Below are 143,566 nucleotides of genomic sequence, written 5' to 3'. Positions count from 1 at the left end.
AAATTTTGTGAATGAGTGGGTGATGGGGGAAGTCGACTTTTGCTGACCGCTCAAGCTTGGAATGTTTTTGATCACTGTTTTTCTACGGATTTTAAGGATTTGATAACAAATAAAGGAGTTTTAACTTGGAACTTTGACTAACGTTTTAAACAGCGGGCGCGTCAACATTATTCCCCTATTCAGCTGCTCGGCGACTCAAAGGCTTGAAAGTCGCCAACAGGGGTCTGGAGGCCGCCCACGACGGCGATGACGCCCAACCAGAGGCCTGGAAAGTGGCCGGAGGTGTGGAGGTTAAGGCCGGTCGTGGTAGGTGTAGACGAGGAAGTGGCAAGCCAAGCGCAGAACCAGACGAGGCAGGACCAGGCGATGCTGAAGGCGAAGACACAGAGGCAGGACCAGACGAGGATGAAGACTCTGAGGCAGGACCAGACGAGGATGAAGACTCTGAAGCTGGACCAGACGAGGATGAAGACTCTGAAGCTGGACCAGACGAGGATGAAGGCACTGAAGCTGGACCAGAGGAGGATGAAGACTCTGAAGCTGGACCAGATGAGGCTGAAGGCACTGAAGCTGGACCAGACGAGGCTGAAGGCACTGAGGCTGGACCAGATGAGGATGAAGGCTCTGAAGCTGGACCAGACGAGGCTGAAGGCACTGAGGCTGGACCAGACGAGGCTGAAGGCACTGAAGCTGGACCAGACGAGGCTGAAGGCACTGAGGCTGGACCAGATGAGGATGAAGGCTCTGAAGCTGGACCAGACGAGGCTGAAGGCACTGAGGCTGGACCAGACGAGGCTGAAGGCACTGAGGCTGGACCAGACGAGGATGAAGGCACTGAAGCTGGACCAGACGAGGCTGAAGGCACTGAGGCTGGACCAGATGAGGATGAAGGCTCTGAAGCTGGACCAGACGAGGCTGAAGGCACTGAGGCTGGACCAGATGAGGATGAAGGCTCTGAAGCTGGACCAGACGAGGATGAAGGCACTGAGGCTGGACCAGACGAGGCAGGACCCTTGGACCCTCCAGCAGAGCCTCTGCTGGAGGGTCCTCTGGCAGACATGAAGGGAATGGGTGCTGTGCTGAGCACTGGCTCTGCCCAGACAGCGCTGACACGGTGTAGTTCTCTGGGGGCTGCTTAACCTTCAGGGATCCAGAATCAGCTGGGGACTGAAACCTAGCCTCTGGGGAGGCCCTGGAGTGCATAACTGTGCCCAAAGCAGCTAAAACGCGAGAAACACCCTGGGTGGAAATTAGATGTTCTCCCTGCATGGAGTAAATGAGTGTGACTGGTCACAGAACGAGTGACGGAGCTAGCGGTGACACTGGAGCCTGAGCTACGGGTAGCGGGGACACTGGAGCCTGAGCTACGGGTAGTGGGGACACTGGAGCCTGAACTACAGGTGACACTGGAGGCACTGGAGTCCAAACATCCTCTGACCTGGCGGAGATAGGAATTTCCTTTGAGGATCGCCTCAATAGCATTTATCCCCACAATCCTTACTCTTGTATTAGAGGTGTGGGTTATCAAGATCACAATTTATCTGTGTGTACTAATGCAAAGTGGTTACAAAAATAAAACACATTCTTACGTAAATATGACATAACAGAAAAAATTAAGGGAATATCTCATTTGAATGTCTTTCTTCCATTGTTAGACCAGTTTCTCAAAAAAAAAGTATGGTTGGTAATCTGCATGGGTTCATGGTTCTAGAGAAATATATGCAGCAGTTCCCAGTGGTTTCCTTTAAATGGATTTGTCTGACAAAATAGGACCAAATATATGCTCTTGAAGAAACTGATGTAAACGTAACTATCATATGCATCACTGTAGAAAATACTACCAAAGCAGAGATTACGTTTTCACACCCTGCACTTGCTATAAGAACTTATATCATTTCGTAACACATCTGACAAGCTTGTAACCTTGTCAAATCAGCCTCTGTGATCTAATATGTACTGTATGATGCACTGTTTGAATGTGCTAATACTCCTGGTACATGGCCCCAGTTGTCATTAGTGTTTGATAATATTTAAAACAAAAACTCTCTTCAAATAGTACAGTTCATTTTAGTGCATCAAAACATTAATTGACATGCATCCATCTGTTAGTGTGCAATGACTCACATATGCCTATCTTCTAATGTAAACAGTAGGCAACGCTACTTTGGGACAGTACCTCCATGTTAACATGATACAAATAACGTGTTACTGTAATCTGATTGCTTTTTTCAAGTAGCAAGTAATGTAAGGGACTACTATTGCAAAAAAAAGTAATTAGATTACTGTTATTTTCTCATAAGAACACTGCGTTAATGTGTTACTAAACCGCCGTGATCTTGTTTGTGAGAGTGTCTCATTAAAATGACGTAAGCGTGTGCGACATCCGTGGCAGCAAGAGACGTGTGTAGATCAACAATGGATTATATGGAGTGTGGTAGAGAGTACAACCATGCATCGTTTAAAGCGTGGGCGTACTTACATTACTTTGAGTTTGATTCCGTAAAAAATAACAAAAACATTAGCATCCTCTGTGCACTCTGCATGGGGAGAAAACTTCTTTCTGCAGCAAAAAATTAACCTTTAAACCAGACCAAGCACCTAGCACACTGCCACGGGAATGTGAAGTTCACAGAGAAACCCCCGGATCCCCCAATGATATGACCGCTGCGGCACCGGGCAAACCTCCACCCGCCCCACTCCTGCTAAACAGGTGAAAATAGATTATTATTGTGTTATTACATATTCAGGTTGTGTATCAGGGTTTTTTTTTTAAATTAACTAAGTAACTAAGGATCTAATTACTTTTGAAAATAAGTAATCAGTAAAGTAATGGGATTACTTTTTTGGAGAAGTAATAAGTAATTAGTAACTAATTACTTTTTTCAAGTAACTTGAACAACACAACTCATGGTCCTGTTAATCTCTGCTGGATTCTTGCTTCATACCATCTTTAAATCAGGAACATAAACAAGGCAATAAGCCAGAGAAATGCTGTGGAAAGGCGGCGGCTTATCCTGTCAAAGTACTGTACAAGATTAGAGAAGTTGATATCATTAAAAGGACAAAAGAAAAAAAAATGGACAAAAGTTTCTTGTGTGTTTCAAAATTGTCCTCTCAGTTCCCGCTGTAGAGGTGAAGTGTTCAAAAAGGCATTCGGGGTCTTTAAAAAGTCTCCCTCTTTATCAAGCTATTGCCTTCGCCTCAGGCAGGAATGTCTCCCAAAACTTTATGAGCTGGAATACAATCAGAGTGAGAAGAAGACCAAAAGACTATTAAAACTTTTTTTTACAGTAAGATGTTAATCGTTACCGATGTTTAATAGCCATGTTTGCTATCCTCACTCATTTGGATTTGATCCTTGATCGCAGTGATTACCCGCTGTTGAGACTGCAGCATCGCTTCCAGGTATTTAATTATCTGGCACTTGAGGTCCTTGGCTTTCTCTTTCTGAAAAGACAAGAGCTGTCACATTTAAGGCTCAAGCCAGCTGTAGGAATTTCTGGCAGAAGTTCTGAGGTCAGAACTTTAATATTAACAAGAGCTGAAAACCAGCAACTTTATTGTGAAGAAGAACCCACTGTAGCTTTTGGCTTTCATCAGGGGAACAGTGCCCCAATGTTATTTATTATTACCTGCTCTGTCCTCACATTGATGTGAATCAAAGCAAAGGAATGAAGTGCATGTTTGAAACCAACCATCCTGAGCTCACAATGAAGCTGCTTATGCTACTGGAAAAACCATAAGTGTTCACGTCAAATATATATTCGAACATTGACAAAAAGAGCAACATTAATTCTACTTTGATGCAAACTTGTAGTGAGACATTAAAAGAAACATTTCCCAACATACCTCAAACCTGAGAACCTCCTTGTGTACAGTCATGCCAATTCTGTCAAAATCTCTCTCGTACTGAGTAACCCTCGCCTCCAACTGACGACACACAAAGGGAGAAAAAGAACCTACTTTTTTTAAGCATGGATTGAAGTGCGGTGGCTTTGTTGAACACTCCACACTCCACATTAAAAAAATGGCTTTCTATTAGCATTAAGTATTTTTGTTGGACTAATGTAATTTAAGTTATTTAAATTAAGTTGGACTCAACCGCAGTAAATAAAAACATTGCTCAGAGATGCAGCATAGGTTCAATGAAAGGCTGAGACAAAACACAGAGCTTGAGGAACTTAATGACAACTTGATGTGCAAGAACACTGAAATGCAGGTACAAAAGCGAGAACAAAAGAAAACACATAAAGACCTGCAGTGTACGCTTCAAGAAATGCAGAGGAAATAGCAGGAGTTAGAAGACATGTACAGGCAAGTACAACAGAGCAATAGACATGAATACAAGCACGAGGCAAAGCTAGAACGAAAATCTAAAGATCTGAAGAACTTTCTATTGCTCTCTCCTCCCCCTCCCTCTTCATCATTTTTCATTTTTCACCCTCACCCCCCAACCAGCCCCAACAGTTGACTGTCCCTTCCTGAGCCTGGTTCTGTCTGAGGTTTCTTCCTATTTAAAGGGAGTTTCACACCATATTAAACTCTACAGCTTCACATCATATCAGACTGTTTAAATCTGCCAATACCTGCAATAAATATTCTGAACTTTCTGTGTTCTGCGCTGTGTCCAGGTTCAGCCCTCTTGCATGACAGATTCTTTAGTGCTTTTGCAAGTATCAGGTTAGATACAAATGTGTGGTGTGATAGAGAAACGGCGGGTCCAGAGGGTGTTGTTCAAAGCCATCTTTATTGCACACGCGGCTGCAGCTCTCACATTCATCACACCACAACTCTTCCCAACCCCTGCTTCCCTGTGTTTTTAAACACAGCGGACATGATTGCGGATGTCGTGCACCGCCCATCATGCTCACCACAAAATGGAATTTTTAGAATGTAAGACATCAGTCAATCTCAATTTCCAAAACCTAGAAATTTGAGGTCACTATTCAAGCAACCAAATTTCCAAACATTTGCTTGAGAAGGGATATTTGGATTGTATTGGGGGGTTTTTTCTCAAAAAAAACCCCCAGTAGCTATTTAATAATCTTCCAATGCATGACCTGAGTATAAATTAGAATAAGTAATGATATGATACACCACCCTGAACACACCCAGCTCTTCTGATCTCGGAAGCTAAGCAGGATTGCACCTGGTTAGTTTTTCAATGGGAAACAGCTTGGAAATACCAGGTGCTGTAAGCTTGGAGTAGCTGTAGCTCAGAAAGTAGAGCAGATCAGCTACTAATCAGAAAGTTAGCAATGTATCCTGGATACACTCACTGAGGAGTCTTTTTTTTTTTTTAATCGACTGTTGTTTTACAGTTGTGGAAGTTTTAGTAAAGGTTAGAGGGGCTCCTCCAATGTGAGTTATATCCTGTGCACTTTAGGAAAACAGTCAATAATTTTGGAGTGCTCACACATCTCCGGTTGACTGGTTTCTTAAACATGACAATGAATTGACTTTACTCAAATACCCTGTAGTGTCACTTACACTATGAGACAAGATAGATTATATAACTTTTTTTTCTCATTTCTGAGATGAAGAGTTTTAAAATCAAATTGTAAACAATGCAACAAAATCTCGACATCAGCAGTTTGCTACAAAGTCGATATTCCCTGCTGTTTAGGCTCACTCTCAGGGAATTGTTATATTCTTTTCTGTTTTATGGTCTCTCTTGATGACAGAATTACAAGTAGAGCTAGAGCTGTGTGACACCAAGAGAGAACAAATCCTACAATGTCAGCACAACTGAAGTTTAATGTCTCGCCCTTCTAACCTTTACTAAAACTTCCACAACTGTGAAACAACAGTCGATTAAAAAAAAAAAAAAGACTCCTCAGTGGCAACTGATGCTCTGCTGTATTGAACTAGCACCATCAGCACCACTGACAGTGTTCTCCCCTGTAGCTCAGGCCACTGGGAAATGTCCTGGAAGAGAGCTAAAGGATTACCCAAATTATCAGCTCTCACCAGGTACAGCAGCCACAGGTGAGCTGCATTATGCTAACAGCTACTGACCTAGTTGTGAGCATTTTCAATGACGAGGAAGACCAGAAGAGTGGCTGTGCCTGCAGAGACTCTTAACAGAAAGCTTGGCTCAGTTGCTGCTACAGCTGGCTGCTCACATATAGTCTGCCACAAGCTCTGTTTAATTATTATAACCTCAAACAAGCTTTCTTTACATGCACACTTCATTCAATGTGATTTTAATACAGTGTTGTGTTTACAGGCACTGAAGCATTTAATCAGAACAATACAACACGAAGTGATGAACAGATCATGGATTTGTCTTCCTCTGTAACGGCCACCTCGTCCGCATTCGTTCGATCAGTTCTCTGAAGATTATCTGCTAAGCACACTTGTTGTGTTGCATTTCATTCTGTAACATTTTATAAAGTTTGAATGTTTGCATTAATAAAAACAAACAAACTCATTGCAGAGAACTCTGTTCTGCTCTGAAACAATGATTTTTGGGCACAAAGAAACTTAAGCTTTTATTTTAAAGAAGGAATGCGTGAAGAGGTTCAGTGAGTTGCTTGTTATAATTTTTCTGCTTTTAAAAAGTTTGAAACCAACCAAGTTTATTCTGATTGTTCTGTTAAAATAAAGATTTTGCTCCTTAAATCTTTAAACTGATTATTGTTGGAATGCTAGGATCCATGAAAAAGTAGTCTTTGATCTGCATCTATTTGAGTACTAATGCACAAATTAAGAAACTTTTTTAAAAAACTCGCTATTTTTAGATCTCATAGATTCGCCTACATCATGCAGCAAGGTTCACTAAAGCCATATTAAATACCCACGGGATGTGGTTCTTTGAAGAAAGGAGCTGACTGACTATTTGCCAGTCATATTTTTTCCCTTCTTTTGCAAATTTTATGAAAAGAATTACATATGCCCTAGATTTTTTTTAAACTGACATTTTTTTTCCAAACTCTACTGATTTATTTTAGGAGCTGTATTTCAAATATGACACATCTGCCACATGTGATACCAGCTCAGCTGACAGCACAAAATTATAAATCTAGGGGAAGAAAATGATAGCAGGTAATTTCTATCTGCAGTTGACACAAGGATGTCCCTTTTACACGTTGTTGACACAGTGGTGTGTATTTTTGAGATACAGAATGACAGACATGAGGTAAGTTGTTTTTTTGGGGGGTTTTTTCAGAACAGAAGTAGGGTGAACTTAATCAGCATCACTGCTCTAATGTCTTATCTGGCATTTGCTGACCCGTAGGATGGAGAAGACGGATGCCTCCTCTTCTCCATCTTTCTTCATGTTCTCCCAAACACACACGCAAATGCTCACACATGTAAACGCTATGACTGAAGACAGATTATTTTTTTCCTTTTTCTGAACAATCTTTGGGGTGTGTTAGTGCCTTTTGCTGAGAGAGAGGAAAGCTCGGTGTGGAATACATAAATATTTAATGATCAACAACATGAAGTGACATGTAACGTATAGGTAGACCTGACTGCAAATGCTGAAGTGAAATCCACGAGTTCAAAGAAACCTGTACGAGCAATCCGATATAGAAATTATAGACCTCCACAGATATTTAAATTCCAATCATTGTACAAGTAACCGATATCAGCATAGCTTGCTAGATCTCTTTAATATTCAGTACACCAGCTGGAAACACATCTGCAGTCATCTATATGTGCTACATGCTCTGCGGGGGGAAATTGGAGCAAAAATCACCTCTCACATATCAGTTAGAAATGAAAGAATTGGATTTTTCTTTCAACCAAAATTCAATGGGCTTGTTTTGGTTCATATCAAAAGGCAAACTCACCAAAGACAAGATGGAAAGATGTATCTTATTTAATGTATTCCAGTCTATGTTTTGGTCTGAAATCTCAAGCAAAAAAAATATTTCGGAAGTTAATATTAGGCATCGGCTGTATGAGATTTTCAGATCAAGTGCTTACTTTCCAACATCTTTTTAACCCAAGATTTCAAATTCTATTGTCATATTGCCAAGTACACTGTCTGTGCCTCAGCAAGGAAACAAAACAAAGTGGAATTTGTGTATTAAAAAGAAAATAACTCTAACTTCATATGCTTTAGATTAGCTTAGATTAGCTTAGATTAGCTTTGGCTACAGACAAAAAGAAAATATCCACAGCAACTGTTACACTGACTTAAAATAAATACACAAAATAAATGTGTAAAACAAAGACAGGCTATCGCTTAAAAATGGAACCAGTTAGCTCTGGTTTTTCAACAACTTGCCAGGTGTACACATTAAAGTTAAAATGTGTAAAATACAGTAAACTCAGTTCCATCTTCTTACATCTCAGAATTCAGCCAAGAGATCAAAACTGTCTCTCACCTCAAAACCTCTGCCCACTGTTCATCTGAGGTGAGTGTACCTGGTTAGCAGTGGCTCTGGACTGAATCTGGCCTAGAGTTTTTCGCTATCTGGGTAGACTGTCCGTCTCCTTTTTACCTCAGCTGTCAATCAATATTTACTATTGAGGAGGCTGTAGAACTTTATAAAAGGAGTCCAATATGAGTCGAGGAGTCAGTGATGTTCACTTCAGTTTGATGACAGAGGTGAGTTGTTGACCTGAACTTTTGCTGCTGTTAGCATCTGTTCATTGTTGCTACCTCTCGTTAGTGACACTTGCTTTGAAGGGAACATATTTGAACATATTTGAAGTTGGACATTTTCAAATTAACATTTAAATGATGTGAGAAGGTAACCAAACTGTTTATCAGAGGGAAATTGTGATTTTTAGGACACTTAAACCTAACAGTAGCTAACTGGCATAATGTTAGCTTGCAGCCAGTTGCTGTTGTTGTTTAGCCAGCTCATTATCAGCTGTCCAGAGACTGGAGGGTTGCATGTCTAATCTAATAATAACTGCAACAATATTGGGAGTAAATAAGTGTGTTTATGCATGTTTATTTATGACTTTAGTTCAAGAGATGAGGCTTGAGGTAAAAAGGGAGGGGAACTATTATGATGATAAAATAAACATATGATCCTTCATATCTTGATTCTGAAGATGCAGACATGAATTAAAATTTGCCTCCACGGCACCACAAACACCTAGGAGTTCTCTTCTCCTCAGCCTTTGACATATTTCGTATGTGGCCGATGTCTAGCCAGATACATAAAACACAACCAGGTGGAATGATGATGTCCATCTCAGCCACTGTATTCAAAATGGCGGGGAACATGGTGGCTTCCACTCTGAAAACCTACCATACTGCGAAACCTTCAAATATTGTTTACAATGCATCTCACAATTAAATAAATGAAATGAAATACCCACATAGCTGCATACAGGTGACACTGACAAAAAAGAAATGTGTGGCTAAAGGCCTGAAATTCAATCTTCCATCTGAATGACTTGAAGAACATTACAAACCGTGGGATTACCTGTCACTGTGTTTACACAGCCTTGAGGTACATGCAGAGTTTGCATACAGAGTCTGGGATCATGCTCACTCTGTGCATTTATGCTGTTAAGTGAGCACTCATGCATGTCTGTGTATCTTTCTGTCCACCTGCCTGACTACAGGTGAGGGCACCTAGAAAAAGTGAGAAAATTAAGTCAGCAAGAAAAGCTTGACACAAGAAGTGCCATCCGCCTCTTAACCCTCCTGCCATCCTTTAAAAAACTCACACCCATCACCCTAGGGACCATTCTCAGCCACGCCATAAAAAGACCATATATCCATATTTTATTCCACTTTAAATTAGCCAACCTTGTAAAACTACTTCTCCCTGAAATATTCATGTAAAGTTTTAATTATATTTTCGTTGTTTTAACCCTTCAAATCCCAGTGTTATTACATGAGCGCCCTGTGTTATAAGCCCCAAAAACCAAAAAACGAAACTAAATATTTCCACAAAAAACCAGTTGAAGTAATATGTGATTGTCATTATAAGTAGGCCTTTAGATGGACCAAAGATTGGCACCAACATACATTTTGACCTGCCATTATTTTTTTTGCATTTTTTTTGCAATTTAAAAATTAAAACTTCAAGGCCCTGAGTCTTCATTGACATCCAAGAAAAGAAGAAAAAATAAAATCATATGATGATAATTTGGGGTTGAAAAATAGCGTTTATAATGGAAGTCAATGGGCAGAAAATGGTCCCCAGGGTGATGAGTGTGGGGATTTCTGCTGCTCAGCCATTTTAGGCTGATTTAAGGAATTCACACTGGAATATTAACATTGACAGGTAAAAACTATCCTGTGGCAAGTTTGGTTATATTCCACTGAACACAGTGGAAATGGCAGCCATTTAGTATTTAGTATTAGTATTTATTTATTTATTGTCATTGTCAAGAACAATGAAATTGCGTTTGGGGCTTCCATACAACCCAAAAAAAAGAAGAAAATAATAAATACCCCTTAAAACCCAAGTGTACATATTTAACCCAGTGTGACTCCAATGCAATAAGACAATCCTTAGCAATAATGTTCGTAGAAATTCAGACAAAGACCTGAGAAACATGACAAAATACAACAATGCAACCCATTCAATATTATTGTACTGTGAGATATGATATCAGATATGATAGTTATCTATTTAAGAAAGAGGGGGGGGGGGGGCAGGAGGGGGAAGAGAATAAAGATATGATGCACCAATGCAGACCAGTTCATTGCTATTAAGAAGTTGGATATGGTTATTGTCCGTGAGAGGGGGGCAGAGAGTTCAGGAGCCTCACAGCCTGTGGATACAGGCTGTTGGCCAGTCTGGATGTTCTGGCCTGTATAGACCTGTACCTTCTCCCTGAGGGCAGCAGATGGAAAAGGTGGCGCGCAGGGTGATGTTGGTCCCGCAGGATACTGTGCACCCTCCTCAGACAGCGAGTGGGGAAGATATTACTGATCTCTGGCAGACTTGTTCCAATAATTCTGCCAGCTTCTTTCACCACCCGCTGGAGTGCTTGCTGATCGGCCTTGGTGCAGCTGGGGAACCACACTAGAAATCCATACGTCAGAACGTTGCTGATGGCACAGTTGTAGAAGTTCAACATCAGAGATCTGGGAATGTGTGCGCTCCGCAGTCTCCTCAGGTAGTAGAGGCGCTGTTGGGCCTTCCGTACAACTGAGGTGATATGGTTGCCCCAGGACAGGTCCTCGGTCACAGTTACCCCCAAGAATTTAAAACTGCTCACCCTCTCCACCGCCTCACTGCCAATGAAGAGAGCCAGATGGTTGTTATGACCCCTCTTCCGGAAATCTACAATGATCTCCTTGGGAAAATTTAACACATAGCAGTGGCACAAAAAGGTCCCAAGAAGGCAGGAAGGTTAAAAGCAGAGAAACATCAATAATTCAGCAGTTACAATAGCTCATTCCAAGTTACAAACTTGTGCGTCGGGTTATATCTGTGCTTTAGAACAGCCTGCCTCTGTAGCTTTCCCCGACACTTTCGGCTTGCCGTCACAACATCCAGCACTGAGATCTAACGAACGAGTTATTTGTTCTGATTAACTGTGCAGATCTTTTCCGGCATCATAACCGTATTTGTACCTTATTTCTTGAAAAATACTACCTCCCATTGTTTGTAACTGATGACGGTTAGTGGGAGCTGGTGGCAGCATAGTACAATTCATAAAGTAGTTACTTTATGAATAGTAATGAATAATTTTGACTTTTTTGTCAGAATTCTGGAAAAGAAGATAAAAAAATACGTGCCCACTTTTTTTTCCAGTGGCCCTAATCCTCTTCTGTAGCTATCAAATGAATGGAGTCAAGTTGACAATTACATGCAGCCTGTTTGTGATAATACAGCAATGACACTTTGCAAAATATGCCAGAAAACTGTAACAACAAATGTGTTTCACCACTTGAGACATAAACACAGCATCAGATACAACCAGAATATGAAGGAGGAGATACTGGCACTCTGACGTGTGACCCAAATATAGAAAACATTACTCAAACAAGCAAGTTTAACTTCTTTCTTCTAACTTTTTATTAAGTGACAATAGTGCGGAACAACCTGAAGATTCGTTAGGTTAATTGACTCTAGTTGTATTTAAACTGTAGTGTTGAGCTGTTTTTATTTTATACTTAAAATTTCCAGCGAACCTAGGCTACTTTTGTAGTTTCATTTGACTTATGCTGTGTCACTGGATACAATGATGTGCCACTACTATTACACTATAGTAATGCTGCTGTTGGCACCTTATTTCAATAGATTCGCACTTGAAATTAGGTAGTGTGTCATCGGTGACAGTAGCTCATTAGAAAATAAGGATGGAAAATGCTCTTTATTTACTTGCATTTATAAATGCTGCTGCCTGCAAGCATCAATAAAATGTTGTTTATATTGTTTTTCTATATTATTATAAATATAATTATACAAAATGTTTCTTACATTATTTTGTTTTCAGGCTATATGTTGCTCATCCCTAGTTGCCAAACATAAAAAAAAACAAAAAAAAAAAAAAACCTTTTCTCAATCACAGGAGGTTACACTGCTATTTACTTTATTGTCCACCAGCACATTTTCACTTGCACAATCTTCTCTTAAATCATTTGCTGTGAAGTGCCAGCTGTGCGACATACTAAACTGGTATAAAAATTACACATTATTAGTTGTTTTTTTTAACAAATGTGATATTTTTAAGCTCTAAATGTTCAAAGCTGCATAAAATCATCCAGTATGTAACATAATTAATCTTTATTTCACTTTTATAGCAATAATAAAGGCTTTTTAAAAAACCTCTTTCTTACTATAGTATATCATTAACTGGAAAATGTAGCATCTGTGTCTAAAGCATAAGCCCAAGGAGACTGATGACTGCCATACCTCCTAATATTACGATAAGATAAGATAAGATAAGATAAGATAAGATAAGATAAGATAACCTTTATTAGTCCCACGCGTGGGAAATTTGTTTTGTCACAGCAGGAAGTGGACAGTGCAAAAGTTATGACGCAAAAATAACACCCACATGAAAAGAAAGTATTATTTATTTGCAATGGATAGGTGGCAGTTAACTTAACTTGGAAACACTGGGAGGAGGGAAAAACAATCTACTATCATAATAATAATGATAAATATTATAAATGATAATTTTGGTTGGTAAGATAAGATAGCTGTTGCCTAACTGTAGACCTGAGAATAGTAATAGTCTTTTTTATTATGCTCTTGACCAGAATGAAAATGTCCATCACATATTTCTTTATAAAAATTCTTAATGCTCTTGAATATTTCCAGTTAAATGCATGGTGGCATAGTCTCAAAGGCCTACTTTTACATTTGTGGGTGGAATAAATATATGTAACTCTAGTATAAAAGGCAAATAAAGCCTGTGCCAGATTTCATTGGTAAGCTGATGATAACCTTGAGATGACACACAATTTTCTCAAAGACTCCGAGTGCATGAAAAAGGTTTATCACAATAACTCATATGATTTCTCTTTGATACGTAAAAATGTTTTTGTCTAAAATTACTAAGCTCACAGGCAGTGAGACACTAAATGTTAATACATATTAGTCTTGCAGCAACAGCAAATCACATCTTATTCTTTCAGTTATGGTGATTGGTACAGCGTCTTACACCTAAGTCAGTTGGATTTGCCTATAATATCAGTAAATAAAACTTCTATTATTAAGGAACTGTCACTATTTTTTCCTCAAGGATTTTTTCAATAATAAGAAGCTGATGGAGAATGAAGTCAAAAAGCCAGTTCATCTAAATATTAAGCTGTGAACACCACTGAGAATATGTTGTGTATTTAATCATCTTCACTCACACAGCATGACTAGAGCCAGCCTAAGAAAACAATACTTTTGATTTGTGTGTGTTTTTCTAAATAAACTTATTACAAAGCATTATCTTGCCTGAGGCGAAAAAGAAAAAGTCTAAAAAAAATATCTGCCCCTGAAAGACGAGTACCTTGCCTGGCAGCTCAACTGCCCCAAGGCTACCCAAAGCTGTCTGTCTCCCAGGAATCATATATCAGACTTCACAAGTTAAGGTAAATACAGCGAGAAACACACCTATATGGTTCACAAAGGATTTTAATAATACATTATAGATAAATGGTGTTTGTTTTCTACCTACTCTTACTAGAGTTCTTCTAAAATAAAAGCAGCAACAGAGAAAAGCGTGTGTTTAAGAAAAGTGTTTAAGAAGCTAGGCAAGAGTCCTAAAGAGATTTGCTGAGTGACTGAGACAGGATACATAGAAAAACTGTCTCATCTTTTCCTTACTTGTATGTTTTATTCATTGACTTGCCTTTCAGTCCGTTTGCTTGGTTCCAAGTGATGAATCCCAAACGAATTCCAATTTTCACGTTTTATTTTTAGCTTTTCAAGATGTTTTTGTTGAAGAGTTTCCCGCTTTTTTGCCACAAACTTCGGTCGAATATGTTTGAAAACTTGAGAAGAGATTTTTAACAATATAGTGAAAGCAAAGAAATCCTGTGAAAAACTTTGTAAACCAGCAATAGTTTTCTGTGTGACTTCATCAGTCTATCACATCGTTGTGGAGGACGTTTGGCCCTCTCTTCTTTACAACGTTGCTTCAGTTCATTTTCTTTTTCAACCATTCGGTTGTAGATTTGCTGTCAGACAGATGGCCTCACCTTTGACTCTAGAATACTTTGGCACACAGAGGAGTGGATGGTCGACTCAGGTTTTGTGGGAGAAAAACGAGCCCAAATCATCACTCCTCCACCACCATGCTGGTATGCAGTATTTGCGCTGATGTGCTTGCTGTGTTTGGTTTTCTTCAGATGTAGTGCTGTGTATTATGGCAGAACATCTGCACTACTACACTAATACTCCTGGGAAGTATGTGCTATTGTTTTAAAACACTCCTGTATACTCCAGACCAGCAAACTACCACAAGTTCTGTTTTTATAGAGCTTCACCCTTGCTGGTCATCAGTTAATACAGTGCGTTTGATTAGCAGCACCTGTTACTTCCCCTCTTATTATATACCATTGTGTTTTTAGAAATGACTGAAAATGCACAAGACAAGATTTTTAAGAACTCGTAAGCTGTTTTGTAAGTCTGTGTTTTTAATCTATGTGATTTGTTGGTCAACTCAATTAATCAGGAAATAGATATTCATGAACCAGCAGCAAATGTAATGCCCCTTTCACGGCGAACAAGGTAACCACATCTCCTCCATATTATTCATGCAGAGGAATTGTATCAGATCAGTTTCTGTCAGGCCCTTTTCTTATAAAAATGATATTAATGAAATCTGTAATTGCCTCAGTTAGTTAATTTTATTCGCATAGATGTACAAACAGTTGGCTGGCTCTCTGAAGTGGGGGTGATGTGTGAATCTGGGGCATGCAGTGACTGATGTTCAGTGCTGACGGGCATTGGCACTGCCACTGTGCCAAACCCATGAGGTGCCCAGCAGAGAAGAGGAGCTGCAGCTGGCCTGGATAAGATTTGCCATCAAGTACGATGGCAACCTGGAATCCGTTGTACCTGAAGCACATACATCTGGGGACACCTGAAGGATGCTGAAGCGGCTGTTTTCTTCTCTGCTGTGACGTATTTTGAGAAAAATGATATTGGTACTACTAACGGGGGTCTGGGTTGGGATGTGATAAAGATAGACTAACTACAAGTTAAGTAAAAACAAATCCTCTGAAAGACTGTAAATAATGTTTTTAGGTGTAACTGGCGTATTGTATATCCATCTTAACAGGCCAGTGAGAAATCCAAATGAAAGATTTGTTTTACACCAGGGATCTCAAACTCAGTTTACATTGTGGGCCACATACAGCCGACAATAATCGCAAATGGGCCCCGACCAGTGAAACATCCCACACATTTAACACATTTAAACATGAGATATCTTAATAAAATAAAAAGATGCGCAGTTTTGAACATGATAAATAAATGCTGCTGCAGTGAATGAAAGAAAACTGTCAGGATGTCTCTTTGGGCCTAAAATTGTAAGAAATAAATGTGTAAAATTAAAGAAACTTATTGCCCAGACTGTCATCTAATTATACAAAGAAAGTTTTTATTTCACAGAAAATGTTCTATTTTTGTTTTTAATTTATTTATTTATCTTTACTGTGAACCCAATGTATTCAATAGCAGAGATTGAAAAACAGAAACCTTTCTACCATTTAACTGTTAAACTGTTACTTAATTACTTTGGTTTAGTGTGAATGTCCATGGTGGAAGTCTTTATCAGCAGGAAAATGCAGTTAAATAAAAAAAAATCAATGCTCTTTTTCACATTTTCCAAAGCCAAATCCAGTGGGCTGGATTGGACGCTTTGCTAGATCAATTTTGGCCCCTGAGCCTTATGTTTGACACCCCTGCTTTAGACTAATTGTCAGGTTAAGATTATCTGGTTTATTGCATGATAGTTTTCTCTTTTAAAGTTAACCTGCTTAGTAGATTTGCATCTTGATCTGAGCCAAACTGATTCAGCATCTGACAACAGCTCTCGTGGTGTGTGGGGATCACAGCTTTATGCCGAGAATGGAAAAAAGCCAATGAGAGATGAGTTCATGTTGAGGTGACTTGGGCTTTTTTCCACAGTTTTTGGTTGGATTTCAGTCAAGTTGTACTGTGCCGAGGATTAGAGAATGCGTACTGTATTAAAACCCCAGCAGGGCTTTCTTAGTTATGTCAAATGTATTTCGTGTTGCCTATTCATTTAGTTGGAACAGATGTAAGTCTGAAAGACAATTTTGCAAGTATTAGTTGTGAGTGAGTGATTTCCTTTTTTAATACCAGCTGGAATTTTTTAATGTCCTGTCATCTTCTTCTACATTCAAGCTTGTGTGCCACTTTCAGGATGGATACTCTTGCCCTACTTCCACAGCTCTATTGTACTGCCCACATCCTCTGTGTTAAGGCAATATGTTGCCCAACGGGATTAATCTGTTGCAAGTCTCTTCATTTCTCTCCAGTTCAGTTCTGTCACTCATGACTCGTTACACACCAATACAAACACGCCATAGTTAGACAGCTTCACATGCCTGGCTGCTTAAAAGTGCATACGAAATGACAAACTCTATCCCCGGGCAACTATGTCACAATTGCACAGTTTTTACTGCAACTACACACCAACCAAATCCTTTAGACTGTTCTGTATGTCAGAAATGTCAGCTTCATTCATCAATCCAGCCAGCAGTGACGTTGCTCACCACAGTATAATTGGGACAACTACAGGCCTGACCTTAAATCCCCAGCCTGGACCACTGCACATTTGGGAGGTGGAAACTTGTAGGTGTCAAAGTGTGAATTCCTCACTTAAATCCAAACTTCAGTGTAGTGACCAAGAAAACATCATTGCCGGAATAACCCAGGACCGTGCGGACCGAATTGACTTTTACTGTATTGCTTGTTGATTTAGAAAGGCATTGACAAAGTCACAGTAGGTCTGCTGTAGGGTCAGTTTACCTGAAATCTTATTGCTCATATAAAGTCAATTGGTTAGTATTTTGACTTGATTGAATTACTTTTTAAAATGTAAATTCTTTTCTTCATCATCATCATATTATTATAATGCTGTTATTTATACTGGTACTGATGCACAGTGTGTGTTATTGTTACTGATTAATTGTGTTGTAATTGTGAGGGACAGCCTGTCAAACTGTTGCCTTAGTTACTACTATGAATGGATTTCCACTCTATCAACTTCCATGTTCTTCCTCAGTTTTAATCTTATATTATTCATTAGTGTTAAAAAAAAATTACTATTGTGTTTTGTGAAATCAAAATTGATAGGAATGGATTTCTCTTCATTTGCTCGCCTGGGTCCATTTTCTAATGGAGAGAGCTTTGTTAGATGTTTGCTTAGCAAAGGGATGGACGCTCACAGGAAAAGATAGCTTTGTTTATCCCGTCATTTCCATTTAGGCATGCATGCCTCTCATCCATCTGAGAGGCTTTGTGAAAAACGAGCAAAAGATGATGCCTGCAGGCTGGTCGATGGGGTTCTGGCTGCTGAGAGCACCTATATATTCATTATCATATAAAGCAGAAGAAGCACTGGATCTACACCCAGGCTCTAGGTTTTTATTGCTTATGAGGCTTCATTAAATATGCATGAATCATAACAGTGATTTACACATCATTTCCTGTCCATGAATCTTTAATGCCTCTTACTATGTCATCTGGCAAGTGATACACCTCCTCTGCTAATCAGTATGAAAAACCTGTTACTTTTTTCAGCACTCTGTAGTCTCGCTCTCTTCCTCGTAACGTCTCGCTCAAAGACGTATCCTCAAAGATGCCATTTTGAGAAGGTGCGATATATTTTTTCGCAAATGTCAAATTAAGGTAACCTCAAATAATGAATAGAAGCTACCCAGTAAAAGCACTCTGGGGTAGGAGGAACAACAAAACGCGAGTATTTTACAGATGCATCTTCCTAAAAAGCTAAAACATGTTAAGGGTAGTCAAGATGAGTTCAGAATTTTTGAATTTTAACTCTCCCTGAACTTGTCCTGGTTTGCAGCTTAACTCAGCAGACTCCTGAGCAATATTTCCTCTGAATTCATACTCATCAGTGAGTATTGCTAATCTTCTTATTCCACTGCCAGTCGGATTACCTGCCTGCTGATATGTTGAATAAACCCCTGTCTGTTTTCTCTCTCCTTCTTCCCCTGAGCTCTCTCATCTTATGTGTGTGTGCGTGTGTGGCCGGGGACAAGAAGCAGTCAGTAATCATTTAGTTGCAGCTGGTAGCACTGCAAAATTGCACCATATCCAGGGATTCCATCTTAGACCAGCCAATGAATACTATCTAAAGACATCCACAGACATGTTTTACTCTTTCTCGTGTCTGCTGAAGAAGCTTTTGTTTGATTAACTGTTGAGGGGAACATTTCTGCGAAAACTGATAACGCATAACAATTATGCACATTTAGTGCACCACTGCGGGATAATCTTCCGCATCTTTCAGTTTTTGTTTGTTCTTTAAATTGGGCTTGCGTGCATAATGTTAGGGTAATTCTTGTGGCTCTAACCTTGTAGTGTTAATTATAAAATGCTTTCTTGTGTACTATAAATTGCTTCTCGCAGCTGCTCTGTCTTTGTGTCTGCTTAGTGGGGAGTAGTTGCCAGTAGCTGATTGGAGGACGGCAGTCTTGGACAGTGCTGTATACTGTGACATTCTTACAAGGACAGCCCTTCAGCAGTAGTCTCAGTCTAATGTATGTCTTCCTCACTGCCCTCCTCTTGTTTTTAGGCTGGTCTCCCACATACTCACAAAAAGCCTTTAAATGCACCCACAAAAACATGCTGGCCTTACTCTTTCATCTCACTCTGCATCCACTGGCAGCCCTTAAAAACACAGGAATTTGGCATTCAACCCAGTGACTGCAAAGCGAAATCTTTTTTGTTTTGTTTTGTTTTTTGTTAATTTACCCTGTTCTGCTCTAGTTGCTGCTATGGCTAAATTGCTGCTCATTAGAAGAGACGTGTCCCAGGTCCATCCTGTTCCCCTTATGGAAAACAACTCCACTATTAAGAGGAAAAGCATTAGGAGTGGCCATTAGCGACTGCACAGAGGAGAGACATAAAAAACAAAACAGCAGCGCACACTCTGGCAGAAAGACAGAGAGTTTTAGTGTTACATTATTCTCTCTAGCGTCTGGATAATGAAATTTACATTTGTTTTCCACTGAGAGTCTCCAGCTGTGTCACAAAAAAGTTCTGGCACTGGTACTCAAAAACAAGGACTTTACCATATGCACGAGAGATAACGCCGAAAAGGAAAAAAGTTTTGACATTGCTTTTTTGAAGCAATTAGAGCAACACTTGAAGACGAAAAAAAGTTCATTAAATTTGAGATGCTTTGCACAGTGGTTGAGCTGAGTGCTTTTTAATTAGTATAGACTGACATATTGAACCATTGTTACTGTTTGTCAAGGTGTCGATCTTTAATCAGCCGTTGCCTAATAAAAAAAAAACAAAGAGTCTCATTAGACATTAACATCAATCCATTTTCTTTTTGTGCTGGAGCCTATCCCAACTATCACAGGGCAGGGTACACCAATCTGTTGCAGGGCTAATACACACAGACAGACAACCCTTCACACTCACAGCCAATTTGGATGTCTTTAGGGTGCAGAAGGGAGACTGAGTATCTGGGGAGATCCCACATGGACATGGAAAACATGAATTCCACACAGAATCAAATCAAAATGTATTTCTATAGCTCATAATAATATAACAAAGTTGACCAAAGTGCTTCACAGTCGGTCAGAGCAGTAGCATCTCTACCACCTCAGACGCTTGAGAGACTTCCAACTGCCCTCCAAGGTGCTCAGGAACTTTTACTCGTGCACCATAGAGAGCATCCTGGCGGGAAACATCTTAACCTGGTTCGGGAACAGCACCATGCAGGACAGACGAGCTCTACAGAGGGTTGTGCGGTCAGCTGAGCGCACCATCCGCTCCGAGCTCCCTGACCTGCACTCAATCTACAGCAGGCGGTGCTGGACCAAGGCCAGGAAGATCGTGAAGGACCTCAGCCATCCCAACAACAGACTGTTCTCTCTGTTGAGGTCAGGAAAGCGATTCCGCTCCCTGAAGACCAACACAGAGAGACTGAGGAGGAGCTTCTTCCCGCAGGCGATACGGTCTCTCAATCACACCACCACACAGTACTGACCCACACATATGGTTCTTACACACACACTGGACTTTCTGGACATTGTTTTTGCACAACACTGGTCACTATATTCTTCATTTCCAGTTAATACTTGTACAGCTGCTGTTATTGTGTATATATTTATTTATATTTAGATTTCTTCATACATTCTTATATAGTTCTATATTGTGTATTGTGTATTTTGTTGTACAGTTATTTTATTTTCAACTTTAATTTATATATTTTATCTTATTCTTCCCAGTTAAATTTACCCTTAATTCTAATTTGTGTTGTACAGTTATTTCATTTTTAACCTTAATTTATATTTTATTCCTTCCTAGTTAAATTTACCCTTTTTAATTTTGCATATTTATTTCCTATCTTATTCATAGCCTTTCCTTTTTTTGTTTTCTTTAGGTCACGAGCAGTTGTCCAAGCATTTCACTACATATCGTACTGTGTATGACTGTGTACGTGACAAATAAAATTTGAATTTGAATTTGAATTTGAATTTAGCATAAGACAGAATAAAAAAGAAATAGATAAAAGAGGGCAGGAAAAAATATGACAATTGTTTGAAACAAAAAAAAACTAGCCACAAAATAACATACTAGTTTGAATCAAAAGCCAGACTAAAATAATACGTTTTAAGACGCAATTTAAAAGACTGGATGGACTCGGAGGAACGAATATAAGGAGGGAGGTTATTCCAGAGTCTGGGAGCTACGACAGCAAAGGCCCGATCACCTCTGGACTTCAGACGAGACCTCGGTTGCGTCAGGAGCATTTGATTGGAAGATCTAAGTGCCTTATTAGGGATATACAAATGAAGGAGTTCGCATAGATAGCTGGGAGCCAAATTGTTTAAAATTTTAAAGGTAAGCAAGAAAAAATTGAAATTGATACGATATTCAACAGGGAGCCAATGTAGGTTGGCTAAAACTGGCGTGATGTGGGCATTATTTCTAGTACCAGTTAACTGGGTTTTGAACTAACTGGAGCTGGTAAATGGAGGAAGATGGGAGGCCGAGAAGAGGGAATTACAGCAGTCTAATTTGGAAGTGATAAGAGCGTGAATGAGCAAGGTCCTTCATAAGGAGGTATGTCTTTGCTTTAGATATCTGACACAGCTGGTAGAAACTGTTTTTTACCACAGAGGAGATCTGTTTTAATGAGCTGTCCAGGAAAACACCAAGGTTTCTAACAGTGAGCGAGAGATGGCTATCAGTTAGTTGTTCCAGCAGGGTGTGACTATCAAAAACTATAACTTCTGTCTTATCCTCGTTCAGTGTGAGAGAGTTACACAGAAAGGCTGCTGGATTTGAACGCTCGACCTTTATGCTGTGAGGTGATAACGCTAACCACCATACTGCCCCCTAACATCTGCATCATAAGAAATGATTGCAACATGCTGCTAATATTAGAGATAAAATGGGTGTTTTTAGATCATTTTCACATCACTATGTTAGTTCAGGGTGTTATTATTCTGAAATTTGTTGATTAACACTAAACACAGTCTGCAGTTGTTCATAAAGCTAAGTTCTGGCCAACTTTACAGTTTGATCAGAACATAGCAAAAGTTGAAAAGTCAGTGAATCAATAAAGCGATGCAATCGGCCGACATTCATGGTTTTCAGAGGTTTTCCCGAGGGAGCCGTGAATGTGTGCACCAATCCGTCCTAAGATATTTCACAGAACTGGTAAAAATGTTAGCATCACTGGGGTCAAGGGATTTTGAAGTCTTCTGGATACAATGTGGGCAGACCACAAATATCTAGATTTTCTCAGAGCTGTTAAACTGGACTGGCTGAAAACATCAGTGGTTATTTTTCCTGTTTTGTTTTTTGTCAGCAGTAGTGAGGGGAAATCCATGTGCTTCTTGTTTCATGTGAACTTTAACAACTCCTTCCTCGCCCACTGAGCAGCGAAAAGGTCACTGCTGCTTCTCCCATCGACACCAGTTAAACATCCGACTCAGTCTGGGTCACCGCGGAACATCGCTGCTGTGAAATGTTTTCCAGTGGCTGCCTCGTTCTTAATAACTTCCCAAGTTTGGCTTAATAAGCACTGTGTTGAGATGAAGGATAGACTTGTATCTGATGACGTACACAGTGCAAGAACACTGGGGGAAAATGTTTTCTTTTGTTCAGCTTTAAAGGTTATCATCAGTCTAGGTCGGCGTCTGCGTACTGAAAAAAACCCACTCCCTCACATTTGTCCATCTTAATGTTCTTCTGCTCATAGTGACAGCGTTTGAAAATTGCAAACATTCTTTACAGACAGTTACAAATGTATTAAATTATTCATCTGAAAGAGACAGCCTGAGCTCGCAGCCTACGTTAATGCGTTTTTCCACTGAATTGTCTTTTTATATATTTAAATATATAAAAATGTTAAGCACAGTTAATGTTTTTATCATACCATTCACACAAACAGCCTAAAAAATTGTGTCGACAGACTTGCTATTTATTCATGTTTCTGACAGGCCAGATGGTGGTGACCTCTTGAAGTGCACACAACACCACATTTAAATGTGTTTCAGCACTAATATGCAGCAAACTGTATAGAAAGTGGATTAGCGTCGACACCGCTGAGCTTGACGTCATGTTTTATTCAACGCTCTTGAAAAGAGAAGACCTTGGAATAAAAACATGTTGGCTGGAGAGACAGGGAAGGGAGGGGAGGAATCAACAGAAATGTTTCTCTTTTAAGGATTCAGCAGAAAATACTCAGGTTTCTCTCTTGATGTCCAATATCACCCTCTTAGCACAAACAGTGTAGGTTAAATTCAAAAATTTATTCCTTTTGTGTACAAAAGTCCACTGCTTCAGGCAGCTTTCAGCAGAGATATTATAAATCTAAGACCACTGAGCTGCGTTCACACAAGTGAAGGTGGGCAGCTCCCACGTAAACTACACAATTAAAAACCTCCCATCTAATCAGAAAGTCGCTGGCCACAAAGTCTGGCAGGTGATGAAAAGCTCTGGGGTACAATTTGCTTTCTGAATGGCAGTAAATGTCAAAAGCTGTAATCAGATTGTTTGATTTCACAGTTTTGATAAACAAATGATGAAATTCAGTCTTTCAGAAGGGTATGTGGCTTCATTACCTATTTTGAACCAGCCCCTATTTCTTTTTCTGCTTTACATTGTCATTCGAGACAGCGCTGAGGTTTAAAGTCTGTTTAAAGTTGAAGTTTAAACTACTACTTTCTACACTACTAAGCTCCTAGCTCACTCGGTCTTCCTTGTCTGTGTGGGTCAGGCCTGGGTTCTGGTGGGGATGTGATTAAACTTTTTCTTTGTCTTTTCCACTCTGTTGCACTTTATCTTACTAACCTTCTCCCTACTGCCACCCTCGTGTCTCTTCCCTTCTCCTCCCTTCCCATCACCACCTCAGGATCACTGCAGTGGAACCTGCTCTCATCTCAGCAGTAAGGATGATTGATTAGCCATCAGCAACCAGGCTCATCTACTCTTACCATTACTGCATTGCTGCACTCTTGCTGCTCATTTTTAGGGGCTAGCATTGGGGAGAGCAGGTCGCTAGAGCCCAAAACACAGGTGTGACAGACTCACATTTGATCCCAATGATATACAAATCCTCTAATTTTGGTGGTGAATTCAGTCATGTCTCATCTACTGTGACAGAGTTCAGTCATCTTGAGCATCCAGACGATTCCTGTTATGTGTGATAAAATGACACATTCTTTAAGATTGTACTGGAGTTAAAAGGACAGAGCCAGGGCCTAGCTTAAGAGCCTTTTAGAAATGCACTCCTTTCCATTAAGCTGACAGCATCTGAAAGGGTCAAGTTTGTGTCTCTATGTGTCACGGTCCGGGGCAGCGGCCGTGTGGAGAGTGGAAGGAGGACTCAAAGCGCAGCACTCATTCAGGTGCGAGGGTGATTTATTGATAATAACAAACATAAAGAGGAGATGGCAAAACAGAACTACGGATGAACTAAACTGGGTGAAACTACACAAAGGAGTGGCAAACCTGAACACGAAGGGAGAACAGCAGGGAGAGCACGCAGAGGATTTCACAGGGTAGATGCAGAGTACGCAGGGTAACACAGAGGATGAACACAGGTAGGAACACAGACGACGCGACGAGGAGCAGAGGAAATCACACGCTATAAATACACAAAGAGACACTGGGAAATCACACACAGATGGGGGAAACAGCTGGACCTGATTAACCTGACGAGACAGGGGAACACTAACACCAGGGACCAACAGAGGGAGCACAAACCCAGAACCCAGTGTCTAAAATCCCAAACACAAACCATCCCAAAACAGCCATGAATAATAATGAAAGTAATAACAATAAGTACATAAACATAAAGTCACTGAGTCATGGTCGCAGGACCATGACAGTACCCCCCCCCCTCAAGGGCTGGCCCCCGACAGCCACAGAAACACACCACCAGATCCGGGCGGGCGGCAGGGGGCCCAGGACGGAGGGACCGGACCACGACCACGGACGGAGGCCCCAGAGTCCCAAAACAAAGATGAACACAAAACCCACAGGGGAGCAGAGTCCAAAGCACAGTTCAGGAGGCCGTCCACGAAGAAGGCAGCGGCGGCGCGTAAAGAGTTCAGGAGGCCGGCCGTGCGGAAGGCAACGGCGGCGCGTAAAGAGTTCGTTCAGGAGGCCGGCCGTGCGGAAGGCAACGGCGGCGCGTAAAGAGTTCAGGAGGCCGGCCGTGCGGAAGGCAGCGGCGGCCACACAGGCGATGGCGGTCCGGGGGCCGGCTGTGCGGAAGGCAACGGCGGCCAGTCAGGCGACGGCGCTCGGCCAGTAGCCTAGCCAGCGGTCCAGAAAACGGCCGTTTAGCTCCAGACCCAAACGAGGCTGGGCCAGGCGAGGCTGAGGGCACGGAAGCCGGGACCGCAGCAGGCGGAGATGATGATGCAGACACGAAGGCTGGACCAGACGAGGATGCAGACACGAAGGCTGGACCAGACGAGGATGCAGACACGAAGGCTGGACCAGGCGAGGATGCAGACACGGAGGCTGGACCAGACGATGCTGATGATGCTGATGATGGACCAGACGAAGATGAAGCCGGACCAGACGAAGATGAAGCTGAAGCCGGACCAGGCGAAGATGAAGCCGGGCCAGGCGAAGATGAAGCCGGGCCAGGCGAAGATGAAGCCGGGCCAGGCGAAGATGAAACCGGACCAGACGAAGCTGAAGCCGGGCCAGGCGAAGATGAAGCCGGGCCAGGCGAAGATGAAACCGGCCCAGACGAAGATGAAGCTGAAGCCGGACCAGACGAAGATGAAGCCGGACCAGACGAAGATGAAGCTGAAGCCGGACCAGGCGAAGATGAAGCCGGGCCAGGCGAAGATGAAGCCGGGCCAGGCGAAGATGAAACCGGGCCAGGCGATGATGAAGATGAAACCGGGCCAGGCGAAGATGAAACCGGGCCAGGCGAAGATGAAACCGGGCCAGGCGAGGATGAAGCCGGGCCAGGCGAGGATGAAGCCGGGCCAGGCGAGGATGAAACTGTAGCTGAAGCTGGGCTAGGCGAAGCAGACGCTGAAGCTGAAGCTGGGCCAGGTGAGGATGAAGCTGGACCAGAACCAGGCGAGGCTGAAGCTTCAGGCTGAGGCGTGGCAGTAGCAGGTGGTAGCGCTGCAGGTGATGATACTGCAGGAGGCGGCGCTGCAGCCACAGGTGGAGAAGCAGCCACAGGTGGAGAAGCAGCCACAGGTGGCCGGACGGGATCCTCGGGCCCCCCAGCAGGCGAAACAGGAGGCTGGACGGGCTCCTCGGGCCCCCCAGCAGGCGAAGCAGGAGGCTGGACGGGCTCCTCGGGCCCCCCAGCGAAAACAGCCGCAGAACCAGTGGGCACCGGGGCCCCCGGCACACATGAAACAAAGCCAGTAGGCACGTGGGCCTCTGGCACACATGAAACAAAACCAGCAGGCACGTGGGCCTCTGGCACACATGAAACAAAACCAGCAGGCACGTGGGCCTCTGGCACACATGAAACAAAACCAGCAGGCACGTGGGCCTCTGGCACACATGAAACAAAACCAGTAGGCACGTGGGCCTCTGGCACATGTGAAACAAAACCAGTAGGCACGTGGGCCTCTGGCACACATACGGAGGGCTGCAGCTGCGCAGAGCACTGACCCTGCTCAGGCAGTGACAGCCCGGTGCAGTTCACAGCTGGCATCTTGGCCACCAGGGGTCCAGAGTAAGCTGAGGGCAGCAACCCCGCCTCTGGGGAAGCCCCGGAGTGAGTAACAGTCACTAATGTTGCCAGCTGTTGAGGAACAGGTCCGTAATGTAACAGTTTGTCTCCCTGCTCAGAAACGGCGGTGGAAAAACAGTGTGAAAATTGTGGCTTAAGGGAGGCTAATGGTTGAGCTACAGACTGGGAAGCTTGTGGCTGGACACAGAACTGAGCCGGAGAATGGTGATAGAGTCCTGGCTCAGAAGGAGCGGCAGAGAAACAGTCTCTCGGTTTCACAGAGGGTCTGTACACGCCCACTTGCGAAGGGTCCGTTACCACGAAGGTGGGTAAGCGATCCGAACAGTCTCCCATCCCGCTCTGGATAGCCCCAGAAAACAGAGTCTCGGAATCTGGGGAAGCCAGAACATGTCGCTCGCTCACCGCCTCGGACTGCTCGGAAGTAAAAGCAGACGGGGGGTGAAGACCGAGGTCCAGAAGGAGGAACTCCCGCTCCCACGAACAAAGCGAGCCCAGGAGCCATGGGAGACCGGTCACCAGACGCTGTAGCCGCCTCTCTACAGCGCGCTGGGACGTGCCACCCGGGCTTTCCAGCCACAGGTCGATCAGCTCCTGTGTGGCATCGATGAGATTTTCCCGTAGTTCCCTGGATGGATTAAGCGCTGCTGGGTCCATGTTGTGGTCGCGTCGTACTGTCACGGTCCGGGGCAGCGGCCGTGTGGAGAGTGGAAGGAGGACTCAAAGCGCACCACTCATTCAGGTGCGAGGGTGATTTATTGATAATAACAAACATAAAGAGGAGATGGCAAAACAGAACTACGGATGAACTAAACTGGGTGAAACTACACAAAGGAGTGGCAAACCTGAACACGAAGGGAGAACAGCAGGGAGAGCACGCAGAGGATTTCACAGGGTAGATGCAGAGTACGCAGGGTAACACAGAGGATGAACACAGGTAGGAACACAGACGACGCGACGAGGAGCAGAGGAAATCACACGCTATAAATACACAAAGAGACACTGGGAAATCACACACAGATGGGGGAAACAGCTGGACCTGATTAACCTGACGAGACAGGGGAACACTAACACCAGGGACCAACAGAGGGAGCACAAACCCAGAACCCAGTGTCTAAAATCCCAAACACAAACCATCCCAAAACAGCCATGAATAATAATGAAAGTAATAACAATAAGTACATAAACATAAAGTCACTGAGTCATGGTCGCAGGACCATGACACTATGCACACTCTCTTTACTTTACCATAAAAGCTGTGATGAAAAGTTTGCATATTACATGTAATGTAAAGTCTGAATGCATGCACTCTGAATGCAATGTACACTTAGAGATTGCCTTTGGTGCATCTTTGTTAGTTGCTCGTTTAATATTATTAAAAGGCATGAATGTTTTCGTGGAATCCCCTTCAGCAATATGAGTAGTGACCGGCTCTCAGTCTCACTCCAACCAAACTACTGTCACAGCAAATAACAGCTGCAAGTTAAACAGACTTTTCATTTTAAAAGCTTTTCGGTGCAAACAGTGCAAAGATTCTTCTGAACACTTCTGCAAAGAAAACAGAAGAAACACAGATTCTGGAGGCACATGTAAACTTCTCCAGTATAACCAAAGATTGAAGACCAGCTGGGACACAATGACCACTGACAGTAAACCAACAGAAGAGAATAGACATGGAATATGACTTCAGACAGTGGTTACAATATGATGATATATGTAATTGACTATGTGCTACAATATATCTGTGAAGGTTCTCAGTCATCCAGGTCATCGTAGTCTATGGAAATTGGAAGGAAAAGCATCTGGACTTCTAAGACATTTCACTTCTCATCTGAGAAGCTTCTTCAGTTCTAAGAGTAATTGGTGGACAGTTCCAGATTTTAACCCTCTCAGGCTCAAATTAAACTTTTTGTTGCTAATGCACAACCAAGTCCTGCAGTGGTACTTCTGAGTAAAAAAAACTCGTAAAATATGTATGTGGGGTAATCAGGTTGTTAGTTTGTTGCAAATCGGCAACGCCTGCCTCGAGAGTGTTAAGCCGTATGGGAGTGTCCCCAAGAGGGTCATGGACCCCCTATTGGTCCTCTACCTAATCACATGAGCCAAGGTCTCTACATTAAGTACTGCCACTTCATAAACGCATGGCACAACATAGAAGAGCCACCTCGATAGGACAAGACTTAGTGGTTCATCTACATCTAAAGGACAAAGGTCACTCTTCCGAGGATGCCAGTTTTCACATTTTGGACAGAGAAGACAGATGGGTGAAAGAAGCCATCTATGTTCACTGTGAACGACCATCTTTGAACAGAGGCGGTGGATTATGACACCAACTGTCTGCCATCTATAATCCAGTTTTGAGATCCCTTCTGAGACACCTTAACGCCCTCTCACATCCTGGGCCATTTGACCACAGTAAATCACATGATAGGGTGGGGTTCACCCAAAACGATGGCTGATTGTGACCCACACCTGTTTTCACACGTTGGCTCATGTGATTAGGTAGCGAATCAATAGGGGGTCCATGACCCTCTTGGGGACACTGCCATTGGGCTTAAATCTGGGACTCTCCACCAATTACTTTTAGAACTGAGAAGCTTCTCAGATGAGAGGTGAAACGTCTTCAAGAAACCTAAAGAAGTCCAGGTGCTTTTCTTTCCAAGCTCCTTAGACTGTGCGCTACAATGCTCAACATTTAAGGAAGAATATAATGCTGGTATGGAACACAACTCGTTAAAAAAGGCTATTTTCTAGCTGGCTGTAGTTGATAACTGAATTACTGGTGTGCCTGTGGAGGATCAAGGCATTATGCTGTGACAGTGTAACATAATAGCAGATAGTAGGAGGAAGCCTGACATTAATCTTGGAGGCTCTATTCTAAAGCTTTGCTGTTGGTTCACCGATTAAAGTAAATTATTATAATAGAAGAGGCAAAGAAAGATGGTACAGAATGAGACTGTCAACGTTCTAAATCCCAGGATGATGTTTAGAAAAAACAATGTTTTACTTTATGTTCACTGCCAATTTTGCCAATGCCAATTTTTAAAATGAATGTTTTCACCAGCATAGGAACATGACCATCTATGTGGTAAATAAATGTATACACTGAAAAATAAACTATTCTGGTGTTCTCTGGTAAATGCTAATCAATCAGTATAGTCCTGGGCTGTGAGCACAGGTCTCGGTAAAGCGCACGGGGGCCTGATGTAACCCTTGTGAAGTCCATTTCCGACGTTTTTTATTAGAAACATACACAACTAGCCAAACTGGAGGTCACTTTTGGTTACCGTGGCACTGTACGTTGTATTCCTCCTTGCACAAAGCAGCAAGTTCTGGTTCTATTGTTGGATTTATATCTTTTTGCGGCCCTGTCCACCTTTCCTCATGTAACAATCTGTCTTCTGGTACCTCTACCACACTGTGACTGTGCTGGTAGATACAGCAAACATTCTTTGCAATGTCATGTATGACTGTGCTGTCCTGGAAAAGCTGGACAACCTGTAAAACCTGAATGTGTTGCAGGTAAGATATCATGCCATCATTTGTAACAAGGATACCAACAAGGCAAAAATTCAGTCAGCAGAAATAAAAAATAAAGCAAAGGTTATAGGGTGATCTTTTGTTGAGGATAAACATGAGGTATATCTGTTACCAGCTATAACTGAATTGAAACAATTTTGCTGTGTGCAACAGGCTGAACGTCTTGTTAAATCTCTTTTAATAGCTCCTTAGAGCACTTTAATTTGTATGCCAAATTTTGAAATTGCACATTGTTTTCATTGAATTCGGTTTCAAGTGTTGTCATTATTAATGCTGAAAGAAGGGCAGCTGTGTTATGTTGTGGTTTATTTGTTAATAGAATTAAATGATGGAGATGAGAAGCTAAATGCCTCTTTGTAGTTTTACGATGTGAAAATGCACATGAAGTGATAAAGTGGTCCTACAGTAGCGGTAGATGTTTTAAAATTTTAAAATGTTTTTGAAGATAAATATTGTGTGACTCAAAATGTAGCAATTTGTGTTATAGTAATATTATGATGTTATTTTTAAAAGTTAAAGCTAATATTTTAATAATTGTAACTTTTCCAAGGTTTGCATCCAATAAATACACATGACCTGATGAGAAATCATATCTTAGTAATTAATTTGTACGTGACATGATCTATAATTAACAGTATATTGCTAAAATAATTTCTGGACATTTGTGAAAATGTAAATCCATTAGATTTATATGTGGGAATACCTTTTTAACAGTAAAGATCTATCAAATATACAAACTTTTCATGCAAAAATCCTGTATTACAGTTCATATAATTAAAAATTAAGATAGATTTACTAGTTTTACAATGGTACTTTTTTATTTATAGTATCATGTTATTATATTAAATGTGAGCTAAATGTTCAAAATATTTAACATAATATTACCTAATAAAATTCAAATAATGACAGCACTTTTCTGTAATTTTAAGCCTGATTATTTGTATTACAGGTGTGCTTGACTGTACTATTAGGGAAATTTTGAGTTTAATTGTTTTTACACGTGTAAATACCTGTCATTTAACCTAAAATATCCACAGAAATACCAGCTATCTCAGGTAAATTAAAGATACAAAACAATTTCAATTACAGACTTTTTACAGTCTTTTTACAAGGGTTCACTTACACTGGTAAGTTTTTAATATTTTACAATATTTTTCTGCTTCTCCAGCTACAGGAATATTTTATATTTTTTATGATTTTCTCAGTTTACGGTATACAAATTAGATAAAATGTGTGTATAAATCAGATTAAATTGCACTCCCAATTAATGTGATGGGGGGGGTTTATAAGCATGTAAGAGAAAGTAACTGTGGTGTGATACATTTTGTCAAAAGCCATGAGCTGCCTGTAAAAAGGCTTCCAGGCTGCTTATTCCTCTCCTGCTCCATGCAGGCAAGTTATTGATTTTTTTGCTATTTTGATTTTCAGCACATTGGTTAAACCAGACAGGGGTGAAAAGTAGAAAGAGAAAGTTTCAAGTTCACTTTCCACCAGGCAGTGAGATTTCCAATTATAAATATTCTTTATGTACTAAATTACACCCAAGTCATCTTAGAGTAATTTACATTCTCGACACTGTAATATAGGAAGAAACCAAACACATCTCTTTGAGCAAGCACTTGACAATAGTTGTGACCATATAGACATTTGATTTGATTGGTTGTGTTACAAATCATGCCGAATATTGAGGCCAAACAGTAATTTAAAACGTGTGTCACGTAAGAAAACTACAGTGTCATCAGCATCTAGAAATGTACCTGCATATGCTGGAGTATTAAAATATCATTAACTGGTACAGGAGCTTATATACACAGTCCAGAACATCTTCCACTTTCTAACTGTCCACACTGTGATTCATGCAGTTAGCCTTAAGGTCTTTTCATCTGCATTTGGCCTGGCAAAGACTACTGTGCACAAGAGAGCACAGAACACAGAAGTTACACGAACAGCCTGAGGTGAAATGAAGAATTACTTTTACTTTTACTACACTGAGCAAACAGACTTACTTAGTGTTCTTTCACCTTCCTTCGCCTTTTTGTTTATTTCACATTGTTCTGTTTTCTTACTCCCTCAATCTTGGAGTGAAACACACAGGCTAGAACACCACAGTTGTGCCAAAGAAGTGGTCAGTTGATAGTGAGCTGCCATGCATTCCTGCTTTTAGAAACTAATCAGGCTAAATTAAAATTGGGATAATTAGTACATAATTCTTCCCTCGTCTTATATGGAGTGCTTCTAATTTGAGTCCATATAGGCACCACTGAATATTTGGTTTGCTATAATTTATGTTGGAGGAGGCTTCAAGTAAAGAAAGTCCAACAGTATATTACTGTGTAGCTAAGATCCAATAATGAGTGTCTGGCTGTATTTTTGGCATCACCCCCTCATCCTTTTAAGTAGTCAGCCCTCATCTTCCATGATTCTCTGCATGCTTTTCTTTTACTGTCTCCCCTCAATCTGACTTTCACTTTCTATTATGTTCAGTCTCATTCCAATTTTACTTTAAATCAATATTCTTTATTATTATGAAGCCTGCATGATCAGCACTGGAATGCAAAACATGTTACTGAGATAAAGAACATTACTTCACTCTTTTTCTTTCTTTAGGCATCACTCTTTATCATCATTATATCTTTCAGGGAAATGAATTATTCAGCTGCACCCCTGGTAATAGGATCTTATAGTCATTACCAACAACTATAGGGATGGAGTTATTCTTTTGTCTTAGGTGTATGCAGAAAGATGACCGATGATAAAATCAGTTCAGACCATCCAGCTAAATCACCTCATTAGGAGGACAGATAAACTCAAATGAGTGAAACTGCATAAATTTAAAACATGTTCTCAAGGTTCTAAAAGAGTTTATCACAGCTGTATAATTTGCCTCCAAAAGCAATCAAGTATGCACTGATGCAAGAATGTACCCCCCCCCCCCCCCCCCCAAAAAAAAATAAAAAAAAAATACTTGTTATAGTGGTGATTAAAGAATGATTTGCATGACTTCAAGACATCTAAAAGCTTATCATGTTATTAGTGATTCGTAGGCTTCACGTTAAGCTACTGAAATATTTGGCTTTAATGCCCTTTATCATCCTCACACTTCTCTTCCTTGCTGTAACTAATAAGCCGTGGACTTTCATCTGCCCTGCGTCTCGAATATCGTCTTACTGTTTCACTGAAACACTACACAAGGTTTCCTTCTTTTTGTTTGCACATCTCTCGGTAGAGAGCGGTTTTCTTTAACAGTGTTTTGTGTCCAACCGTCCATCACCTTGTCATTTATTAGACGTTAATAAAACATCAAGAGGGAGACCGCAGCCAGAATGGTAATGGGTTATCTTGACAGCAATATTCAGCATATGTGGTTTGTGTTGATGAGGCATCAAGTGTGGCCAGGGGAGCGAAAGAACCACTTAACGGTTCTCTCGGGGTCAGGATTACGTGACACTGAGCTACCACTACATTAAGCATTCTTATCACAGTCTCCGAGATATGACACAGACAAATATGGGCTTTAGGTCAGGGTGCGGTACATCATTATCGTCATTGTTTGTAAGGGGGGGGGGGGGGGGGGGGGGGGTCTTTTGTTTCTTTTGGCCTTGGTCATTGTGTGAATTCAGTTTCATCATTCACTTTCTTATTGCTCAGTAATGACTGACTTATTCCCTCTAATATTGAATGGCTTGAGTCTGTAAATGATGATTGTGATGGCTGCAGTTACAGCCACATGTATTGGGTAATATCTATCAAACATCAGCGCTACAATAGACTTATACATAACAATATTCATATTTTCTTTCTTTAAGTATAGGATTTAATTTACAGGGTAATAAAGAATTGGCTTTAGTTTAGAATTAATTTACTTATACAATTACATGAAACTGTATTCTTAAATAAGTGTGTACATTTTAGGCCACGCTGTTATGTGTGTTAATCTTTCTTTGTTTTCTGAGTTACCTCAGCAGCAGCTTCTCCCAGTCCCTCAGTAGATGAGCTAACAGGTGGAAAGGGGGCGGAGCAAGCCTATATGGAGCCCTGTGGGTCATACCACAACTCTGGATCATGGGGGGGAAATGGAATTTTTTATGTTGGTTTCGGTTAGGTTTGCGTGTGTTCTACCCCTTTTTGTGTCTTTGCGGGCTGATCACCCACTATTTAAGTTTTCCCTTTGTCTCATTTAAGTAGGTCAGTTTGTTTGAGTTAGTAGTATTGTTTGTTACCAGCTTTTGAGTAGAGTTCTGTTACTTTGACCTCTTTCATGGGTACAAGATTTAGATTCTTTTGTATAATTTAACCAATTTTATTGTGGGAGGTTACATTTTATTGGACTTAACCTGTACCTTCTTACTTACTTACCCCACGGTCCATCAGAGTGATTCAAATGTTTTAATGGCAAGGGTCATTCTTTGGTTAATTCAGCACCATTCCACTCATAACTCCAAATAGGAAAGAGAATGATCATACTCCTCTCAAATCTATAATATGGACCCATTTTTCCATCCATCCATCCATCTTCATCCGCTTTATCCAAGGAAGGGTCGCGGGGACAGCAGCCTAAGCAAAGAGGCCCAGACCTCCCTCTCCCCAGCCACCTCCTCCAGCTTATCCGGGGGAACACCAAGGCGTTCCCAGGCCAGCCGAGAGATATAATCTCTCCAGCGTGTCCTGGGTCTGCCCCGGGGCCTCCTCCCGGTGGGACATGCCTGGAACACCTCACCCAGGAGGCGCACAGGGGGCATCCTTGTCAGATGCCCGAACCACCTCAGCTGGCTCCTTTCGATGTGGAGCAGCAGCGGATGGCCGAACTTCTCACCCTATCTCTAAGGGAGAGGCCAGCCACCCTTCGGAGGAAGCTCATTTCTGCCGCTTGTATCCGCAATCTCGTTCTTTCGGTCACTACCCACAGTTCGTGGCCATAGGTGAGGGTAGGGATGTAGATCGACCGGTAAATTGAGTGCTTCGCTTTTACACTTAGCTCCCTCTTCACCACGGCGGACCGGTGCAGCGTCTGCATTACTGCAGCTGCAGCCCCAATCCGTCTGTTGATCTCCGGCTCCCTTCTCCCATCACTCGCGAACAAGACCCCGAGATACTTGAACTCCTCCACTTGGGGCAGGAACTCATCCCCGACCCGGAGTGGGCACTCCACCCTTTTCCGGCTGAGAACCATGGCCTCAGATTTGGAGGTGCTGATCCTCATTCCCGCTGCTTCACACTCGGCTGCGAACCGTTCCAGAGCGAGCTGGAGGCCCTCACCCGATGAAGCCAACAGAACCACATCAGCCGCAAAAATCAGAGATGAGATTCTGAGGCCACCAAAGCGAAAGCCCTCCGCCACTTGGCTGCGCCTAGAAATCCTGTCCATAAAAATTATGAACAGAACCGGAGACAAAGGGCAGCCCTGGCGGAGCCCATCACCCACCGGGAACGAGTCCGACGTATTGCCGGCAATGCGAACCAAGCTCTTGCAACGGTTGTATAGGGATCGAATGGCCCGTAGCAATGGGCCAGACACCCCATACTCCCGCAACACCTCCCACAGGACACCCCGAGGGACTTTGTTAACTTTGCCTTGTTGCCCATATTAGATTCTTGATGAATGTGTGTTGTTGTTATTCAGCCTGGTTCAATGTGCCCCTTTTTAACTTTGAGCACCCGCCCCTTTAAACCTCTCTGCACGGCCCTATCCCGGGCAGGGTAAACTGTTCCCTCGATGTTCTTTTCATAAGGGTCTTCTGAATCGCTCTTTGTCTGGTCCCTCACCCAGGACCAATTTGCCATGGGAGACCCTACCAGGGGGCAAAAGCCCCCAGACAACATAGCCCCTGGGATCCCTGGGACACACAACCCCTCCACCACGATAAGGTAGCGATTCAAGGAGGATTCAAAATGGACCCATTTTTTAAAATTATTATTATTATTATTATTATTATTATTATTATTATTATTATTATTATTATTATTATTAGTCCACCACTAACCATGAGAACAATGTTTGGCTGTTGTAAATCCAGCACTTTTATCTGGAGTCTCTCACATGGGTTCATGTATTTTCATATAGATGATTCAGGTTTACTTAAAGCCTCTCTGTAAAGTGTACTGCACACTTAAGCAAGTCTAAAAAAAAATCATCTTAGCCTATTTAATATTTGAGCTTTTGATCATATCGGTTGACCTTCAAGAATGGCTACAGCAGTCTGCAGAGGTATCATGGGAATTCCGATTCTGCTGGCTTTAAAAGTCTGGAAATTGCTTTGACAAAATGAAACACCGTGCAATAGGAAATTATTTACTGTAGGCCCAAATAATCCTATGAGGTGAAGAATGAAGACTTGGAGTTCAACATGCAAATGACTTTTGCAAATGTATGGTTTTTTTTCTTTCTTTTCAGACCACGGAACACATGCATACAGCAACGATGTAAAGCCATTGGTAATATCCTGGAAAAGCACCATCACCTCCTAATTTGCAGTCAGATGTAGTTCAGACACTTTTAACACTCTACAGAGATGTTGCACAAATACATAGGCTTCATTTGCATTCATCTGATGGAAATTACCTTGGTGTATGGGTCATTTTGGACAATTCTGAGGTTGTAAAACATCTATGCACGCACTCTCTCTGTGGGCTTTCATGAAATAACGATGCTCAACGCTGAAGCTCATTATACAAATATATTGTCAGCCAAAAGCTATTTTCATGCCCGTTTCACTCTGGAAAGGGTGAAACTGATTCATATGCAATCATATAGCAATTCCCTGAGGTTGTTAGCACCCTCGCTTTCCACAGGTCTAGGAGGTCAAATTATGTTTTATGACCTTTTTGGTTTATGTCATTATTCACTTTATACCCCTCCAGTCATTTTTTTTATTCTGCTCTATTTATGATAAATAAAACATGTCCATCATGTATCATTTGCTCTATGTGAAGAAATTATGCAGTCAGATCATAAAAGGATGACTCATTTTGCTGTTACAAGGCAGTAATTTAGAATCAATTTCATACAAGGAGAGGTAATAGAAACAGGGCTGCAAATTACACCAACGACAATGCTATTACTATACAACTCATTCGGTCTTTCATTAATATTCATATGGCAGATGTTCAATTGCCTGGATGACAGAAGTAAATCAGGGATATCTTGTGGGGATCTCTCTTCCTAAAGTATGACATCGTAACTCATCCTGACACCCAGCACTGAAAGCATCAGATGAGACAATTTAAAATATGGAAAAAGAGTTGTGAACGCACTCACAGGAGGTACAAGTCAAAGGCTTTGTCTGTTCATGTGGATCAAAAATGCTCCGTGAGCATCGACAACAAAGTGTGCTAAGACGTGACGTAGTAAAACGTTAACTTGAGCACACCATATGGACTGCTGTGGTTTAAGAGAAATCAATGAGAATTTTATGACCCTGTTGCCTCCGCTCGATTGTTCTCATTCCCCGTGCTCCATGTGGTTGCAGAGGGAATTGTGCTGACGGTAAGACAAAAAGGATGGCAGAAGGAACGAGAAAAATGAGAGCATATGGGCACTAGAGGAGAAGCTTCCCCTTGTGATTGATTCTGTGATTTCTGAAAGCACACATGATGGGCATGGATTTTGTTGTGTGCCATTTATAAATTAGGAAGGATAAAGTGGAGAAGAGTCACATCATAAGCGTTTTGGTTTTGTGGCTCAAACATTACCCCTGTTATTTGTTTTTTAGTTTTACCATATTTTTCTATACAGTATTAAACACGGTTAAATGTTTCAAAAGCAAATATTGCTGTAAATAAATCACATTACGGTGCAATATTTCATTGTGTGTATCCTTGACACTTCAGAATCAGAATCAGAATCAGAATCAGAAAGGGTTTTATTGCCAAATGTTGAGCAGGTTTACAACATTAGGAAATTGCTGCGGTGCTTCAGTGCAAACATACTGTCATAAAAATATAAAAATAAGAATAAGAATTAAAAGTGCTAAGTGGATAGATATATACATGATATATACATGAGTGCAGGTGGTGATCAGTGCCAAACATAGAATGATGCAGTGAACACAGCGTAGGGTCATGTGTTAGTGGTGGGAACAGTCGTACGTTTATTGTTCATATGTCCGACAGCAGAGGGGAAGAAACTGTTCTTATGGCGAGAGGTTCTGGTGCGAATGGACCGGAGCCTCCTGCCTGAGGGCAGCAGGTCAAACAGACTGTGTCCAGGGTGAGAAGGGTCAGCTGAGATCCGAGCTGCACGCCGCAGTGTCCTGGAGGTGCACAGGTCCTGCAGAGATGGGAGTCTGCAGCCAATCACCTTCTCAGCAGAGCGCACAACACGCTGCAGTCTCTGTTTGTCCCTGATAGTGGCTCCAGCGTACCACACGGTGATGGAGGAGGTGAGGATGGACTCGATGATTGCAGTGTAGAATTGCATCATCGTCCGTGTTGGCAGGTTGAATTTCTTCAGCTGCCTCAGGAAGTACATCCTCTGCTGGGCTTTCTTAATGACGGAAGTGATGGTGGGCTCCCACTTCAGGTCCTGGGTGATGGTGGTACCCAGGAAGCGGAACGAGTCCACAGAGGTGATGGGGGTGTCAGTCAGGATGATGGGGGGGAGTGGAGCTGTGTGCTTCCTGAAGTCCACAATAATCTCCACTGTCTTCTGGGCATTCAGCACCAGGTTGTTGTGGCTGCACCAGGACACCAGACGTTCAACCTCCCTCCTGTAGGCAGACTCATCCCCGTCCGAGATGAGTCCGATAACGGTGGTGTCATCTGCAAACTTGATTAGCTTGACAGACTGGTGGGTGGAGGTGCAGCAGTTGGTGTACAGGGAGAAGAGCAGAGGAGAAAGAACACAGCCCTGAGGGGAGCCGGTGCTGATGGTCCGGGAGTCCGAGACATTCTTTCCCAGCCTCACATGCTGCTTCCTGTCCGTCAGGAAGTCAGTGATCCACCGGCAGATGGGATCAGGCACATTCATCTGGGAAAGCTTGTCTCGGAGATGGTCTGGAAGGATGGTGTTGAAGGCAGAGCTGAAGTCCACAAACAGGATCCTGGCGTAGGTTCCTGGGGAGTCCAGATGCTGCAGGATGAAGTGTAGGGCCATGTTGATGGCGTCATCTACAGACCTGTTGGCTCTGTATGCAAACTGCAGGGGGTCCAGGAGGGGGGCCGTGAGGGTCTTGAGATGGGAGAGAACTAGGCGCTCAAATGACTTCATGACCACAGATGTCAGAGCCACGGGTCTGTAGTCATTTAGTCCAGTGATCCTAGGTTTCTTGGGGACAGGGATTATGGTAGAGGACTTGAAGCAGGCAGGCACATGACATGCCTGCAGTGAGGAGTTGAAAATGCCAGAAAACACTGGGGCCAGCTCGTTTGCACAGTGTCTGAGGGTGGCAGGAGACACACCGTCTGGGCCGGGAGCTTTTCGAGCATTCAGACTCTTAAACTGCTTCCTCACATCTGCTTCATGAATATGAAGAGTTGTGGTGGGAGGAGGTGGGAGGAGGTGGTGTTCACAATGATATTTTGGTGGAGGTGAGTAATATTATGTAGGCTGTTTTTTTTCCCTTTGTAGTGGAAAGAATGTCACAGTGATAAGAAGGTCACAGCCTTGTTTGTAAGGTTAAGAGTTTTTCTGTGAATTTTGAAACGATCACAAACTACAAAAGATGACTGAAATTTCTGAAATATGTGAACACTTGAACCTGTGTTGAACATCAAAAAACGATTGTAATGTACTGTAGCTGGACCGAAGCATAAACATTTGAGAATTATGTAGATAAAATGGGTGTACGTGTGATGTACTATTCAGTACGCATTACATTATGACCACCTGGCTAATACTGTGTCGGGCCCTGTAATGAAGGTCATCTTCATTGCTTGACCGGATTAACATACATGAGTAATTTTAACATTTGTGTAAAAGTAGACACTTAAATAAAAACGTTGTACTTGTTTTTATTGGTTTTTCCTGTTAGCAGTCTTCCAGCTGCTACTGGTTAATGTCAACCTAGGAACAGAGATTTGGCAAGTTCAGTTAAGCTGATGGACAGTATCACTTTAACATTTACCTGATGATATTTATGATATATTAATAGGTAGGAGATCTTGTCATCAAAATATCCTAAGTGAATATTTTGATGACAGGATTTTGTCTTACCTGTGTTTTCACCCAATGGTGTGCCCCAGCCTTGCTGAATGCCTTTTAACGTTTCATGATTGAAGTTTTATTGTAGATTATAGGTGGTAGAAAAAGTGGGAAAATATTTGATTTAATAATTGTCATTATTTCTACATATTTGATTTGATGTTAATAAAGGCTAGTAAATGTGATGTGTGTGTAGTTTACCATCTTAGTTTAGCATGCAACCCCAGAAAAACAACATGGCTTGAGGGTCAAATTAGCAGCTGTCTATAAAAGGCTTCCAGTTGACAACAGAGGTTGTTGGAATTATGTCTTAACGCTGGGCTGTATGTTTGTGTTATGTTTTGGAATTTGTTAATGTAGGTGAACAAACACATGGTTGATCTGCACTAGACCCCTTAAGGTGTGATGTGGTATCTGGAAACAAGACGTTAGTGACAGATTCTTTAAGTCATGCTGTAAGCAAATACTTGTCAGGATGGAAGGCATCACATTGCCTTGGCTGGGGTGTCTTCTTCCCATAGTGTATCCTAGTGTAAGGAGTTACCCAGGTAAGTGATGCACACACACCAGGCCATCCGTGTGATGTACAAAAAAACATGATTCATCAGACCAGGCCACCTTCTATCATTGCTCTGTGGTCCAGTTCTGATGCGCTTGCCCATTGTTGGTGGTCGACGATGTACAGGGGTCAGCATGGGCATCTTAACTGCTCTGCAGCTATGCATCCCCACGCGGTTGGGTATATTCTGACACCTTTCTGTCAGAACCAGCATTAACTTTATTTGAAATTTGAGTGATAGTAGCTCATCTGTTGGATCGGACCACATGGGCTAGCCTTCACACATGCGTCACTGAGCCTTGGCTGTCCATGACCCCGTCGCTGGTTCCCCGCTGTTCCTTCCTTGGACCACTTTTGATGGATACTGACATATGCAGACTGGAAAAACCTCACAAGAGCTGCAGTTTTGGAGATTTTCTAACCCGGTCACCTAGCCATTGCAGTTTGGCTCTTGTCAGGGTCACTCAAACCCTTATGCTTGCCCATTGGCTTTGAATGCATCGACTCTGAGGAAAAAAATGTTCACTTGCTCCCTAATCTATCCCACCCACTAACAGATGCCGTGATGAAAAGATAATCAGCGCTATTCAGTTCGACTCTCAGTGGTCATAACATTATGCCTGATCGGTGGATGTCTTGTTTGTTTAGTCTCCATAGTGCTTTTTTCCCAGATTGTGTGTGCTCTTTAACTGCAGTAGATCAGATGTTAACATTCATTAACATCAATCACAAATAAAATAAATAAATAGAATGGAAAGCCATCTTCTCAGCAATTTGAAAGTGTAATGTCCATTAAGCTGCAGAGAACATTTGGTCTCTATGACTAACATTAAGTTACGCCAAGCTGGTGGTCATTCCAAGTCAAGACCATAAATGTTCTCCAACTTTTTACCTCATACAAATCATTGTATTCTGCAGTAATGAGATGGGAGTCACTGAGCTTGTGTGGAATAAATGTAAAGTGCTTACTATGCATCAATAAGAGAGAAAAAAACTTCTCAGCACGTTTTGAACACTTTCCATTGGACGAAAATTAGAAGGCCAGATGGGCAGCGGAAATAATGGAGATATTTCACAAGGCTTATGACCAGCACTCAAGCACACTCAGAGCACTCAGGCTCTAATTGAGTTTTTACATGACAAGAAGTGTGATTATTCCTGCTCTCCATTTTCGTTTAAGGATCTTCATTACATACCACTGCCCCAGCAGACCCTTTGCCTTAACAAAGAAATGTAAAGGTTGCAAGAAGAAAAATAAGTGAAAGAAATAAACAGCTGATTTATGACCTTTCAAATTCTCAAATTATTCCTGTCTTGTTAGAAATGCCTGATCAAACAGTGCCTTTCCAGTTTGACCAGGACAGACCTGAAGTGAACAAGTAGGTTTTATTTTAGCAGAATAAAAAAACATTCACGATGTTTTAGCTATAAAAAAGTGGAGAGAAATAAAAAAAGACTTGTGGTGAAAAGAACTCTTCTCAACAAAAACAACAGCATCAGTCATTTCAGAAAAAGCTCAAACATTATTTGTCACTGTTAGAGTTACACGCTTTGTACAGATTAAACAAAGCACACACATTGACTACAAGCTTTAGATGTTCTGGCAGGTAGATTTGTTACTTTTTTATGTTAGATAGAGTCAGACTAGCACTCTGTATGGCTTCTAGGCTTTCATGCTAAGCAGTTAACAGCGCTCTTGTAGCTGTCATGACAGATTCCCCCCCCCCCAAAAAAAAACTCATTGTTTAATGGCATATTTTTGGATATAACATTTGGATTGTTGTCTTTTTATTTATGTTATAAAAATATCTGAATACATGGCAATTTTAAATAAACCTAAAATGTGCCTGCAAAAACTGTACATATATCACAAAAATCATCCATTTAATATTACACAGTAGAAAACCTGAAGAAATTGTTTGACTACTACAACATATGGTGAAACGCAGCACAAATAAGGATGCACATGTTTCCCTGAAAAGAAATGTGCCAATGACGTCTTAGCTGTCCTGTACATATTTTCAGACCATAAGCTGAACAGGATAACCATGAGCCAGCATTGGTTAAAAAAAAATAAAGACATTCTGCCTGGTTTGGGAAAGAGAATGAGGAATAACAATGGAATGAAGCCATATTGCAGAATATATTAGATAAGTCCAGAAGCAATTCATTAACTGTAAGATGCTTAATTAATCAATGCCAAGCAGCAGCATGAATTATTTTAAATTAGGATGCTGCCATGCTGCTGCTGTCCTTTAAAAAAAATCCAGAATGATGGTATGTGACTTTGCATCTGATATGAATTAAATAAATATGATAGAAAGTAATACATTTAAGCTTCTTAGTAACTTCCAGGTTAAGCCTCACTATGGATGCGAATACTGGTCAAACTTTATTCAGATGAATGCATTTAACTTTAATCTAAGTGTACTTACTTAGGTTGTGCTATATGTACTGTGTGTCTGCATATTAAAGAGTGTTTTGCACGCATTTTTTTCATTTAATCATTTGGAGCTGATTTTTCTGAGTGTGGTACACTGCTCTATGACAGGTGCAAAGACTCATGGGAGTTTTAATGTTTAACTCTGTGTCCTGAATTTAGCAGTGCTGTGATCATTATTTCAGTAATGCTGGGCTTAGACTTTGATTCTCATGAACATGTGATGTGTTTTCCAGTGTTTGAGCTGCCAAGAACTGTAAAAGCTTAGATATTAATAGGCCACCGTGACTGAGACTCCTTGATCAACGTTCTTGTTTTGAGCTTGTTGTTCAAATGTTGACAAAACCAGCATTGCTATACTGCAATTTTGTAATGCATAAGGTACATTCATTTTGCAAACTTTTGCAGATTTTGATCCTTTACCACATTCAATGCAAAAATGTAAATAATGTATAAAACTCACTAAATGATTATACATTGCATTTAATTTATAATTAAATTGTTCTCTTTTGCAATCATGTCAAAAGGAAAGTTTTCACTACAGTAAGTACACCCTTGGTAGTTTAGTAGTAGCCAGGTGCTGCTGATCAAATAAACTTTATTAAATATGAGAAGAAAAATATGTGCAAGTTCTGTCAGTTTGCTGTTCTGGAGCTTTCATGTGTGTGTTAATACAATGTCCCAAAAACCCAAGGAGTGATCATCCTAGCAAATTCACCCATTCAGTGCATTTCTCAGGAATGTTAACATTTCAAATGTACATGACAGTGCACTTGGAGAAAGATTGAAACACGGTGGTGTTTGTGTTAAATAAACATTCAAGATATGATTTAAGTACCAGAAATCAGCTTTAACTCACTGTTTTATATAAAAAATGTTGTAATAACTTTATTAATTTATGAATGACAGACAGTTTTATACATAGTTCCTGATTTTTAGAGCTCCAGAAGTCGTTGGACAGCTGACTGGCAATCAGTTTTATGATCAGATGAGGCCTATTCCCTTGTTGTCCCCTCTGATTATCTAATTATGGAGATAGTATGGTATGGTGGTTTGAGCAGGTTGTTGGAGGGGAGAGGTTTAAAATGCTCCTCTATAATATTAACAATATTTTTTAAATGAACAAAAACATACATACATAAATACTAACAATGAAAAGAAAATTATATTTCAGTTAGAAATGCTTAATAAGATTAGACAGCATTCCCCTAGATTTGCAAATGACCGGAAAATTTTCATATACTTCAAAAACTATTTTCATAAAAATCTCAACAATCTGTTAAGTAGATTTGGGGTATAATACAGCAAAAAGACATCAATTTTGACAGGCAGTCTCTCAAAATAAATGCCTTAGCTTCCCATATGAAAAGGTTAACTGCTTCTCCGAGCTGCAACAGAAAATGACTTTACAATGAAATACTGTCATAGCCCGTCAAAATTATATTCACAGTTTCTGTAATTTTAATATGGAAGCTAGGTTAATGTTGGACTGAAATCCAAAGTTGTGTGCCTCCAGCAGGAATAGAAAATATATGATAACTGCATTCCAGCTCAGCAGTGTGGCAGACCTGGCATAATTACTATTAAAAAGACAGATTTGTGGTGTGTACACTGAATGTGCAGACAGCCGTAACAGCATCCTGATGGACAGTCAAACATTTATAGGATGTAAGGTGAGACGCAATCTCGAGTAAACCTTCTCACAATTAACATGCAAATCAGAAAAAGATCTGGAGGGGATTGTTAGCAAAATCCAATAACAGAAAGATAAAGAACACTATCGTATATGTTCATTTAGTCTGTCTGCCGCAAAAAAATAATTAATAAATACAAATATTTCCCCAGTTCCTGGATCTGCATCACAATATGAAAAAGCTTGAAAATCTCATTGAGGTGCTGAAAATGTCAGAATTATAATTTCAATCAATTGTTGTAACAGTGTGACAACTCCCTGAGGAATATTTAGCCTAAAAAATAACAATTAGTTCTCTGGTAAAAACACCATTAACAGTACTGCATTTGCAGCCAATGAGCCATAAGTAAATTAATAGTTACCCTGAACATTTAGTGCTTTTAAAAGTGCTTGACTATTAAACATGTCTTTTTTTTTCTCCCCCACATCCAATGTTAGTGTCTCTACAGACGAAAGAAAAATGGGCTTCATTGTGTTGTTGGAACCTGTGTTTTTCAATATGTCACAATAGGCAAGTTGGAAAAACATCTTTCTTAAAGAAAATCTCTACTTCATGAGAATAAATCAAATGTTACTTAAAAAAAACCTTCAAGCCTATAAACTTAAAGTTCCATTGTATGTATTTATTTTTTATTTCAGTTGACTTGGACTCAGTATATGTTCTTTGTGTTGCACTGCAGGCTTTTTCTTTTTTCATCCTTCACTGAAGAATGAATCTCAAAACTGAAGGCCAACGTCTCAGAGGCTGGAACAAAACCCTCCAACTGAGAGAAGTTGTTTGTTTTTTTTGCTTTTGCAGTTAATAAAGCAAATTAAGCCTCTTATCACAGAGCTTAAGGAGCTTACATTAAATAAGAATGAACCTATGTAACTCTGTTTAGCCACATAAAGTGTAATTAAATCTGGCATATTGTATATTTCTGTGGCAGTTTTATGTACAAAGCTGAAAACAAATTCTTCTGATTATCAGTCGAACCCATAAGTTTAAGGTCTTTCCCTAATATAAGAATCTGCCAGGATGCACTTCATTCCCAGGAGGATGATATAGGCAGATTTATCCAAATATCAACAGTACAGATACCAATGCTGGTACAGGTATCAAATCGATGCTAGCACAGTAGGCTCAATACTTAATCAAAGGTCAGTATGTAGCCCACTGAATTGTATTAAATACAAACATTTTTTGGAAATGGAAAAAAATATACCTCAAAACCTACGCTATGAAAAATTACTGTTGCATCTATCCATCCATCCATCCATCTTCATCCGCTTTGTCCGGGGCTGGGTCGCGGGGGCAGCAGCCTAAGCAAAGAGGCCCAGACCTCCCTCTCCCCAGCCACCTCCTCCAGCTTATCCGGGGGAATACCAAGGCGTTCCCAGGCCAGCCGAGAGATATAATCTCTCCAGCGTGTCCTGGGTCTGCCCCGGGGCCTCCTCCCGGTGGGACATGCCTGGAACACCTCACCCAGGAGGCGCACAGGGGGCATCCTTGTCAGATGCCCGAACCACCTCAGCTGGCTCCTTTCGATGTGGAGCAGCAGCTGCTCTACTCTGAGCCCCTCCCGGATGGCCGAACTTCTCACCCTATCTCTAAGGGAGAGGCCAGCCACCCTTCGGAGGAAGCTCATTTCTGCCGCTTGTATCCGCAATCTCGTTCTTTCGGTCACTACCCACAGCTCGTGGCCATAGGTGAGGGTAGGGACGTACATCGACCGGTAAATTGAGAGCTTCGCTTTTACACTCAGCTCCCTCTTCACCACGACGGACCGGTGCAGCGTCCGCATTACTGCAGCTGCAGCCCCAATCCGTCTGTCGATCTCCGGCTCCCTTCTCCCATCACTCGCGAACAAGACCCCGAGATACTTGAACTCCTCCACTTGGGGCAGGAACTCATCCCCGACCCGGAGTGGGCACTCCACCCTTTTCCGGCTGAGAACCATGGCCTCAGATTTGGAGGTGCTGATCCTCATTCCCGCTGCTTCACACTCGGCTGCGAACCGTTCCAGTGCGAGCTGGAGGCCCTCACCCGATGAAGCCAACAGAACCACATCATCTGCAAAAATCAGAGATGAGATTCTGAGGCCACCAAAGCGAAAGCCCTCCGCCACTTGGCTGCGCCTAGAAATCCTGTCCATAAAAATTATGAACAGAACCGGAGACAAAGGGCAGCCCTGGCGGAGCCCATCACCCACCAGGAATGAGTCCGACTTATTGCCGGCAATGCGAACCAAGCTCTTGCAACGGTTGTATAGGGATCGAATGGCCCGTAGCAATGGGCCAGACACCCCATATTCCCGCAACACCTCCCACAGGACACCCCGAGGGACATGGTCGAATGCCTTTTCCAAGTCCACAAAACACATGTAGACTGGTTGGGCAAACTCCCATGCACCCTCAAGTATCCTGGAGAGGATAAAGAGCTGGTCCAGTGTTCCGCGACCAGGACGAAAACCGCATTGTTCCTCCTGTATCCGAGGTTCGACTAACGGACGAACTCTCCTTTCCAGCACCCTGGCATAGACTTTCCCAGGGAGGCTGAGGAGTGTGATCCCCCTGTAGTTGGAACACACCCTCCGGTCCCCTTTCTTAAAGATGGGGACCACCACCCCGGTCTGCCAGTCCACAGGTACTGCCCCTGATCTCCACGCAACATTGCAGAGGCGTGTCAACCAGGACAGCCCTACAACGTCCAGAGCCTTCAGAAACTCGGGGCGGACCTCATCAACACCAGGGGCTCTGCCACCAAGGAGTTGTTTAACTGCCTCAGTGACCTCGCCCCCGGAAATTGGCGGGTCATTCCCCTCATCCCCAGACTCTGCTTCCTCCTCGGAAGACGTGTCAGTGGGATTAAGGAGGTCCTCGAAGTATTCCTTCCACCGCCTGACAATTTTCTCAGTCGACGTCAGCAGCGCTCCGCCAGCACTATACACAGTGCAGGTAGAGCACCGCTTTCCCCTCCTGAGACGTCTGACGGTTTGCCAGAATCTCTTCGAGGCAGTCCGAAAGTCTTTTTCCATGGCCTCTCCGAACTCCTCCCACACCCGAGTTTTTGCTTCAGCCACTGCCCGAGCCGCATTCCGCTTGGCCTGTCGATACCTGTCGGCTGCCTCCGGAGTCCCACAGGCTAACCAAGCCCGATAGGACTCCTTCTTCAGCCTGGTGGCTCCCTTCACCTCTGGTGTCCACCATTTGGTTCGGGGATTACCACCACGGCAGGCACCAACCACCTTGCGGCCGCAGCTCAATGCAGCAGCTTCGACAATGGAGACGCTGAACATGGTCCATTCGGACTCAATGTCCCCAGTCTCCCTCGGAATGCTGTTGAAGCTCTGCCGGAGGTGTGCGTTGAAGATCTCGCGGACTGGGGCCTCTGCTAGACGTTCCCAGCACACCCTCACTACGCGTTTAGGTGCACCAGGTCTGTCCAGCGTCCTCCCCCGCCACCTGATCCAACTCACCACCAGGTTGTGATCAGTTGACAGCTCAGCCCCTCTCTTTACCCGAGTGTCCAGAACATATGGTCGCAGGTCTGCTGATACGATTACAAAATCGATCATCGACCTACGGCCTAGAGTGTCCTGGTGCCACGTGCACTTATGGACACTCTTATGTTCGAACAGGGTGTTCGTTATGGCCAAACTGTGATTAGCACAGAAGTCCAATAACAGAGCACCGCTCGGGTTCAGATCAGGGAGGCCGTTCCTCCCAATCACGCCCCTCCAGGTCTCGCTGTCGTTACCCACGTGAGCATTGAAGTCTCCCAGCAGGACAACAGAGTCTCCAGGTGGAGCACCCTCCAGCACCCCCCCCCCCCAGGGACTCTAAGAAGGCTGGGTACTCTGAACTGCCACTCGGCGCATAAGCGCAGATGACAGTCAGGACCCGTTCCCCAACCCTAAGGCGCAGGGAACAAACCCTCTCATCCACCGGGAAAAACCCCAACGTACTGGCAGCAAGCCGAGGGGATATTAGGATACCCACCCCAGCCCGCTGCCTCTCACCAGGGGCAACTCCAGACTGAGACAGAATCCAGCCCTTCTCCAGGAGACTGGTTCCAGAGCCCAAGCCATGTGTAGAGGTGAGCCCGACTATATCTAGCCGGTACCTCTCAACCTCACGCACTAACTCAGGCTCCTTCCCCACCAGAGAGGTGACATTCCATGTCCCTATTGCCAGTCTTGGCAGCCGGGGGTCAGTCCGCCAGGGCCTCCGCTCCTGGCCGCCACCCGGCACACAATGCACCCGACCCCTATGGCGCCTCCTGCGGGTGGTGGGCCTGCGGGAGGATGGGCCCATGTCTCCTCTTCGGGCCGTGCCCGGCCGGGCCCCATGTTGCATCTAATGTATTTATATAAATATACATTTATTGTATTGCCACAAAGTGCTTTAGAGACAAGCAGATTTACATTCCAGGTCTCCAACACACCCAGTGTCAAAATACACGAAAAGCTGAATGGAGTGTTTTGTTGTATTAGCTTATTATTGTGGAAGGTAAAAATCTCAGTGATTTCCTATTAAAATGTGAACAGCATTTTCAAATTAATGATCTCTGATCTCCTCTATAAGCTGCCTTTGTAGCTTGAACGTATTCATAACTGGTATTGGGGTCAATATTGGTAGCGGCAGTTCTGGCTCTGTGTTTACATGGACTTGGATCACTACCAAAGTTTGCTGTATCACACAGCACTACCAGGAGGCACCACTGGTGTGTTCAGCACTATCAACCAGTGTGCCAGCTCCAGAGGGAGTACTGGCAAATAAAAGTCACAAAGATTTTACTCTCGAACTGCAGACACTTAAATGAGGTAGTTTATATTTCAGTTTCACAGCTTTGGTGGCCAGAAACCATTCACTGCACTCCCCTGTGTGCTGCCTCCAAGCCCATCAGACTAAAATATGATGTCACCATCTTCCTGCAGGATACTCTTCACACAGTGAGAAATGTGGGGTCTCTACTGAACATGCATCCCGAGGGGAAATTATATGAAGTTGCTGAGTTGCTGCAGTAGTTATGACACTGGTTGTTGTTAAATATTAAATAAGCCACTAAACTTAAGCACTTTATTGGAGTACATAAGTCATTTTTGAAAACACAAAACATTTGAGGCATTTCATCATTCATTTAACTCATATGACATTAAAAAGAAAACAAACAAGACGAGTATTTGGGATAGTTTATGTATTTAATCTTTTCAAGTGGTGGATGCTAAATTGTGAATAAATTGCAATTGAAAAGAGGATAAAAATGTTTTCAGTGACATTTTATAATCGAACACCAATTAAAGCAGAACAATAATTCCCTAGTTACTGGGTACTGGATGCTTCCACTTCAGGTTAATTTCACTTCATTTCCACTGGGGGATTGATCATTTCAGTTACATTTTTATTTACACAAGAAGTCAGTTGGCAGCCAGCCTTTAACGCTGTATGCCACAGTCTAAATCAGGGCCCGGGGGCCACTTGAGGGCCACGTCACCCTTACTTGCAGTCCGTATAATGGACCAAATTGTATGATAAAATATATCATACAATTTGGCCTTTGAAGTTACTTTTGTTCTTAGGGAGGATTTGTTTTTTGTTGAGTGCAGGGTTAAAATAAGTTATTTAAAAAACAAAAATTTGTCTGCATATTTATTTTGTTAAATATGAACAAAATTATAGCAGAAGTGCTGCCACGCATCTGGCCAGACACAGAGTACCAATGTGAAAGGATTAAGTTTGCTTGTTTGTTTGTATGTTTTTTCATACTACTTGAACACTAAAGTGGCCATTCAATCAGATGACAGTGCCAGCAGTGGCCCACAGCTCATTTAAGTTTGAGACCCCTGGTCTAAATAAACTGAGCCTAAAAAAGTCACCGGTACGTGTTCACTGGTCAAATCTGAAAAAACAAACCCCCCCAAAAAAACAAAGAACAAAAAATTGTATGTCTGTCAACTTTGACCCAAAACAAGACTTTACCATTGGAAGTTACACATTAAAGTTATGCATTACATACCACCATCTTTGCTGTTACCAAAGTCTACCTCAGATTTCAGTTCTTTTATTGTCATGCCTCTCCATAAATATTATACTGATTTTTATTTTTTGTGAAAAATTGTGAAAACAATGCATAGTTTTCATCAACTGTTTCTCCTTCTTTAGTTTTGGATATCTCTCCCCCACATTGCAAAGGGACTATGGGCAGAAATCTGTGCCATCAGAAACTGAATATGAATAAGTTCAATTTGAATTTGAATTGCTCAGATTGAATCTGAATTGTAACTTGAATAAATGCTTTTGAAAACTGAATTTGAATTAGTCTAATTTGAAATTGAATTTATGGTTTGAAAATGATCATCACTAAATTGAAATTGAATTTTATATTTTGAAAATGAATTGATTTGCTTTGAAACTGCATTTTATCCTTTAAAAATTCAGCTCTCGAATAATTTCAGTTTCACTTCTCACCATTCAGTTTCAGTTCTACAATTCAATTTCAGTTCCAAAATTTTGTTTTTTGGAACTTACATCCGGTTCCGGTTCAAGCGCAGATTAATAGAGCTACGTTTTACTAGCGGACCGAAAGTGTTACCGACGGGAATCTACAGCGTCTTGAGCTGAATTAAGACTTCAGAAGTCATTTGTCATGTCGAATGACCAGCGGATAAACTCTCAGGTTGGTAAATGTATTACATGTATAAGAACAAGCGTCATGTTAAGAAATGATAGCCGTACAGTAACTTTTATGCTTATTGTAGCTGTTAGCTAAAAACGCTAATTTAGCGTAGTTTGCCCTGAATTCAGCTTTGACAAACAAATATGATCGACTGTTTCTAGTAGAATTCCAAAGTTGTCATCTTGGACCCTGTCAGAGTACCCCCTCTGTATGCTTGCAGAGACCCCTACAGTAGGGAAACATGCAAAACGGTGTCCAAACCTTTGTATTTTAGCTTTATTTATGTCTTACACAGCATCCCAACTCTTTAGCTAACTTAATAACTTTAGCTAAAGTGAATAGTTAGTCTAATTCATTAGTGCAGCATTACTGGATCACCTCTGTTTGAAGTGATATACAACTATCACTGTGTTTAACTACCATAATAATTCTTAGGGTACTGAGTGCATGCTTAATTAGATTTTTTTTTTTTTTTTAAAGCATACTGCTCCATTAATATGTTTGACAGGCTGAAGTTGTCGGGTCACCTCCTAAATCGACCATCTTTTACAGGTGTTTTGTGCCAGAAATGGAGTGTCCACTGAAGACTGAAGATACTGAATCTCTACGCCTTGCCATTGATCCCTCTTGTGCCTTCATCTAGACAAGAGACAAACTTAACCACTCTCATATGCTCTGAACCTACATCATCTTCTCTGACAGTTGTAGCTTGGCTCATCTGAGGGTGAAATTATAAGAATGTGTTATTTTGCAAAGTGCTCTCCAGGGTTCCTAAATAAAATATGGCATTGAGGTAATTTCTTTTGAATTAATCCCTTCTTCTGAAATATAAGAACCTCTCCTGGTTTTAATGGCACTTTGGATTTCTTTACTTTCTGTTCCACTTCCAAACCCAAATAGATGCTGACAAGCTGACACAGTAACATGGAAGAGGGAAAGAGGTTGGAAAGGACTACTACAAATAAACCTAATGCCTAACAATGAAAAGTGTAAAATAAGAACAATAATAATAATAAAGATAAAAGATGAAGTAACACGTTTTTAGTATTTTATTTATTCCAAATGATCATCCAGATGTCTGTGACATGTGATGACAAACACCATAATGGAAGGCCTTAGTCATCACATGCTTAAACTCATCATATATTTTTGCATATGCTGAACAGGCAGTCAGACATGCTGGAACTGTGGGGTAGAAAACAGCATGAACACCATACGGCAGGTGTCTCAAACTCCAGTCCTCGAGGGCATGGAAAAGTTGCATGACACTTTGACCCTTGAGGACTGGAGTTTGAGACCCCTGTCATATGGAATATGACAGGTGTGGTTGAACTGCATGAAGACTGAAGTTTCTCTTCTCTTCTGGCAGGACAGGAATGTGGCCTTGTCCTGTGAGCCACTGTAAGGATGTACTTAGTAGGGCTGGGCGATATATCGAGTTTTTTTAAAAATATCGATATATTTTCATACGAGATATAAGATGTGACAATATCGATATAGTCTATGTTACGTTATAATTATACTCGTGGAGCCGCAGGTTTGCCTCTCTTTCGTCCACTTTTGTCTCTACGCAACGTTACTCGGCCTCGCCTCTCCTTCACTGAACACAACTCCGCCTCCCCCATAACTTCACCTGCAGGCAATGACAAGATGAAAGCGGAAAATCTCCGTTAGCGAGTTACCGTGCGTGGGGCTGGACGGCGTCAACGTGTTAGCGAGCTAACCGCGCTAACGAGCTAACCGCGCTAACGACATGCTGCACGGCCTAAAATCCTTTCATTTTCTCAAAACTCGACAGTGCGCCTTATGTATGAATTCTGGTTGTGCTTACTGACCGCGAACCGATTTTATGTGGTACACAGCGCTCGGCAATCTGTCAAAAAATGTTTTAATATGACTTTGCTAAGCTACGGAGCTGCACCGCTTGATGGATTGTCTTGGAGGATTACGGCTACCGGGGAGGAGCCTCGCGGAGTGATACGTACTGTGTGTGTGTATAAGGACCACAAATGGCACCTGTTCAGTGACGTGGTGCAGCTGTGAAATCTGTCTCTTTGTTATTATGCTCAGCGTCTATTAGTTTACATTTTGACTGCACAATTGTGAGCTTTTTGTTATGCACAAAAACAACATTGTTTTCTTTTATTTATGGACCATGATTATTTAATAAATGCTGATAATTTATTTTTGAGTAATTTCTTCATGTACATCTACGCTGTATGTAAATAAAAGCGCCCACATCTGGGACACAGTGTGACTAGAACTCTCTTTTTGTTCTTAACTTATGGCTTTAAAAAATAAAAAATAAAAAATCGAGATATATATCTTATATCGCCATCCAGCTAAAAAATATCGAGATATGAATTTTGGGTCATATCGCCCAGCCCTAGTACTTAGAGTAGAACTGGACTGTCACCGGCCTCAGGCTCTTCACCCTTTTCAAAGACAAAGCAGTCATTTAGATAAAATATTAGATATTGTTTACCTGTAAATGCACAAAGTAAATTTAGAAATGTAATTATTGTGAAGAGTGAACAAGCGCTGATAGTGTAATCTACAGCTGTGGCCTAAGTTTAGAGAATGAGAAGTGTTGTTTAAGATAAGATAAGATAAGATAAGATAAGATAGAACTTTATTAATCCCTCGGGTGGGTTCCTCTGGGAAATTCGACTTCCAAAAAAAGCACAGCAACGACCGAAGTTACAGTTACAGAACTGTTTTATTTTATATATATATATATATATATATATATATATATATATATATATATATATATATATATATATATATATATATATATATATATATATATATATATATATATATATATATATATATATATATACACACACACACACACACACACACACACACACACACACACACACACACACATATAAATACAGAGACAAATATAAATAAAATATACAAAGGGGATAAATAGAATAAATAGGAATAAAAAATAAAAATACAAGTGAATTGCACATTTCAAGTATTGAGTCTATTGCACTGTTGACTATTTACAAAAAGTATTGCACAAGGTATTGTACAGTGAGGTGCAGAGGCACTACAGCTTAGTTGTTCCCCCCTCCTTTGTCCTCCTGTTTCCTGTTTCCCCTCCCTCTCCCCTCCAGAGAGGAGTTAAACAGTCTGATGGCGTGTGGGACAAAGGAGTTTTTAAGTCTGTTAGTTCTTGTCTTGGGGAGAAGCAACCTGTCACTGAACAGACTCTTCTGATTGTTTATGGCCGTGGATGCCCAGCATTGTCCATAATGTCCATCAGTTTCTTTAATGTCCTTTTCTCTGCCACTGTCACCAGAGTGTCCAGCTTCATGCCGACCACAGAGCTAGCCCTCCTGATCAGTTTCTCCAGCCTGGATGAGTCCCTCTTTGCTGTGCTGCTCCCCCAGCACACCACAGCATAGAAAAGTACTCCAGCAACCACCGACTGGTAAAACATCCTCAGGAGCTTCCTGCAGATGTTAAAAGACCTCAGCCTCCTGAGGAAGTACAGTCGGCTTTGGGCTTTTTTATACAGGTGCTCTGTGTTGCATGACCAGTCCAGTTTATTGTCCACCCACAGCCCGAGGTACTTGTACTTGTTGACCACCTCCACCTCCTCCCCCTCTATCTGAACTGACAGTGGACCTTATCTGGACCTCCCGAAGTCCACAACCAGTTCCTTAGTCTTTGAGGTGTTGAGTTGCAGGTGGTTTGTGTGACTCCATGCGACAAAGTTCCTCACCAGACTTCTGTACTCCTCTTCTTGATCATCCCAGATACACCCCATGATGGCCGTGTCATCTGCAAACTTCTGAATATGGCATAATTCAGAGTTGTAGCAGAAGTCAGAGGTGTACAGGGTGAAGAGAAGAGGGGACAGCACAGTTCCCTGTGGTGCTCCTGTGCTGCTGACCACTGTGTCAGACGTGATGTCCTTCAGCCTGACGTACTGTGGTCTGTCGGTGAGGTAGTCGGAGATCCAAGCCACCAGGCAGGGGTCCACCTCCATCCTGTTCAGTTTTTCCTGAAGCATACAGGGCCGGATGGTATTAAAGGCACTGGAAAAGTCAAGAAACAGGATCCTGACCGTGCCTTTTCCCCCATCCAGGTGTGAGTGGGCTCTGTGTAGGAGGTACAGGATGGCATCCTCCACTCCGACACCCACCTTGTATGCAAACTGTAGTGGGTCCTGGGCATGTTGTACCTGTGGTCGGAGGAGGTTGAGGAAGAGCCGCTCTAGAGTCTTCATAAGATGTGACGTCAGTGCCACCGGTCGGAAGTCATTCAGCTCATTGGGCCGGTTCTTTTTGGGGACCGGGACGATGCAGGATGTCTTCCATAGGGCGGGCACTCTCCCCAGTCGCAGACTGAGGTTGAAGACTCGTTGTAGCGGCTCCCCAAGTTCAGCAGCACACGCCTTAAGCATCCTAGGACACACCTTGTCTGGGCCTGCTGCCTTTCTGGGGCGAAGCTTCCTCAGTTTGCTTATTTACAAAGTTTGCTGTTTCAGTGATAGCTGTATATCATATTATATCACTTCAAACAGAGGTGACCCAGTAATGCTGCACTAATGAATTAGACTAACTATTCACTTTAGCTAAAGTTATTAAGTTAGCTAAAGAGTTGGGATGCTGTGTAAGACATAAATAAAGCTAAAATACAAAGGTTTGGGCACCGTTTTGCATGTTTCCCTACTGTAGGGGTCTCTGCAAGCATTCTGAGAGGGTACAAGATGACAACTTTGGAATTCTACTAGAAACAGTCGATCATATTTGTTTGTCAAAGCTGAATTCAGGGCAAACTACGCTAAATTAGCGTTTTTAGCTAACAGCTACAATAAGCATAAAAGTTACTGTACGGCTATCATTTCTTAACATGACGCTTGTTCTTATACATGTAATACATTTATTACCAACCTGAGAGTTTATCCGCTGGTCATTCGACATGACGAATGACTTCTGAAGTCTTAATTCAGCTCAAGACGCTGTAGATTCCCGTCGGTAACACTTTCGGTCCGCTAGTAAAACGTAGTTCTATTAATCTGCGCTTGAACCGGAACCGGATGTAAGTTCCAAAAAACTGAATTTTGGAATTGAAATTGAATTGTAGAACTGAAACTGAATGGTGAGAAGTGAAACTGAAATTATTCGAGAGCTGGATTTTTAAAGGATAAAATGCAGTTTCAAAGCAAATCAATTCATTTTCAAAGTATAAAATTCAATTTCAATTTAGTGATGATCATTTTCAAACCATAAATTCAATTTCAAATTAGACTAATTCAAATTCAGTTTTCAAAAGCATTTATTCAAGTTACAATTCAGATTCAATCTGAGCAATTCAAATTCAAATTGAACTTATTCAAATTCAGTTTCTGATGGCACAGATTTCTGCCCATAAGGGACTCCATGGTGTAGTGGTTTGTACACTCACCTTACATGTGAGACACCCTTTGAAGTTGTATCAGAAATGGCAACTCGCATGAAAATATGCCCAAGCAACCAGGCAACCCTCTGTCAATAAGCAGCTGAGAACAGCTTTCTGGTATAATATGTATGTATGTCTGTCTGTCTCAGCTGTGAAACTGGTATATCTTCTGTGTTATAAATGCAGCACTTGGTAAAGAAAAATGAAAGCAGCTGTTTGTGTGTCTGTTTGTTTTGAGGCTTATTCACTTTTGTATTTTAGGCAACTTTTGATTTCATTTCATTTCATGTATTTTATTATTTTATTGACTTATTTTTATTATTATAATCTTGGGAGGATTAAAACAATAAATGTAGCCCGTATGTTTTTCAGTTACAGTATTTACTGTAACTATTATTTACATATATTACAACTTTTTTTTTGTTTTGGGGTTTTGTTTTGTTTGTTTTTTTGCTTCTTTTTCGCTTTTTCTCTCTTTTTTTGGCGGTGGTGGGGTGGGGGATAGTACTGTTGTATTCAATGCGGAACTTTGTTGCTGGAATTTGTTCCTACACGGCATCCTATTTAGAAACACCATTTCACTTCCTGTTAATATTCACAACAGAGCCGATACAGATAAGCTAATTAATTTTAGCAGTGTTTACTCATTAAATGTTAACGTAGCAGAAATTCTTAGGAAGAGCAATGATTCCTTACACCGTCAACATTAAACTCGCGGCTCGGACGTTAACTGGCACTCTCAATTTGCAGAATAAAACCGCCGTAGATTGGTGAGTACCGCTTCTCTGCTGCTAGCATAATTTGGTTAATTGAATACGCGACTGACAGATAACGTTAAGGAACTGATGTTTGCATTGTGTCAGTTTCGTGGCTTGTCTTTATTGCTGCATGTAAAGTTGTCAGCGTGAACGGCCACTGATAATTTGTCATTGAGCTCACAAACATGCGGGGTATATATTTCTTGTGCAATGTCATGTGACATTTTGTCGGGCCTGATGAATTTCTAATGCCTCATCCTCCACAGCAATCCAGCAGAGACTGTCAAGGCAGTCGGACTCGCGTGATCAAACTTTAGATTAGAGCAGCATAGTGCCAAAGTTTAATTTCGCATACATGAACCTAAATATGATACATTTGCTTCTAAAGCTATTTTTGCTTTTCACCAGACATATTTAAAAAGAGAACTGTCCTTGTGAATATTTAACTTTATGTACGCATCATATGAGATAAATTACCTTGTGTAGTTGTAGCATATAGTACAGTCTCTGCACTGGCAGCTTTTGTCATTGGAACTGAAAGTTTAGCTTCAAGTTATGTTTGAATTTTGAAATTTGTTGTGTCATTGAGCTTTGATTTTTTTGCAGTCTGGATGCACTCCAGGCAAATATGCATGCACGTCTTGTACGGACACGGAAAGAAGATGAATTTAGACATGGAGTGGAAAGCACAGAAATCAGAATGCAGACACAGTTGTTGAATAATTCTGTGTTTACTGGAGAGGGTGCACTTAAGCGTCAGGCTGACTGGAAACATAAGTTTAAATTCATAATGTCCAGAGTTCACAGTCTGAATCATATGTTATCTTTTGTACATCAATGTCTCACATCCCAAACCATTTCACGTATCTTTCATCTGTTTCTTTCCTCTTCCTCCTATTCTGCCTTGCTAACGTGGTCTGTAGGGGCTGGCAGGGGCTCATAGCTCAGGGATGTCACTCCAGTATTCTCATAATTGATCCTAAGACCGCCCAGACCATCCAGGTGCTGGAGAGACACAAGGCAAATGTGGTCAAGGTGAGTTTGAGAAGTAAATTGGCTTAATTGTTTCCCTCCACAACATAATTGCTGTTTAATTACACAAATTAATTGACTCACTGTTGCGCCTCTGCTCCATAGACTTCAGAATATGATTTAATATATACCACTAAGTTAAGCCGTTGGAGAAAAGGCACACTAATGAGGCTACAAAGTGAACACACCTTGTGGGGTTGTATTATTTATGTCTCACAGTATTAATGTTAGCATTGTGTGACCTTGAGTGGAGTACTTTTGGCTCTCTCTGCTTCTTGTAAACCAACACCTGCAACACAGAGCATTGACAGAGAGTCATTTTGTTTGGGTCCGTGTGCGCGTGCATGTGTGTTGTAGAAGAGAAGAGTAAATAATGGGCAATAAATTCTACAGTGATTATCAGTGCCTGGGCTCAATCCGGGCCTTTCATTCTTCACTATAAAGAACACTTTAATCTTGTAAAGCACCGCTGCCACAGCAACAAGCTATTCCTCACCACCCAGCCTGACATAAGAGAACTTGCTGAATGAAGGAAAAAGGGAAATAGAAAAAGAAGTACCTACAGTAAAGGGCATGCCTACCTGGGAGCAAATAGACAGACATAATCAATTATTTAAACACCATCTTGTATGTGGAGTAATTTGTTATTTCACATATAAAATGTGCATTTCAGTGTAGGGCTGTGCGATATGACCAAAATCTCATATTCCGATATAAGAATTCTATCGTCTGATAACGATATAAATCATAAAAATGTTTTTTTTTCTTTTCTGTTGTTGACTTTCTGAGCATTCTGTCAACAAATGTAGAAGGCTTACAGCTTTACCTGATATTCCTCCCAGAGACTCAATTAGTGTTTTATGTTGGAAGGTAAAATGGTCCAGGGAAAATTACTACCACAACTTGAGCTCACCCTACTGTCTGCGGTTGGCCTCGGGAGATGCCTCGGGGAAGATTATAGTGTGGGATGTGGTCAGCGGCACAGCCCACTGTGAGATACAGGAGCACTCCAAACCTATCGGGGGTAAGACAGCTTCAAGACACCAAACATGTTTGTCAGCTCAGTGGCAGTCCTGCCAAGAAGAGACACTGAGCCGATGGTTTGCTGTTGACTATTTGTTTTCATTAGGACGCTGTTACTGCCACTCCTGCTGGTGCGCACTACGCTTCCATTCTCACCTCCTCTTCTCTGTTTTGCTCGCTCCCTCTGTCAGACTTGGAGTGGCTGTGGAATCAGGATGCATCTCGTGATCTCTTGTTAGCTGTCCATCCTCCCAACTACATTGTTCTGTGGAATGGAGACACAGGCACCAAACTGTGGAAAAAAAGCTACGCTGAGAATATCCTCTCCTTTTCTTTTGACCCTTTTGACCCTTCCAACATGGCATGTAGGTGAACAAAATACTTACCAAAAGACTAACAAAGCCTTCGAATTTTTCACTTTGCCACCCACATACACAGGGCATGCTTCATCTCTTAAATTTACTGTTTATTGCAGTATGGTTGAACATATCTTATATCTGAAAGCATGTGACTGGTATTCTGTGATGCCAACAATTTAACCAGTGGTATTTCTTTCTTTTTTTTTTTTTTTTTTTGTGGAAAAAGATAAGTCAAAGCAGAGACTTTCACAAATAACAGATGGCAAATTGAAAACAGAATATTGACATCTGACCATCTCTTATTGGCAAATGAATCTTTATAATATTCTTCTGTCCTTTTTCTCCTATCCAGTGCTGACCAGTGAAGGGATCGTCTTCATCACAGACTTTTCTTACTCCAAACCCCCAGGCAGCGCTGGCAAAAAGGTCTACATTGCCAGTCCTCATGCGAGCCCAGCGCATACCAAACCTGCACCTGCAACAGCTCCGGCCCCTACTGGTGCCAAGAAGGCCCTTAACAAGGTCAAAGTGCTGATTACCAATGAAAAGCCCACGTGAGTGAAATTAAATTAATTTTCCTTCCCTGACTTTATTTTAAAATATTTTGGATCCTTCTTTTTAGACACATAGACTGTTGTTTCAAGTTTAACAAGTCTAATGAACTCTTATGTATTGTATGGTTTTTAAGACGTTACTTACTGAAAAGCCAAGATCTTCATACAGTACAGCATGTTAATATTTTAATAAATGTCTGAATTTCATCTCAACACTTATGTAGGTGCTAAAGGATAATCTGTGGAATATATTTGTTTCAATAGTTAAGTCAGTTTTTAAATCAAACTTCCTGTAGGTTATGTCACCCTTTCAGTGTCATGTTTTATTGAAATGCTATGGCTCAATGTTGTTCAGTTCCCTTTTTTTGTCTCTTGTTGTTCAAAGTAAACTACAAAGTCTTATCGGTTTAAGACAGCGGTCTCCAACCCCGTTGTTTGGTACCAGGCCCGCTAGAGATGAGGCTCGGGTGTGAAATTTATGGTTTTCGGGATTTTTTTTTATCGTTAACTCTGTTTCTCTGGGTCTTTTCCCGTGTTGTAGTTGTGTGTCTTATTTTGAAAGAAATATTTACACGTTACCATAGCGACCAAAGAGTATTAGGGGCAAGGAGAAGGATGTTACTCTCAATGTTGTTGATGCATTTCAGGAGGATGCTGCTAATAAAGTTACACAATTCCACAGTGAATTTGCGTTTATTATTATATTTACAAAAATACCACAGGTTTTGTCTTGGTCGTATCATTTTATTTTGTTGTATTTATCCGTGACACCTTAAAGGCCGGTCCGTGGAAATATTGTCTGACATTTAACCTGCCCGTGGCGCAAAAAAGGCTGGTTTAAGAGGACTGACTTAAGGCAGTCATAGTTATCACTGTTACATGATAGAAGTGATGTTTCTCTGATTGTAACGTATGATATGATTTCTAAGTAAACACCAAGGTTTATTTACTGTCATATGAACTAAATCTCAGTTACTAACCAGTCTTTGTAATGTACAGGGCTGGAAGCATACACTGTTTGGCCACAACATTAAAAGCAGCTGCCTAATATCAAGTCAGTGCCTGTCGTACCTGCAAAACACTGAATGATCAAACTGACTGTAAAGTTTTATCCAGTTATTTTACATTTACGAAAGTTTATTTTGAGTTTTTATATTTTAATCTGTGAAGAGGTTTACAACGAAAGCTATCAAAAGAATGTGAAATTCAATTAAGTTTTATTTATATATGTATTATTTGATCAAAACAGCGATTGACCTGCTCAATCTGACTCATTGCTGGGAGAGCACTTTAAATCAGTATTACTCCTGGATTTGTTTGTATTTTCTCAAGGAGGAAAAAGAGCCATTGTCAGAGAAGATGTTGATTCTCTTTGGATCTGCCCTCGCATGTGAACAGATTTATACAAATTTAAACAACATTAGCCCAAAAATGCGCATTTTTGTTCACACTTAGTTTTGGAAATGTTGATTAAATGGTGATAAAGTCTTTTCTCTTCTTATGCCTATTTCACATTTTTATTGTCTGATATTATTGATGTAGTTTCTCACATGACAGCTTGAGGAATATTAATAGCTCCTGATCTAAAATAATTTTGACGTGTGAGTCCAGAACCACTTCTCCTCGGTCCAGTTCTCACATTCATTCTTCTGTGAAGAGGGGTCAGCATGAGCAGTCAGACCAGGCTGTTGTTATGCATGCCTATATACAGTGAGCTCTGTATTTTGCCTCCTTTCTGTCATAGCCAGCATTATTATTTTCATCACACTCTTGCCCCCATCAAGGTCACTAAGATCACACTTGCCCGTTTTCTGCTTTCAGGACATCATATTCAAGAACTGGCAGTTCACTTGCTGTTTAATTTCTCACACCCTTACTCAGTGTAACAAGATAATCAATGTTATTGACTTCACCTGCCAGTGGTTTTAATGTTGTGGCCGATTGGTCTTTCTGTAGAGTATATTTTACTCCGCACTGACCTGAGACCTCCCTGTTCATTCGACAGCAAAGCTCCTCCAAATTATGTGAACAAGAGAAGTATTCCAGACACTTTTTCAAGCCTAACCAATAAAAATGGCCCGACAAGCAACACTGTAAGAAGCAGGTCACGGAGCATTTTTGTTGACAGCAGTATGGACTAACACGGTCTATTTTTATGTTTGGTTTGTTTTCTTTTTTCTTTGGTCATTGCAGAAAAAAAAATCAAAACAGGAACAGCACCTTTCACTACATAGATGACCTAGTTTTGATGTAACTGTCTCTCCAGCACAGCAGTGAGATTCCTCTTTAAACTTAGATCAGATGCTAAATCAAGTCAAGGGTCCGGGAGAAGCATTTCTCAAGAGAATAAGGAAGGATTTGATCACTTGGCATATTTGCTACATTGATTTTTAATTCTGAAACGCAGCAGAAGTAGTGATGTACTTCTTCTGGCTTCTTATTCCATTAGTTGACAAACTTGATAAATTGTATAAGCGCTAATTTAGAAAAAGTTGCATGAGCTGTAGACGTGTTTGATGTGCTGGCAGCTTCCTGCTGGAGTGGTTGTGACTGTCAGGTTATTTATAGCAGCATGCCCCAGTCTCTCTGTCCACCCACCAAGCCAGTTCTGATAACAAACACTCCATTAATCTTACTTGTCTTTATTCTCTCGTGCCTTTCTCATTTTGTCTGTTTTAGTCTTCTATCCATGTGTGACAACTTCCTTCCTCACCTTTAACTGTGTGTAATTGCTATCCAGGATGCTGTATTCCTTCAGTTCGCCTTTGTCTACAGTCTCTACTCTCGCCGGTTCTGTCTGCTTGTGGGTGATAAATGGAGGATTTAAACAAGACTGTTCTCCCACAGCGTTATCAGAAACTTACTGAATACAGTATGGTATTGTGTGCATTAGTGTCCCATCAGGGAGCCATTAATCTGGGTGTTAGCCACTAGAGATTTGGTTCATATATCAAAATGAAGCCAGCTATACTATTACATATACAGAGCAATGTCGACTAATGTATGTTTTCTTTTAAACTGACAGAAATATTTATAAGTTAGATTTAAAAAAAAAATCTAAATAATTCACTAAGACGCTTGAAGTTGTAGTTCTTATGATTATGAAAAAATCATAATGATTTTGATAAAAGCAGTAAGTCTGAATAATCAGGCCTTTTTTAAATTCATGGCTTCATCTGAAATCATGTTGTGTGCAGAGCGAGTAGTTTTCCACACAACAGGGAATAGCAAAGTTAATTATCTTACCGATGAGTTGGGGGTTCTGTCTGACTGTAGCTGCTCTTCATAATGCTGATCAAAAATGGATGAAACTGAATCTCTTGATTTGGACACATTCGATGAACAGTCGCTACCCACACCGACAAATGCACAGTTAATGCCGGCTCGCAGGTTTCAGGGCAGTATGATGCTGCCCTGCGACTGCACACTGGACTTATTTCAAAATCAGAGGTTAATCAAGCAAACATTCAACCACTTATTCCCAACACTGTTTCTTTAGGGCAGCTGTGGCTGGATAATAAATGGATAATTGAGGACTTTTGTTCAAGCTCAGTCTTCACTTCAGTCTTAGAGGTGTGATTTATGGCTTTGTACTGTGGTGATGTACACATGCAACACCTGCTTCCAAACACTACAAACTCTCGAGTTTTATTTGAAGCTCGGCTGCAGGTAGTGTGAGAGCAATCGAAAAAGAAACAACATAACATGAAAGAGAACCCGGTCATTCACAGACATGTACAAATGTAATCACGAGTGATCAGTAATGGAGTGACGTGACCAACTGAAATGGACAGGTTTTGTTATAGAAGTATTTTAGGTTGTGGTTTGTTTGTTTGTTTTGTCCCACAGTGTGAGCATCAGTTCAGTTTTCTGCTGTATCATCTCCAGCAGCTGCCAGTGTGTGTGTAAACTGAATTTGTATTGTGTAGATAACAAGCTCAAGGTGGTGTGACTGCTGTATAAAGACAGTATTTGACTTTAATGTCCTTTGGGTGAGTTAAATAATAGAACCTTGAGAGTGCTTTAAAACTTTAATAAAGGCATCCACCTTTGCTATCAAATGTCCTGCGTCTTTGATAGCAAACTCACTGCGTGAGCACACATATGTGTATGTACTTAGCAATATGTAACTGTGTGTGATCCTCTGACCGCTGTAGCCTTCATGTCTTATTCATAACAACGACTGAGAGAGCGAGAAGGGCGTGTGATGTTTTGGTAATTGGAGAGCTGAATATTTGAGGGCTGCAGTTTTTTTTATTTCCCTTTTCTCCCTTTTTTCTTTTTTCATTTCTCTCTGAAGATCTGTTGCTTGCAATCTAAGGTCTGCTCCTTTCTGATGTTCTGCCTTTGGTGACTCAGACATTTTAGCCTCTATCTCTTTCTTTTCTGACTTCAGTAAGCTGCTAAAAGTGTAATTTATCTCAATAACTCCTAAAGCTTCCCCTACTGAGTCTATTTTATCTGTTACACTTTCCCCAGATGATAATGATCTCCATTGTGTTATAAGGTTTGTCTCTCTTTTATTTGATCTTGCCGTGACCTAGAGGAATTCAGCTGTTGGAATGAGTTATGGCTGTAGACCTGCTCGTAAGTTCAGTCCAAATCGTCTCTTTTTCCTTCTTGAGTGAACTGTACTGAACAGAAGTACCTGTGACCGCTTTGCTGTGATACGGAGAGATCAAAACTGGTTGCCGCCACAGATAATAGTACCTGTCATTAATTTGGTCACACATGAAAGAAGTCGCTGTGAATAACAAATCAGAGCAGCCAAAAGTAACGTAAAGGAAATTCTTTGCAATTCTTACAGTACCTGCTTAGTTCATCAGCCAACCAACAATAATAAGTCATTCATTCTAGCTTCTATTTGGGAAGACATGAATAAATATCAAGTTGTCCTTAGAAATGAGATTTTTATATTTTATATTGAATTTTAAATCTAGCGTCATATTGGTTTGCATGGAATTTGCATTTTTCATATGCATGTGTTGTTGTTACAGCAGAGTCTCATTATATCCTGATTTATCTGGAGAATAAGACTGACTTACTGAGCGGTATATTATCTAACCCTCATTTCTAGTCATCGTAATTTGCATTTTTCATCTTTTGTGTCCATTAAATTGCGCCGTAAACAACACGAGAAAACAGGCAATTCCAGGACATGCTTAATCCTTGGATTAAAGAAAGTCTTTTTGTCAATAAAGATTGATAGTTTATTATTTACCATTCCATCTAGTTTGTTCTCAGTTTCAGTGTCAGCCCGTTTTAACTAACTTCCTGTTCTCATTGTTGTCATTCCCCTGCTCTCTGATGCTTTAGGGCAGAGGCTGTGACGCTGAACGACTGCCTGCAGCTATCCTACCTACCTTCGAAGAGAAACCACATGCTGCTGCTTTATCCCAGAGAAATTTTGATCCTGGACCTGGAGCTCAGTCAGACGGTGGGTGTGGTGGCCATCGAGCGCTCCGGGGTTCCCTTCATCCAGGTGAGGCACGCTGCAAAAATACGCAGCAAAATCCCTTTAATATGGATCTCGGTTAAACTCGAAGAGATGAAAGTTAACCTTAAAACAGCATTAAATTTTCAGGCTCTGAGTTCTCACCAATCACTTACTCTTGACGTTATGTGCAGGACATTTTTTAAACTGCTTTGCGCTGACACCGTAGTTGGTCTAGGTGAAAGGATGGCTGTGTTATGTGGCTTTAACAAACTTCATATATCAACATCTTACTTGAAGAGCTTTACTGAAATCTGTCTTTTTTATGGATGATTCCTCCAGGAAGACAGTTCCTCCTGCCACGAATGATAAAGTTCTTAACTCTTTGCACCCGCCTCTGCAGTTGTTTCTCCTCATTGGGTGTGACAACTGCACATCAGGACTGTGTAGTCATTAGCAACAAGGGGGGAAAAAGTCCCCCTTTTCTTTATACTGCCTCTCCACAGCAACAGACTTGACCTTTAGGTGCCAATTCACTTTCTTTTAAAGTCTGGACTTCCAATTGGAAATTGATGAATGCCGTGGGGGTATTACACTGAGGATTTGTCACAGCTCCAGTGCCAGTAATTGAACAGAAACTGTCTTAAAGTCGCACCGTTCGCTCCCCCTTTCTATACTTACTCTCCGTCTCCAAAAGATTGACCACTGTGCTGCCCTGTCATTACTCAGAGTAGCTCTCCTTATTTTTCACGGCAGTGGTTTTACTGTATTTGAGACCTAATGTGCCTTTTTGAAACTCGTTGAATTTCATGCCTGAATGTACATGCATGGAACAGTTTGCAGTTATTAGTTCATCTCTGCAGTCGATGACATGTTCTGCTTCTGTGAAATTGCGCTCTGTTCTTTGTATTATTGTCCTATCATAAATCATACTTTATTTGGGTTGTCACTGATCTTGTTTTAATAAACGTCTCTATGGTTTAACAACACAAAGGTAGAGAATGAGCGTTTGTAGTCAAGGAGTAAGATCTAAAGTCACCAGGGGCAGAAGCAAAGGGGTATTACTCAGCTGCCTAGGCTCCGTCTGACCAACGCCTCCTTTCTCTAAGTGTTATAAAGTGCTTGTCTTCCAGCCAATTTGCATGACTGATGACACAGTTTAGCAAAGGTCTATGCTCGAGTGTACAGAGGCTCCACTGTCAGGTTGGGGCATACATAGTGTGCAGTTGCCAGTTTGTCAGGTCAACATGGCCTACAGTCATTTTTCCATCTATCAATAGCAAACTAATACAGAATCCATCAATTTGTTGTTTATCTGTTCATTTTCAACAAGGTGCTGATTTACTTTGATTTCAAATGGCTGCAGATTGATGTCTTGCAGTTTTTGCATTTCAGTATTTGGAATATTTTGTGCACTGGCATAAATTGAGTGAGGTGTTTTAAAATGTACAGTATGTTCAATGAAATCAGACGTTCAGAAAGCCAACAAAAGAAGCAATGTGAAGATGTCAAAATAACAATCACAACTGAATGCACATATTTGTGAATAAGATGAATTTAACTACCGGTAGTAGTTTGATTTGATTATCTGTTAGAAGTAACAAAAAAAAGTTCAGTGATGTAGCCTCACCAGTGACTGTAACGTTAATATATTAATTACTGTCATGAGTTAATAAGGTATAGAAACATGAGAACTGCACTGAAATAGAATTTATTGTTTACAGATCATACCAGGTGAGCTCTGTAGGGCTTTTGTCATACAAAATATGGATAGCTTTAAATAACTGAACACTTCATTGTTATTATGTTATAGTTTTACACACAAAATTCAAATCCAGTCCAAATTTCTTTATGCAGCATATTTAAAACAACAAAGTTAACCAAACTGCTGCACATGAAACGGAGAATTACACAATAAAATAACAGATGTACATGCCCACACACATCAATAAATATATTCAAAGGATCACAGAAATGGATCTGATATTTATACAACGCTAGAACTGGCCCCAAAATGCTGCTGCTTCTTTGCACTTTCAGATAAAACTATTTTCAGAGCTGTTAAATGCAAACAAGTCATTCAGTGTTTTTGATGACAGTCTTGTTGTCCGTTGTGCTCCGAGAAATGTGAATTTTCTTCTATCCTCGCTAATGTGGAACAGCAGTCACTTCAAAGTGCTTTATATTGTAAAGTAGAGACCCGACAATAATACAGAGAAGGCCTCAGCAATCAGACGACCCCTTTTGCGACAGTGCGAAGGAAAAACTCCTCTTTTGCACGACAAAAGCTCTGGGACGGGCAGCCATTTGCCACGACTGGTTAGGGGTGAGGGGAGAGAGTAAAAGTGTAGAATAATTACTTGAAGTACAACTGTAATGAATTCTGCTGTATATTTGCACAACTCATCATCAGGATAATTTTTTTGTATGATAATAGATCTTGCCTGCTGTAGTCGGCAATATTTTGAATTCCCAACTTCTTAGCTTATTGTCCATATATTTATAAAACATGACTATGCCATAACATCTTAAGTCTGCACAATAATATTTTTCCCAATCACGTCATCAGTATGTCTCAGCAGCCTTTGGCAAAAATCCCTCCTTTTCAGACTAGCATGAGATCTGACAAGCTAATGAAGCTTAGCCCCTGCTCTGTTTTCCTCTGTTTGTGCCAAACAAATTTACACATGTAGGTTTTGATGAGTGTATTAGGGGGTTCTCATGCTGTGGAGCAAATACATTGGCAAATTCATGCAGTGCTTAGAGCAAATGTAAACACCACCTGTTCAACATTAAGTCTCAAATAGACATTTGGCAAAGTCACAATCACACATGATCCCCTTTTTTTCACTCCCTCTGTGTTTAGGTGATTCCCTGTGCTCAGAGAGACGCCCTCTACTGTCTCCATGAGAATGGTTGTATCACACTACGAGTTTGTCGCTCCACGGTTGCCACTGAGGAAGCAGCGGGTATGAAACCTTTTCACAATGGTGTATCCACTCACAATCTGCACATAGCCGTTGTGCTTTACTCACTCCTCACTTCAGCGCCTAAGCTGCTCCTCACTTCAGTGCTCCATCCCCCAGTCATCATCTATTCAGCCAACTGCACTGCAATTGGATCCTGTAGCCTTTTTTCCTATGCTCCAGTGGGCATTTAGCCCCTTACTGTCTCATTTATCTTTGGCTTAGCGTGATAGGCCAATGGGAGGCAATTGTCTCGCTGAATCTCTCTCTCTTCCTCACTTACTCTCCTTGCTATCTCCTCCACACACATCTCTCTATACCCATTTTCCTTTTTTTCCCTGAAATTTCCTCTTGTATCTCTCACCTACTCTTTTTACTGCCTTAAATCTATGTAAAGCTCTCTATGCTCTCTATTTTTCTTTTAATGTGCTCAAAATTGTTCTTTCAATCGTATATACTCCTATTCTTCTTCCTTTTTCCCCCCTCCGTTGTCAGTATTATGAACATCTACTCTGTAGACTTTGACATTTTGTATTTTTTTCCTCTCGTTTGTCCTTCTCAATCCACAATTTCCATCATGTGGTTTTTATCTGCCACTATTCTTCCTGCATGTCGACCTCGCTGTACATTTTTTCTCTTCCTAATTCTTTGTCGTATTTTTCCTTTATTCCTTTGGTTTCCCAGACCCAGAACAGAGTGTCCAGGAGCTTGTGTACGACCTGCGCTCTCAGTGTGACGCCATCCGAGTCACAAAGACCGTCCGACCATATCGCATGGTGATTTGCCCCGTCAATGAAAACAAGGCTGCGCTCATGGTCAGCGATGGCAGAGCCATGCTGTGGGAGCTCAGAGCCCACACCGGCAAAGCTGCCAATCCTAGGTACACACACACACACACACACGTATGCAGAAAGCCAAATAATTCTGCAAAGTTACATTACAATTTCACAGTTGAAAGCTAGACGTAATGGTTAAAAGTTGACTACTTTGTAAGGTGACTCAAGCTGACTTTAAATAATAATCCTCTGACCTAAATGTAGTCTTCATCGTGACTGGCTCAGGTGGGCTGTGCAGAGGGGTTTGGTTGTCGTTGACGTGTCTTTTCGTTTGATGGAGCGTTCCCTCGCTGCTGTCGAGAACAGTTTTGTATTTCTCTCTTAAGTCAGGTTCCTACGTGAGACAGAGTGAATTCTGCCTGCCTGTGAACAAGCCAATTTAATGTGGGCAAACAAGAGAAATCTACAGCATTAAATGAAAAAGGGATGAAAAGTTTTTGCTTTCCGTCAGTATGTGAGGAATTTTCTTATTATAGTCTTGTTTGAATTCATTTGCTTGACAGGTGGGTTTTCTGTTTCACGGCTAATGAGTTGCAGAAGTTTTCTTTTGCGGTGCTCTAAATTGACAGTCTGATGTTTCCTAAAAAGTTTTTTAGCTTACGTTTGATATAATGACATAAATTATATTCTCAGTGAGGTGGTTTTGAAAGGGAAAGCTGAGTTAACTAAGGAAGGTTAAGACGCAATGCATATAATTAGTATGCAGTTTATGAAATATCGCATGTGTTTATTCATTTATGTCACTCTGAAGTTCATGTGGTGAATGATTCTTTCTCTTTCTCCACGACAGCTCGGGTTTGTCGCCGCTCTACTCCCCTGTGTCATTTTGTGGAGCTCCACTGGGTCCAAACCAGAAAAAGATTCAGGATCTGTCTCTTAACAGCATGATTGGTATGCCTAAACACACCACCACCATCAACACTCCACTACAATGCGCATCTCAGACAATATAGTTTGCTGTTTGGAAGGCAAAACGTCACACATGTCACATCTTGGTGCAGCTGAAGCATTCTCATTCTCATCATAGAAGGATGGTTGTAATTTTTTTGAGAGAAAATGTGAAAACTCAAAAACATGAAGGGAATTAGATTATTGTGTGTGGATGCTGCAGGTCTTAGTGTATCTTTTATTGTACCTCTGCGAGTTGAGTGGGCCTCAAGGCACCCCTTCAGTTTCTGCTTTAATGTGTGACTGCTGGTTTCTCCTCTGTGCACTTCACAAGCCAGCCTTATTCCCCTGTTGAGCAGCTCTGCACAAAGAGTCCCATAGATGCATGGCCCTTCCTCTCTTTCCCTTTTTCCCCTTTTTTTTTTTTTGTCTCATCTTTTCTGCTTATGATGTCTCTCCTTCATTTAATTCTTTTTTTCCTCTCCACCCTCTCTCTTTATCCTCCCTGATGATTTAAGGCTGCCTGTCAAAAGATGAATGTAAATGTAAAATTGTGATAGGATGATTTTTGTGTGTGTTAGGTTTGTCATTTGTATTAAGTGAGAGTTAACTTGCATTGGGAGGTAGACCTGTGGGAGGTGGATGGCATTAGAAGGGAGGGGTTTTCTGTCTCATCCTTAATCTATATATATCTATATCTATACAGATATGTATACACACACAGACACACACAGACACAGACTGAAGCCATCTACTGCCTGGAGCAGTAGCTCTGTTTGACAGTTGCTGACTAAAGCTCTTGTTATGAGGAAATATCACTGTCATGCAGGTTACTTATAGTCTGTAAAACAAAAACATGCTTGTTATTACACTGAGATGTGGAAAGAGCTGGTAACTAGAAAACCATTTTTCCTTTGTTGCAATCTATGGTAGGCACAGTGTTGTTTGTTTGGGTTTTTTTTTTTTTGTTTTATTTGTAGTTATAATAATATAAGATTAGAATCTAACTCCAAGCTGAAAGACAAAACATCTCCAGTGTAAAGAAATCAAGAAAACCAAATGAATTATTTAACAAGTGCTAATGACAATTTAAGGTTTGTTCCTCGGGGAATACTAAAGCTCTCCAGCAGATACACAGATAAAGATGAATTATTCGTTCACAGTGCATTAAAATGCGCAGTCTGATGTGCAGTAATGAAATTATTTTAAGCGAATCGCCTTCACATCTATGTCTCAGTCTGTGATTTTAAAGTATTGAAGAAACTTGCTGTTACTTATCTCGTACACCCGTTCTCTGATAACATGAGTGTGGTGTCTTACTATTGGAATGCTTCCTCAGCTACCTCAGAGACCTTTACGTCATTACTCCAGTGCTGGCTGCCAGTCGTGACACTCGCATTACGGAGGGCCCACCCACATCCCAACAAAATGTTTTCTTGATATTTAAAATTGATTGTTGATTAAAATTGATGAGGGCACTAGCTACTCTTTGCCTTTAGTGCTTTAACATACCACTAAATTCTTATGATAATTACAGCTGCTCAGCCTGATAACTAAGTCCACAGCTCATTGAAATAACCAATATTAGTTCTTTTCTATTGCCTCCAGCTGTAGTTGCATTGTGTACAACGTTTCCACTTCAGACAAACATGTGCTTTGTTTTAGATCAGTAAGGCCAAGTTGAAATTTGTATTCAAAAGACTTCTATTAAGCTTCTTACAAGTACGAGGTGTCTACAGTCTTGATTTGGGATGATTTACTTCCTGCACAGTATTCAAACACTATTTGTTTCACATAATGTAGCATCTTGTTATTGCAGTTCACTTGTTGATGTTGCTGCTCTCAAGAAGCTTCTGTTTATATTTGGTTTATATTTTTTTGACTTTTTGTTTATTTTGCTTGTGTTTATTTCTTCGTTGAACATATTCATACAGATGGTAGCACCCACTGTTGCTGTCTATGCGTTATACAGTGATTGATTTACAGAATGACAGCCTTCCCTCTACATATGAGCTGTATAAGATAGAATACAATGGTGACAGTGATAATGAAAGAAAGTCTTGATTTTGGTTAGATTTTCCTAACCTGTTGTTATTTCATTATTTAAGGAGCAAATAAGAGGTAGTTTTTCACATTATGTCCAACTTAACACTTGACGTCTTGTCTTTTTATTTTATCTTTTTTTTTTTCCATCTCCAGGTCAAACCTTGATAGCCGGTGAGACTCTTCCTACATCTTCCCACCAGCAAGAAGTCCAGCTGAAGTTCCTGCTAACCGGTTTGCTGTCTGGTCTGCCACTGCCACCATTTGCCATCCGAATGTGTCCACCTCTTACCACCAAAAATATCAACCACTATCAACCCCTTCTGGCTGTAGGTAGGTAATAGGAAACCAGTTACTCACAGTCACGCAATTCTGCAAAACTTTATGACAAATGAGCCACTACCACTGGCATATGAGGTTTCTGTTTTTCTGGGGGGGGAAAACAAAAACTATTGATTTGTTATATCATTATTTAATCATTAACAACCACGTAACAGTAAATTTTACGGAACGTTGGTAAATTCTGCAGAAACTGTAAATGCAGCGAATTCTAGTCTAAATGTCCTGTTTTTGTTGAACTGTATACGTTCGATTTGCTTTCTTTTGAGTTCACATTGGCAGTCCTACAAGTCCACAAAAGATTTCAACACAGTACTGCTACTGTTTTATCATCATTACCTACTGTTATTGACAAGTCCTTGATACACAACCAAGTGAATTAGATGTCAAAGCATTTGTAAATTAATGGTGGCAAAACATTTAAACATTGACTGTATTGTGAGTAATTGTCAAGCTGGGTAAGTTAATGTTGACGAGCACTTTGGTATTTGAGACAGAGTTCGCGGCCCACTGAGGAGCGAAAAAGGACTTTGGTTCTATTATTCGGGGACATATTCTTCCTTTGTAGCTTTTGTTCATTTTTTTTTAAAACGCTTCTGTAACTCAAACCGGATTCACCTTTGGTTACCTTGGAAACCAGTGCTGCGTTTTTCAAACCTCCCGTCTCTGTGTGAAGATGCATGTTGACTGCAGACGATAATTAAACATCATCGAAACTGGAATGGTAAGAAGAAAACAAGCTTTCTTTAGTTCATTTAATTTGTAATTGATGTTCTATAGCGTGGAGGGCTTTACCGTAGAAGTGCATAAAAGTGGCATAAATAGTTTTATTTTTTATGTATTCTTTTCTAAATGTCCAAGCGGCAGTTATTTAAAAAGAAAATGGATAGAAGGCCTATGTATTGTTTCTCTGTTTACTATTTACCTGGATTAGCTTTCTTATTGCTACTTACAAAAATCTTTTCATTATTAGGTTTTGTTTTTTTCAATTATAAAGGTCAGATGAATTTTCATTGACATGTTTAGGTGATGATTTTTAATGCAATTGCCGTTGTTGCTGCAGTGTTTTAGCATTTTACCGTCTTTATTATTTCTGTTTGTTTATGCCAGAGGGGATTTAAAGATGGAGGAATGCCTGATAGAAGACTCACACCAACAAAAAAAACAGATATAATTCACGGATGTAAGTTCTTTAACGAATATTTACTGTGTGTAAAATTTCCATCTCTGCTTCTTCTGTTGGCATTTAGTAGCTATAAATAGGGGTGGGTTTTTATAATCGATTTATCGATTAAAATCGATTCTGGCTTGGATAACGTAAAATCGATTCATTAAAATCCTGAATCGATTTTTTAATATTAATTTATTTTGCCCGAAATGCCAGAATCTCAGGTGAAAGATCACAAAATTTCAAGAACCACCAAACAGCTAAGACAGTAAATGAGAGCAGGTACACGGCTTCTGCACAAAGACGTAAACACACAGCGCAACCCGCGGATCAGAATCAGTGAGATGTCGCCTTTCTCAGCTGACGGTCGGGGCTGAAAGCCGACAGCTCGCTGATTCTGATCCGCGGGGGCTCTCTCTCTCTCTCTCTCTCTCTCTCTCTCTCTCTCTCTCTCTCTCTCTCTCTCTCTCTCTCTCTCTCTCTCTCTCTCTCTCTCTCTCTCTCTCTCCCCTGCATTATTCGCTTGCTTGTTACGCACAAGTCTACCGTTGTTTACAGCGCTGTCGGCCGACGTTTTTTTTTTCCCTTTTACTTACTTCCGAAAAGTAAACCTGATTTCTGCCGTTCAATATTGAACAACTTTAAACTTTTTAAAATTAAGCAAAATGCAAAACGCTTAGCCGTGTCTGTAATAAAACTGCTGTAACTTCAGAGGTAATGTTCATGTGTTGATTAATGGTTTTCTTTCGTTTTTGATGTACTGCAGATTATTTTTATAAAATCCCAGGCCAGGAAAATCACCTTCATGTTTTTCTGTGTTTTATCTTCAGCTACTTTGACACAAAGGCCTCTGCTGTGATGCTCACAACTTTGATAAAGTCTTGCGTGTGTCAGCTTCCTTTTAATAGATACAAAAATATGTAAATGTACTGATCTGAATTATAATATTTCTAACTGTCAAAATTTCCCAGATTCGAATCGAATTAAATCGAATCGTGGATCGAATCGATTCGGGACCTTGTGAATCGGAATTGAATCGATTCTAGAAATCAGTGACGATACCCAGCCCTAGCTATAAAGACATTTTATTGTAATGTCATTACAAAAGGGCTCAACAGCAGTTGTAACACTTAAAGTGATCTTATTTTGGCCCCAGTGCACTGATTGCATCCCACAGATAACTCGTATTTCCTTAAAGCAGCTAATACTTAAAGAAAAAGCTCTTATTCACTATTATTATTATTCACAGAATCTTAAGTGATAGTTGTTATATACCGCTTTATACTACAGACTAGAGACCAGTGTGTACCTGCCTATATTTATAAGGCGTCCAGAATGAGTAGTAATATATATATAATATTGTGATTTCAGAACCCCTGAGAACTGCCCTGAGCAATAAATTCCACAATCCGACTGTGCCATTTTTTTTCTTCTGTTTTTTAAGACAGAAAGCCCCTTATTCAGTTCGTTTCGGATGTAGCTGCTGCTACTGTCAGGTACGGGCACAGACATTCTTTTAGTTTTATAGAAAATTTCAAAAGGTTATCAAAAGATAATTGACTTAATGTTTCACTTCTACCATGCCCAGTTTTTCTGTGCGTCAGGAGACCTCTTCCTGTGTGATTTGCTAATCTTACTACACTGTTATGACTGGCTTTTTTTTTTTAAATTGTCCATCTCTGTTTGCTTCACAGAACCACAGCTGAAAATATCCGGACAGACCTCATGATGAGTGTGAAGATGTTTTCAGTGAATAACAGCTGGATCAGTCTATCCACACTCTAGAGAAACAGCATTGCTGTAACCAATGTGGGAAAGTTCCCTGTATTTATGAGATTGGAATTGTTATCACCTTATTCACACAGAGGCTCAGCCTCACAAGTGTAGCAAGTGTGCCAAATGCTTCCACTGCTTGTATTTTTCAAACTCTGAGTTAATAAAGAAAATACATTTCAGTTCAGGTTTATTGATATAGCACCAAATCACAATAACAGTCACTGCAAAGTGATTTACACAGTAAGGTAAAGACCCTACAGCATTCTGGAGAAAACCCAGACATTCAAATGACCCCCTATGTGCAAAGACCGCGTGAAGGTGGGCTGGAGAAACCTCTCTGAGCAGAACCAGGCTCAGAGAGGGGCAGCCATCTGTCGTGACTGGTTGGGGCGGGGGGGCAGGAAAAAAAAAAAAAAAAAAAAGCATAGGGAGACAGGCAAAACACAGACTGAGAGAGAAAGAAGATGAAAAAGTAATGACATCTTGCAGTGGTAAATAAACAACAACAACAGAAAATCGTGAATCCCCAATGTGGGATAATAATATTTTCATTCCATTCTAAACACCTGGAAAGGGAAAAGAGGTGAATGGAGAAGTGCTCAGTGTGTCTGTTCTTACATAGAGAGTGAGAGTGTCTGTCTCCCAAATCCAAACTGTGAGATGGCTCCACAGGGGAGGGACCTGATAGCTGAAGCCTCTGCCTCAGCTATCAGGCTGAGGCAATTCTACTTTTATTCTACTATCCAAGGAATCACGAGTAAGTCTGCTGTCTGAGAGCGAAGTGCTTGGTTAAGAAAGGACAATGAGGTTTTTAAGATATGATGAGACCTGATAGTTCATGAGAAGGATTTAAAGTTCAATTCTGGATTTAACAGGAAAAAATATCTGAGAGAAATATGATCCTTCTCTCTTGTCCCTGTATTAACTGGAGGCTTTTTATGGAACTTTTAGAACAACCTGACGATAATAATGAATTACAATAGTCTAATTGTAATTGATTAGCCTACAAGTCATGAATGAACTAGGTTTACGGCATCACTCTGTCTTACATATTTGCTTAATATGCTCATTGAAGGACATGTCCTGATCAAAAGTGACCTGAAGATAAGCACAAACTAGCACAAAATATGCATGTCACCTCACTGTTGCATGTTTAAGCAGATAGCAGCAGCTATATATATATACAGCTATATATATATACAGCAGCAGCTATTTATTTATATGTATGTGTGTATATTAGGGGTGCAACGATATTCGTATCGATATTGAACCGTTCGATACAGTGCTTTCGGTTCGGTACGCATATGTATCGAACAATACAACATTTGTAATTTATTTTATCAATTTTCCTTCTGACGATGCTGTCTGTGTTGAGCGCTCAGTGAATCTGTGTTCGACTACTCCGCCTAGGCTGCACTGTCGAGCGCAGATCCACTGAGCGCTCAACACAGACAGCATAGTCAGAAGGAAGAGCGCAGGGCAAGCTAGCGAGACAGAAGTTAAGCTCTCCTTGCAACAGGCAAATTGAACCTCATTCAGATCTGGCGTTTGGAATTATTTTGGTTTTCATGTGACGTATGACCCTGAAGGTAAGCGAGTCATGGACTAAAGTAAAACAGTATGTTGGATGTGCCATGCAATGCTCAATTACATTGGTGTGAACTAGTGTGTTAGCGCAGTTAGCTCGTTAACGTGTTGGCCGTCTAGCCCCATGCACGGAGCGATCGGCGGTAGCTCGTTAACGGAGATTTGCCGTGTTGTGGCGTTAAGGTCATTTCAACGAGATTAACCTGAAAGCACTAGTGGGAACACAGCGAATATGACTGCACATTTACGCCGACATCATCCTAGTGCAAAGACAAGTGGAAGCAGACAAAAAAAAGCAAGCATGCTACTAACTTTAGCCGAGTCATTTAGACAGCTGTTAGCACATGATTCTCCTTATGCTGCTGAGAATATAGCCCAGAAGAAGCGGATAGTATAGCTTTTATTTTGGAAAGAGACATTTCTCTGTAATAAACTCTCTTTTCCAAAGATGAGTGATTCCTCAATCAGATACAGGGCTTGCAATATCGCTAGCCCGACGTCCTGGAGCTAGCGATTTTTTTCAGTCGGGCTACCAAAATCTATCTCTGCCCTGCCCGTCGGGCTATTGTAGGAAGGAAAAATATATGTCAATGCTTTTGCATTCTTTCAGAAATGTAGCTGGGTAATTATGTCATTGGCATCTGTGAGCCACTGTCAATATGTGACATATTGAAATCGCGTTTGAATTTGCGCTTGTTTTTTTGCTTTCACTTTGCAATCATGCGAACTGTGTATAGAGAGCGACAGCACTGATCTGTGAGTGATGATAATTTGCGCACCAATTCCTCTGACATCGTCTTATTAATCGTTAGCTTACTATGCAAACATGACAAGTGAAATCTCCCACAGCAAGCTTAAACATGTGAGAGGTTGATTGCGCAGAGAATCGCTGAGCTTATGTGAGTGCGTGTGTAAAACCAGCAGCATATATATTTTAGTTCTGCTGAGCCAAATAAGACAGGTCAGGGTGAAGAAGTGACAGCCAAAGAAAAGCTTACCACAAAACGGAGAAGTTATGACAAATCAGACTATAAGGCAAAAAGAAAGTGCAGCTTTATGGTTTCATGGACAAAATAATTTCTGTGGCTGCGATATGACGAACTATATAACCAGGGCTGCACATAAGTGGTCCGCAGGTGCGCATTCGCTGTCAAAATAAAAAACACGCACAAGGGTTAGGGTTAAATTTAAAAACTGTACTTTTGAGTTAAAATATAAATTTATAATTTTAATAAATGAAAAATTAAAAAGGCATGAACATTTTTTTTGTATCGAAAAAATATCGAACCGTGACACCAAAGTATCGAACCGAACCGTGAATTTTGTGTATCGTTGCACCCCTACTCTATATATATATATATATATATATATATATATATATATATATTATTTATTTATTTATTTTTTTTCATTCTTCGAGACCCAACATCCACAATGACGGCGAAACAACTAGTAGCACAGTGTTCCAACATTCGAAAGAAGGGACTGCTCTCACAGCTAGAGATTGACGAGGTACAACACAAATGCTACGGCAAGGAGGAGTCAGGACGCCAGGTCAGGGGGGCGATATCATCACCCCCACCCGAGATTGGGTACGTAGCCCCAAGTGCGATAGGAGAGTTGAGTGCGAGAGGAACTGACCTCAAAAATAGGATCATGGCCAAGCTTGAAACCTGGATCCCCCATAGCCGGTTACCAAGATTACGTGAAGTACCCTCAGAAGGTCTGCTAGATGATGTTAATGCAGCACTACGGGCAATACCTACAACCACGATTACCGACACTAACAAGCTGATCTACAATACGGCAGCAGTGATCAGTGAGATGCTTGGCTACAAGTTGAACAGCCACAAGGGGCAGTACCCTCCATGGAGAAGGAGGCTAGAGGGCAAGATCAAAGTAGCACGGAGGGAGGTTAGCCAACTAACGGAGTTGCAGAAAGGTGCGACAAATAAGGTGCCTAAGAAATACAGCAAGTTGTCCATACCTGAGGCCTTGGAAACTGCCAAGCAAAGACTCACAGCCTTGGCCAGCCGCTTGAGGAGGTACACCAGAGAGATAGAAGGCAGGAGAATAAACCAGCTGTTCTCCACAGAACCAGCAAAGGTGTACTCTCAGTGGCAAGGGAACAATAAGAGAACAGCACCACCAAGGCTGGAGACGGAGCAATACTGGAAGAGCATATGGGAGAAGGACGCAACCCATAACGGCAATGCTCAGTGGCTAGAGGATCTGAGGGCAGACCACAGCGACCTCCCTGAACAGGGTCCAGTAACCATCACAGTCACAGTGGCAGATATCCAAGAAAGGGTCTCCAGTATGAAGAGTTGGACAGCACCAGGGCCCAACATGGTTCACGCCTACTGGCTAAAGAAGCTGACTGCACTCCACGAGCGTCTGGCAGCACAAATGAACCAGCTGCTAGTTAACGAGAGACACCCGGAATGGCTAACCAAAGGTCGGACGGTCCTGATCCCCAAGGACCCCAAGAAGGGACCGGTCCCCTCCAACTACCGACCGATAACCTGCCTCAGTACTACATGGAAGCTCCTGTCAGGCATCATATCGGCTAAGATGAACAGGCACATGGGTCAATACATGAGCGGGACACAGAAAGGGATTGGCAAGAATACCAGAGGCGCAAAACACCAGCTACTGGTAGACAGAACAGTCAGCCGAGACTGCAAGACCAGACTGACCAACCTGTGCACTGCCTGGATTGATTACAAGAAGGCCTATGACTCAATGCCCCACAGCTGGATACTGGAATGCCTAGAATTGTACAAGATCAATGGGACCCTAAGAGCCTTCATCAGGAACTCAATGGGGATGTGGCGTACAACACTAGAGGCCAACTCCAAGCCCATAGCACAAGTTACCATCAAGTGCGGGATCTACCAAGGAGATGCTCTGTCCCCACTGCTGTTCTGCATAGGCCTGAACCCCCTCAGTGAGATCATTAACAAGACTGGCTACGGATACCGACTACATAATGGAGCAGTTGTCAGCCACCTCCTGTACATGGATGACATCAAGCTGTATGCCAAGAGTGAACGAGACATCGATTCACTGATCCACACTACCAGGCTATACAGCAATGACATTGGAATGTCATTCGGACTGGAGAAGTGTAGTCGGATGGTAACAAAGAGAGGGAAGGTAGTCAGAACTGAGGGGATTGAACTACCAGAAGGCTACATTGCAGACATAGAGGACAGTTACAAGTACCTGGGGATCCCGCAGGCGAATGGGAACCATGAAGAGGCCGCTAGAAAAGCTGCAACCACCAAGTACCTGCAGAGGGTCAGGCAAGTCCTGAGGAGTCAGCTGAATGGTAAGAACAAGATCCGGGCCATCAACACGTACGCCCTGCCCGTGATCAGGTACCCTGCTGGGATAATAGGCTGGCCAAAGGAGGAGATAGAAGCCACTGACATAAAGACAAGAAAGCTCCTTACCATGCATGGAGGGTTTCACCCCAAGTCCAGCACCCTGAGGCTGTACGCTAAGCGGAAGGAAGGGGGCCGGGGACTGGTGAGTGTCAGCACCACAGTCCAGGATGAGACAACGAACATCCAAGAATACATTGGGAAGATGGCCCCAACTGACCGAGTGCTCAGTGAATACCTCAGGCAGCAGAAACCCAAGAAAGAGGAGGGAGACGAGGAACCATCATGGAAGGACAGGCCCCTGCACGGTATGTACCACCGGCAGATAGAGGAGGTGGCTGATATCCAGAAATCCTACCAGTGGCTGGACAAAGCTGGACTGAAAGACAGCACAGAGGCACTAATCATGGCAGCACAAGAACAAGCTCTGAGCACAAGATCCATAGAGGCTGGGGTCTATCACACCAGGCAAGACCCCAGGTGCAGGCTGTGTAAAGATGCCCCAGAGACAATCCAGCACATAACAACAGGGTGCAAGATGCTAGCAGGCAAGGCATACATGGAACGCCATAACCAAGTGGCTGGCATAGTGTACAGGAACATCTGTGCCGAGTATAATCTGGAAGTCCCGAGGTCAAAATGGGAGATGCCCCCAAGGGTGGTGGAGAATGACCGAGCTAAGATCCTGTGGGACTTCCAGATACAGACGGACAAAATGGTGGTGGCTAACCAACCGGACATAGTGGTGGTAGACAAACAGAAGAAGACGGCCGTAGTGATCGATGTAGCGGTTCCGAATGACAGCAACATCAGGAAGAAGGAACACGAGAAGCTGGAGAAATACCAAGGGCTCAGAGAAGAGCTCGAGAGGATGTGGAGGGTGAAGGTAACGGTGGTCCCCGTGGTAATTGGAGCACTAGGTGCGGTGACTCCCAAGCTAGGCGAGTGGCTCCAGCAGATCCCGGGAATAACATCGGAGATCTCTGTCCAGAAGAGCGCAGTCCTGGGAACAGCTAAGATACTGCGCAGGACCCTCAAGCTCCCAGGCCTCTGGTAGAGGACCCGAGCTTGAAGGATAAACCGCCCGCAGGGGCGTGCTGGGTGTTTTTTTTTTTTTTTTTTTTTTTTTATATATATATATATATATATATATATATATATATATATATATATATATATATATATATATATATATATATATATATATATATAATTATTTTTTTATTTTTTATTTTTATTTCTCTTCTTGCTCAAGAGTGGCTTGTAGCCTAAAAAGGGGGGAAGTGGACTTATAAAATGAGTAATATCAAACAGTGATGATTTTATTTGTTGTTCCCAACAGCTTAAGAATCTCCATTAAACGATTGGCTGCAAAATACAATAAAATAAAATGAAGTCCCACCGATAGCAACAGTGCAATTTCAGCTTTAGACGTGGTGTCTGGAGAAATTATAGTTTCTAGCTGTGTAGGAAAGCCAATTAAGACGAGGCTAACTCTAACAGATAAATAGATAGTTAAGGCAATGCATTTATATAGTGCTTTTCTAATCTTATTGATCAGTGAAATGTATAGAGGTGCACTGCCAGCAGTTTGATTTCTAAAAGAATGCCAAGTGGAAGACACAAATGGATGTTTATCAGCAACTGTTTGGCTCGCCGCACAGAAGGGTTCGTTTTTGTTTTTATGTTTATTAAATTTGACTCATCTATGCCGTTCTTGCCGTCGTGTGTAACTACCACAGATCTGTTTGAGGAAAAGCCTGGTTGGATTTTATCAAAGTTTGTTTGTAAATATCCAGTGAGTGAAGAATGCTTTAGAGGGAGACGAGATGAAATGATTATGCAGCTATAAGCTGCAGCTGCGCATTTTAATTTCATGCACATCGACACTCTTTGTTAACGCTCTAGGGTTTTGTTTTTTTTCTCCCCCAGTTGACTCAAAAAATATATAAACATAAATTTGATTCCGTTTGTCACCTTAAGAGTTTTTGCTGCAAAGTTAAACACACACAAAAATGAACGCTATTCAAATTGTCATCATTTTTTTTTGTCCCTAACAGGAAATTAACAGAGCTGATATGAAGCCAAGCAAGTTAAACAGGTCTTTATTTCAAATGGCAACACAATCTCAAGTTTGAGCTGGAAAAAAAAACTCAAAATTGATTTTTTTCAAATGAAGTGCATGTCAGGATTTGTGAATATGCAATATCATTGCTGTAATTTATGTCCTTGAGGCAGACGGTGAGTAAGCAGCGGGCCATCAAATTCTACTGTGCGGTCTCTGTAAACGATGGCACAAGGCATAGACTTAATCTGAAGTATCATCCTCTGTTATTACTCTCCTAAGACAGTTGCCAGGCAAAAGAGAGAGAGAGAAGCAGTCAAAGTTTGGATTTATTAGTTTTAGATCGGCATAGCAATTTTGTTTTCCCTCACTACAGTAATGATACATAAAATTATGAAAGTCTAAATTTGAAGGGGAAATTAAGAGCAGGATTGTGTTTTTTTTCCCCTCATTTTGCCATTGCTTTTCATGTGTGTAGACATGCGCGTACACACACTCGTGGTTCTGTGCCAAATTCCATTTTAAGTCTAGGCAGGCTGCTTTTCGCTCCCTGTTGCAGCAAACCTTCAGTTTAGTTGTCAGGCTGAAAAATAGGCTACACTTTGTCCCCTGACATTGGACACATAAATTAATCATACCTTAAAGATACATTGCCTCCTTCATACCTACAGACAGGCAGATGAATAATAATACCTTCAAGCTCTACGTCTTACAACCATTTTCTTGGTCTGTTTACTTTTGCTATACACCTGTCAGGTCCACAGTTATGGAAGACAGAACTTTCTTAAGTTCACTGCACATTATCGCCTAATTAGTGCAATAGTTCTAAAAGAGCTAAGGGGAAAACCTAAAACTGTTAATAGCAAATTGTCTTAGGTGTGTGTGTGTGTTTTTGTTAAGGAGTGAAATGAATGAAGAGGTAGCAATAGTAGAAAAACTGACCCTCCCTCCCCAATTTAACAAGGGATTGGAGTGGCTGCTCGTCCTGCTGCAGATGGTGTGGGGTGACTTGGCACAGCTGGCTCTCGGTAGCATTTTGAATCTAAAGCTAGAACAGGATGATTAGGTTTTCTTTGCACATCATTTGGCAAGTCCCCGTTGTCATCTTGCACGGTCAAGTAGTTAAACAGTCTCTAGCTGCATTATTGAAATGTGTCTTTTGTTCCACTTCCAGTGAAATGCCTTGTGAATAATAAGTTTGAAGGTCTGGCTAATTACACCGAGGATTTAGAAGGAGAATCGCAATCTCCGCTGAAAGGTGGAGGCAGCGTCCAGATAATTCAGAAGCTGAAGTATGTTTAATTAAAATGGTATCTTGAGGCTAATGCGTGTCATTTATAGCCACTTTATTTTATTAGTACAGTTAGAGGGAATGTGCACACAAAGTACAAGTTACAATAATATTAAATATTGCATTTGGAGAGTTGGAGCCTGTTACTCGCTGTGTCATTGCGCTCAGATTACTGTAATGTCTTAACTAATGTCATATATACAATTCCTGTATGCAAATACAAAGCACTAAACAGTCTGTCTCGAGTCAAGATCTCACTGTCAAGATTTTTTCAATCTACGGTTTTATTTTATCTTTTTGTGTCTGTTTTCTAATATATTTTACTGTTTCCTGTTGTAAAGTACTTTGTGAATTTGAAATGTGCTTAATAAATAAACTTTTTAAACTTACTTTACCTACTTACGCTATCATCAAATGCAAAACGAGTCAAGGTTACGTTGTCTTGATGCGCGCTCAACCATCCAGGTAAGTAAATCCCCAGGTTGTTTCTGTTTACGAGTCGTTTCTGTTCATCTTGACGCAGCGTTTTCAGTGGGAGAAATGTTTCGTCACTCATCCAAGTGACTTCTTCTGTCTCAGCTGACTGCAGGCTTCCCCAACCTTATAAACAGTACATTTGCACAATAACTGAAACCAGTCCACTGAATGAACAATGGGCTGTGAGGTCAGTTCCTTGATCATTAATGATCAATGAGTCAAAGTTACAGTAGCATTTCTCACCTCCTCAGTATTGCTGCCACGGTTGGCACTGGGGCAGGTATTCTAGGGGGTGTTGGTATATTTTACCTGATCAGTAAATCCAGATTGATTCACGCATGAGTGCTTGGCACATGCAGTATCATTTTCTTGGCCTCTGTTCCAGTCGGCATTTGGCTTCTCCCTAATGTGTGCACAAGTTAAAGAGGAGAAACACTGAGTTCTCAGTTATGAGACACTAGTCAGGGGAACAGCTAAGGATACAGACTTTTTACACTTTCTATTAGTGCAATTAAAGCAGGAGATGCACCTACTGCTGATGGTGTGAAAGCACTGAGGTTTGAAATTGCCTTCCACAGTTTCATCACAGTTAGACAAAGTGCAGGGATTCCCAACTCTGTTTTCTTCATTTCCGTCTCTCACTTTCCCCTCTGCCAGTCTTTTTTGCTCTTGTTCTCCTCTCTTAGGAAAGGTTACAGAAGCTCTGCACCCAAGGAGCTTCCCAAAATCACTGCTGTCTGGTCTCCTGTTTAAAGAGTTGTAAGCCTTCGGGGATCTGACAGCTCCATTACTGATAGGTACAAGGCCCACACCCTTCTTATTCAGTGGCTTGTACAAACACTGACAGACTGATATCCCTCCCAGCCTTCTAATATTTATTTATCCACACTTTCCTGACAGCTACACTCCACTGTGTGGTTTGAACCAGAGAAAATGGATGATTTAAATAAAGTATCAATAAAGCAAAATCTAAATTTATCAATAACAAATATACAAAATAAAGCTACTGTGCTTCAGAAAGCAAAGCAATTATCGGATTGATGGATTTTAATTATCAGCTCCAGTGGCCTGTCAGAGAGGAATCGGGATTGTAGCCCACAAAAGAATCCATTCAAAGCTTCCACTTTATGTCTCTTTTCTTTTTCTATCTTTCCCCCTTCTCATAATTTGTTGGGTTCATTTGCAGATGGAGTTCAGATCTGTCATCACTTGGTATTGAAACATTAATTTTTGGATTAGCATAAAATGATTTCTGGTACTCTCAAGGAATTCATGAGGTTAAATGGGAAGGTGCAAGAATCTGTCTAAATACGCTATTAATGAAATATTTTGCTGCACATTCTATACCAGCAATAAAAAAAAGAATACTATAGTATATTACATGAAAATGACATAAAATGCCAGTATGATGACACAAAACTAAAATATTTTTTTAGCTTGTACCTGGCTGAATGTTTTGCATCGTCCCCACTGATCCCAACTCTTCACTGTGATAACATCTGAATGACCATTTGTTCAGGACTGTGTGCTATGTTGCTGAATGCTAAAATGTTTTCCAATGACTTTTAATGCATTTGGCTGATCTGAGCCTTGACCTTGTTGCTGTGTTGAAATCCTCAGTAAACGCTAGCGAGGCTGTATCGCCAAGTACTATCCATGCCCAAGCCAAAACCGAATGTTTAAAGGATGAAGTTTTGATTAAAATTAATGATTCATTTTTGTAATAGTTAACTCCCGTGGTATTTTTGATAAAGGTTAATTTATGGTTTATCAGTTTATTTTATTACAGGACAAATAAATAGAACTGACAACCCAAGACATACAAACTCTGAGATATTCTTATTATTTTAGTCTCGATAGAAACTGCAAGGCCGACACTACCACTAGCACTATAGAAATAGCTGGTCAGAAAACATCGTATTTGTATTCTACATGAAATAAACAATAGTGTGGTCTTATTGAGCAAGTGCTAGAGGAGACGTATACACTCTCATGTCTGTGTGGTTAATATGAGACTACAGCCAGTTGTTGGTTAACTGTGCATAAACACTGGGACTAGGAAAGACAGCTTGCTTGGCTGGCCTTTCTGCAGGCATGCTCACTAATATATTTCTTGAAGGAGCGACTTCTTTCAGTTTTGTTCTTCCAGTGACCTTGCCAAGCAGCTAAAGCATTGGAGTCATTATGCTGAGCCAAGAAGTGTATTCCAGATCCACATAAAACAACAACTTGACATTTTTACATGTGTTTTTAATAGATTAACAATCTCTGAAGCTATAAGGTGATAATTTGCGAGGTACAGAGCCTGACTAATCTTGCATAAAGTAAACAAACACTGGCTGTGAGGAATCACGCTGCAGGAATGTCATCTCCACTCAGTCCTTCCCTGTTCAAATCCTGCTGAAGCATCTTTGTGCCCACACTACATGCCATCTATTAGCAGCACCAGGAGACGGAAGAGGATACACAAACACCCATGCCACACTGCCTATCACCGATTCCAGATGTTTTGTCAGCATGTGATCATAGTCACTGTGGTCACAGTCAATATAATTGCAAAAACTAAATGTGTTTCTGCACCTGCAGAAGGAATGCCCCAGACCCAGTTAAATGCTTTCCAGGCATCATTAAACTTGAGTCTTCATTAGATATTAGATGCACCGCAGAGTTTGGGTTTTTTAAATAATAGTTTGTCATTCCTGATTGTTTTCAAACTACTTGGTAGTTTTTCATAGTCTATGGTTTAAAGCAAAGAGTGCAAATAAAGGATATTATTGCATATATAGGAAAATGAAATTGGGTTTTTTGCATATGTACAATAGGCATGATGCCATTCCACTTTGTAAATTAAGCTAAGGTGGGATATAGAGGCTTTAGAACTTAAACTTGTTCACATCCTTAGAAGATGCAAATGATTCAAAGTGACGACTCAGTTGTCTTAGTTTGATTTTTTTTGTGTATGAATTTATGTCAGGGCAAAAAAAAACATTTCTTGTATTTGCTCAAAAAATGTTTTTTTTGGTTTTGTTTTTTTTTAGCTGCATAAGCAAACCTCAGAAAATCACATTTAAAAGTGCAATATGAGTATGAACAAATGTTTTTAAAAAAAGTTTGAGTTTGTGGGAGTGTCGACTGTCACTTGCGGTATTTAATCAGGTAAAGTTTAGGGATGGATCGAGCTGTTGTGTCGTTTTCAGCAGCAGATGAAACTGATGTTCTCAGGCTGTGAGCTGAATGACACAGGGTTTGATGTGTTGCCTCTTTCCACACCTACTGCAGTGACAGGGAACACAGGGGTGTCACACTGACACATCGTGTCTCTGATACTGCTGGAGGCTAGATGCTGCTATGATATGTAACTCTGGCTTGTGACCTTTCTTCCTCTCTGCATCAGCCTGGCTCGTATGTCTTACTCCCTGCTCTCTGTTTCCGTTTGTTCTGCTTAGGCACGAGCAACGGGTCTGTGCTGGTCTATAACCTAACGAGTGGACTTCTCCACAAAGAACTCAGCGTTCACTCATGTGAAGTCAGGTAAGACTATTGTTTCTGTTATTGTGTACAAATTTTTATTCTTATTTTTTTACACTTCAACAGTTCAGTCTCAGTAATGAGCAAGTATATGAAGTCATGGCAGTCTTTAGCTGAAACATCAGCTAAATGACATGTTAGACAAATCCCAGGAGCCAGTCAGCTTGAGGTGGATTCAGGCAATTCACTGTCACACAATTAATGTCAACCCATTTTTTTTTTTTTTTACGAGAAATCATTCCCTATTTGGTTTATATGTTTTTTTTCAAGTATTTATTAGAGTGAGGTGGTTTAACTAAGTACAATAACCAAATCTTGAAAAAAAAAAAAGTGATTTATTGGTTTCCCACTGCCATTTACAGTAATTTACTTATTTGAGGGAGAAACTCAACACCAGTATTCAGACATGTTGTGGCACCCTTAGCTCTGAACACACACCAATCCCTGAAGTTTAAGCAGTTAATTAATTAGGCTGTCAATCACAGATCAAAGGGGCAGTTCAGGAAAGAGCAGTAATCTAAATTAGGAAGCTTCTTCCCTCTGTTATTAACTATGCATTTTAACCAGGAAAGTGATCATTAAAAACAGATGCAGTAAGAAGCTGTTGACATTTCTGCTAATTGGAACTCAAACACTACAAACACAATAAAAAGCTAGAATAAAACAGTAAAACGTTTTTTGTTTTGTTTTTTCTGTTGCATTTTTCCTTGTTGTCAGTGGCGTAGCGGTTAATGCATTTGTCTTACATGGGAAAGATTCTCAGTTCAATTGACAAACCCAGCCTCAGGAGGAGGGTCACAAGCTAGTGGACTTCTAATACCTGTCCCAAGCTTGGATAAATGGGAGCGTTGCGTCAGGAAGGTCATCCGGTGTAAAATCTGTGCCAGATCAAACGTGTGGATCCATCCACTCTTGCGACCTCTTGGGAAATAAGGGAGCTGCTGAAAAGACCTCGTCCTTCTGTTTTGTTGTTGTTGTTGGTGTAACAGAGAAATCCAGGGAGGGAGAAAGCAGTGCGTTGTCTGCATTCGTGTATGTCTCTGTGCCTTCTCAGAAAGAGATATAAAACTGTAAGACTGGTTACACATTAGGCAGAACGCTTGCTGGGCTGAATCCACATCACATATCATTTTACATATTTATAAGGGCACCATTCAGTCATGTCGAATTCATATCAAGTAAGTGTTCAGGCTGTTTATTCTAATTAGGAGACAGATTGGGGTGATGTTCTTGACTAAAATCTGACTGTGTTTCAGTGCAGTTTTCCTATTCTTTTAACTCATTTGTCCTAATGCACTTCTTCAGATCTGGATAGCGATACATGCTGTATCTTCAAATGTACAAGATGTGATCAAAACTGTCCTTGAATTGGTCTATAAAAATCAAAAACCATACCAGATTTAAATTTTGCCAGTCCTCTGTGCCTGTGTTTTCAACACAGTGGCTGTTTTTTAATGTTTACATCACTCGGTGTAAGTCCCATTCTGACACTTTTACCTCTGTGATGCACTTTGGATCTCCTCCAGTGTGCCACTGAACCTGAAATCTGAGCTGGGCAAGCGGCGAGTGAATGTGCTGGCGCGGCCAAAAAACTTTTCAGTGTACTGCGTGCCAGCACACGATCGTACGAGTCACAGTTCAGGTGATTTGTGCTGAATGTTTTCCGCCTGGTTGCCTCAGAATATAAAACAGAACTCATTGTTAGTCACACAGTAAAGGACGAATTCACGATGCATAAATTTATGCATATTGACAAGATGACGAGCACGCTCCTGGTCCCATTCCTAACCTGCTCCGCAGGTAACAGCCACACTGGAATAAAGGCCCTATCTTTATTTACAGTCTTTGTGTAGAAAGCTGCCCCACAATGCAACCGCCAGACATCAGCACAGAGCCAACTGTGCTTCATTAGTTAGCATTCTCTAATGAGCAGCAAAACTATTTGACCAGGATTAATTAAGCACAAGATTGAATCAATTAATACTGTTAAGAGATTGATTGGGAGCAAACAACATCCGTTCAAGCAGAGCCAGGGTTTCTTTAATGAGAGAAGTTGGTATCCACAAATACAAAACTTCAGCAAAGTTTAATGAGCTGCGCAACACGAGCAGAAGTTACTTGAAACGCCTTCTGTGTATGTAAGGATTAAAGGGAGAAATGAGGCAGTGGCTTTTTCTGCCTGGTTACTGGTGACTGAGAGTTTGCTCTTCAGCAGTGACACTCAGGATTCATGTCTTCATCCGCTTGTAATTTGTCTCCTTAAACACTGCTCTGCGCTCTCAGCATACAATATGTATTCCGTTGACCTGTCCGCTGCTTAAATACGTTTGTTCGTATTAAACAGATCTCATAGATGTTTCCCCCTGTGCATTTTTTTTTATCATATAAATAGATATTTTCTTCTCTCTTCATATACAGACACAGGTGGAACACAGTGCAGTGCTGTGATGTACAATCTTAGGTTTAAAGCTGTGTGTTTTATGAGTTTGGGAGAGGAGAGATGCTTTATGTAGATGAGTCCAGCAGCCGTTGCCCTGCACAGCCATGCCGAAAGAAGCCCAGTTTCTCAGCATCTCATTTACATTTAGTGGGGAAATCGACTAATTAATCATGTGGCTATTTACCATCTCATTACTGTGGAGTTTGTGCTCCCTCCACTGGGCCAGCTTCTTCGAAAAATATCCTAATCTCACACTCTCTAGCTTCATTTTGCTCCTTCCCGATCTGTTTTGGGCTTTAACGAAACCCATCTACCTCACACCACGCTTGGATGTATTAATGGGAATGTTTTACAGCTAGGCTGCATCTGTTAGATGGCACTATTTTTTTTTTTTTAGTTTAACTAAAAATCTTGTGTGTGCATTGATTTATTTCACAGGGGGATAGAATGGGTGAGTCTTACCAGTTTCCTGTCTTTTGCCACTTCTGCACCCAACAACATGGGGCTGGTGCGAAATGAACTGCAGCATGTCGACCTGCCTACTGGTGAGAGACACACACGCACATATTATCATCTATACCTGAGGGTACCAACCACAACTTTTGTATTATCCTTTGTTCTTTAGAGTTTTCTTTTGGCTTTCTGCACCCTTACCAACACAAAAAAAAGAGACTTCAGTCTCTGTCGCTCTGACTTTCTCTTTTATCTGTCTCTCTTTGTCTGTGTGGTTCTCAAAGAGACACTTCCATTTTCCCTCCAGGGAATACTTGCACACTATCCAAATTAAGGTCCAAACTAAACAGTGTTAGGGCACCACCTAAGGAAGTTTAGCTCTGAAAGTGAGATCCATCATGATTTCTTACATGTCTATAGAATTATTGTGTTTCTGCCTCCCACAGGAGTGGAAATGGGAAATGCTAGATTTTCTGAGCTGAAAGAAAGCAGGATTTCTCTGTAACCTCGGGTGATGAGGAAAAGTATGTTTAATGGCTTCAGTGGAACTTTAAAAAATATGTGTTGTTGTTACTTCTTTTTAAAATATTAGAAAATCAGACACAATTTTTAGATGCAAAGAACTGATGAGAACTTTCCTCTTTTCCATAAGTCGTTTCTGCTTTGGTCAAATATTTCCAATTCCTCCAGGTTTTTTTTTTATGGCTGCAATAAAAAGAATTATGGTCACTATGGTGGTTCATTTACTGAGCCTTTGCCCTGTGTTCATTAGGACAATGGCAAAGCAAGCGCGACACTTTATTAACTGTCTTAAGCACCAGCATCGTCAAAGTTAATAGTCTGTGACATTACGTTTGGTTACAATACCACACGCCATTCAACACACTTTTTCATTCAGTTGTTCTTTAATACAAATTTAAAGACAGGTGACAAATTAAAGGAAAGGTGCTGGGTCACCTTGTGCTGCCAGAATAGCATCAATGTGTCTTAGCATTTATTCTACGTCTCTGGATTTAAGAGGTTTAAAGAGACGCAGAGAAAAGAAAAAAAATCAATGTGTATGTGGACACCGTTGTGTAACGTGTCAGTGTAACAATTCACAAAGACCACATTTATATTGACCTCAAAGGCTGTAGCATATGGTTCACAATGACATGCTTGAAGAAACCACATCACTCGTGACAGAGTTTGAAACAAGGGTTTTTCCTTTAATTTGTCATCCACCTGTACATGCTGGAGGTGCAGACAGGATCTTTAGCCTTCGCTGTCCAGGTTTACATCTCTGTTGTGCAGTTTAGTCCGTCATATTATGGAAAATATGTTCTGTTTGGCTGTCTTACCAAGAATTAGATGGAAAAGATCAATGCTAATTTCATCTGTTTAGCCTAGCATGGCGCTAGGTTCATGAGGAAAACGGCTCCCTAAGACCAATGAAATTATAAAAACATACCGTTCTCTAACTCAGCTCATCTTATTTACCGATTACAACCTAAACTTCTACAAAAGCTCAATGCACATGTGTTTTTCAGAGAACATTTTTAACAAAAAAAAAAATTAATACAAATCTGCCCTGTTTTCTAATTTAAAAAAATATTTTAAAATCTCAAAAGAGCTTCTGCTGACTTGAGAGATTGTGTGCTGGATTTTGCAGCGTTTCTCCAGGATCTGAAATGCATTCAAATCGACAGTATCTCCCTGTATTAAACCAAGCAGTCGGACCATTATTACTCGTGAAATCAAGCTTTCGAGTTAGGAGCCTGTTTTGGGAGTTTAAGTTCTGAAAAACAGGGCAATATTTTTTTTTTTTCAGTAGAAAGTTTTCTTTGAGTTTCTGAGATAATGATGTCGTTGATTCAGAAAAACAGGACTATTTGTTTTGTTAACTGAATGCATTATGCTTCTGTGAATTTAGTATTCACGGGTTTCAAGTCTAAACAATATCCATACAGTATTTAAATTGCATTTAAAGAAGATTTAGAAAATTTGACATTTTTTTAATGTTTAAAAGAACAATTACACAGTGAAGCTTTTACGTTTACTCCTGAACATTATGGTCTAGATTTTATAAGTCAGATTCGCACAGATTTGTTTCTGTTACTCGAGCTTATGTGTGTTCATCTCAGTTAATCAGGGAAAGTGAACATGCACAAAAGTGTGTTCTGCTCTTAAATGTTTTCACTTCACCCATTAATCCACTTAAAGGGCAACTCATGCCGTTTACAGCATTTCCTGATAAAGTTGAAGACTCATGGATGGGAAACTGTCTTCACGTTGTCAGCTGTGGTGGTACTTGGCTTCTGCAGCAGTGATAGCAGCTGTCCTAAATGGATATGCTGTTTTTCCTGGGAAAGGATTTTTCTAAGGTGCAGTAAAGATAAGCTGTGCACCCAGTTTGAAACGCCTCGTGTACAATGTAAAAATTTATTGCATAAATGTTGATGATTACTTGTTACTTACACATCCATGATCATTTCAGGCATCAACCCTTTGACTTGTCTTTCCAAAAAGAATCCATTCATGGAGCGCTTCAGGTTCTGACAGTTTTTATGGTAATGAGAAGTCGAATGTAATTTCCCTTTCTGGTGTCTCTGTTACTGTGTTTGCTCCACCCTGGGTCGTAGTTGCGATGTGTGTTTTTGTAAATGCACATTTGACCTATGCGATTCTTCCTACTTTATATAAGTAAGGAAATAAAGGCATAAATGGTGAGCAGTGCTTCATAAGCCTCTAGTGAACCACAGCTCTCACCTGCCGTCATCAACACAACTGTAGGTTAAACTTGCAACAGGCACCTCTATCACTTGCACATTTCAATCAGGCCACCTTTCCTTAGTGCCCTTCGCGAAATCTGATAAGCACTTCCGTTGGCAAATGTGATGCAGGGCACCTGAAGGGCATTCTTGTTTTGCTCACAGGGCCACTTTGATGCTCTGCATAATGTCGAATTTCGTGACCGGAAAGTTGCGAGTGTTAAGCACGGATTAGAGCAGATGGTTAGAATAAGTTGTGTACAGCTTTCTCTCCTGGCTCTGACAAAAGAGATAAAACCAGGATGCACTGGCACTAAAAAGAAAATGAGATGGATCAGCTTTTTCACAGGTATAAGGAAAGATACCATCTGCTGTCTTCGATTATCACCTCCTCTCCTTCAGCCTCTCACTTTCTCCCTCTCGGTGTGTGTTTGTTGTGCTTTCCAGGCAGATGCTTTGCATTCAGAGGCGAGCGCGGAAATGATGAGCCACCCATTGAGATGATTAAAGTGTCTCATCTCAAGTAAGTCACCAACTCTCCAAAACACCAACAAAAGTAAATACAAATAAGAGGCACACACTTGCTGATGTTTCTACCTGAGATCTGCATTCATAAGCACAGAGTGTACATTTCACACAAAGGTGTGAGTGGTCTTGTGGCTTTGCCATACTCGGATCCAATTGTAATAGAAATCTGTGAAAAGGGCTTTAAAGCTGAGAGTTGTCTTTAATTTGCTGTTTCATTCGTAATTATTCCCCGACCTTCATTTATTCATGTTGTGCAGCATTTTGGAAACTTCATTTTCTCTCTTTCATTGCCTTATCTTTTGAAGGGGCTGTGTTATTCAGTGGAAAAAAATAGAGCATTCATTTACAGTCATCACACATTTTAAAAAAAATGAAACTATAAACAAGGTTTTCATACAGCAGCTGTTTATTGCATCGGGGCGATCGTGGCTCAAGAGTTGGGAGTTGGGAGTTCGCCTTGTAATCGGAAGGTTGCCGGTTCGAGCCCCGGCTCGGACAGTCTCGGTCGTTGTGTCCTTGGGCAAGACACTTCACCCGTTGCCTACTGGTGGTGGTCAGAGGGCCCGGTGGCGCCAGTGTCCGGCAGCCTCGCCTCTGTCAGTGCGCCCCAGGGCGGCTGTGGCTACAATGTAGCTTGCCATCACCAGTGTGTGAATGTGTGTGTGAATGGGTGGATGACTGGATATGTAAAGCGCTTTGGGGTCCTTAGGGACTAGTAAAGCGCTATATAAATACAGGCCATTTACCATTTACTCTGCTGCTCTCTGGGAGACAGTCATTTCATCTTTTTTTTCAAGGCCAACATCTTTTGTCAAGCTTCGTGTATACGTTACGAATGGCATAAGGTAGGTAATGTATTGTAATGGAAGGTGACATCTAATTATTCAGCCCACACTGGGCGACTACTGACAGCGCATTTTACTTTATTGCCAGTGGCAACAAGTTTCTCATCCTCTCATGAAAGGAACAGGCTAAAGTGGAGGCAGTAAATGTAAGGGTCAGTACAGAAGCCATGCCCACAAGAATGTTATATATGATATCACAAGCTGTAACACAAGAGGAGACAAGTAATGTACTCCTAATGGCGTTCTACTAAGTAAACTGTATCCTCTCCACGAACTGCTTTCAAAGCTTGAGTAACAAGCAGTAAACCCACATTTGTCTCAGTCTGAACTGACCAGTGCATGATCTTATTGCTCTCCTTTTAATCAGCCCTAGTCCTGGTTTATGAACCCTAGCAAATTAGGGTCCACATCCACTTGGATGAGTGACAAAACGTTTCTGCAACTGAAAACGCTACATCCAGATGAACAGAATCAAACCCTGTGTGCTAAAGTTTGTGGACATATAGGCCTGAGAATGAACCCAGAGTGATTAGACATCGCCTTTTTAATGAATATAGAAACACTCAAACTCGAAGCGCTGACACAAGCCAAACACAGTCAACCTCAGTAGCTAGTCTCTGTTTAATTTTGCAAGACTTTGCTTCACCTACTGCCACCATTTTATAAGGCTTATGCTTACTGTTGGCTGATGACATGCAATTGCAAAGAGAGAGAGAAATTAAAGAAACTTAATGGTGGGCCTACCTATGCTGCAGCGCTCACATGAACCGAAACAGGAAAAAAGGTGCAGGGACAGAAAAGGTGGAGATCTTTTGCATGGACATATTAAACCTGTTGCAGACGGCAGTGTTGATAGAACTAAAGTTATTTGTAAAGCACTGCAAAGTTGAGTTTACTTATCACCGGAGTACTTCAAGTCTGAAGTATCATTTAAATACATTACATGCTATTGATGCCCAAATCACCCACCCACCCAAACAAACAGTGGCGGGAGGATTCGGCAGACTTGTGGGAGAAGGATAGATAAACAAAAGCAGGACAAGCGACAACAAACGCCATAGCGAAGTGGTTAGCAACAAACTGCAGGCCGATTAGTGTTGTTGAAGATGTTAGGCTGAAGAACGTTCTTAGAGTCGCACCAAATATTTTAGTTATTTTTCTTCAATAATCAATCATTCATTGGAAAAGATTCTGAAAATGTTGACTATCCTCTTTCAGTTGCACTCACAATCTGTGTCTTGTTTTTCTGGCCTCTGAAACTGAGTTCACTCTAAAAGATCATCTGTGACTGCTCATACCACGTTTTGATTTTTGAGGGATTTTCTGCAAAATTAGTTTAAAAATGTATTTTATTTTATTTCCAAAGTTGCTTCTTTTACTCCAAATCTGCACAGCCTCACTTTAAAAGGCAGCTAGGCTGTGTGTTACTGAGGTGATTATAATAGGGAGGAGAAAAAAGTACAATTACTGGGAGACTCATCACATCTTACAGGAGGCCACAAAGCACAATCTTATAATAATTATTACTTACTGTTTGTATTTACAGTGAAAGAAGACAATGTTTTTTCATACGCTCAAGTTCCTGTACAGCAGCTGAAGGTTAAATATTGGCTTCTGTGTAATTGCACAGTAGAACAACAGCTTGTTAGCTCGGTCACAGGTTTGGACAGTGATTATTTTGTGGATTTAGTCTGATAAACATCAGGTCACACGTCAGAATGTCTAATCTGTTGTACACTGTAAACAGTGGTGTAACTAAGCTAGAAGATAATATGGAGAGTTGAATAGAAAGGAGGAGTTGTTGTACCATATAAACACAAAAAGTCTTAGACTGCATAATAAAGAAAACAACTCGTGTCTTCATCATTACTTTAGCCACACATTGCTAACTTCTTACTTTATGCTACACCACAACAAGCCTTATATTGGTTGTTCAGAATGTATGTTTTGTGTTTTTCCTCCTCAGGCAGTACCTGGTGGTCGTGTTCAGAGACAAACCCTTGGAGCTGTGGGACATCCGGACTGGGACTCTTCTCCGGGAGATGGCTAAGAACTTCCCCACTGTTACTGCACTGGTACAAACACATTTACACACTAATAAAAATTAGATTTTGTACCAAGTAAAGAACAGAGTCCAGGCAGGATGGAGACGAGTGTCAGGAATGATTTTTGACAGAAGGATAGCAGCAAGAGTGAAAGAAAAGCTTTACAAGATGGTAGTGAGACCTGCTATGATATATGAATTGGAGACAGTGGCATTGACAAAAAGACAGGAGGTGGTAGTGGCAGATTTAAAGATGCAAAGATTTTCATCGGGAGTGACCAGGACTGACAGGGTTAGAAATGAGTATACCTGAGGGACACATCAGTTTGAACAGTTGGGAGACAAAGTCAGAAGAGGGAAGCCTGAGAGGGTTTGGACATGTATAGAGAAGAGAGAGTGGATGTATTGAATGAAAGTTGTTGAACATGGAGCTGCCGGGGAGGAGAGAAAGAGGATGATGATAAAAAACATTCATGGATGTAGTCAAGAAGGACATACAGAGGAGGATGCTGGGCATAGGGTGAGGCTGATGATCTGCTGAGGTGAGCATCCGAAAGACGACGACCAGTCGACCACAATACTAAGAGAACAGATCATCATCATGCTGGAATGTATCATTTCTGCTTTTAAATGTTCATTTAACTCCACACTTTATATTTTAACTTGTGTTACAAAGTGTTGCAAACACCCATTGTTGACTCTTTCCTGCGTTAATAGTCTCATACTTTTTGGCCCATCCTCGCCTTGTGTTTGCATGGGTCATTTGAAGGATTAGTCTGGAAAATTTCCCCAAGCTCAGCAAACAGCAGTGGCTTCATTAGGCCAGAGAAATGCTCATAAAACAAGAGTTATGCTGGACAAACTTTACAGTGAGGCCGTAAAAATCGTCCACAGTGTGAATAAAAACGGCAGTAACCTTAATAATACATGCAGGCCTCCCCTAGCACCGTTTTGCTGTCTCATTTCCATATTGATTACAACCTCGACTCACCCAGACTTGTAGCCACAGTGCACCAGAATGTAGACAAGAGGGCTGAGGAAAACAAATCTCCTGCCTCCCTTAGTTTCATTTATGTGAGTGTGCAGATCTCCCTTCTCTCAGTCTGTCTTTGTCTGCGGGTCATGCTGCAGTTGTTTGCTATTGTGTCCGCAAATGTGTTGTACGGATGGCTTTGTTACAAAAACCGCAATCCCCCGGTTATGTCAACAGGAATGGTCCCCATCCCACAACCTGAAGAGTCTAAAGAAGAAGCAGATGGCTGCGAGGGAGGCCATGGCTCGGCAGACTGTGTCAGATGCCGAGCAGAGTAGCGTTGAATCCTCAGTAATCAGGTGAGTGCTGTGGAGCTCCAGAATCTTGGAAGCCTTTTGACTGACATTTATGAAATCCAGCATTAAATCCATCTGGCTGAGATCGTATTTACTTTTTATGGTCCCAATGTTAGAACTTAAGAGAACAGACAGTCCAGAACAAATTCCTTAGTCCTTACTATGTTTCATTGAGAAAACATTGTAATAAAGAATAAATAATTCAACCACATGTCATGTAGCACTCATGTGTAACAGCTGATATATATATATGTGCATATATGTGTCTAGTTTTTCATATTAGTTCAGCTTCTTGACAGTCTTTCTTCACCCCCTCTGGCAACTGCAGAGGTGCCTCCTGCGGTACAACCACCCCTGCTGGGGAATCACTAGGCTCCTCATAATCGTAAAGCCCTGTCAAAGTGCGGAGCCGAATAACAAGATGTCCAACCAAAAGATTTCACACGAGAAAGTGTGAACAAAGACGAGCGCTTAGGTGGGAGAATAGTCAGTATCATTTTTTTGTCTTCTTCTCCCTACAGTCTCCTGCAGGATGCTGAGAGCAAGTCTGAGACAAGCCAGGCTATCTCAGCCAGAGAGCATTTTGTATTCACTGACACAGATGGGCAAGTGTACCACATCACTGTAGAGGGCAACACAGTCAAAGATGGTGCAAGAATTCCACCTGATGTGAGTCCCGAGACTGTCTTTTTTTTTTCCTTCTTCCTCGTCTCTTTATCTTATAAGCTCTTGTACTGCTTCAAGGTCGTCCACACCGATCCTTGCACAAAGCTATTTGTCCCCGCTTTATATCGACCTCTTTTCATTTTGTTAATATCATGTTAATCCTTTTTGTACACACAGATCATAATCAGGTTTTTCCTTTACATCAGTCTCTCTTGTCATTCCTTTTCCTTCTGACTGTGTGCTTTCTCTCTCTGTGTTTCTGTTGCTGTAATAAGTTGTGAGGAAAAATGTTAAAAATTTAGTTGAAACATTTGCATTTTCAAGATACTGGTGACAGTAAAGAAGTGACATTCCATTGTGCATTCTTTTCTTTAAATAGTGTATATGCAGAATAAAATATTCTGTCACCTAACCGTCTGGGCAAATTTGGGGCCAGGTTTGCAATACCATCAGAGGTTAGCATAGCCTACGAGGAGCTTACTGTGCACTCACTTCCTCTTGTGTGCCAATGAAATCAGTGAATCCCTAATTTCCTTCGGGATTAATAAAGTATTCTGATTCTGAATATTGCTCCAACAACCTGCTGTGGCTGTGTCCACACACCCATGTTGTTGGCCATCCTTTGATTGCTGATCATTTCACAGTAGTTTCCCCCTGAAAGGGCTCATTTCAGGAAGTTTTTGACAGTGTAACTACTGATCACCCACCTTCCACCATCTGTTTATCTATTTACTCTCTGTTTCCTAACACACGTTGTTTTTTTTACTGTATACAATCAGTGGGGGAACTCCAGGCCTCAAGGGCCAGTGTCCTGCAGGTTTTAGAGATCACCCAGGTCAGCACACCTGAATCAAATGATTAGTTCATTACCAGGCCTCTGGAGAACTTCAAGACACGTTGATGATGTAATTTAGCCATTTAAATCAGCTGTCTTGGATTAAGGACACATCTAAAACCTGCAGGACAATGGCCCCTGAGGCCTGGATTTCCCCCACCTCTGCTGTGTACCATATCCATCACTTCCAGTCATTTTGTTCGCCAAAGGCTAATAAGTGCTCTTTTTTCTTTTTATGTTCTTCATCTACTTTGGGCTCTCTTATGTTTAGAGGCTAAATATCTCCTTGGTGTTATGTGTTTTACTTTATATCTGCACTGTCTTGTCACTTTACTCAAAAGAAGCTCTGCTTTCCGGTTGTTAGGCAGTGTCTGCCCAATTTTCCCCTCGATAAAGTAAATGCCACCACTCCCTCTTTAAAATCCTGTGTCCTTCAGGTTATTTGTGAGAACTTGTGCAGGGGATGATATAGATTTTGGCTCCCCAACAAAATGTTGCCAACCTAATGTCTCTTTCAGTCATAAACTAAATGTAATCAAAGTAAAGGTTTCAAAGATAAATTGTACAGCGCTATGTTTTTTGCCAGTTCTCTCTCTCTCTCTTTTTTTTTTTCCCCTGGGAACCAAACGGCCAGCTGAATGTCTGCGAATTTGACGGTGTCATCAGTTTGTCCCAGATAGCGTTTAGCAAATGTTCACCTCACTGATAGGGAGCAATGAGTCAGGCTACAGGAAAAAGAAAGCGTGTGTGTATTTATATGTAAAGCAAGTACATGTTAACCTAGCTATTAATCCGCTCTGACAGCAAAGTGTCCTCCCTTGTAAAAAGAAACGAGCTATTACTGAAGACAGGATTTCTTTTCACCCGGGTGAATCCAGGATGCATTGGTAACATCATGACTGTAGGATGGTTTGATTACCTTACAAGTGGACATGTCACCCCTAACAAAGAACGCTTCGGATTGTTAATTAAGAAAGTTTCAGTTACGTAAGCCTCCCTTTCTTTTGGAGGACTTTGACTTTCTTGGACTCATTACCTTGTTCAAACTTGCAGTTGTTTAGAGCTTAGTCACGCTGTAGTGTAGCACCTGCTGCTGTCGGGTGTTGATTGCCCACATCTTTGTCATCACTGAAGATGGCACAATCTCATATCTTTTCATTATCATTTAATATATTATTTAACTGAGTAACATTTATCTCACTTCGTGTAGCATTTCTAAAGGGAAACCTATGGAATATATTAGTTTCCTTTGTGAACCGGTGGATTGTTTGCCTATTCAATGCTTTGCTTTCCGCCACGTAGACAGATACCGGCGGTTTACCTGGGGATTTTAAAGCCTTAGTTTTGTGACGGCTTTGAGATTTATTTCTCAAAGATTTGCATACCCCAAAGGTTTTACAGTCTTTTCGGGATGATAGAAGATCTTCATATCTCTGTCAGGGAACTGAGCCAAAGTCTTCTAAAAAGTTTTGGGCTATCACATACTGAGGATGAGCTGACACGTAACATCTTAACATTGGCACTCTGCTTCACAGCATAGTCTGGCCTTATTCAAAACTCAGATGTTGTGCTTGTTTACCACTCAGCTGCCACACATATATCAATTTATTGTCTTGTTTTCTTCATGCCCTGACATTAAATGCCTGGCAGCGAGATGTTTTATTGCAGAGGGAAAAGGGATGGCTTTTATGCTGTTTGAATTGCGCGTTTTTGTTTTTTTAACTACGCAATGGTTGGCTGCATTAAAGACGTGACTTGTGAACATAATAACCTAATTCCTTTTGATGTCTATCTCCAGTTATATGATGGGTAATCATAAACTTCAGACTGCATGTCTGAAGGATCATGGACTCAACTGCAATTTATCTTAAAACTCAGAGGACACAGCTAGAGCGACTCACGTGTGAGGCTAGCACTTTATCATCTTTGCTTTAACACCTTTTTCTTTCTTCCTGTGTTGCAGGGGAGCATGGGCAGTATAGCCTGTATTGCCTGGAAAGGTGACACCCTGGTGCTTGGGGATGTGGATGGCAATCTCAACTTCTGGGATCTCAAAGCTCGTTTGTCGAGGTAACAGCTAGACTGAAAAACCTTATGATAGCTCCAGTTTTGCTTTCTGATGCTTTGTTAAAGAAACGGTTCATAGATTGTAAACATTATGAGCAAATCGATCAGTAAAGCCCATTTCAGAGGTTGTAGGTTTCGTGTTTGAAATCGCACATGGGTCACTTTTGACCTGCTCTGAATACATGGCACATAAAATGGATTATATGGCCTTTGATGTGCTCTCAGATTTTGTGCAAAGTACATCATGTAGTGCACACAGGCTCATTTTCACGAGCATGTTTGAATGAACCTGTGAGTGATGAAGCTGAAAAGTCAAATCCACAAAGTAAATAAGGTCATTTCTTATTATTAATTGACATTTTTAGGGGGATACCAACACATCGTGGTTGGGTGAAGAAGATTCGCTTCGCCCCCGGGAAGGGTAACCAAAAGCTGCTGGTCATGTACACAGATGGAGCAGAGGTCTGGGACACTAAAGAGGTAAGACTCTATACAGTAACTCCACATGCTGGTAGTTGCATATGAGATGCTATAAATTCCCAGCATGCATACCCTCACTGCACTGCGTAGCTCATAAGTTAAAAAAGCAACAGTCGTCTTCAGGTTCATAGCAGTGGTTTACAGGCTCACTGTGGCACACTTAATGGGTTTTCATAGAACGGCATTCACTGGGGCATGACAGTATTTCTATGGGGTGCATTAAACTAATGTCCTTTCTGAAGCTAACACTGTAATAATAATACAACTGCTGCAGTTCTGCTGTTGCGTTGACAAATCATTACAGTGTGTTGTATAGGTACACACACGCAGTTCTTAAAAGCTTTCTCTTGACATGTAAAAGCTCAAGCATAGCAGGATGGATGATTGTGAGTTCTGAAGGTGACTCGAATCCCTGCTTCATCTTTAGCTTTGTTTACCAAAGTCGTCAACATCCACAAGGTCCCCTCTGAGCAGTCTACTTTTCATCTTGCCCGAGATTCCTTCTGGCTTGTTTACATTTCAGTTTTTTATTTGATCTAATGTCATCCACTGCATTTTGTTATCTGTATCCATTCTACATTTTTTTGTTGGCTTACCCAGCAGCAATCAGTGTTAGATATTAACTGGCAGATTAAATGACACACGCGTCGATGATTTGGTTTATTATGAAGAGCGAGGTAGAGAGAAAATGGTCATCGTGGAGCCCTATTTATGGTCCCCAGTTATAAAAGCCAGACAGTAGATGAGTCAAGCCGTAGAATAAAACAAGAAAAAGCTATAATGTAACAAATCATGAGAATTATGATTCGAAATCTAAAAGAGAATTTCAACCCCAGCTTCCAATGAGCTAATCAGCAGCTGAAGCGGGAAGCACATGAGCCATTTGGGATCTTGTGCTATCACATACAAATTCACAACAGTTTAGTTACATGCATATCTATTTGTTACCAAAACAAACATGTATTTACTGTACTTTTTTTTTTTTTTTCTTGTGTGCCTATAACATCATTCTGTTTCCTGTTTTACTTGATCAAAAAAAACCTTTCCATATTGTGTCCTTACAAATAAAAGAAGCAATTAGATTGCAATTTGAAATCAATCACCTTGGATGTCCTTTTTCTGCAGGTTCAAATGGTCAGCAGCATGCGCATTGGTCGCAATGTGAACTACCGCATCTTAGACATCGATTGGTGCACATCAGACAAGGTTGTCCTGGCATCCGACGATGGCTGTATCAGAGTGTTGGAAATGGCCATGAAGTCTGCCAGCTACCGCATGGATGAACAAGACCTGACTGGTGAGCTAGGATCCTTATGCTGCATAAAGGACTGAAAAGAAAAGGTTTATGTAGATTTTTGTTGTTGATTTTTGTTAAGTGTCAACTAAAAATGGTTGCATATACCCCGATCAGGCATAACATTATTACCACTGATAAGTGAACTAAATAACACTGATTGTCTTGTCTCTTCATCACGTAAGCCTTTTCTTCTCAAAATTGATGAACTAGAAGCTGGAAAACTGGGCAAGACGACTGGGTCAGAACATCTCCTAAACTGCAGCTCTTATGAAGGCTGGTCCATGTGGTCCAATCCAACAGATTAGCTACTGAAGCTCAGTTTGCAGAAAAATGTAATTCTGGTAGAAAGGAATCAGAATACACAGTGTCTCACAGTTTGTTGTGTATAGTGCTGCATAGCCGCAGACCAATCGGGGTTCCCATGGTGACCCCAGCCATCACCAAAAGCGCCAATAATAAGCGCGTGAGTAAATGGACCACAGAGAAGTGGAAGAAGGTGGCCTGTTTTATTTTTTAAATTTACATAATGTGGATGGCCAGATGTGTGTGCATCGCATGCCTAGGGAACATCTGGCACCATGCTACTATATGGGAAGAACCGCAGCACAGTTTGGTCAAGGCTGTTTTGGCAGCAAAAGGTGGTCTGAGACAATATTAGGCAGGTGGTTGTTATGGCTAATCGGTGTAGCTGTGGATTAGAGCTCCTTTACCCAGTTACAGGTTGGCATCTGTAGTCACTCAGTTTATGATGCTGATAAAACCTACAGTCTAATATTGTGTTCTTTCTTATCTGTGGTAAATATGCACAGATCCAGTGTGGTGCCCTTACCTGCTGCTGCCCCGAGCTGCCCTCACTCTAAAGGCTTTTCTTCTGCTGCAGCCCTGGTCAGGAACCTTTACCATGGACGTCACGCAAGTGTAAGTCTCACCTCTGAACAAGTGTTCACTGTGAAATCGTCTCCTTGTTTACATGTCTTTTTAGTCAGGCTAACTGATTTTGACCTGAGGATGATTTTAACTTTCACAAAGTGCTGCTGAGCTAAAGGAACTAGCAACAAGATTTAACGTTATGAATAGGTTTGGTTTGACGTGATCAGAAGCTTTACTTCTCATTTTCTTGTACATAAGGGTGCAGATACATTTTAGTAAGGGAAAGCAACTTACTGAGTAGAAGTTCATGAATTGACCTGAGGTTGTCTGCAAGATCCGTATGAGCTGTGACCATATGATGTTTGAATAAACTGTTTGAGCAGTGTAAAGATGGGTTTTACTGATGTGTTTTTAAAAATAAAAATGAAATATTGCTTCCTACCCTGAAAGCAGGCGGTTGTAAGTGAGCAGAGCAGCACATCAATTGTTGTCAGTAGTTTCAATTATTGATATCCACACAGCCTCGGTCAGTAATCTGTGTGAAATGCTCTAGGTTAAATTGCATTTAAACATGTGTACTGTGTACTGCTCTATTTGAGGAGGAAGACCAATAAGCCATCTTCTGTTGAACTGTGCTACTTTTACAGTTACAGACTGATCTCATCTCCCCACATACAGTATGTTCTACAAAAAACTAATGAATGAGTATGACAAGGTTTTCAACTCTGCTATCTCAAAACCAAACTTTCCCCTCATTAATTCATAACGTTGACCTATTTTCAGACTGATTCACTCTGAGGAGAAATAAAAATCATCTGATTGCGAATCTTGGTTACAATTTAGTAATACCATCCATTTTTAATCTACTTTCACTTTGCATTGAAGGATGATTTTTATGTCTGTCAACCAAAAAATAGTTTTAAGAACAGTTAAAAAGTAGTTATGGAAAAGGATTAGGGCCACTGGGGAAAAAAAAGAGGGGCACTTTCTTCCTTTCCAGAATTCTGAGAAAAAAGTCAGAATTTAAAAAAATAAATAAATCTGAGAAAAAAGTCTGAATTCTGACCCTTTTTTTTTTTTCCTCGGAATTCTAATCTGAGATTAAAGTCAGAATTTAAAAAAATAAATAATTCTGAGAAAAAAGTCTGAATTCTGACTTTAATCTCAGAATTCAGATTTTTTTTCTCAGAATTCTGGAAAAGAAGAACAAAAAAGTCGAGCACACTTTCCCCCCCCCCAGTGGCCCTAATCTTCTTTCATAGGTAGCTGTGTTTACAAAACTTTGTTAGAATTTTCACCCAGTTTGCAAAATGAGAACTGAAAATATAAATATCAAAAATGTAATTAATTTTAAGTAAGATGTCTGCAAGATTAGGCTCTTACTTTTTCATCTACCACTACAGCTTCTGTCAACCACCCAGACACTGTCTGTAAAAATCACCAGTATAAACAAGTAAACAGCTCAACGCGGGATTCAGCAGAGGCCGTCCAGAGGGACACTATTTAAGCCAGATGTAGTTACAAACCCATTTAACTGAGCCCTGAGTATTTCACTGCTTCACAGCTCCCTTATCATAAGTAAGCAGCTATATTAGCAGCGTGTGTAAGGCAATACCCATCCTCAGCTTAAATGTTAGAATAGACTTCGCTTGACACCGCAGATCGACTTCTCTTAAAAAGTGTTCAGATTTCCATTTAATATCAGGTCAGGTTCTATTTAAGGTAGATGTTAAAGGAGCCGTTTGACTTGCTTTGATCCTTCCTTCTGTTTCAGAGACTACAGTGAGAAAGATGAGATAAAAGGCCTAATCCAGGAGCAGCTCAACTCATTATCAAAGTGAGTTACTGCACTGTTGCTTTGTCCTCTAATGCCAAGTTCGTGTGATAACTCGATATTAATGTAATGGCACAGACACTAACAACCAAATAACAGTGCATGTATGTGATTCCAGTTTGTGTTCATGTAGGGTTGTTTTACAGTTAGAAACTGTAAGTCCTTCCTTAGTGCTTAGACAGCGGGCCCAGAGAGCATGTAGTCTGTGGGTTGACAGATAAGACGAAACTCCTGGAACAGCCACACTGGGCCTGCTGTGTTAGAGAAGTGTAATTGGCCCTGGCTGTGTTTTGATTGTCTGTCTCTGATTGGCCCCCCAGTGATATGAAGAGTGTGCTACAGGACCCAGAGCTCAGTCTTCTGCAGCGCTGCCTCCTCGTCTCACGGTGAGTTCGAGCTCTGTGTGAAGTTGCCAGTGTTTGTCTCTGCGCAGATTGTACCGTGTTCGTGAGCGTTCGCTAGTACCCTGGGGCGGTTATTTTGTTAACATTCAGACAGTGTATCTATGTCAAAGACTCATAAAAGCCTTGGTTACAGAGTTCCAACAGAAGTATCAGAGTATAAGGGACAAGAAAAAAAGTTGTCTAATATAGAGAATAATACTAACTTAATGATATTCTCTAATAAAAATAATAATTCTGACTTTACATGAGTTGCACAGTGAATATTTGCCCTCATTGTGCAAGAAAAGCACCTTGGGCTTTTTTGGGGTGGATTTAATATTTTTTCATATCTATGTTCACATTTTTTGTATGACAGACTAAACATTCTCAGGATGGAGGATACCAATCTTAAAAGATATTGCAGCCATCTTTTAGAGAGCTTATTTCAGCTACTCGGTGATGAAGAGGGCGACTTTCTATCTTTGAAATAACACACAGGAGTTCCTTTCATTTTTTTCATAATTTTAAAATTACAGTACAATCTGGGCAGCTACCAGTACCGTTTCTGTAATTTTACATATTTATCATGTAGTTTTAGTGATCGTGCCCACTTAAGATCAGAGAGTGGCCCATGATGATACATTTGACCAGATCATAGCTTGTGTCTTCTTTCTAAACTCCTGCGTGACTTTTTGGTGGTATGCTTTGCATTGTTAGCATGCTAGAATATTCTTCTCCTGCCCAGTTTCTGCAGATGAAAAGTGATCTCATCAGCCAGTATTGTTCTCCATAATCTCCACAGTCATACATGGTGCCTCCTATAATTATCACCTCCCCGGTTCCTTCTGCACTCTTGAAGAGCCGTATTCTCTCACCTTGGTGCATCACTCTCAGGACTATGCATTCTCGGTTCACAGAGGTTTTTGCAGTGCTATTTGTGCTCTTGCCTCTTCATCTAATCTAACAAACTTGTCTTGGTCTCGTCTGACCAAATAACGCTCAGTATTCCGGCTTATCTTCATGGTTTCTAGAAAAGTCAAATAAATGCAGTCAGTTGCTAGAGAAACGTGAATTTCCATTGTGCCTAGTCTGAAACTCTTGTTTTTCAGCTCTAGATTGCGCAAGTAGCCATCTGTCATTTTAGCCAGGCGGCCACTGCAGCTCTGTATCTCGTTCAATACCTTCTGATTACTGCTGTAACTTTCTTTCAACTGATTTTTTTGGCCCGTCTCCCCATCATCCTGTGTCCTTTTCCATCTTTTTTTTTTTTTTATAATCTCACAATCAAATTTCATTTTCCCTGGCTTTTTCTTTTCCTCATGGAGCCATGCTGCAGAGTCAATTGTCAGTCTGGTTTCAGTGATCACAGGTTTTCTAACTTGACTGTCAGTGATGTATTGGCTTGTGCTACATTGAGTTTTTACCTTTTGCAGGAAGGTTTTTGTTTCCTTTCTCCTCCAAAAGCTGTTTTTTAAGAAAGTTTTTGCTTTTTTGTTGCTTTGAATAGTAGAGGAAATACTGTACTTGTCAACAGAGAAATGAGGCTGCTATTGAGAGCTTTGCTATTACACAAGGCTGGGCTCATTTTTCTACTATATTGTAAAGTGATGTTTTAGCAGGGATTTCTAGTTATTTGTGGAGGAAAATAATTATAAACATGTAACTACTTAATTTAGAACAAATTGGAAAGATGAGCCAGAAGGTGTAAAATTATCAAGCAAAGCAAATTATTTTGTTTTTGAAACATTTAAATTAACTGCCAAAGAGCATATACTTGCTGTAACTGTAAAGTGTAGTTCTGAAGCACCACAAAAAAAGTATGAGACTTGTGCTTGTGTCAGCAACTCTCATCTCATCTCTGCTTCAGCCTTCATTTCCCTCGAGCATCTGACAAATCTAGAGCAGCCAGTATGAAAAGAAAGGCAATATCATATCATCCCACCCCTGTTTGCATCCTGTTATTAATGCCATGATTTACCAGGAAAGTCTAAAAGATCATTTTTGTTCCTTGAACACCCTGGCTGCACTCTCAGTGAGAGCTCACGATTATGTCTCTACATCTGGCTGTCTCAAGTTTCCATGCCATTGTTAATGTCATAAGGTAACCTAGCAACAGCTATGTGTCTGTGCCGATATGTTAAAGGAGGCTGAGGAAAGTAAAGCAGGAGGAGGAGGAGAAGAGCTCACTTACAGACAAAGCGTAGGCTGGATGATGGAGGAACTGTGGTCATTAATGAGCAAACGAGTAGGGAAACCAGGTGCCATGATGATTCAGGCTGCAGAATCTGACTAGTCCAGAGACAAACACTGAACTCAGGTGATGCGTTTTTGTTTTTCTGTGGCAAACTGCAGGCTGTTCGGGGACGAGTCAGACCTTCACTTCTGGACGGTGGCATCCCACTACATCCAGTCATTTGCACAGGCTCGTCAGCTAACTGTGTCCGCCGCAGAGGGTCAGGCCCAAAGCGAAGGAGTCCAACCGTCACCTCAGAGCCACCTGGACATCTGCCACGATGTCTTGTGTGAAACCTCTTATTTCCAGGTCAGTATAATAAGAGAAAATGGAGAAAGTGTTTACCTGTGTTTGGTGCTGTCTCTTTGGTGAGCAGAGAAAGTAAAGACAGATAAGTTTCAGCCAACATTGGAAAAAAAAAAATCCCCCCAGGAGTCATCCCAAAGACAGTCGATGTCCTCAAGCCAGACTATGCACAAACAAACACAGACGGCCTGTCCCTTATCGTCCACGGTGTCAATATCACCTCGGTCAAACAGTGCATTCTGTTACTAATGACGCTGTGGATCTACTCTCGCCCACATTTTTAAGCCTTTAAGGTCAACTCCATGCCTTCCTCTCCTCTGAGTGATTCAAGCCCTTATTGATGCCCTCTTAAAAATGTCTAATTTGTTTGTGCAGTCTGATTGCGTAGCATCCTGCTGAAGACATTCTTGAATCAGCATCCAAGGTCTTTATAAATATGACTCTTCTCTTTTCATCTTCAGTTAACAGACTAGTTAGACGTGTTTCAGCACACTGAGCAACATTTTTCAAATGTCTCCATCATTTTCCTATTTTGTATCTGTGAACTGACTTAATTTCTAGTCTGCAAAAAAGAGACAGTTTGCAAAACATAAGATAATTAAAAATTGGCTTACTGTGCATGTGGAGATAGCATTTTCTGGATTTTTTTTTTTTTGGCTGCTGTACCGTTTTTTTTCCCCCACTGTGCCAACCTCCGTGTACCCGAGAAAGTAAAATGAGGAAAAAACCTTTTCCATTTTTGATAAAAGACGATTTAGCCAGTTGAAAACAGTGCCCCAGACCTTTCAGTTCAAGGTTTTAAGTAGCAACAAGCAAATGTACTGTCTAATTTCACTCAGTATAGTTCCAATTAAAAAGTCTTAACATCTTTTTCTAATGGATTATGCACCATTCCGTTTTTGTGAAAGTTGTGCTGCTTGCTAATGAGGGGCCATGCAGTGATCACAAAGTTAGGACTTTCAAAGAGCTACCAAGACAGTGTGCAGCAGCATTTGGCTCCTGTTGTCATAAAACGACTTCAGTGGCAGCAGCCTGCATGTAATTACTAATATCCCGGACTCCAGTACAGAGCACACAGCTCTGAAGTTACTAAACTCATTTGGTATCTCCGCAAGGAAGTATACCCACAGCTATGAATTGCAGAAGAATTCATCAAAATAAAGCGAAGCCAAAAAAAGAACCCTCTGTTGTAGATGTAGACGCAATAAATGTGTGCACGTAGCCATTCTTATAAAGAAATCTACTATGCTGCTATCTCTCCCGAAAATTGATGACTCAGTCTTTTGTCCATCAGCTGCTGTTTTTCTTTTTCTTGCCTATCTTTTGCTCATTGAACAGAGTGCAGTCAGTACATACAATCACACAATCTCGATGCCTGCAGTGAGTATAGCAGATTGAGCCCACGCGAAACCAACCTGAAGAATTTCTTTTAACATGCCTGTTGAGACATGCATGGGACGCCCTGCCCTCCTTAAAGAATATATCAGATCCAACGCCACCTTCACTGAACCCCCAGGGTAGTGAAGACCTGAACGTCTATCCTTCCCCCAGGGAGACAATTTTTGACTGAGTCGGGGAAGCCACGGAGACATTTTCACCAACACATCAGTGATTTTTCTCCATGTCCTCCAGCTCCCTTTGTGTCAGTACAGTCAGTATTACACATCATTATGGGGATATAGCATCACGCCCCAAGACTCCCACAGAGCTGACATGGCCTTGAAACAGCAGCTGCAGTGATGACAGCTGCATCATTTTCCCACTGACAGGACTGTTTGAGTGACTTTCTGAGCCATAGAGTGTAGGTAAAAATAAAAAAAAGTCACAAAGTCATGTTTGGCGAACCTAAGATAGCATGCTGTATCTCTTCCACAGAGATGACCCTTAAAGTCCCCAAGAAGTGACCACATACTGATGGATGCGTCCACACAAGGCAGTTAGAAAGACATCATTTTGTGGAAACCTTTTGTTTCTATCACTGCGTGATCAGTGAACAAAGAACTAGTCTTGTTTACTTCCCACATACAGTTAGCATGATGCATTAACTGGACGTGGGAAGCTGGCGTCTGGTGAAGACTGCTCATTCAGCCTTTGTTCCACAGATGGAAGAGGTGTCACCGTCCACTCAAAGACATGAAGAAGGCAGCTCTAAACTTCTCCATACATTACATGGTGGAGGTGCACATGAGAATAAAAATGTCAGACTTTGAGCAGGCTTTAACCTGCCTCATCCCGGTACAAAGTCGGCGTGATCTCACCCATGTGAGAATGGAGCAGGTCAAGTTGAATTCACAGTAGTGGGCGAGTGGATGGTGCGTTGTGTTTCCTGTGTGGTCTTGTCCAGGAGCACCTTAACCTAAACCAAACAGAGTATTTCTTCCACTGACTTCATCTTTGAAGTGAAGTATCTGACAGGGAAAAAATGAGATCTCCTGTCACCAAGAATTGGGAAACAGAGACTTAATAATGAAATACAGTACAGGGAGCACTGACACCCAAGAAACTTGTGAAGTTTTTAAAGACATTATAATTATACTCTCCATCTCTGGTATATGTATTCATGTAATCCATCACTTTCTCCCTATATTAATGCATGCGTACTAACTCATATCCTCTCTGTCTCTCTCTGACACAAAGTTTAATGGATTTCTGGAAGCACTTGTTACACAAAGCAAAAACTTATTCCTACTACTCCTTAAGTTGTTGCTCCTTGTGTTTTTCTTTTTAACAGAAGTTCCAGCTGGATCGAGTTCACCTGCAGGAAGTAAAGCGCTCCAGTTATGAACACACTAAGAAATGCGCTGACCAGCTCCTCCTTCTGGGTCAGGTAAGTATGACACCACCTACACAGTTAAAGTGCATCTGCATGGAGACTATAGCTGTGAGTTGTCATGTGGCATAACTGGTAGACTATGCACCACACTTTCCATTGCAAACCACACAAATCTACACCTCCTTAGCTGTGCATACATGCAAGCTAAAATGTCATAGTCATAAATAGTTCATATCGCAGTGAAGAAAATCAGCGCTGCTCCTGTCCTCCCTAGCTTCACAGCCTGCGGGGACTGACATCACCTCTTTCACCTCTCAATGTCACCACTCTCCTTCTAATCACAAGCTGCAATCAGCCGGCTGTTTGCTGGAGGTGCAGTTATCCAGCAGGCAGACAGGCAGAGGCCGGTCGGTGCTGACCCCAGCACGAGCTCCAGCCTTCATCTACACCAGATGAAAAGCATGATAATAAACATAATTTCCCCTCGCAGCTCTGTCTTGTTCAGCTCGTGCACAGTGGTTACCTATCAGAGCCACTAATGCCTTGTTTCTCTCTGCTGCCACGGTAATTACGCTCTCATCTCTTTGTTGTTGCTCTCAGACGGACCGGGCGGTGCAATTACTGTTGGAGACGAGCGCAGACAACCCCAGCTACTACTGTGATTCACTCAAGGCCTGCCTAGTGACCACCATCACCTCTTCAGGCCCCTCGCAGTCTACAATCAAGCTAGTGGCCACCAATATGATAGCTAATGGCAAGCTTGCAGGTAGTGTTCCTCTATATCTGATACCAGAAAGAACATTTTTATTTGTATAGCATACACCTGGGATCTTTTTATTTTTAATTTAAATTGGAAAGATTTATATTGGAATCAATCAATAAATCAAATAATGCTTATCTTATCAATTTGGCTAATAGCAGCATTGTGTAATGAAACCATTCTGCTGCTTTCAGGGCCAAGTTGGCCACCTTTGGTACTGATAGCTATGATGTCTCACACGTGTGTATGACTTGTCAATCTTCTGCTGTTTATCAGAGGGAGTTCAGCTGTTGTGTTTGATTGACAAGGCAGCAGATGCTTGCCGCTACTTGCAGACCTACGGGGAGTGGAACCGAGCCGCATGGCTGGCTAAGGTAACTCAGCATGACGGGATCCATCAGCAGGATGAAGATCAGATACTGAGTAATGTTTGGATAGTGTAAATCTGTGGGCATGTGAGTTGTGGATGTGTGACGCTTATGGCGCCACGATTTATTCTCTGAAGTTTGTTTTCCTGTTAGCTGTTGCACATCAGGGAACTCTCGTAGTGGTCACATATTTATGCTCCCCTAGACTTTTATACAAACATAGACTGTGTGCACAGTTATTAGGCAAACATTTTGACCTTATCGTTGTTTTTATGCATATTTTCCAGCTATAAGCTTTATAAACTTGAATGACTTATTGGATTGAAGCATATCAGGTGATGTGTGTAATGAAGGAGGGTCTGGTCTAAGGAGATCAGCAATCTATATCAGCTTCTTTTCCTCGTGCAAAATGGGCACAAAAAGATATTTAACTGACTTTGAAGGGCAAAACTTATTTTTAAAATAATCTTTCAAGGAGATGCAGAAATTGTTACAATATTAGGGCATGATGACAGAACTAAACTTATTGTTGTAAATAGTCAACACGCAGACAAGATACGTGTTGAGGGAAAAAAAGAGTCAAATTAACTGCCAAAGATTTGAGAAGACTCAGACATAAAGCTGTTAGGAATCCCTTATTCTGCAGCGCTGCCATATTCTAGAAGGCAGCCTACCTGCAGTGCAAGGTGTTCAGTGCTCAGAGACACAGCCACAGGCTGAACCCGACCACCAATGAACAAGACACATAAATTAATACCTCAGTACTGTGCCAGAAAATATCTAAAGATCAGATGGAAGGAACTGTTGTCAGGCCACACAGACGGGCCTTTGGATGGATCGGTAACCGGCTCTAGGCAAGGCAAGTTTATTTATATAGCACAATTCAACAACAAAGTGCTTTACAGAGACATTAAAAAAACAAAGACAATGAAAAGCATGATTTAAGTTTGATTAAAATTTGAAATTTGAAATTTAAGCTTAAAAGTGTGGATTTGGTGCTTTATTCAAATGCAGCTGAGAACAGGTGAGTCTTCAACCTGGATTTAAATAAGCTGAGTGTTTCAGCTGGTCTGAGGCTTTCTGGGAGTTTGTTCCAGATATATGGAGCATAAAAGCTGAATGCAGCTTCTCCGTGTCTGGTTCTGACTCTGGGAACTGATAAAATACCGGATCCAGATGACCTGAGGGATCTGGAAGGTTGATACTGGGTCAGGAGGTCACTGATGTATTTTGGTCCTAAACCATTCAGAGCTTTATAGACCAGCATCAGAACTTTAAAGTCTATCCTCTGACGGACAGGCAGCCAGTGTAAAGACCTCAGAGCTGGACTGATGTGGTCCACTTTTTTGGTCTTAGTGAGGACTCGAGCAGCAGAGTTCTGAATGAGCTGTAGTTGTCTGACTGATTTTTTTTAAAGATGCTGTTACAGTAATCAAGCCTGCTAAAGATGAATGCATGGACTAGTTTTTCCAGGTCCTGTTGAGACATCAGATCTTTTATCCTTGATATATTCTTGAGGTGATAGTAAGCTGACTTTGTTATTGTCTTAATGTGTTTTTCTAAGTGTAGGGCTGCATCCATCACTACACCCAAATTTCTCGCCTGGTTTGTGGTTTTTAGGTGTATAGATTGAAGTTCTCTGGTGACCTGTAATCGTTTTCCTTTGGCACCAAAGACTATTATCTCAGTTTTGTTTTTGTTTAGCTGGAGAAAATTGTGGCACAACCAGTCATTAATTTCCTCAGTGCATTTACCAAGAGCCTGTACAGGGCCTCGGTCTCCTGGTGACATTGTGATATATATTTGTGTGTCATCTGCATAGCTATGATAGTTTATTTTGTTGTTCTTTATAATCTGTGCCAATGGGAGCATGTAAATGTTAAACAGAAGGGGCCCCAAGATGGAACCTTGGGGAACTCCACATGTGATACTTGTCTGCTCAGATGTGAAGTTACCTATTGATACAAAGTATTTCCTGTTTTCTAAGTATGTTTTGAACCAGTTTAGTACAGTTCCTGAAAAACCTGCCCAGTTTTCCCGTCGTTTGAGTAATATGTTGTGGTCAACTGTATCAAATGCTGCACTGAGATCCAGCAAAACTAAGACTGACATTTTTCCACTGTCTGTATTCAGACATATGTCATTAAATACTCTAAACTCCACTTTGAAGCAGACATCAGGTGGGGCTGGAGGTAGGGTACTGATATGAGCTGGTATTATTAAAGATGAGCTAATGTATCGTTTTGGGTTGAAGATAGCCTCAAACTCAACTCCCAAACAGACTGCTAGTTTTTAGAAGACACTTTCTTGAAGCAGCATACAGGAAAAGGTCTGCGTCTTTTCAGAAGATCCTGATTTTTATACAGGACAATTCTCACATATATCATCAACATTTTGGATTTACCAAGAGTGCTGTAGTTGTTCACTACTAAAATTTATATTTTGTTGACTAATAATTGTGCACGCAGTGTGTTTTAGCAGAAGAGTGACAAACCTCCAACTAAGAACAATAATTCATGCCTTTGCGTATCGCGTTTGCTTCCAGGTGCGTCTGAACCCAGCAGAGAGCGCAGATGTGCTGAAGCGCTGGGCAGAACACCTCTGCTCCCCACAGGTCAACCATAAATCCAAAGCCATTCTGGTGCTGCTTTCACTGGGCTGCTTTTACAAAGTAGGAGAGATGCTCCACAGGTAGGAACAAGCTATAGATTCAGAAATGGGAAGATAAGACTCTTGTAATTATCCCCTGTAATAAAATACATGGATGTATAAATATATTATCTCACTTTTTCTTCTCGAAAATGAGATTCCCTTTCTTGCACTAAAGTTTTTTGTTCTAAGACGTTGCACTTTCACAGTCCTTTTCTTCCTGATTACACTGAAGGACAAACCACAGTGTAGGGTGTGGGCTGTACCTGTGTCTCTTACCTCAGCATCGATCTCCTCTGAGAATACCGGTCCCCCCTCCTTAACAGCTCATGCTCCGAGATGCTTCTGGCAGCAAAAAGCTCTCAGAGAGAATTAGAGAGACATGAGGACGACAAGGTTGATGTATTCTGTAGGAACACAGGCATCAAGGCAGGGACGATGCTGGTTTCTGATGGTCCCTCTCACCTCCTTCTCTCTGTATCTTTCTTTTCTTCCTTCCATCTCCCGGACAGCATGAGACACTTTGATCGTGCCGCCCTCTTCATCGAAGCCTGTCTGAAGTATGGGGTGATGGAGGCCAACGACTCGTCCAATATCCTTTTTGAAAACCCATTATTGTTACACGTTACAAGTATGCACCTGATAGTAGGCAGCTTCACAGTGAAGGTCAATTTAGATGCTCTGCAGAGCACATCAAGCTCTATTTCACACTTTCCCATTAGCCAGTAACACACTGTGATCACAGAGAACAGTTGGAAAACTTTTTCAACCTAAACTTTGAAAGCTTATTGTATATCACCATCTATGGGCACAGTTTTGGCACATACTTCTTATCTGTAAGATTTAAATATATTTACCATCTAACTCAAGTAGTATGGTATCCTGTAGTGTTCCCCTGCTCCTCTGTGACTCAACTGAGATAACCTGTAACCCTTAACAAGAATTTATGTCTACATCTGTCCTACCAAACCCTTCTTTTTATCAGCCACATTTTTAATGCGCACAGTGCTGCACAATCTCTATTTTATCTAATACACGCTGAGTATGTTGTGAGAGAAGAAAAAGAATCTGACATTCACCTAAAAGCAATATTTCATCTAGAAATCTCTGCTGTGTAATAAGATATCTGTTTGTCTTGTCAAAGCTGTGTTTACTCTGTGTTTTAACCACAAAGCGAGTTATGATTCATGAGGACCAGATCAAGCCAGGCTCTCTTCGAGCGCAGGTTCCCTTTCAGTCGATTCACTCGGTACAACACATAAGTATGGGATATCACGCCCTCGCGTGTCCTGGCTGAAGAAACCTTTATTCACGCCTTTACGGCAGATGACGTGTGATGACACGCGCAAGGCCCCGCCCGCACATATAGCCGCTGCCATCACCGTCATCCCTCAGTTCTTACGCTCTTCACCTCGCTGAGAACACCTCTGCTGAGTTGGGCTAGCTAGCTACTGCTAGTTAGCTCCGTTGTCTGCCAACTTGAACCTAGCTTAACTGCCCCTGTTGGTGTTAGCCTCCACCGCCCAGCTGGTGCGTAGGCTGCCCGCGGAGCGCTATTTTCAAGTTTTTCTTGTGCAGCGTTTCGCTTTGCGTTTTGGGAATGGACTCCAAACCGAAGCGAGCAAAGCAGAAATCTTCTGTTCGCCCCTGTCCTCAGGGATGTGGTTTCTCTTTGCACGACAGCGACCAGCACGATGCCTGCCCTGTCTGCCTGGGGATCGTCCACGCTAGGAGAGCGTTGACGGAGCCCGAAGCTTGTGCGTTTTGTCGCCAGCTCCGACGCTCGACCCTGGAAAGACGGGTGACGTTTGTGGAAAGAGTGCTAGGACGCTCGGCTGTCGCACGGCATGACCCTCTTCTTTCCGAGTCTGGAGCCCCGGCTTCGTCCGAGTCCGAAGACGAAAATTTTCAGGTCGATGTCCCCGCGATTAGCTGGGCTGACCACATGGAATACGTTGACGGGTTAGCCGATGACGGACCGGAACCATGCAGGAGCGCTGACGGGCTTCAGCCTGGGTTGAAGCCCGCCAGCGCTCCCCAGGAAGACGATGACGTGCTGGACATCGGCCTGGACATCCATGGTTTGTCGGAGGATGAGCAGGAGAGCTCATTGTCGACCCAATATGCCGCCGCTGCTGCGCCGGTCGGCCACGATGACACCTCTCTTTTCTCCCTGTTTCGCCGTGCCGCTGAGAAGCTGCAGGTGGACTGGCCCTCTCCTCCACCAGCTCGGAAGCCGTCGCGGTTTGCGGGTTTTTTCCTTCCACCGGAGCCCGCAACGGCCAAAAACTGCCTCCCCATGTTCCCAGACTTTCTCTGCGAGCTAACAGCGTCATGGGACAAACCTCTGTCTACCCGCGTCACTGTGCCCGGCTATGGACAGTACATGGAATTGGACGGCGCCGAGGGAGCTGGTTTAGCTAACCCACCCCCTATGGAGCCGTCTCTGGCTGCTTATCTGGCCCCGTCCCATAACCATGGTGTCGGTGGCCCCGCAACTCTGCCGTCCAAGCACTGCAGATTCTCGGCCTCGCAGCTGGAGAAGATTTATCGGGCTCAGGCCGGCACCGCTCGAGCCATGAGCTCCGTCACCATGCTCCAGACGTACCAAGCAATGTGCCTGGCGGAGCTTGGATCGCTGGTTCCGGAGGACAGCCCGCTGTCACCTCTTCTTAACGAGGTTAGAGTCACCACGGATTACATCCTCCGTGCGTCTCGCTGTGCAGCGCTCTCCCTGGGCAGAGGGATGGCTTCGACAGTGGTGGCGCAGAGGCACCTGTGGCTGACCCTCTCCGACGTCCCTGATAGAGACAGAGCTGTGTATCTGGACGCACCAGTGTCTGCGGCTGGGTTATTCGGACATTCACTTGAAGCCATTCAGGCTAGATTCGATCTGAGGAAGAAGCAGACGGAAGCTCTGCGCGACATCATCCCCAGACGCCAGCCCCAGCCCAAGCCCACTGCTAGCTCTCACAGGCCCGCCGCTCCTCTGACAGCTGGCAAGAGACCGGCGCCCACTGCTGGAGTGGGAGGGCCGCCGGCGAGAGCACGTACTCCGGCCCGAGCTCCACGCCAGTCGGCCTGGGGCAAAGGCCCTCCCCCGGGCCCCCGACGGGACCCGACGCCCAGGAGGAAGAAGCCTCAGCCCTCCTAGCTGTGATTGCGAGTGGGGAAGGGATCCGGCAGCAGGGAGACGCTGCTCTTACCCCTCTGTTGCCGCACAAGAGGTGCCGCTTAAGTTCTGTTCAGGTTGTCAGCCCCAGAAGGCGCTGCACTTCCCTATCGCGGTCTCCCAAGCACATAACCCCTGCACACGGTTCAGATGTGTTGAATGTTCAAGCGACCACATCGAGTGTTCCCGCTGTTTTTCATTGTTATGCCCCGAAAAAGGTGCACCCAACAAAATGTATAAATGTACATGTTCCCATGTTGCAATCAATAAAGAGTGTTGTTTACTCTCAAACAATCTCAAATGCTCAACCTGCAGGCGAAATGAGCCAGGTCAGGCAGGGGATGCAGTCCCCTGCAGACACACTGGGGGGCGACGGCGCCCCGCCGTCAGTGCTGCAGGCCAGCCGGCTGGCTGCTCACTTCCCTCAGTGGCGCGCTTGCGCCCCCTCTCCGTGGGTGCTGCAAACCGTTGCCATGGGTTACCGGTTGCAGTTCCGGGTCAAGCCGCCTCGTTTCCAAAGAGTCGTGAACACGATTGTCAACCCCGAGGCAGCCTTGGTACTCAGAGAGGAAATACAGGCGCTATTACAGAAGAGAGCAATACGGGTGGTCCCCGCTTCGGAGACGGACAAAGGTTGGTACAGCCGTTATTTTGTCATTCCGAAGAAAGGGGGAGGGCTTCGTCCCATCCTCGACCTGCGAGTCTTGAACACGTACCTGCGAACGTACAGGTTCAAGATGCTAACACTCAGACAGCTCCTGAGTGCAGTCGGCCCGGGAGATTGGTTTGCGACAATCGATCTAACAGATGCTTATTTTCATGTCGCTATACACCCGAAACACAGGCAGTTTCTGAGGTTTGCATTCGAGGGCGTAGCCTACGAATACCTAGTGCTGCCGTTCGGGCTGTCGCTCGCTCCCCGCACCTTTACGAAATGTGCCGAGGCAGCGCTAGCGCCCCTCAGGAAGAGGGGCATCCGCATCTTGGCCTACCTGGACGACTGGGCTCTCGTGGCTTGCTCCAGAGAACAGGCGGAGACGCAGCTGTCGCGGGTTCTGTCACACATTCAGACACTGGGGTTCTCTGTGAACTTTCAGAAGAGCTCGCTAATCCCAGGTCAACAGATCGCTTTTCTCGGTCTGGAAATATGCTCTCTTTCCAGCCGCGCACGGTTGTCAGAGCACAGAGTGGCCGCGTTTCATCGCTGCCTCGCTCAATTTCAGCTGGGACGCAGACTGCGTTTCCAGACGATATTGCGCTTGTTGGGCATGATGGCATCTATGATCGCCGTAGTGCCGCTTGGGCTGTTGAAAATGAGAGCGTTTCAACGCTGGACTCTCTCTCACCGTTTGTGTGCTTCGCGTCACCTCCGGAGGAGGCTGCCGGTAACTGCGTCTTGCATGCTAGCTCTCCGTCCTTGGAGGGAGCCCGGGCTACTGCACCAGGGCTCTCGGATTGGGAGGGTGTTGTTTCGCAAGGTGGTGTCCACAGATGCTTCCCTAAGTGGGTGGGGAGCGCTGTGCGAGGGTGCGTCAGTGAGAGGGATCTGGTCCGCGGCTCAGCGCCAGCTGCACATCAACCACTTAGAGCTGTTAGCAGTGTTCTTAGCTCTAAAGCGTTTCCGTCCAGTCCTGCAGGGCCAGCATGTCTTAGTCAGGACGGACAATTCAACAGTGGTGTCTTATATAAACAGGCAGGGAGGAACACGCTCTCTTCCCCTGTTGCAGCTGTCTCGCTCTCTGCTGTTATGGTGCAGTGTTCATTTTCTGACTCTAAGAGCCACCCATGTCCCGGGCCACCTGAACCTGGGGCCGGACCTTCTCTCCAGGGGGGGGTCCTCTGGTGAGAGAATGGAGGTTACACCCTTCAATAGTGGCTCAGATTTGGGATCTATTTGGCGAGGCGCAAATAGATCTTTTTGCTTCCAGGGTGAATGCTCACTGCCCCCTGTACTTCTCCATAATCGACCACGATGCACCCTTGGGCTTGGACGCGCTAGCGCACCAATGGCCAGACGTGCTCCTGTATGCATTTCCCCCAGTGGAAATGATATCTCCAATTCTGGAGAGGGTGCGTCGGCATTCCCTCTCTCTGATCCTGGTGGCCCCTTGGTGGCCCGCGAAGTCGTGGTATGCAGAAATAATCAGCCTGCTTGCAGCAAGTCCTTGGCAGCTTCCTCTCCGCAGGGATCTCCTCTCTCAGGCGGGGGGGGGGAAGTGTTTCATCCGCGCCCGGATCTGTGGCACCTTCATGCTTACCTGCTGAGAGGTTAAACTTGGTTGCTAAGGGTCTGCCACCTAGTGTGGTAGCGACGATTCAGAGCGCCAGGGCCTCGTCTACTAGAGGCTTGTACGCTTACAAATGGCGAGCCTTCGAGCGATGGTGCCAGGACCGCCACACTCTCCCATTTCAGTGCTCTATTGTGGATGTTTTGACATTCCTGCAGGAGCTGTTGGATAAAGGCCTTTCGTTTTCGACGATCAAGGTTTATTTAGCGGCTATATCTGCTTGTCATATCGGTTTTGACGGGGTGACACCAGGTGCGCATCCCCTCGCCGTGCGTTTTCTGAAAGGGGTTCGCCGGCTGAGGCCCGTGCTTAAGTCCAGTGTCCCGGCTTGGGACTTGTCTTTGGTGCTGGAGGCCCTTTGTGGCCCTCCGTTTGAACCCGTTGAGTCGGTAGATATGAAACTTCTTTCGTATAAGACCGCATTACTTCTCGCTTTGGCCTCGGCGAAGCGAGTGGGGGACCTTCATGCGCTGTCTGTGCATCCTGCCTGCACGCAGTTTTCTCCTGATGGCCGCAAGGTCGTATTGCGTCCGAATGCCGCCTATCTTCCCAAGGTCATGCCTGCATCTTATAGTTCAATGGAGTTTGAGTTGCTGAGCTTTTGCTCCCCTCCTTTTGAATCTGAGGAGCAGAGGAGGGTGCATTCTCTTTGTCCGGTGCGTGCGCTACGCACCTACATTGAGCGCACTCGGGATGTGCGTTTGTGTGACCAGTTGTTTGTCTGCTTCGCTAATCCGAATGGAGGTAGAGCTCTGTCCAGACAGAGGCTGTCCCACTGGATTGTAGAAGCTATCTCGCTGGCATACAGCACCGGAGGTTTTGCGTTGCCCCACGGGGTGGGAGCTCATTCCACCAGGGGGATGGCGACCTCATGGGCTCTTTTTAGAGGGGTGCCTGTGGCTGATATTTGTGCAGCGGCTAATTGGGCGTCGCCGCACACTTTTGTGCGGTTTTATCGGTTGGACGTTACAGCCCCTTCGGTGGCTCATGCTGTCCTTTCTGCTGGGTCTACCACTCACTAAGGATGTGGTGGTCCCGTTCCGGTTCGGTGGCTGCTCTGCGGGGCGTGTATATAGGTCCCATACTTATGTGTTGTACCGAGTGAATCGACTGAAAGGGAACGGTTAGTTATGTCTATAACTTCTGTTCCCTGAAGGAGAGGAACGAGGTACAACACAGGGTGGCCCCACTGAGCAGTTGGCTCGGTGAAGAGCGGCTATCGAACTGAGGGATGACGGTGATGGCAGCGGCTATATGTGCGGGCGGGGCCTTGCGCGTGTCATCACACGTCATCTGCCGTAAAGGCGTGAATAAAGGTTTCTTCAGCCAGGACACGCGAGGGCGTGATATCCCATACTTATGTGTTGTACCTCGTTCCTCTCCTTCAGGGAACAGAAGTTATAGACATAACTAACCGTTTTTGTTGGAGAAGTGACAATAACGTCAAACAGCTTTTTAGTAAAAATATCTCTATTTTTCAGACTTTGTGAGTACATGAGCCAACACTGCCTAGAAGTTAGGCCCACACAAAAGAGCAAGTGTGTGTGTGTGTGTTTGAGAGAGACCAATTAATCTTTGTAAATTTAGTAATCACATAAGCCAAATGTACAATGTGCAAGAGGGCGAATGCAGTCATCCTACTGTAGCTGAAATCAGTGCAGTGCACCAACCAATCTTCCTTTCAAGAAGCTTAGATCTTATTTTTGGTCTAAAAAAACATTTTGAGCAGGGAAACACAAACGGTAGTAAAAAAGGTAACCATAGAAACCCTCAGCTCCATCCTTTCTATCACCCTGATGCTGGCAGGTCCTTAGGATGTCAGGAAACCACATAAGCAGCAGATGGACCACCCTGAGCCTTTTTCTGCCAGGGGTTAAAAGGGAGTTTTTCCTTCCCACTGTCGCCAAGTGCATGCTCACACAGGGTGGTCTGCTTTGGACTGGTTCTTATATATAGCTTTTGTACTCCACATGAGCACTCAAAGTGTCTTTAAATGTAATGCACACTTTGCACTGGCAGGAAGCTAACAGTATCACTGAGCTGAGCGCCTGCATTTATTGTGTTATTCTCTAGTTAAACGCTTTTGTTTTATTTGTTACCTTTTTGGATTTGGTTCAGTGATATAATTAGACCAACACTTGATTAATCTTTCTTGAACTTCTATAGATGAGATGCCAGTATGTAAAAGTTTCAAGTCGCTCTGCTGTGGCATCTCCTTAACTCACTATGCACATAAACTTATCGAAGCTGCATTTCTGGAATACGCGCGGCTGCTGCGCACGCTGGGCCTGCGGGAGGGTGCTGCTCTGTGGGCGTCGCGGGCTGGCAGCGCTGGGGAGCAGCTGATGGAGGAGCTTTTTCAAGGAGAGGGAGGTATACCGGAAGCCATTCTCGGAGAAGAGGTCGTCGAGCTGGGCCTGGAGAGCAAAGAGTGACCTCGAAGACGGAAGATTGAGAAGACGACGGACAGCCCGCTCTTTGGTGTTTATCGAGAGTTAGCCGTTCAGTCTAACTTCAGTTAGTTAACAGTTCAAAGCATCCAGGAGCATTATGATCGTCATCATGATCGTCATCTTCACATCAATATGAGGAGTTTAATTTGATGTTGAGTCAGTGGGTTTGTCTGTGACAGTAATCAGACTGAAATGTCGTCATGTTTGGTGAGACCATTGTGTCTGTGCTCTGTCTGTATGTATCAGCCCCAAAAGAAACACTTCCCTTGTTTACCTTTATCCCCCAAAAATCTGTATATGTTTTGGTAGATTGATTGATAAATTCAAAGGATTTTTTCTTTTTTACAGTTTACTTGTTAAGCCTTATTTTCCGTGCCTGTATTAATTTCCGAGAACTGCTGTAGCTCTGCATGTTCAATTTGCCTTTAGTTTGCTGAAATTGAAAGTGGCAGAATTCATTTATTCTCCAAGTTACAGGTTCTCTATTCCTGTTTGAAAAATGCAAATCATTTGAAAGTGTCATTAAAGTGACAGTCCATTTTCAAATGACGTGACACATTCCCAATTGTTTTGTTTGTTTTGCATTTGATATAACCAAAAAGCTGCATAATTTTGATTGAAAACTTGCCTGACTGTCTTGGAAATGTACAGTAATGTTGCTGTAGACAGGCACACAGCACACTGGGGGAGGGGTTTCTGCAGCAGGTGGTGGTGCTTTATAAGTAATTGACCAAAGCCTGCTGCTGCTCTTGCTGCACGCGCCTCTGCAGCTGTAATAGTTGGATGGCAGTAAAATTGCACAGCCAGCCCACCCTGCACTTATTAGACACTTATTAGTATATTATCTCCCTTGATGCCAAGGACAGAGGAGTCTGACCGCAGCCACCTGAGGGATTGAGCACCATTTAATTAGAGTGTGCAGAGGGTTGTTTGTTAATCCAATCCAATAATCCAAATGGATTTTTAAAATCTTTTCTATTTTTAACGGAGAATTGTGAGGATACGTTGCAACATGTGTACTTTGATGTTTGTGTAGTGAAGTTGTTCTCTAGTGTGTATGTGTGTCACAAGAAGAGCTGTCAAAACTCCTTTTATTCAGACCTCTGGATCATTTACACAAATACTCTGTGCTGCTTCTGCTGTTGCTCATCACAATCACAGAACCCGACACACTGGCTGAGACGCCGCCAGCTTTCCTTTGCTTTGCTTTCACCTCGTTACATGGTAAAAATGTCCTGATCATAAAAAAACAAAACGAAATGTGCGCAACAATGCAAAGATTTTAGTGACTGTGTGTTTAATTTGCTTTATGTTCAGCAACTTCATCCACGGGACCTTGTAGTGCGTTACTGTGTTTCATAAACACGTCAGTGCCGTTTTCTCTCCTGTGTTACAGTAAACCCCAGGCTGTGTCACTATGGCAACCCAGTCCTATTTTAGGGGGGGGGGGGGGACTGCATGTTTTTCCTGTATATCAATTTTCACACGGCCTCCCCATAACGTGCTGTAGGATCCCGTAGAGTCGCACAATCCAACAGACAACGTTATGATGTAGCTGACCCGAAGCTGTGTCATCTTCTTCCAGTCGTAAAGGTATTGTGGAAGCAGCGTGTACTGTACTGCCCATTTGTGATCGGGCACTGGTTTGATTAACACTTGCTGCTTTTCTTTATATGTAGATGAACTCAACAAAATAAAATAGTTGAAAATTGAGGCATGTAGATGGGAGACGTGCCTTTAGCAGTATATTTTGTAAGAAATGATTGTAATGGTGTCAAAGTTTAGTGGCCCCTCTCCTCTCCCTCATTGTTCTTTGATCACGGTTTACACGGTGACCCTAATGCTTTAAGTTATATAGATATTGCAAGAGAATAGAAATGTATGTGTATATATATATATATATGGATGGCAATAAAATCGATATTAACTTCCATGTTTTCTGTGTGTTGCTACAGATCTGAAGACACAAGAGGGCGCTTTAATCCCTCAGGAGGCAGGGTGACTGGTTTCTGTAGAGATCCATTATAGCCAGTGTTCCTTTTAATTTTCCTCGTTTAATTTCAACCCAGGTAGATTGAATTTGAGCGTTCGTTCATTCATCAAGCTGTCCTAAAAGTTAATTAGTTCCTGTTTCAGCCACTTCCGCGATTAATTACTCCCTTTCTGCTCACAAGGAGGGCCAACAGCTGGCTTCAGCTCTGTGTCCAGGTCTAACCGTTTTCACTCTTTTCTTCGTCGCAGATTTATTCATTGACGTGTATTCTGCTTTTTCTCTCTGTCCTGCACACAGCCCAGAACACAAAGGGAAGAAAAACAGTCTGGAACAGAGGGGCCACACAAGCGCCTTGGTTGTGCTCCTTTTAATGGCCTAATGAATAACTGCCGGAGAGCCGATCCAGCCGTTACAGCCAGGTCATCAGTATGCGGGGCCTCGCAGCAGCTTTTCTTTGCTGTTCCACTGCTTTCTACATAGGCTGCCACCCCAGCTTACCCCAAACTCCCAGTTTCCACTTTACATGCTCTCCCTCGCTCTTCTTTCACCAGAATAAACTCATGCCAACTCATGTTCTTGCTGCTCCCCATCTCCACTAATTTCCTGAAAGACTTGTTTCCGTCTGCTGCTTAGCTTTCACCTCTTGGATCCCCATTTTCCTCTAAATAAAATTCAAAGCCGTTTCAGCTGACACAATATTAAGGGGTTGTTAGCAACCGGAGCCGTGAGGAGCACTGGAAATTACCCGCCTCCACTGTTTTACGCACATACTGCAAGAATTAGCAGCCAGCTACAGATCAATCATATGCAGCACTCTTGCTGTTCCTCATTTTCAATCATCTGTATAAGTAGCCACGGAACAGGGGCCTGTGTGTGCAGCAAGCAGAGAGGTAAAGCCAAGGCGGCACGGTGGGTGGATTGATATCGAAAGTATCGATAACAGCGCTATAGGATCGATACTTTGTTTTTATCTTCATTCCTCATTATGAAAGTTGTTACAATGTGACCCACTGGATTTCATTCAATCTCTGGCTCCAGTCTACATTCGTTTCCCTTCACTCCGTTGCTGGTGGGGGGTGTGGTTTAGGAGGTCCCCAACCCCTGGGCTATGGACCGGTATGGTCCACGAGAGTTGAGGCTCGGGTGAGAAATTCATGGTTTTCAGGATTTTTGTCGGTTTTTAGCTTTTTTTTTAAAAAAATCATTTTTATTGTTAACTCTGTTTTCCTCTGTCTTTTTTCCGTGTGTTATGGATAAATAATTTTTTTTTTTTTTTTTTACCGGTACTGGTTTCATTTTTGTTGTATTTATCCGCGACACCTTAAGGGCCGGTCCATGAAAAAATTGTCGGACATAAACTAGTCCGTGGTGCAAAAAAGGTTGGGGACCGCTGGTTTAGGATGATGAAGGGGGGGACGTTTACAGATGTGGACGCATGTTTATTTTTTTCTGCAGGAGAGCTAGGTGGATCGATCCAAATATCGCTAGTATCACATCGATACTAGTGATATGATCAATACTTAGTTATTCATACTGAGAATAGCAACAATGTGAATTTTTTTGTAATGACAAAATACATCTCAAACATACAAAATATCTGAATCTTTCTGTGTTTTTGTCACGTCTATTTTAACAGCCTATTGCTCATTTAAACATCAGAAGCTGACCCAAAGTGTCCAATTTCAAAATACAGGAAAAGCTGAAAGGTGTGTTTTGTTGTGTTACCCAAGTATTGTGGAAAGAAAAAAATCACAGTGACTTAAAGTGTGTTCAGGATTTGCAAGCTGATGATGCAGCTCATAAATCATGACACGCTGCTCTCCCTTAATTAAGATGTCTTTACAGGTTAAAAGGATCGGTATCTGTGATACTGACCCTGTGATTATTTGGTGTTGGATCAATACCAGAATTCGCAGTATAGCACAGCACTGCTGCACGGTCTGTGAGCTGCAGACAGTGACATACACCAGGGTCATCCAGTTCCCATGAGTATGTTCCTCCTGTGGTGCTCCTGACAGATAGCTTTATCTAGGATGGGCAAGTCCAAGCTCGCTTGTATCCCTTACTCCTTCTTCATTTGTGTGAGATGTTTTGAGATTTTCCCCTCACTCTCCCTCATCCCCGTTCCTCGCTGAGGGTTACCACTGAGTTCATTCCTCATTTTCTGTGTAATTATCCTTTCTTCCATTGTTTTCTTAACCTCCCCCAGACATTTCTGAGCATTCTTCAGGCAGCTCACACCCCAGGTAGTGGAATAATTTGGGGTTTGAGTGGCTGCCGCATTTATGAGGATAATTATTTTTATGGGCATGATTATTTCTTTTTCAGTGATGTCCTTTTAACCTTTCCACAAAATGCCAGCTTTCCGGGACGCTGACTTGAATACTAAAGCCCACTCTACATCAATGCCCACTTTTCTTGCCTTTCGCCTCACTGTTTTTTTGTGATCCCACTCCACTCCTTGGGAAACCCGAGCTATACATGTAAAGGTCATATCTGTTTCTCTCAAACAATCTGCCTCCCCTCCCTCTCACATCACCTCTCATCGCCCACATCTGGGGGTATCACCTGGCGTGGAATGAACCCACAGGCTCGATCTCATCTGAGTTTCTTTCCTGGTAAGGAGGCGGCTTCCCTCCCTCCCTCCTTTCAGTCGCTGCTATTGGTCGAGTTCACTGTTCACCCTCTGTTTGCGGGCTCTGACTGGCTTTGGAGCAGTGCTGGGGGCTCTGCTTAGGAGGCTCCAGGTGATGTTTATGTTGCAAGTCTTCAGGCCCCATGCTTTATCTGATTCCATTTGAATGAATCCCACAGTGCTCAGCAGACCATGTCCTCACCTCAACACAGCACCACACTCTCCCATTTAAGAAAAAGGGCATGAATGAGACAGTAAAAGAAAAAAAAAGTGGGGACAAGGGGGCCAGGCAGGAGCAGCAGAGGGGAACCACAGGAACTCTGGAGCATTACCACATGATGACAAACTCTTATCGCATCCCGGTAATGACTTGTGGACGGGGTAATCTTTTTTAAAAAGCTCCCCTTATCTCTAAAGCAGCTCTTTTGTGGCTTCCATGTGTGCAGGTTGTGGTCGGGGACTGTTATTTACAAAAAAAAAGAAGAAAGCGGTCTCTGAGCGCATGGTGTCGGGAGCGTGAAGCCACTTCTGCGATCTGCATCCGCCAAAGATACTTTTGAATAATCGGGATTAGTAGTTTCAGAAAGAGGTGCGTGATTTCAACTTGCATTGACGTACCTATTGTGCCAGGGTGGGGAAATTTCCAAACTGGGAATAGCAGGTTCATGTAATGATATTAATACCAAATATAATAGGAAATCCACACTGCTCTGTCAACAAGCCAGACAGACACAGTTGAAAGATCTCTTCCCCCACTGTTGTTGACAAAGCTTAAACCACATCCAGACCCTTTGTGACTGCATTTCTGTGTTTTTATGAGAGAAAAAAGGGCAAATAGACACTGGCTGCGGAGTAAATTCCTGGCAAGTGAACAATAAGGTGGTGAGACATCAAGAAAGAAGAGGCTTAAAGGAACAATTAACCAAACTGTATGTATATAAGGACGAGACAAAGTTAAGCCTGGACTATTGTATGCATTTAAATGTCTCGAAGAACACTATAAATCCACACTACCCCTCTGCTTGACCCCAAAATGTGCGTGTAGGTACTCTTAATGTGTTTATTTGAGGGTCATGGGGTAAAAGAGATGCCGCAGATGCCCTAGCTACAGTGAGGCCCTCGCTGGGCTAATTGCCACTGTCGTTTGAGAGATTAGAGCTGGAGAAGGCAGGGACGATTATGAAGGAAATGGCCTCTTATAAGCTGCTGTGCACGAGGCCAGCCCGACTCAGGAGTGGGGAGTATTCCCTTTCACCGGCTTACAGTGGGAGCCAGGAGAGGATGTAAAGGATACCTGCGCCGCACTCGACCCATTTCCTAGTTGCATATGTGCATGTATGTGTGTTTATATGAGCATGAACTTGTGCTCAGTTTAAGAAAGTACAAGAGTGCTCCCTATTTAGCCCGCGTGGCCTCTTTCCTGTGAGTGCACAGGGGCAATGCTGCTGTGTTTGGGTCTCTTGCTGAGCTGCGTGTTTTTATTTCTACCCAAGCGTAGTATATGCGTTTCCTCTTCGTGTAGTCTAAGCAGACACACTGGGCCCTGTGTCTGCCAGAGTGGAACTGTGGGGGTCGCTGGAGGGGTGGGCTGTTTTGCTGCGACCCGTGCAGTCTTTCACTCCTGGGGATAAGCACGTGCTACGCTGCCAAAAGAGAACCAGGTCCAGGCTCGATTTTTCGCCCCCATGGATTTAAAAGGAAAACATCCGCCGTTCCTTTAAGTTGGGCTGGTAATCAAAAATGGAAAAGTCATATCTACAGTGTGGAGCGCAAAGCCTTTGTTTTAAAGCTGCAGTTCCTGACTTTACTCAGATGGGGATAAGTACTCTTGACCCCTTATAGTCTACAACTGTCTGGTGTATGTAGTAGATTCAGCAAAGATAAGAGGATTAATAAGTCTGGTGATGGTCTCACAGTGTAATAAGTCACTTTCACCCTCATCATCAACACATGTCTAACTGTTTCAGGCTGTAGTTGAAGTAAAATCACTCCCTGAGCATGTTACAGTTCATTCATGTTTTGAGCTAAGTGCTAAAGTAGTGTTGTTTGTCCATTAGATTGTGCCATAGTGTGCACATAACTTAATCCACTCCTGACACATCCACCCCACCCCAGGGACCCCTGAAATGGATAAGTGGAAGAAAACTGATGGATGGATGTTTACCATAATTCCACTAGGAGGCAGCAGAGGTCTGTGAAAAGTGAGCATCAGTGAGGCCCTTGTGCAATCTAAGTCCAGTTTTAGATTAGATGGATTTGATTCCCCAAATGCAGTTACCAAAAGTACTCTACATAAACAAGAAATGAGAAAAGCTTGGAGTTTAGAGGCCAAATGCATATATTCACTGTTATGTATTTGCCAGCAAGTTATTCCACAGCATCATCCCCTTTAATTAAAATGCACCAGTGTTTATTTCAACACATTATTTAGTCCTTCAAGTGTCGTCCACATATGTGATATAGTTTTCTGTTTTTGAAAGGAAAAAAATAGTCCCTTCACGGCATCTGAAGCAGCAGGATGAGGTGCGGGTTAATAAGTTGTGCAAGTAGAACGAGGCAAAGAAAAGTTGCAGGTCCGTTTCATAACAACCCACTGTGTTTGTGCATCGTGGCGCCATGCCCCCCCCACCCCCCCATATCAACAGAGAATCTAACACTAGTGCTGCTGCATGTTCGCTTATCTGGGAATGAACACAGCAGCTATTCCATGCAGAAATCCCTCTCAGGTCTTGTGATGAATATTTAGAGGTCACTGTTCACTGGCACTCAAGCTCAATCTTGGCTGGACTTTGAGTGATATTCGATTCAGCACAGCTGGGAGAAATGTTAGCGTTCTGATAATGTATTACATCATACTGGACAAAAGTCTAACAGACAAGGAGAAGAAAGAGAGGCGGGAGAGGAGGTCTGCAAGTTGAAAAAGCGATGAGGAAACCGAGCGGGGAGAAAGGCAGATGACAGGAGAGGTGAAAGGATGGGTGGATGAGGGAGGGGCAGGGTGCTGACAGTGTTTTGTAGGAGTTATGTAGATGTAATCCCTTCTGATGGGTAGGTCAAACTGCCTGCTGAATTCTGAGGCACCAGCCAGCCTTGGAAGCGCAAATGCTGGCACTCAGTACACATCGGAGCATGTACATCTAGCACGTCAAATGTGTGTGTCTGTGTTTGTGCTGGTCTTTGTGCGTGCGTGTCTACTATGCCCCTTGATGCAGTCTGGCAAAAGTTCCTGAAAGGGGGACTGAAGGGTAGATTTTCTCTTTCTTTAAGCGTCGAGGGCTGGCCTGCTGAGGAAAGAGAGATGGATCTTCTCCAAATGCCACCGTGGGCGCACTAATGCCTGCTTTGTTCGCCACGGTAATTCTATTATGGTAATGTCGGATGAATCCCAGCTTTCGTCTCCTCCTTGCTCCATCCCAGTTCCGAGTCGCCTGTCCTCCTCACACCAGCACCAATGAGCTTCCAGCACAAAAAAACAGGAGTTAAAGGGCCTCAAGAGTTCTAAGAAATCAGAAGCAAGGTCTTGCTGTAGATGTACATTGTAGTAAAATGTTCTTTACAGTGCATGATATTTGTCTGCATCCCAAACAGTTTCAATTCATCACAATAGTTTAGTGAGCTCACTTTTTTGTGTGTTTCTGATAGCAAATTAAATAATGATACACTAATGATGTTCGTCCTCGATATCTGAGATCTAAAAAAACATTCACGGCACTACTTTGTTCATTAAGCCATTCTCTGGTCTGCTGTTGTGAGCGTCATCAGATCCAGGCTCAGTACGTATCCAGCATTGTTTTCTCCACTGGCCTTCCTCTCCTCTGTGGAAAACTTCACCACTTTACCCAGCAGCCCCTAGAGCCCCTAATCCCTACAGCCTGGGAACAAGTCCAGCTTGCAGTCCCTTAAAATGTCTTGGGTTTGTGCATTATTAGATGCTATGAATTACACTAGGACCATATGGAAGGAAAACATAGCAACTGGCAAACAGGGCAGTGATAAATCTGAAATAATGAAACAGGGCTCTAAGTGAAACCAGGAGAGCTCTGCTGACCCACAATCAGGGAAACCCAATAGGCCTGCAAAACTGCTGGAGGCATGGCTGTGGGTGAAGCCCGGCTGGAGCTGCGAGTACCTCAGAATAACATGGAGCTCTTTGGATCTTTGGAAGATCTGCAATGTGTTCCAGTCCTGGTATGTCGGCGAAGGTGTTACCGAGAATGACGTTTTTTAATTTTTTAACGGCAGTTTATCTTCCTCGACTTTGAGCTTTTCATGAAGAGTTATGATTATGTGCCTAAGTGATGGCAAGTTCGAGGTAGAGCTAACAAATGACGGGATGTTTGGCTTTGAACCAGCAATAATTTACTCCTTCAAAAGGATAAAAATAAATTACTTAACCAAGATAAATGTCCTGCCGTCATGCCCAGAATGCTCATTTTTCTGTCTATTCGTGGAGACACGGGAATGCTCGATAAAGAGCCTTTTGATTTTTTCTTTCCTTGCGCACGTGTGTACAGATGATGTGGGATAGTCAGGACTTTCCTGCTCTAATTTCCTGCATGTGTCGCAGCTTTGGCCGCATTCTGGTTATACGAGGGGCCTTGCCATGAAAGACCGTGCCTGTGCAGACGAGGGCTGGAGACCTGTGCCCCGACTGAGTCGTATTATTGTTTTGTTTTTTTCACTGTAATTCTGAAACGGTAATATAACATGTTTTGGTTGGTTTGTGTGCGAGAATGAAAGAGCCATGTGCATAGTGTGTGTCAGAGAGAAAGGGTAGAGTAGGGCAGAGAATGAATAGCTCTGTCACAGAGGGGCCAGCTAATAAAGTAGGCAGCTGAGGGAGGAGGGTAAAAAAAAAAAGAATGTGTCTCGCCTTTCGCCCATTCGCTCTGGGTTGTCATCGAGGGTGAATTAGTTTTATGCCAAGTCGAATGCATCCAATAAAGCTCCATCCACTGGTCAGGTCCTTCCCACCGTAACACACACACCCGCCTGCCTGCCAGTGAAAATTGCATTGGCCATGGTTTAGTGGACGCACGCAGCTCAAGTTTCAGCCCTTTTGAAGTTTTTCTCGTCAATAAATTGCTAGATCAAGAAGATTAGTTAAGTGTATGTTGGCTTCTTTTCACAGCTGGGTGACCTTTGTGTGTGTCTGTGTGCATGTGTGTTGAGCAATCTGACCAAAAAAAAACCTAAGGCATTTAAATGCTATCGTTTTAAACTAATAGCATTGTTGCATTTTAGGTTTTCTCTGAGGTCACCAGCTATTTGTCTTCTTTTCTTTTTCTCTCCAGTATGAGAAAAAGGATTTTAGCTTAAAATGTATAGCACTTTAGAGTGTACTCTAAAGCTACTGTAGAAACCTGCTTATGCCATACTGAACAAATATGATGGATCACTGTAAAGGAGCCTCTTGTTTAGCCTTCATCTGACTGATATCAGTGTTCCACGTTGTCTCAGGCTAACATTTTGCCAGAGAACAGGAAGAAAAAAACTCCATCAGACTAAATGTTCCCTCCAGCCTCGCTCTTTTTCTTTCCCAGGCCTTTTTCTTTGCAAAGGGGAAGAAAAAGGAGGTGTTTGGGCTGATAACCCCTCTCCATCACCCTGACACTGGCAAAAGAGCAGTGTAAAGTCGGGCCTCAGGATAGAGCTGCAGCACAGCAGTCACCCCTAGCTATGAGTCGGAGGAGGACAGAGATGGAGATCCTTTGGGGGGAGGGGGTTAACAGGCAAGGGGGGTTGGGGTTGATAAAGAGTCAGAGTGAATGATGGAGGTCTAACTGAACGGTGGAGTTATCTGTCTGGTCATATGCTTGACAGACGCTTTTCTTTCTCTTCCAATCATTCACTCTGTCATTTGATATCATTTTTTTTTTTGCTGCGGCGCCAACTTGTTATCAGGCCCATGGAGGCCAATAGGCTTGTGTACATGTGGGTTATCATAAATGTGCAATACTACATACCTACTGTATGACTCTACCAATCACAACAGATAAGATTAGGCTATATCCTGGAACACTCTGAATTGATTTGATCAGCTTTTCGCTTGGCATTGCTAAAGATACAGACACACAGTACATTCATACAAGTGTGAGGTATGCAGGTTCTCATGGGGAGCAGGGCAGGGACTGAAGAGGCACAGTAGTGCTGTGCAATATTGCAAACTTTAGTGTCAATCCAATATCAAGTACACACATGCTAGTATCACCTAAATGCCGATACTTTTAACCTATAAAGGCAGCCAGATTTTTATTTTTGCATTAATTAGTTAACGGGGGTTGACATTGTGGGTCAGCTCCTGTTATTTAGCTATATACAGCAATGGGCTATAAATAATAGAACAGGATAGAAACAAAGTATTGAGGTCATAGTGGTAGTATCAATATTCGATAGGATATCAATACTCTATATTTGGCTTGATCAGTCCACTTCTAGATAGCAGGCAACCTCCTGCAGAGACAAAAGAATGTGCTTCCAGATCTGCAAATGTGGAGGAAAAAACACCATCTTTCAGCATCCTAAATCACCACCCCCATCAGCAACAGAGTTGGAGAAGAAGGGGAAAAGAGGAAAGATGGAGTGAAGTGAGAGCTTTAATAGAATCCAGGCAGTCACATGATAGATAACAAATTTCACAATGGGGAATGAGGGAATACCGTAATGTGAAGCAGCCATAAGGAGGCCCGGAAAACGGCATGCAGCTGCACTGACCACTCCAGCCCCACTCTGCAGCATGCTCCGACTCTGCAGCTGCAGGACCTGGGGAGCGTCTTATGCAACAGCGTGTTGGAAGATTTCACTCTTTAAACTGTCGAGGCACAGATGTATGCCCCACAGTGTTCACTCTACCCAGCAATTATTTTTACTGTATGCTTCTGGTACTTGCTCCGAGCCCTGGTAACGCAGTGTATTGGTAACACATTTATAGCAACCCAAAGCCAGATAACAAAAAAACAAAGGGCGCATCATTTAGTGGCGCGCGCTGTCGTCAGCACAACTCCTGCCAGGACAGGTGAGCCCAGCCACCACAGCTCAACTGTGGGAATGTTGAGTTTACATAAGGGATTGAGCAAGGCTTCTGAACAGAAGGGGGCTCTTGTTGAAACGAGTTGTTATGATTTCACACTTGGCTTAACAATGCCAATAAAAATCACTTTTTACAGATGTCTTTCTGGTTGCTTGTTTTTAAGTGTCTACTGGACACACACACTAGAAAAGGGGGAGAGGATGGGTGATCATAAATAAATATAAATGGATCATATTAAGTTATAACATTTCTAATCTCCAGGGTGCTCATACAAATAGAAAAATCAAATTAAGAAAAATAGACACACACAAGGCTTCCTCTATCTTGGTCCAAGTGTTCACAATCACATTTTCCAAAAAATGCGCTTCCAATCTGTTTTTTATGTACATTTTAATAAAAGAAAAGAGATGCGAGGGTTTCGACAGTATTAGCATCCATGCACTTCACAGCCGGTTGAGCTTGTTTGCAGATGTTGGCATGCAAACCCTTGGCCTCCCCTTGTGCTCATGTGGCGCACAACTGGCATGTCACAAGAGGAGTGGGGGGGATAAAGCTCCCTTTTGCAATTAAAACAAGTCACCCCTTTTCCACTTCTCAATCAATGTGTGAGTCCTGTTGTAACTGCAGAGACTATTAATCAAAGCTAACATAAATAGGTTGTGAAGGGGAGGGGGGCAGTAATGGTCTTTCTGACTGCTTGCAGGGCTCCAAGAGCCAGATAAACAAAAGATAAGAAGGGGGAACCAGACAAACACAGCAGCAGCCCCAGACGTGACCACTTCTTCTGGGTACAGACCAAACTAATATGTCGTATCTGGACACTGCTCTTGCTTTTGCAGCTGTAATGCATCATGCCATTTAGAAAAAAAACAAAAAAAAACAAATCCCTGTCGTGTCAAGACGGCGCTGACATACAAAGACTGATGTATTTTTGTGCGCTCGTATACCACCCCTCAACCCCTCCCACTCACCCAAACTCCAAGAACATGTTTTGGTAGAGGTAAACTAGTCAGCATGTGTGTGTGTTTTCGAAACCCACACCAGTGTGAAAAGACTGAGAGGTTTTGTTCCGAGGATTGAATAAATATTTAATATTTCAAAGCCAGACCACACCAAAAAAAAAAAAAGGATGGTGAAAGATCGCAATGAAACAGAAAACGCACGCAAAGTATAAATATGGGGAATAAAAATGTGTGCATTTGTTTAATTAGGGCCACATTTTCTTTAAGTCTTTGGTTTGGACGCATCAGCTGTCAGCTTCAAAGCTTTGGCATCTCAACCAACCACTTAGAGAACAAAAGAGTCTCTGCATGTTGTCATTGTGGAGCTGAGTTCGCTGCCCAGTTCTTGTGTTTGCAAAGACATTATTATTTCATTTGCAGGCCTGCACGCCTGTATATTTTCTTTCTTTCTTTCTGGGTTTCAAACTTTGCCGTCATTTATTTGCTGTTTGCTCATTGCAGTTTCTCACGTCATGAGCCATCGATGCTCTCGCGTGGTCCCACACACTCGCTTCTGCTCTTTTTTAGCTCCTCTCTTGATTCTCGAGCGCTTGTTTGTTATCATCTGCTGCTCTTCCAAACAGAAGGCCGCGATGTGACCTGTGTACAATCGGCGTGTACAGAAAGATGGAGGTCTGAGCCGCTCTGTGAGGAGCATATTACAGTGACTCGTTTAGCTGCATTTCATCCCTCGTCGTTGTCAATTTTAAGCTCATTATCAGCGGTTGTAACGTTATAGATGTACAAAACCCAGATTTTAAGACCTCACCCGTGAATGTCCCCCACCGCCACCTATATTATTTCCAAATGTTAGTCGACAAAAGTGTGTGTTTGTGTGTTGCAATGCGTGTGCATTTGTGTGCACGTCTTTGCTTCTCTCTTGCGTTTGTGTGTCTGCTGCGGTTTGTCTGTCATAACTTGGGAATCGGGGGTCAGCACATGCTTTTAATCAGTCGATCTCTGTTCCTCTCTGCCTGTCTCGGTCCTTCCCTCTTTATTTTCTCTGTCTGCAGGGGAAGTTACTCACTGGCTCCACGCTGTGGAACGACTGGAGTTTATACAAAGCCAAGGAGCTTAATGTATCCTTATATACATTTATTTTATACTTTTCAGATCAATGTGGTAACAAGTGTCTAAAAAAGCATTGGTGAAGAATCCTTTAACCTCGTCACCTTTTTTTCAACCCAGTTAATTGCATTCTGGCTATAGACTGTATACAAAAGATGGCAACTGCCCTGTTTGCAATTTTACAGAAGCCTGTGGGAAAGATGACTGGAAATAATCTGGAAATATGACTAGTTTTGAGTCTTGTTAAATACCATTTTCTACAAAATTATTCTCCTTTGATTGAAAAAGGCAGATATGCTTTAGAGCGTCTCTGCATTGTGACTGACAAGTTTCTACCATTCCAGACTACCTTCTCGCTTTCAAAAGGTTAAGATGAAGATGATTGAAATGTGCAGCTGGCACCTTAATCATAAGACTTAACCAGGACCTGGGTGACAGGGTAGTAGCTACGTCCATCTCTTATCCACAGTCTAGATGAAGTCTCCAAATTTACCTTGGGATTGTTGAGACAGATTAAGACTAGTTTTATTTAGTGAAGTCATGAAGCAGTCAAAATTAGCTACTCGTCAGCAAGCTACATGAAGAACTATTGGTCCTTATTAATAACAATCTAAGTGATGATATCCTGTACAGTTAAATGGCAGTTGCAGAGGACATGTTTCCTAGGGATGATACTCACATGGATTCCTGTCAGTCAGATTTAAGATGGTTTCACTTCTAAAGGAGTAAAATGAAATTAATTGTTGTGCTGCCACAGCTCGTTTGCTTAACATAAAACTTTATTTGATCTTTAATTTACTTTGAAAATATGTTGGAAGCAGTGTTCAGACTTACAGCTGAGGTCGAAACCGAATGGAAAATCCCCTTCCAGTTTTTTTTGTTATAGTTATAAACTATATCATGTTATAACCTTTGTAAAGGAAACCAGTCATCGGAGATATAAAGTATTAGTTTAAAGTGTGTCTCTCACAAATTGTTATTTTTGTCTCCCTGTTTTTCTGTTCTTAGATGTCCTTTCTTACCTGTTTCTTTCTGTCCATTGTTGTGTACCCAGGTGAGAATAAGTGACAGTTGGAGTGACGGGCTCATTAGGGTTTCATTACATGGTTGCTTGGACAGAAGGAGGAGAAAAGCCCATGAGATGAGCTATAAAGTAAATAGAACTTGCTGGGTAACTGCTGCACATCCAGAGCATTTTCACTGATGGCCTCTGGGAGGAAAAGCACACCTGAGATACACACCTGGTTTTTGCCACAAAGGAGAGCGAGTTTAGAGTGAAAGCAGGGGTGGATTCATCACAATTAGCCCAGGAGGTAACCCCGAGGCAGTGCCTCATGCACAAGGCAGACAAACGCACTATCCAAGAGTATCGTAACAAGTTTAGACTTTTCGACACAGCTCCTCACCTGGAAGAAAACAGAGCAAACGGTGAAAGTCTGAGTAATGAGATTAAGACAAGAAACAAGTTGTGACACGAGTTCCTCACATTAGATGTTTTAGGCCGCTCCTCCTTGAAGTGTACCACACCTGTCCCGTCATTCGCCGACACAATTGCTGTGCTGTTGGATTTGAGTTCAACGGCAGGCAACAAACTCAAAGGTTTGTTTTCTTAGTGAGAAACTGAAGCATATCTCGAGCTGCAGTGATTAAGGCGTTCAGGAACCATTAAGCAGTTAAAGTAAGTGGTCAAATGGAAACCAGGTTGCTTGTCAATTTTGAAAGATTTAAGGATTGGGTAGCAACTTCCAGTTGAGTGAAAAGCTCGATCAGATAACATTTAAACAAATTAGATTTATGGAATTCAAATAGAGTTTTAAGCTACTATCAAAGCTACTATTGAAATATTTCTCAATAGTCTAATGTTTGGGGTACAAATAGAGTTTAACGATCTGCAGCAAAGCGAAGCAAATCGAATCAGAAACTGGTGGTTCTGTGCTGCATCATAAGCTCCTTTAAGCATCATAAATACTTCAGCGAAGTAGTGATCATGTTATGAGTCAAAATACAAGTAATTTTCCACTAACAGGTTTCAGCACCTGTCCCAGGTTCCTCGCACATCTTTAATGGTTATAAATTAGCCAGACAGAGCCTGCTGGGTCTTCTTGAAACAGGCTGCACCTATAGTGTTGTGTGTCAGTGAAATATGTCTTAATGAAGGAAAGGTGGCTTCACTGGGACTTACAGCTGCCGCAGGTATTCAAGAGTGCTCTGTTAAATGTGTGTATGATAAAAGGTTGTGATCAGGACAGTAGATTTGTGTAGAAGTTTCTTGTATACCGATCCACCACAACATTAAAACCACATGCATAATACTGTTTAGGTCTCCCACGTGGCCCTAAAACAGTTCTAGTCTGTTATACATTGCAAAAGTTCTCTGTGGGAGTGTGTCCAGTTGGCTGCAGGGTGGGACCTCCTTGGATTGAACTCATTCCAGCCAATCCCATTTGTATGGAGGCCCACAAGAATTTGGATCTAGGGAATTTCGAGGATGGGTCAGTGCTTTGGGAACTTCATTTGATTCTTCAGTGTTTGTAGCAAGGGAGGGGGTACTATCGTGGCTCAAGAGTTGGGAGTTTGCCTTGTAATCGGAAGGTTGCCAGTTCGAGCCCTGGCTCGGACAGTCTCGGTCGTTGTGTCCTTGGGCAAGACACTTCACCTACCGCTTACTGGTGTTGGCCAGAAGGGCCGATGGCGCGATATGGCGGCCTCGCTTCTGTCAGTCTGCCCCAGGGCAGCTGTGGCTACAACTGTAGCTTGCCTCCACCAGTGTGTGAATGGGTGGATGACTGGGTGTGTAAAGCGCTTTGGGGTCCCTAGGAGGGACTAGTAAAAGCGCTATACAAATACAGGCCATTTACCATTTACTACTATTACCCTGTCAAGGGATACTTCGTCGTTAAAGGTGCAGTAAGTAAAACAATTTTGGGATCTAATACAAAAATATGCTGAACTCATCAGTATAGTGTATAGTATTAGTGTATAATTATATCTTCCAAAAACTGATTTATTGTCATAAACTTAGATTTAATCTATTAAAAGTATAGTCACAATAACTTATCGTGCAAACCTCCCATCTCTGGACAGCTGACAACGAGCTGCTAAACAACAACAACAACAGCTGGTTATAAGCTAATGTTATACCAGCTAATGTTAAGCTAATTTTAGGCCTCCTCTAATAAACAGTTTGATTACATTCTCACATCACAAGAGATGAAAACAATGTTAGAGACACTTCAAAAAATGTTTCTCTGATGCTAGCTAACAGCAGCTAATAGCAGCAAAAACAGAAAAGTTCAGATATCCTCAACAACTCACCTCAGTAGACTCCTCTCCCAAAGCTTTACAGCCACCTCCAGAGCAAACAGACATGGACACCCAGGTAAACAGCAGACTGACAGCTTGGTGGCCACCAAACTAGGCCTTTTATTATTGGCAGGAGTAAGAAAACAGAATTCAGTTGACTGGAATCTGAAATCTATTGACATCTAGTGGTGAGATTCACACACTTTACCTTTAAAAGTGTTCAGGTAGGGCGGTGGTACATGTGGTATATGTAAAAGTCACATCCATATAAATGTTCTCACATAAAGTGAGCCTAAAATCATTTGATATGATAATCTACTGTTATTTGTATATTTGAAATATTTTAGACTGAGTTGATAACCCTAGTAACTGCTTAGTGCAATGATCCAAAAACAAAAATTATCTACTAATCCAATAATTATCCCAGCAGCTTGAATGCTAGAGTATTAGCTTGTTTACTGAGCTGGCAGCCTTATGACAGGCTGTAAAGCGGTGAAAATGAAAGCGACTGGTTCAGACTGTTTGCTGAAAGAGTAGGTAGGGACAGTACAGCATGACAGGTGTGACTATAAAGTTGCATCACCATTGTTTTGCTCATTGCATTCACAGTTAGCACTAGTTTTTCTGCTGTCCATCATGCGTTAGTTAGGTAGCACTAAGACACGGCAGGAGCATGAAAAAGGATCCGTTTGTTTATTCATTTTTTATTGATTTCAATTTCTTCAGAGATTTTTTTTCTTTGTGAGTTTGTCTTACATTTAAGGTTCAGATATCAAATTAACAGACTTGAGCTTTCAATTCAATTCATGTGGTTTTTAGTGTTTACATTATACCAAGCTTTATTCAAACTCAAACCGGAGAGGAAGTGGGAACATGCACAAAGTCTAAACCTCTATTTAAAAATTTCATCCCTACTTTTCTCTCAAACGGTTTTGCCAGTGACTACATAACCACTCTGCATTGATCTTTCCTGTGTCCTCCTTCCTTTGCCTCTAGTTGTCTCGCATCCCCATCTTCAGATGTGACCTCCCACCCCTGCTGGCTCCGTTGCTGACATGCTGATGTCTGATGCGCAGCGCTCTGGATGTTGGTTAAGTCACGGTCATTTCCGTCTGTCCCTGTGGTGAGGCGAAAAGAGGAGCTGGATAGAGATGGAGGATGGATGCAGCCATTGTCTTGGCAGACTATAAACTATTTTTGACTTCAATTTTTCCTTGTTCTTGCACCATTTGGGAGACAAGCAGACGCCTCATCTCTTCCTGCTCTCTTCTCCTACCCATCACTCTCCTGTTCTTTATTTTTCTCTATCCACGGGTTGGCTTAGGTCACCCTGTCCACTGCCAGATGTGCGGAGGGAATAGGAACAAAAAGAGACTGGCACTTGGCAGCTCAAATGTACCAGTCTGGTTTTATTTGATGTTTTTCATTACGCTTTTCGGTGTCAGAGTGTAGAAAGTGGTCGGTTTATAAATTTCGCATAGTGGCCATGCATCCGGTGACAGTCTCCTTTCTGAGAATAGTCGTGTCACTAACACGAAGTAAATCAAGAACAGACAGCAAAATCCAAACACATCAGGGAAGTTAAGCTGACATTCAAAATCCATGGCAGCCGCATCACTGGATATCATAGTTCTGTTTGGTGAAATGATGATTATCATAATTGTTCTGTGAACTGCAGCAGTATGGGGTTGTAATAGGCCCTCTGCCCTCAACAGGAACTACTGGGAATGGTGCACGAGCTTGCCAAAACCACAGAACGTACTACTCTGCCCTGTGGTTGACAATACAGGGAGAACATAGGAAAAGGCCGAATGAAATAAAGAATGAGGCACAATATAGGGTCCCATAAAGACTTTCACATGTACAGTGCCCTGTAAGTTTCAGGCACAGCAGCATGACTTGGCTGCGACTCAAGGCAATCAATAAATACCTTTCATGAGTAG

General features: G+C 42.1%; 1 protein-coding gene and 1 long non-coding RNA gene across 2 annotated transcripts; both read left to right on the top strand.

Annotated features, from left to right (window-relative positions):
* Positions 1–51,724: 51,724 nt before the first annotated feature.
* On the top strand, positions 51,725–52,622 carry LOC146695785 (uncharacterized). The gene is made up of 2 exons (XR_014923469.1): positions 51,725–51,830; positions 52,383–52,622. It is a non-coding gene; the product is annotated as an uncharacterized LOC146695785 (long non-coding RNA).
* Positions 52,623–57,827: 5,205 nt separating this feature from the next.
* wdr11 (WD repeat domain 11) lies at positions 57,828–126,526 on the top strand. Its single transcript, XM_085478217.1, has 29 exons — positions 57,828–58,027; positions 58,939–59,050; positions 59,918–60,071; positions 60,262–60,435; positions 60,782–60,983; positions 66,300–66,465; positions 69,284–69,386; positions 70,068–70,263; positions 71,010–71,110; positions 73,307–73,483; positions 88,689–88,773; positions 91,649–91,755; positions 94,861–94,936; positions 97,753–97,861; positions 99,041–99,162; positions 99,681–99,828; positions 102,624–102,730; positions 103,093–103,207; positions 104,333–104,504; positions 105,314–105,422; positions 107,149–107,211; positions 107,529–107,594; positions 109,944–110,133; positions 112,862–112,957; positions 113,504–113,669; positions 113,940–114,037; positions 116,577–116,722; positions 117,193–117,275; positions 124,376–126,526. Exons 1-29 carry the CDS (start codon positions 57,942–57,944, stop codon positions 124,573–124,575), a joined length of 3,729 nt encoding a protein of 1,242 aa, XP_085334343.1. The 5' UTR covers positions 57,828–57,941; the 3' UTR covers positions 124,576–126,526.
* Positions 126,527–143,566: the final 17,040 nt, after the last annotated feature.

This window comes from Copadichromis virginalis, linkage group LG13, assembly GCF_057382275.1.
Source record: "Copadichromis virginalis isolate Kocher_CV1m ecotype Utaka linkage group LG13, C_Virginalis_male_GT1.1, whole genome shotgun sequence".
Classification (NCBI taxonomy): Eukaryota; Metazoa; Chordata; class Actinopteri; order Cichliformes; family Cichlidae; genus Copadichromis; species Copadichromis virginalis.
The sequence above is the reverse complement of the archived record's forward strand: the minus strand, read 5'-3'. Positions and strand labels throughout refer to the sequence as shown.

Bases quoted from the DNA above. Each gene is read 5' to 3' on its own strand.
- wdr11 (XM_085478217.1), top strand. From the start codon at position 57,942: ATGATTCCTTACACCGTCAACATTAAACTCGCGGCTCGGACGTTAACT. The intron at 94,937-97,752 runs GTAAGTCACCAA...TTTCCTCCTCAG, and splicing joins ATTAAAGTGTCTCATCTCAA to GCAGTACCTGGTGGTCGTGT. The intron at 114,038-116,576 runs GTAACTCAGCAT...GTTTGCTTCCAG, and splicing joins GAGCCGCATGGCTGGCTAAG to GTGCGTCTGAACCCAGCAGA.